Genomic DNA, 144,179 nt, shown 5'->3' with positions numbered 1-144,179 from the left:
ATCATTCTGAATATCCAAGATACTCATTCTGAATACCCAAGAAATCGATCCGAGAACAAACTGCACAACTAGAGGGAGGTAGGAGATGGAAGGGAGGAGGTGCAGAGACATGGTTTTGGGGAGAAATGGGATTGTGGGTGCTATGGAGGGGAGGGAGCGCTCCTCATGGTGGTGGAGCGGGGGGAGAAACAGATGGACACAGAGAGAGAGGGAGAGGAGTGCACAGGGGATCACACAAAAAAACACTTCCCCAAAGCCACTGACTAGGAAAACCAGAAGGGCTGATTTTGTTGAGTTTTCATAAGCAGCAGGGCTCAAAGACTGGAGTTTTAGAAGTCCCTGGTGGCCAGTGTGGAGCCCTGAGGGCACTGCAGTGCCCCTATGGAAAAGGAGGGCAAATAGCCCCAGGGCAAATGGCTCAATCCAATGATCCCCTGGGACGCACTGGAAGAGATAGTTTCCTCTTCTTGGAGCACATCTGGGAGAAGTAGCATTGCCTCTCCAGGGACAAAAGAGCTGGTAGGTGCCATTTCCCTCCCTGACCCAAAGTGTAGGTGCAGAGACATCTGCTGAGGGCAGCTAACCCAGACACTGGCTCTTTGCTGTGCTTTACTTCAAATTCCACATGCCTGTGCTTTGGTGCAACTGCCCTTCTTGGACAAACCTACATCAGTCCCAGCATGGCAAGACCCTCCCCCAGAGAACCAGCGTGGGTCCCTGCCATACCAGGTCCCTAGTCTGGAGTTTCAAAACTCAGCTGGCCTGCCTAGGATAGAGCCCAAGGAGTCCTATCTTGCCAGCGCCAACAGTGGTGGCCTAAACCGCTTACACCAAGCATGCCCCCCTGTGCCCTGCTAGTACTGCTTTTCTCTGGCAAGTGTGCCTGAGAACCAGTGCAGGAGGCCCCTCCCCCAGAAGACCAGCACAAACACCTACACACATGACATCTGCTGACCATAAAGTCCTGCAATGCTTCAGTTGCAGTGGAAATAGCATCAGGTCTCTTTTAACAAGCAGACCAGAGCACACCTAGTTAAAACTCGCCATATTCTGGCCAAGGTCCAAACACTCCCACTGCAGTCAAGTAGAAACTCTGCAGAGGACTGACCTGAGGAAAAGAGCAGCCAAAACACAGCAGCAGAGTGCATACAGCATATACCAGAGACACTTCCTGAAGTGCCAGGTCCTGGACAGTATATGACCTCTTCTTCATAAAACCATTACTCTCAGGAGCTGGAAACATAAAAGGCTTTCTTAATACACAGAAGACAGAGACCTAGACAAAATGCCAAGACAGGAATTCATCGCAAAAGAAAGAACAAGAAAAGGTCACAGCCAGGGATCTAACTGAAACAGACATAATATGTAATATTATATATATTATATATATATTTATTATGTGTAATATTATACATATAATATGTAAGATGCCTGATCCAGAATTTAAAACAAGAATCAGAAGGATACTAGCTGGGTTTGAGAAAAGCACAGAAGACACCAGGGAGTCTCTTACCACAGAGATAAAAGACCTAAGAACTAGGCAGGCTGAAATGAAAAATGCAATAACCAAGATTTGAAACCAACTGGATGTAATGACCACAAAGATGGAAGAAGCAGAGGAATGAATAAGTGATACAGAAGATAAAATTATGGAAAATAATGAAACTGAAAAGAAGAGTGGAAGAAAAATATTAGATCATGAATGTAGACTTAGGGAATTTATTGACTCCATAAAGCATAATAACATTTGTGTCTTAGGAGTTCTAGAAGAAGAAAAGAGGGAAAAGGGGGCAGAAGGTTTATCTGAGGAAATTATAGCTGAAAACTTTCCTAATCTGGTGAAGGAAACAGACATCCAAATCTAGGAGGCACAGAGTATGTCCATCAAAATCAACAAAAGCAGGCCAACACTCAGACATATTGTAGGTAAATTTGCGAAATATAGAGATATAGGAAAAAATCCTAAAAGCAGCACGACAAAAGAAGTCCCTAGCTTACAAGGGAAGACAAATAAGGTTAGCAGCAGATCTATCCACAGAAACTTGGCAGGCCAGAAGAAAGTGGCATGATATATTCAATGTGCTGAATGAGAAAAATATACAGCCAAGAATACTCTATCCAGCAAGGCTACCATTCAGAATAGAAGGAGAGATAAAGAATTTCCCAGACAAACAAAAACTAAAGGAGTTCATGACTACTAAACCAGCCTTGCAGGCAATATTAAAGGGGACTCTTTGACTGGGAAAGAAAGACCAAAAGTGACAAAGACTGGAAAGGAATAGAGAAAATCCCTAGAAACAGTGACAAAACAAGTAACAAAATGGCACTATATTCATATCTATCAATAACTACTCTGAATGTAAATGGACTAAATGCTCCAATCAAAAGACATAGGGTGTCAGAATGGATAAAAAAAAAAAAAGATCCATCTATAGGCTGCATAAAAGAAGACTCATTTTAGACCTAAAGACACCTGCAGATTGAAAGTGAGGGGATGAAGAACTGTTTATCATGCAAATGGACATCAAAAGAAAGCCAGAGTAGCCATACTTATATCAGACAAACTGGATTTTAAACCAAAGACTATACAAGAGATGAAGAAGGACACTATATCATAATAAAGGGTTCTACCCTACAAGAAGATCTAACAATTGTAACTATTTATGACCCCAACTTGGGAGGACCCAAATATATAAAACAATTAATAACAAACATAAAAGAACTCATTGATAATAATACAATGATAGTAGGGGACTTTTAACACCCCACTTACAGCAATGGACAGATCATTGAAGCAGAAAATCAACAAGGAAACAATGGCTTTGAATGACACACTGGACCAGATGGACTTAATAGATATATTCAGAACATCCTCAAGCAGCAGAATATACATTCTTTTTGAGTGCACATGGGGCATTCTTCAGAATAGATCACATACTAGGTCACAAATCAGGCCTCAACAAGTGCAAAAAGATTGAGATCAAACCATGCATATTTTCAGACCACAACACTATGAAACTTGAAGTCCACCACAAGAAAAAATTTGGAAAGACCACAAATACATGGAGGTTAAAGAACATCCTACTAAAGAATGAATGGGTCAACCAGGAAATTAAAGAAGAAATAAAAAAATACATGGAAACAAATGAAAATGAAAACATGACCATCCAAAACCTTTGGGATGCAGCAAAGGCAGTTCTAAGAGGGAGGTATATAGCAATATAAGCCTACCTCAACAGGCAAGAAAGATCTCAAATACTACATTATACCTTATACCTAAATAAGCTAGAAAAAAGAACAACGAATGAAGCCTAAAGCCAGCAGAAGAAGGGAAATAATAAAGATCAGAGCAGAAAGAAATGATACAGAAACTGAAAAAAACAAACAAACAAACAAAAAACCCCACAGTAGAAGCGATCAATGAAACCAGGAGCTGGTTCTTTGAAAAAATTAATAAAATTGATAAACCCCTAACCAGACTTATCAAAAAGAAAAGAGAAAGGACCCGAATAAATAAAACAACAAATGAGAGAGGAGAGATCACAAGTAACACCACAGAAATACAAACAATTGTAAGACAATCTTATGAAAAATTATATGCCAACAAATTGGACAATCTGGAAGAAATGGATAAATTCCTAGAAACATATAAACTACCAAAACTGAAACAGGAAGAAATAGAAAAGTTGAATAGACTGATAACCAGCAAAGAAATTGAATCAGTAATAAAAAAACTCCCAACAAATACAAAAGTCTAGGGCCAAATGGTTTCACAGGGGAATTCTACCAAACATTTAAAGAAGAATTAATACCTATTCTTCTCAAACTGTCCCAAAAAAATAGAAATGGAAGGAAAACTTCCAAACCCATTCTACAAGGCCAGCATTACCTTGATTCCAAAACTGGACAAAGACCCCACTAAAAAAGAGAATTACAGGCCAATATCCTTGATGAACATGGATGCAAAAATTCTCAGCAAAATACTAGCAAATCAAATCCAACAGTACGTTAAAAAAATCATTCACCACAATCAAGTGAGATTTATTCCTGAGTTACAAGGGTGGTTCAATATTTGCAAATCAATCACATTCTACATCCCATTAATAAAAGAAAGGTTAAGAACCATCTGATCCTCTGAATAGATGCAGAAAAAGCACTTGACAAAGTACAGCATCCATTCTGAACAAAAACCCTTAGGGGCACTTGGGAGGCTCAGTTGGTTAAATGTCTGCCTTCAGCTCAGGTCATGATTCTGGGGTCCTGGGATTGAGCCCCACATTGGTCTCCCTGCTCAACAGGAATCTGCTTCTCCCTCTCCCTCTGCCCCTCTCCCAGATCATGCTCTCTCTTTCTCTCACTCACTCTCAAATAAATAAATAAAATCTTTAAAAATAAAACCCTTAACAATGTAGGATTAGAGAGAACATACCTCAACATCATAAAGTGGCAAGGAAGAAGTAAAACTTTCACTACTTGTGGATGACATGATACTCTATGTAGAAAACCTGAAAGACTTCACAAAAAAATTGCTAGAACTGATGCACAAATTCAGTAATGGCACAGGATAAAAAAATGAATGTACAGGTATCTGTTGCATTTCTATATACCAATAATGAAGCAACAGAAAGAAACCAAGGAATTGATCCCATTTACAACTGCACCAAAAACCATCATAAGATACCTAGAAATAAACCTAACCAAAGAGGTAAAATATCTGTACTCTAAAACTATAGAACACTTATGAAATAAATTGAAGAGGACACAAAGAAATGAAAAAATCTCCCACACTCATGGATTAGAAGAACAAATATTGTTAAAATGTCTATACTACAAGCAACCTACACATTTAATGCAATTCCTATCAAAACACCACCAGCATTTTTAACAGAGCTAGAACAAACAATCCTAAAATTTGTATGGAAGCGGAAAAGATCCTGAATAGCTGAAGCAATCTTGAAAAAGAAAAGCAAAGCTGGAGGCATCAAAATTCTGGACTTCAAGCTATATTACAAAGCTGTGGTGATCAAGACAGTATGGTACTAGCACAAACACAGAAACATAGATCAATGGAACAGAGTAGAGAACTCAGAAACAGACCCACAACTACATGGTCAACTAATCTTTGACAAAGCATGAAAGAATATCCAATGGAAAAAAGACAGTCTCTTTAACAAATGGTGTGGGAAAACTGGACAGCAACATACAGAAGAATGAAACTGGACCACTTTCTTATACCATACACAAAAATAAATTCAAAATGGATTAAAGACCTAAATGTGAGACAGGAAACCATCAAAATTCTAGAGAAGAACACAGGCAGTAACCTCTTTGACATCTGCCATAGCAACTTCTTACTAGATACATCTCCTGAGGCAAGGGAAACAAAAGCAAAAATGAACTATAGGGACTTCATCAAGATAAAAAGCTTCTGCATGGTGAATGAAACAATCAACAAAACTAAAAAGCAACCTACAGAATGGGAGAAGATATTTGCTTCAATGACATATCTAATAAAAGGTTAGTATACAAAATCTATAAAGAACTTATTAAACTCAACACCCAAAAAACAAATAATCCAGTTAAAAAATGGGCAGAAGAGGGCGCCTGGGTGGCTCAGTTGGTTAAGCGACTGCCTTTGGCTCAGGTCATGATCCTGGAGTCCAGGGATCGAGTCCCACATCGGGCTCCCTGCTCAGCAGGGGGTCTGCTTCTCCCTCTGCCCTCTTCCCTCTCGTGCTCTCTGTCTCTCATTCTCTCTCTCTCAAATAAATAAATAAAATCTTAAAAAAAAAAAAAAACGGGCAGAAGACAGGAATAGACATTTTCCCAAAGAAGACATACAGATGGCTAACAGACACATGAAAAAGTGCTCAGCATTGCTCGGCATCAGGGAAATCCAAATCAAAACCTCAATGAGATACCACCCCACACCAGTCAGAATGGCTAAAATTAACAAGTCAGGAAACGACAGATGTTGGCGGGGATGCAGAGAAACCGGAACCCTCCTACACTGTTGGTGGGAATGCAAGCTGGTGCAGCCACTCTGGAAAACAGTGTGGAGGTTCCTCAAAAAGTTGAAAATAGAGCTACCGTACGACCCAGCAATTACACTACTGAGTATTTACCCCAAAGATACAAATTAGGGATCTGAAGGGGTACATGCACCCTGATGTTTATAGCAGCAATGTCTACAATAGCCAAACTACGGAAAGAGCCAAGATGTCCATCGACAGATGAATGGATAAAGAAGATGTGGTATATATGTACAATGGAATATTACGCAGCCATCCAAAGGAATGAACTCTTGCTATTCGCAATGACGTGGATAGAACTGGAGGGTATTATGCTGAGCGAAATAAGTCAATACATGATCTCACTGATACGAGGAATTCTTAATCTCAGGAAACAAACTGAGGGTTGCTGGAGTGGTGGGGGCTGGGAGGGATGGGGTGTCTGGGTGATAGACATTGGGGAGGGTATGTGCTATGGTGAGCACTGTGAATCGTGTAAGACTGTTGAATCACAGACCCATACCTCTGAAACAAATAATACATTATATGTTAAAAAAAAAAAGAAGAAGAAGATAGTAGGAGGGGAAAAATGAAGGGGGGGAATCAGAGGGGGAGATGAACCATGAGTATTAAAGAGGGTATGTATCGAATGGAGCACTGGGTGTTATACGCAAACAATGAATCATGGAACACTACATCAAAACTAATGATGTAATGTATGGTGATTAACATAACATAATTTTAAAAAATGGCCATAACATCGACAGTACAAAAAAAAAAAAAAAGAAAGAAAGAAATAGTACCAATTTACAACTCCCACTGTTAGCGCACATACTATGATTTTAAGACAAGCTCCATAAGAGAAGATTCATGCATTATTAGTATGTCATTTTTTATCTGTGAACAGCCACATACAATGCAAATGGAGTTGCTTTCTACTGGGATTAGAGTAGGCAGCTCACAGTAATCAGGGCTAGGCAGATGGATTTCTCCAGGGTTGGGGAGCTTGAAACATTAAACAATGGATAAAAATAGAAGAAATAGAAAAAAGGAAAATCCTACTCAAGGAAAGGCAAAGAAATCAATAATGTATTTTTGCTGTTGACCTTGTAAAATTGCTTTTATCAATATATTTTTTACAAAAGAACAAAGGGGCTTCAGGGAAGTCTGTCCCTGCCTTAATCTTGGACTCCTCAGCTTCCAGAACTGTGAAAAAGAAATGTTTGTTGTTTAAGACACCCTGTCTGTGATATTTTTTGTTATAGCAACCTGGATGGCCTAAGATACTAGCTCTCTTTTACATGTAGGCAAATACTATCCTAACTTACACAAATGATGAAATAATTTATAAAATTCCTAAGGGTTGGTTGTTATATGAAAACAGTGAATCGTGGATCACTACGTCAAAAACTAATGATGTATTGTATGGTGACTAACATAACATAATAAAATAAAATTTTAAAAAAATTCCTAAGGGTGGTTGTCGCAAGATTTTAAATGAAACTTGGGTAAATCCTGTTAGAAGAGAGTCAGAAAGAGTCCGAAAGCATAGGAAATGCTGGTGTGCTAATGATAGAGCAGTGGGCAATGCTAATTAACTCAGAGAGAATGTGCATAGTGAAGAAAAAGGCCAACATTTTGGGGTAGGGCAAGGTCCAGGGAAGAAAGTTCAGAGGGGGAAGAAGGAATGGCTAGATACCCAGGCAGAAACCAGCAGTGGAGTCACTGGCTGCAGAAGGGAAGAAACAAGGAGAACACATGCAATGTTAACATATTTGAAGGTTTTCTGATGAAAGAGAGATTAAACTTACTTAAGTATTTATATAACAGAAGGGGCAAAACCAAACCCAGAGGATAAAGGGGCAGGTAGGGGAATCTTCTAATTCAACATGGAGTAGTATTTAGTGTTTTTATCTTTTCGGGATACCTTTGCCTTCCCACTTTCTTCTGTTAATAACCTGGTGCTTGGGCAATAATATTATTCCATCTCTCTGGCACAATGACTGGTTCAGAGATAGGCATATCACCTCAGCTAGAACAATCAGAATCTTTGTCCGAACATTTTCTAACTGGGCTGGTCTTCTTTTCTTCTGTTTGGTCACTGAATTCTTTGGCTGTGGGCCCAGAGATGTTTGAGGGCATGCTCCCTGCTGGGGATGGAGAGTCCATCTGCAAGAGGAGAACTTCAGCACAAGTTTTTCTAATCTGAATTAGTTATGAGGTGATTGATTAATTAGAGAACACGATCTTTGACATGCACCAACTACTGTTGTTATAGCCTCATTTAGAACTAGTGAGCAGAGCAGGAAAAATGTTGTTGGAAGCAACACCAGCTGCAATGTCTGAGTGATTTCATGCTTTGCTATCAAAGCTGTAGGTTGTAAAGTAGGTAAGAATATGTACAGATTGTGCTAATGATAATGATGATGGAGATAGTAAAGGAAGGGTCACTACTGTTGATTAAGATCCATGTATAATATGGAAATAGAAGATAGTTATAAACCTAGAAAGCTTTAGATTCATACAAGGTTAATATAATGATGGGAAGTATTGGAATAAAAGAATATAGGTCACTAAATGCTGTGCTTGTCGGTTATTAAAGAAAGAATCTTATAGGAAACCAAAGAGGTAAGGGAAAGTTTTATTTAAATTCAAATCTATTATATTACCCATATGAAATGACATTTTTAAGATTTTATTTATTTATTTATTTATTTGAGAGAGAGAGTGCTAGCAAGTGAGCAAGTGGGGGAGGGAACAGAGAGAGAGGGAGAGAGAGAATCTGGAGCAGACTCCACCCTGAGTGTGGAGCCCAACATGGGGTTCAGTCCTATGACCCTGAGATCATGACCTGAGTGGAAATCAAGAGTTGGACACTTAACTGACTGAGCCACCCAGGCACCCCTGAAATGCCATTTTTAAGTCAAAACTATCAAATAACAGCTATTCCAAATGATTTTTCCCTAATATATAGAGTCTGTCTTTTGCTATGTCAAATAAGAACCAAGACACTTTCCGACATAGTAAACAATTACAGTTTAATTCTAAAGTGCCTGTTTAATTTCCCAAGAACATAATCTTTCATCGCTACTTGTGAGATTTGGGAAAGCTTCAGGGAGAGGTATTTGCAATGGGTGTCAAAGACTGCTTGACTTAGTGATGGAGATGCTATAGAAACATATCCCAGACCAAAGACAGTAACATAAGTAAAAGGATGGATAGAACCGTGAGTCTACTATGCTATCTTTTGTGTAAGAAAGGGAAACAAAGTACATATTGTTTACTTGTATAAATGTTTAAGTTTTCTGTATACTCAGAAGAAACTAATATCAGTGATTTGTTATTTGGAGCTGGGAATGGAATCCAAGTGGAGGGGGGACAGGAGTGGATGGAAGACTTGGTACTAGGACTGGAAAGACAGTTTAGTGGACAGCAGGACTAGGGTGCTGTTAGATCACACAAGACCTTGAATGCTTTACTAGAGGGTTTGTATTTAGCTTCCTGGTAACGGAGAGCCGCTACAGAATTTTTTTTTTTTTAAGATTTTATTCATTTATTTGACAGAGAGACACAGCGAGAGAGGGAACATAAGCAGGGGAGCGGGGGTGAGAGAAGCAGGCTTCCTGCCAAACAGGGAGCCCGACGCGGGGCTCGATCCCAGGATCCTGGGATCATGACCTGAGCAGAAGGCAGACGCTTAACGACTGAGTCACCCAGGCGCCCCAGAATTTTTTTTTCACTACAGAATTTTAAAGATTTTATTTTTTTAATTATTATTTGAGAGAGAGAGTGAGAGAGAGAAAGATAGCCTGAGAGGGGGGAGGGTCAGAGGGAGAAGCAGACTCCCCACTGAGCAGGGAGCCCGACGCGGGACTCGATCCCGGGACTCCAGGATCATGACCTGAGCCGAAGGCAGTTGCTTAACCAACTGAGCCACCCAGGCGCCCCTATGGATATATATTTAATCAAATTACATATTATATAAGTTATATATTACATATTAAATAAAAATACAGTTTTAATCATTTCTTCCTGTAACCCAATGACTTTCAGGTGTGCATACACCCACTTTAGAAGCTACTATTCTAATCATAGAGTTTCAGACAAAACCCATACATCTATGGTCAATTGATTTTCAACAAAGGTGACAAGACAATTCACAATGGGGAAAAGAATAGTCTCTTTGAGACAGGGAAATTGAAGGACTCCATAAAAATCTTTTTGCTCCTTTTCCTGCTTCTATTCTTGCTAGGACCTGTATCCCACTGCACTCTACACATGCCTTTTTAATGCAAATAGCATATGTCCTCCTTGTAGGGGACAAGGAATTAATGATTTCCCTAGAATAGATAACATCTAAGGAAGGACGGTGAGAATGACTAGATGAAGAAATCATACGCATATTCCAGACCACCAGAGCTAGCCAACTTGATGCCAAGGCCTCCTGGCTCCTGGGCCCTGTCTTTGTTCTAACCAGTTCCTGGATCCCTGAGTGGATGTGTACACCAGATCACCATATCAGTCCACCATTCTCAATAAAAAAAACCCAGACCCTGAACAAAGACAAGACTCCTGCTCCTTTCCTTTCTAGTCTCCTGGATGCTCTGTATATTATCTGCTCTCTCTATATCTTCAATAAACTCTGCTTTCACCTTCTGCTGGCTCACATTTTATTTCCATCTTGCATGAAGCCAAGGACTCTCTTGGCCAGTCCTGCAGGACACCCTCTGCTCCCACTCTGTCCTTGGACCCAGCCTGCCGGCATCATCTTCAACAAATGGTGCTGAGAAAACTAGATATCCACATACAAAAGTTGAACCCTTAACTCACACCATATTCAAAAACTAACTCAAGGGCGCCTGGGTGGCTCAGATGGTTAAGCGTCTGCCTTCGGCTCAGGTCATGATCCTGGAGTCCAGGGATCGAGTCCCGCATCAGGATCCCTGCTCGGCGGGGAGTCTGCTTCTCCTCCCTCTGACCCTCCTCCCTCTCCTGCTCTCTCTCTCTCAAATAAATAAATAAAATCTTAAAAAAAAAAACCTAACTCAAAACGTACCAAAGACCTAAATATAAGAGATAAGCCTATAAAACTATTAGGAGAAAACATAGGGGCAAATTTTCATGACTTCAGTCTGGCAATGGATTCTAGATATGACACCAAAGGCACAAACAACAACAACAAAAAATACATAAAGTAGATTTCATCAAAATTAAAACTTTTGTACCTCAAAGGACACTGTCAAGAGAGTGAAAAAACCCATAGAAAGGGAGGAAAATATTTGCAAATCATATATCTGATAAAGATCTAGTATCCAGAATACATAAAGAACACTTATAACTTAACAAAAAATAGACAAACAACGCAATTTAAAAATGGGCAAAGTGCATAAATAGTGATATAATAAGAAATATATTTGGAGTTTGTCCTGGGTTCCAGGTTCAAAGCATCTAAAACCCTGGGAATTTCCTAATAGGAGTGTCTTTTGTTATTCATATGGCATCCTTTTAAAACACACTGGAGTTTATGCTATTGAAGTAATTAGGGTGTAGCGCCTAGATAGCCTCAGGTTGGGACTGCTCACCAGAAAGATCGAGTGGAACTTTCAGCTCCATCTACCAACCTCGGGGAAGGGACAGCGTGGGGGCATGGGAGAGTGGAGTGGGGAGGATCTGCAGATAAAGCTCTATAAAAACTCTTGAACATATGATTTGATGAGCTTCCGGGTTAGTGGAAGGATCCACATGCTGGAGGGTGGCACATGCCACCTCCACAGGGACAAAAGCTCCTGTGCACAGAACCCCACAGGACTTTGCTCTACGAACCTCTTCGTCTGGCTGTTGATCTTTATCCTTTATAATACCCTTACAATAAGCTGATAAACCTAAATTAATGTTCCCTGAGCTCTGCGAGCCGTTCTAACAAATGATTGAACTGGAGGTGGAGGTCGTGGGAACCTCTGGACTTGCAGTTGGTATCTGATGGGGGAGCAGTCTTGTGCAACTGAGCCTTTAAACTGTAAGATCTGATGCTATATTCAGGTAGATAGTGTCAGAATTGAGTTAAATTTGTAGGACACTCTGAGCATCTGCTGAGAATCAAATTGCTTGAAGGCTTTGAGAAACACTCCAGAATGGGCATTTTTCCAAAGAAGATATGCAAATGGCCAACGAGCACATGAAAAGATGCTTAATGTCATTAGTCATTAGGGAAATGCAAATTAAAATCACAATGTGATACCACTTCACACATGGTGGGATGGCTATAACAATAATTTAAAAAAAGGAACAACAGGGTGCCTGGGTGGCTCAGTTGGTTAAGCGACTGCCTTCGGCTCAGGTCATGATCCTGGAGTCCCGGGATCGAGTCCCGCATCGGGCTCGCTGCTCGGCAGGGAGTCTGCTTCTCCCTCTCCCGCTCCCCCCTCTTGTGCTCTTTCTCTCTCTCAAATAAATAAATAAAATCTTAAAAAAAAAAAAAAAGAAACAACAAAAAACAATAGGAAAATAGCAAGTGTTGGGAAAATAACAAGTGTTGGCCAAGAATACGGGTAAAGTGGAAACCTTATGCATTACTGGTGGAATGTAAAATGGTGCAGCTGCTATGAAAAAGAGTTCACAAGTTCTTCAATAAGTTAAAAATAGAATTGCCACGTGACCCAGTAATTCCACTCCTGGGTATATACCCAAAAGAACTGAAAATAGGTGTTCATTCAGAAACTTGCACTTGAATGTTCATAGCAGTACTATTCATGATTGTCAAAAGATAGAGGCAACCCAACTATTCATCAACTGATGAATGAATAAACAAAATGTGATATATCTATACAATGGAATACAATTCAGCCATCAAAAGGAATGAAATATTAATACATGTTACAACATGGATGAACTCTGAAAACATTTTGCTAAGTGAACAAAGCCATTTACAAAAGGCCTTGTATCATATGATCACATTTATATGAAATAAAATCCATAGAGACAGAATGCATTTATGGTTGCCAGGATCTGTGGAGAAGAGAAATAGGGAATGGCTGCTTAGTGGGAATAGGATTTCTTTTTACAGTGAGGAAATTCTCTGGAATTCTATAGTGGTGATGGTTGCACAACACTGTGAATGTACCAAATGCTCCTGATTTGTACACTTTAAAGCTGTTAAAATGGTGACTTTTATATTATGTGTATTTTACCATGATTTAAAATTATATAGAGGAATAGCATTCCTGGCAGAGGACATGGCAAGCACCAAGGTCCTGAGGCAGGAATAAACATGGCATATTTAAGGCAGTGCATGAAAGCCAGCAAGGTGGGAAAGGTGTAATTGTAGAAGGTATAAGGGTAGAAGATGAGATCAGAGAGGTAGTAGAGAGGCAAGCCTTGGATGTAGTGCTAGCTCATGGGCTCCAGGGAATGAAAAGCATCTCCTATGTCATAGCCAGGCTCCTGCTTTGAGCACAAGGTCTCAGTTGGGACTAGATGGAGGCCCTGCACACTAATGTGCTTGACTGAATCCTGGTACATGGCCACACCCTCATCCAGAAGTGCCTCAGTGTCAGACAAGGATAATTGACAAACATGCCTGGTGTGCCATCCTCACCAGATAGCAGCTGCTTTGGTTTCACCAATCCTATCCCTGTATTCTCCTCCTTCTGTTCCTCTCAGGTAGTGTTGAAGCCCCAGTGTGACTTGAAGTCCTGAAAGTGTGCTATTCAGGAATGAGTGCTAGCAGGATAGAGCTGGAGAACAGAGTGCCTAAAAGGATTTGGTTGCAGACAATGACAGAGAATCGAATGCCAGGGCAGGTGTGGTACAGGAGGTGGGGAAGCACAGAAGGTGTTTGCAGAAAGGGATGAAATGTATTTTAGGGCGCCTGGGTGACTCAGTTGGTTAAGCAACTGCCTTCGGCTCAGGTCATGATCCTGGAGTCCCGGGATCGAGTCCCGTGTCGGGCTCCCTGCTCGGCAGGGAGTCTGCTTCTCCCTCTGACCCTTCCCCCTCTCGTGTGCTCTCTCTCATTCTCTCGCTCAAATAAATAAATAAAATCTTTAAAAAAAATGTATTTTAGAAATATACTTTTGGTAGCATTTTGAAGGATGGAGCAGGAGAGAGAAATGGAGAAGGGAAAAAAGAATTCCTAATCATAGAATATGCATATATTCTATGGATTAGACACTAATCCATATGCTGGATTAGTGTCTGAGTGATGGTAATTGTATTATTTTCCCATTGCCGCTCTAACAAATTACTACAAACTCAGTAGGTTAAAACTCAAATTTATTCTCTTACAGTATTGGAAGACAGAGATCTGTAGTCAAGGTGTTGGCAGGGCTGTGTTCCTTCTGGAGGCTTCAGGGGAGAATATGTTTCCCTGCTTTTTTCAGCTTTTATTTATTTATTTATTTATTTATTTATTTATTTTATTTTATTTTATTTTATTTTTTTAATTTAATTTAATTTTATTTTATTTTTAAAGATTTTATTTGTTTATTTGACAGAGAGAGAGAGATAGCGAAAGAGGGAATACAAGCAGGGGGAGTGGGAGAGGGAGAAGCAGGCTTCCTGTGGAGCAGGGAGCCCGATGCAGGGCTTGATCCCAGGACCCTGGGATCATGATCTGAGCCGAAGGCAGACGCTTAACGACTGAGCCACCCAGGCACCCCCTTTTTCAGCTTTTAGAGGCTGCCTGCGTTCCTCAGCTTGTGGCTCCTTCCTTATACCTCTGCAGCCTCTTGCTTCCATTGTCACATATCTTACTACTCACCCTGATTCTTTGGCCTCTCTTTTTTTTTTTTTTTATGTTATGCTTATCACCATACATTACATCATTAGTTTTTGATGTAGTGTTCCATGATTCATTGTTTGCGTATAACACCCAGTGTTCCATTCAATACGTGCCCTCTTTAATACCCATCACCAGGCTAACTCATCCTCCCACTCCCCTTCCCTCTAGAACCCTCAGTTTGATTCTCAGAGTCCATAGTCTCTCGTGGTTCGTCTCCCCCTCTGATTTCCCCCTTCATTTTTCCCTTCCTACTATCTTCTTCTTCTTCTTTTTTTAAACATATAATGTATTATTTGTTTCAGAGGTACAGGTCTGTGATTCAACAGTCTTACACAATTCACAGTGCTCACCATAGCACATACCCTCCCCAATGTCTATCATCCAGCCACCCCAACTCTCCCACCCCCACCACTCCAGCAACCCTCAGTTTGTTTCCTGAGATTAAGAATTCCTCATATCAGTGAGATCATACGATACATGTCTTTCTCTGACTTATTTTGCTCAGCATAATACCCTCTAGTTCTATCCACATCATTGCGAATGGCAAGAGTTCATTCTTTTTGATGGCTGCATAATATTCCATAATATTCCATCGTGTATATATATATATATATATATATATATATATATATACATACATACCACATCTTCTTTATCCATTCATCTGTTGATGGACATCTTGGCTCTTTCCATAGTTTGGCTATTGTGGACATTGCTGCTATAAACATCGGGGTGCACGTACCCCTTCAGATCCCTACATTTGTATCTTTGGGGTAAATACTCAGTAGTGTAATTGCTGGGTCGTACGGTAGCTCTATTTTTAACTTTTTGAGGAACCTCCATACTGTTTTCCAGAGTGGCTGCACCAGCTTGCATTCCCACCAACAGTGCAGGGGGGTTCCGGTTTCTCTGCATCCCCGCCAACATCTGTCGTTTCCTGACTTGTTAATTTTAGCCTTTCTGACTGGTGTGAGGTGGTATCTCATTGAGATACCGATGCCGAGCGATGTTGAGCACTTTTTCATGTGTCTGTTGGCCATTTGGATGTCTTCTTTGGAAAAATGTCTGTTTATGTCTTCTGCCCATTTCTTGATTGGATTCTTTGTTCTTTGGGTGTTGAGTTTGATAAGTTCTTTATAGATTTTTGGATACTAGCCCTTTATCTGATATGTCATTTGCAAATATCTTCTCTCATTCTGTCAGTTGTCTTTTGTTTTTGTTGACTGTTTCTTTTGCTGTGCAAAAGCTTTTTATCTTGATGAAGTCCCAATAGTTCATTTTTGCCCTTGTTTCCCTTGCCTTTGGTGATGTTTCTAGGAAGAAGTTGCTGTGGATGAGGTTGAAGAGGTTGCTGCCTGTGTTCTCCTTTAGGATTTTGATGGACTCCTGTCTCACATTTAGGTCTTTCAACCATTTTGAGTCTATTTTTGTGTGTGGTGTAAGGAAATGGTCCAGCTTCATTCTTCTGCATGTGGCTGTCCAATTTTCCCAACACCATTTGTTGAAGGGACTGTCTTTTTTCCATTGGACATTCTTTCCTGCTTTGTCGAAGATGAGTTGACCATAGAGTTGAGGGTCCATTTCTGGGCTCTCTATTCTGTTCCATTGATCTATGTGTCTGTTTTTGTGCCAGTATCATACTGTCTTGATGATGACAGCTTTGTAATAGAGCTTGAAGTCCGGAATTGTGATGCCACCAGCTTTGCTTTTCTTTTTCAACATTCCTCTGGCTATTCGGGGTCTTTTCTGGTTCCATACAAATATTAGGGTTATTTGTTCCATTTCTTTGAAAAAAGTGGATGGTATTTTGATAGGGATTGCATTAAATGTGTAGATTGCTCTAGGTAGCATTGACATCTTCACAATATTTTTTCTTCCAATCCATGAGCATGGAAAGTTTTTCCATTTCTTTGTGTCTTCCTCAATTTCTTTCATGAGTATTTTATAGTTTTCTGAGTACAGATTCTTTGCCTCTTTGGTTAGATTTATTCCTGGGTATCTTATGGTTTTGGGTGCAATTGTAAATGGGATCGACTCCTTAATTTCTCTTTCTTCTGTCTTGTTGTTGGTGTATAGGAATGCCACTGATTTCTGTGCACTGATTTTATATCCTCCCACTCTACTGAATTCCTGTATGAGTTCTAGCAGTTTTGGGGTGGAGTCTTTTGGGTTTTCCACATAAAGTATCACATCATCTGCAAAGAGTGAGGGTTTGACTTCTTCTTTGCCAATTCGGATGCCTTTTATTTCTTTTTGTTGTCTGATTGCTGTGGCTGGGACTTCTAGTACTATGTTGAATAGCAGTGGTGATAGTGGACATCCCTGCCGTGTTCCTGACCTTAGGGGGAAAGCTCTCAGTTTTCCCCCATTGAGAATGATATTCGCTGTGGGTTTTTCATAGATGGCTTTTATGATATTGAGGTATGTACCCTCTATCCCTACACTCTGAAGAGTTTTGATCAGGAAAGGATGCTGTACTTTGTCAAATGCTTTTTCTGTATCTGTTGAGAGGATCATATGGTTCTTGTTCTTTCTTTTATTAATGTATTGTATCACGTTGATTGATTTGCAGATGTTGAACCAAACTTGCAGCCCAGGAATAAATCCCACTTGGTCGTGGTGAATAATCCTTTTAATGTGTACTGTTGGATCCTATTGGCTAGTATTTTGGTGAGAATTTTGGCATCCATGTTCACCAGGGATATTGGTCTGTAATTCTCCTTTTTGATGGGGTCTTTGTCTGGTTTTGGGATCAAGGTAATGATGGTCTCTGGCCTCTTCTTATAAGGACCCTCATGATTACATAGGGCTCGTTCAGATAATCTGGTATAATCTCCCCATCTCAAAATCCTTAAATTAATCACATCTGCAAATTCCCTTTTACCACATAAAGCAATATATTCACAGGTTCCAAGGATTAGGGTATGGACATATCTGGGAGGCTATTATCTAGGGTAACAGTACCTATTGTGGATGCTGTGGGGTTCTACCCAGAACCCCAGGAGGACCAGGGTGCTCATGGCCTCAGCTACTGTTTCATGCTAAGGGCTCATAGTTGAGTCTCTCTCTAGAAATTATCCTTGACTGAAAGGGGCCACCTCACCCAGGATTATGTCCCCTCTTCAGGGATAGCGCATATCTAATAACTGGTCCACACAAAGATACAAAGTCCTGGCCCCCTTGCCTTAGGGCCATTCTAGCTCCCAAAATCCCCAGTGGTTTTAGCTGGGCCTCTTTTGCAATTGTATAGCGGTTCAACTTCTTTTTCTGCTGAATGCTACTTTTCTCCCTCTTTACAAGAGTTGTTCCCAAGCACACTCCCCAATAACCCTATACAGATTTCTGTCTCAGAGCCTGTTTCCTAGAGAATCAAGGTATATCATTACCAGTTTATGCTATTGCTAGCAGAATATGAGAATTCTTGGGTTTCACATCCTTGCCAACACATGGCATTATCAGATTTACTAACTTATGCAAACCCAAAGATGTAAAATGGTCTTACATTGTTTTATTTTGTGCTCTTCTGATTACTAGTGAGGTTGAACATCTCTTCAGCCCTTTATTGGCCACTCCAATTTTTCCTCTTGTCAATCAACTGGATACATTTCTTTCTTTCTTTCCTTCTTACTTTAAGTTTTCTAAATTTCATTGCATAATTTTTTCCCAAATACTGCTTCTATTACAAAGTAGCATATGTTCTTTGCAGAAAATGTAAAATACACACTCACCCCACAGAGAAAGAGATAAATAAAAGTTACCTGTAATCCCATCCCCCAATGATAACTATTAAGTAATATTTTGGCTACATCATTTCCTTATATATATTTATGAGTGCAATATCTTCTTTCTCATTTGGGTCTTCTTAATTTATGTACTTTCTGTGCCTTTTAAAAAGTAGTTGGGCTGGGGTGCCTGGGTGGCTCAGTTGGTTAAGCATCTGCCTTTGGCTCAGGTCATAATCCTGGGGCCCTGGGATCGAGTCCCACGTTGGGCTCCTTGTTCCGCAGGGAGCCTGCTTCTCCCTCTGCCTCTGCCTCTCCCTCTCTCTCTCTCATGAATAAATAAATAAAATCTTAAAAAAAATTAGTTGGGCTGGTGGTTTACTTGCATTTTAATCAGTTCATTTGTAGTTTTATTTTTCATACTATCACTTTTTTTTTAAGAGTTAATTCATTTATTTGACAGAGAGACCTAGAGAGAGAGAGACTGCACAAGCAGGGAGAGCGGCAGGCAGAGGGAGAGGGAGATATCCCTGAGAGATAAGAAAGAAATGAGATAGGCACTACAATTGCTAGGGACTTGGGTCTAGGATATATAAATACTCTCAAAACCATTAAAGTTTTTTTAAAAAAATCTGACAATGTGAGGAGTGCCTGGATGGCTCAGTTGGTTAAGCATCTGCCTTTGGCTCTGGTCATGATCTTGGGGACTTGGAATCCAGTCCCATGTTGGGCTCCCTACTCAGCAGGGAGTCTGCTTCTCCCTCTCCCCCTCCCACTTGTGTTCTCTCTCTCACATAAATACACAGTCTTTAAAAAAATCTGACAATCTGTCATAGAAATGGATAAAAGAAGACACTTCTCCACCGAAGATCCACAGATGGCAAATAAGCATATGAAAAGATGCTCAAAATCATTAGCCATTAAGGAAATGCAAATTAAAAACCACAGTGAGATACTGCTATACCCCAATTAGAATGTCTTAAATTTAGAAAACTGTTCACACCAAGTGTTGGGAAGGATGTGGAGGAAGGATGTGGAGATAGGAGTGAAAAATGGTACAACCACTTTGAAAAACAGTTTGGCACTTTCTTAAAATTTAAGCATACACGTAGTGTATAACCAGTCCATTCTATTTCTAGGTATTTACCCAAGAGAAATTAAAGTATATGTTCACACAATAATTTTTACACAAATATTCATATCAGCCTCATTTGTAATAGTGTCAAACTAGAAATGACCCAAATGTTCATAAGTGGGTGAATGGATAAACAAATTGTGGTATATCCATATAATGGAATACTACTGAGCAATAAAAAATGGATGAACTATTCATATATGCTATAACATGGATGAATCTCAAAATAATTATGTCAAGAGGCCAGACAAAAAAGAGTACATACTATATAATTACATCTATATAAAGCTCTAGAATATGCAAAGTAATTTATAATAGCAGAAAGTAGATCATGTAGATGGGCAGAAGGCAGGGCAGTATAGGAGAGAGAGATTATCAAGGGGCACAAGGAACCTTTTGGAGGTGATGACTTGTGCTCATTGTGTGCATTGTGGTGATGGTTTCATGGGTATATACCTATGTCAAAACTTATCAAAGTGTACACTTTATGTGTATTTTATTATATTTTAACTATACCTCAATAAAGCTAATTAAAAATTCCATTATTATATTCTGTGTTTCCTCTCTGAATCTTTTTAAAAATAATGTTTTACCATTTTCCTTATGGTTGGGTAGTTTAAAAATTTGAAATTATATAAAGTCATTTATAGAGTGAGGCTATTTATGCTTATTGTGTAGTTCTTATAAAAGATTCCTTTGAATTTTTTCATTTGAAAGGAAGTACATTTACAGATTTTATATCAGTTACATTTTATTCATTGTATCATTCAAATCTACTGTGTCTTTATTAACTTTATTATCATAATCTTTTGAAAATGCAGATTTAATCTCTAATTACAATTATGCTTTTGTTTATGGCTTCATTTATGTTGGATTATTCTTTCATATTTGCTTGACTAGCAATGGAGAGTGGTGGGAGTCTTTCTCTTGAGGATTATTCTTAGAGACAACTTAAATTTTACCTGTATATTAAGTTTTGTTTTTGCTTCAGAATTTTTTCTTCAATTATTTCCTTAAATTGTGAATTTTGCTTGACTTCACTTTATTGCATACCTCTATGTCTTGCCAATTAGAACTTAGATGCACAGAGCCACATCATTTTAGAAAGAGATCTCAGATACCATGATTTTCCAACCTCTTCAATTTATAGATGAAGAAACAAAGTCATAGAGAAGTAAATGTTTTACCTAAAGCCAAACGACCAAGAGAACTGGGCTAGAACCCCAAACTTTTGATTCCCTGTTTCTTGCCCTTTGAAATATATCATCTTCCTTTTTCTATAATGGATGGTCAATTTCTTTTTAATGGCTTTCTGCTTAATCTTTCCATGATTTGTGACTGATGTTTTAATTTTTTTGTTTATTATTTGCTACATTGCTGCTGTGAAGATTAAGGAAATCTTGTTAAGGTGTACATGGGTGAAAGCTCCCCCTTCAGGGCTTCCTGACTCCATTATATATGAGGTTTTCTTAAACAAAACAAAAAGGCAACCTAGTTAATAGGTTAACTTAGTTATGATATTTGCAAATGATATATCTGATAAAGGGTTAATACCCAATATATATACATAGTAGTTATACAACTCAACACCAAAAATCCCCAAACAATCTGATTTAAAAAATGGGCAGAGGACCTGAATAGATATTTTTCCAAAGAAGACATACAGATGATGATATACATACAACATACACATGACACATCAAAAGATGCGGGACATCATTAATGATCAGGGAAAAGCAAATCAAAACCACAATGAGATATCACCTCACACCTGTCAGGATGGCCAGTATCAAAAAGACAAGAAATAACAAGTGTTGGGAAGGATCTGGAGAAAACAGTATGTAGGTTCCTCAAAAAATTAAAAATAGAAATACTATACAATCTAGTAATTCCACTACTTGGTATTTACCCAAAGAAAATAAAAAAAATAATAATTCAAAAAGATATATGTACCTCCTATGTTTATTGCAGCATTCTTTTTTTTTTAAGATTTTATTTAGTTATTTGACAAAGAGAGACACATGTGTGCGAGAGAGGGAACACAAGCAGGGGGAGTGGGAGAGGGAGAAGCAGGCTTCCCACTGAGCAGGGAGCCCGATGCGGGGCTGGATCCCAGGACCCTGGGATCATGACCTGAGCTGAAGGCAGACGCTTAACGACTGAGCCACCCAGGCGCCCCTTATTGCAGCATTCTTTACAATAGTCAAGATATGGAAGCAACCCAAGTGTTCATTGATAGATGAATGGATAAAGAAAATGTGGAATATATATACACTGGAGTATTACTCAGCCATAAAAAAAGAATGAGATCTTGCCATTTGTGACAACATGGATAGACCTAGAAGGTATTATACTAAGTGAAATAAGTCAGAGAAAGCCAAATTCCATAAGATTTCACTTATATGTGGAATCTGAAAAACAGAAATGGACAAACAAAAACAAACTCTTTAATGCAAACTGGTGTTTGCCAGAAGGGAAGTAGGTGGGGGGTGGGTGAGATAGAAAAAGAGGTACAAACTTCCAGTTATAAAATAAATAAGTCACAGAGATGAAAAGTACAGCCAAGGGAGTATAGTTAATATTGTAATAATGTGTAGTGACACATGGTAATTACACTTACCATGGTGAGCACTGAATAATGTATAGAATTGTTGAATCAATATGTTGTATACCTGAAACTAATATAACATTGTATACTAATTATACTTCAATTTAAAAGGATCAGAAATCAATTGAAATGATAATGAAACACATGATACATTCTAATTGAGTGTAACATTCATGTAAAATAAAATGTGCTTACTTGTTTGCAATTCTTTCTTTTTTTTTTTAAGATTTTATCTATTTATTTGAGGGGCGCCTGGGTGGCTCATATGGTTGTGTCTCCCTTTGGCTCAGGTCATAATTTCCAGGTCCTGGGATTGAACCCCATGTCGTGCTCCCAGCCAGCGGGGAGTCTGCTTCTTCCTCTCCCTTTGACTCTCCCCCTGCTTGTGCTCTCTCTGTCTCTCTCTCTCAAATGAGAGAGACAGAGATAGCGAGAGAGAGCACAAGCCAGGAGAGGGAGAAGCAGGCTCCCCACTGAGCAGGGAGCCCGAGATGAGATGCTGGCCTCAATCTCAGGACCAGGGGAACATGACCTGAGGTGAGGGCAAGATGCTTAACTGACTGAGCCACTCAGGAGCTCCACTTGTTTGCAATTCTATGTATATATTGCAATTCTACATATATTATATATATTCTCTGAATATATATATATTCAGATGCTGAGCCAGAACCACCCAGGTAAGCCACTCTTGGATTTCTAAACCTCAGAAACTATGTGAGATAATTAATGTTTGTCATTTTAAGCTGCTAAACTTTGGGATAATTTGTTATGTAGCAATAGAAAACTAATATAGCAACTCTATCATGACATTTACTCTCAACTAATTTTGGGTCCAGAGGGCTGGATATTGAGAGAGGAAGACCAGCCTAGGAAATTGTTAAGAGTTTTCATTCTTGGGAGTTGTTGGATCAATGCTTTATCACTTCTATAGTATGTTGAGTCATGGATTTTAGGCAGTCCATTAATTAATTTTTATTTTTAGGCACTCCGTTAATTCTAAAGAAAGAACTGAGGCTCAGATCATAGCAAGAACATGAATTGTTTGAGAGAGCCTTTTTCTCTTTTTGTGTGTGTATAGGGCAATGTGTTAAGAAATTAAGGAGTTTCACTGTCTTAAACCCTCATTATCAGATATTTAAAATGTAATTTGTCAAATTGCTAACTATACATTAGTCTTAAAATTAAAAATTTCATTTCTGGCAAATGAAATTTATAAAATTATGGTTAATATTAATGGTAATTAATATAGGGGAAGACACCTAAAAACTTTTTTTTTAGAAGATTTTATTTTTTAAGTAATCTCTATACCCAACGTGGGGCTCGAACTTACAGCCCTGAGATCGAGTTGCATGCTCCACCAACTGAGCCAGCCAGGTGCCCCTAGAACTTTCTGTAATAGTCAATATCCTGACATATTACAATTTTTGTATTATGAACAGAATATTAATTCAGTACTACTGTACTACTTAAACACTTGTGCTAAGTTGGGAGAGGTTCAGGAAAGAGAAAATTAAAAAGAAACCTACAATTTAGTCATAGAGTGTGATAAAACCAGCTATTTTTCTCTTCCCCTGAAAGGCAGACTGTCACTTTAAATTTAAGATGAAGCAAACTACTGAACCAAGACACACACACACACACACACACACACTATAATTTTCCAGGGGAAACTGGCAAAAGTTGTTAAATTGGTAACTTAGGTCTGTAAATAAAAATTGCCAAACTGGCTCCTTGCCTGAGATGGCCATGGGAGAGGGTGAAATTAAGATGGTTTTTCATAAGTGGCTTAGAACTACCTTCTGTTTGGTGGAGAATAGACAAGCAATTTTGGCTGCTGACTGTAAAAGTGTTTTGTGTATTTTATATGGAGCAATGGATGGAGAGCAAAGTAAGAGAGATAGGAAAATTATGTGAGAAGCCACCCAAGGAAGGGTAAAAATCCCTGTCACTCTTAGTACAATTTAGTTCAGAAGCATGTAGATATTAACTTCTGAGCCTCAGGAGTAGCTGCATAAAATTCTTGCCAGAAAAAGTAGCAAACTTGACAAAATGACCACAAACGGACTTAGTTTTAGTCAATATTCAGGAAAATCTGAAAATTAAAGAGGTTTTAAATATAATTAAGAAACCATGAGGAGAGGAATCCATATGTCATAGAATACAAACATACAGATGCATGTGCATGCACATGCACACACACATTTTTTAGTATGATGCTTTAAAGATATATCGCCTTTAGGTGACTGTGTAATTGCAAGTTGTTTTAGTTTATTTAGGCACTCTGATTTGAAAGTCTGAGTTTGATATAAGGTCATGCAGAAACCCACTATTTAATTAGGGAAAAACACATTCTTCGTGGGGTCCTGTACCTTTCTTTTTTTTTTTTTTTAAGTTTTTATTTATTTATTTGACAGAGAGAGACACAGCGAGAGAGGGAACACAAGCAGGGAGAGTGGAGAGGGAGAAGTAGGCTTCCTGCTGAGCAGGGAGGCCTACGGGGCTCCATGGGGGGCTTGATGTGGGGTTCGATCCCAGGACCCTGACACTTAACGACTGAGCCACACAGGCGCCCCTCCTGTACCTTTCAATTTCAAGAATATGCAGCACTGTTTACCACCATTTGGTATCATTGTACAGCATCTGTAGGAATAACTGACACTTCATAACCCATTAATCTCCAAAGGTCTAAAATTGCAAAACAAATATCCTGACACGATAGCTTTCGGATAGATGCTCACTCATGAAAAGGTTATATGATAACTAAAAAGAGGGAATTTGATTAGGAAACAAATTAAGCACTGAAAATTCTATCTATAAGAGAAATCCACAGGGGCACCTAGGTGGCTCAGTCGTTAAGCATCTGCCTTCAGCTCAGGTCATGATTCCAGGGTCCTGGGATTGAGCCTCACATCGGGTTCCCTGCTTGGCGGAAATCCTGCTTCTCCCTCTCCCACTCCCCTTGCTTGTGTTCCTGCTCTCGCTCTCTCTGTCAAATAAATAAATAAAATCTTAAAAAAAAAAAAGAGAGAGAGAGAGAGAAATCCACAGAAGGGAGATCCAGGACAGCTCTCATGATGTGGGGAGGCTTTGAGGAAAAATCATCTGGGCTCTGAGGCATAGGATGACTTCAGGGGATTGAGAGAAGGGCATTAGATTAGCAGGGGGATGGGGACAGGAGCAACAATAGTGTGAACAGAGGAAAGGAAGAGACTGATTTAGATTAGAACTGAAAGTTCATGCTAGGAAGTAGTTTTGAGAATAAACAGGTCAGTAGTGAGCAGCACAAGAAAGGCTACTGGATTTAATAAGTGCAAGGAGATCCCTAGAAGCTCTATTTCAGGAGACTGGTGGTCCATGGACAGAACTATTTTTTTCTATAATACATTGTTTGATTTTTTTGTGAATAATATCCTTCATAGTTTCTCATGAAAAATAACACCAGTATCCTAAAGATCCCTACAGGTTTTTTGTTTTTTTTTTTTAAATAACTTTCTGGGGGCAGGAATAATAAGAACAGGGTACCAGGATCTTTAGCGGTATTAATGAAGTAATTTGAAAACCTCCTGTTATTTAGATAACTTAACTCTACAAACTTAAGCTAAAATCCCATAGTTTTTAGAGAGAAAAATATGTTTTCTGGCCCAATGGACTGGGAACAAGAAAAATAGATTTTAATTATTTTGCCATCAAAACATACACTTTGTTGCCTCCAGGTTCAATTCCTTCGGTTTTCCTCATGGGATTGAATCCAGCTCTTCATAAAAAAAAATCCCCTTCCCCTGTCCCTTCTCTCAATGTCCTGCTCCAACAGGCTGCTGAGGGTCGAAGGAGAGGCTCCAGGGCAAAGCAGTTGGTTCTGTGGCTTTTGCTTATACCTCAGAAAAATGTGCATGATGAGAAGAGGGATAAAGACAAAGAGTCACTTGGTATGGCATATACCTACTGTGTTTCTTCCATATCACAGGTGAATGCAACTATAGTTAGAGATTGGAGAAATGCCCTAGATAAGGGTGGATGAGAAAAGTTCTATTTCAATGCCATGATGTGTTTTAATTGGTTGTACTTTATTGGACATCCATGATCAGGAATTGATTTGGAAAAAGGAGTTGAAAATATTGACATTCTTTGCTATCATGAATCCAACTGTAAACAGAGAAGATAAACAATATATGGATGAACTTATAGAAATTTAGGATGCAATATTAGGTTTTGCTTTCTGATTTCTTGAAATATCTTCACACTCAAACCAAACATGGAAATGAAATAAAATGATGAATGCTTAAAATCTGTGTAGTGATTAAATTCTCCAACAATTTCAGGGCATTCAAAATAATAGCTAAGAGAAATCTTTCTCTTTTTTAAAAAATTTATTTACTTATTTGAGAGAGAGAGAGAAAGAGAGAGAGTGAGTCAGGAGGAAGGGGCAAAGGGAGAGAAAGAGAGAATCTCAAGAAGATGCCCTACTGAGCATGGAGCCCGATGCAGGGCAGATTCTCATGATTCATGAGATCATGACCTGAGCCAAAATCAAGAGTCAGATGCTTAACCGAGTCACCCAGGTGCCCCCCAAAATCTTGTTCTTTATTACATTTTTATTTATAGAATTTTATTCATATGGCTTAAGTTTTAGTGACATGAGATTCTCTTCTTTCATTACAAAGAAGAATATTACCTTTTTTCTTTTGATCAAATCAGTAAAAAAAAAAAAGTGGCTGTAGTTACAAATATGAGTAAGATATAGTCCCTGCCTATACTGGGATGAGACTTTTGGGAACTTTGGGAGGCAATGAATATATTCTGCATGTGGGAGGATGGGAATAATTGGGAGGCAACCTCTAACATGGCTCCTAATGATCCTGCCTCCTTTTATTCTTGCTCTTGTGTAATCCCTTCACCTTGAATGTGGGCTGGACCTAGTGACTCACTTCTAACAAACAGAATGCAGGAAAGGTGAGGGATGTCACTTCTGAGATCAGGTTATAAAAATAGGGTGACTTCTGTCCTGCTCAACCTCTCTTGCTTGTTCATTCATTGGAAACCAGCTGCCATGTTGTGAGCTACCCTATGGAGAGGCCCAGTGGCAAGAAACTGAGGGTGGCCTCTGAGGAACTGAGGCCTCAATCCAACAATCCATGAGGAATTTAATCCTGGCAGCAACCATGTGATCCTTCTCTAGCTGAGCTTTCAGATAACTACCAGTCTAGGTAATACCTTGATAGCAGCCTTGTAAGAAACCCTTAACCAGAGGACTTAACCAAGTGTTCCTGGATTCCTGACCCACAAAAACCATGAGATAATGTTTGTTGTTTTAGTCATTAAGTTTTGTAATAATTTGAATACAGCAATAGATAATTTATACTGCCCTCAAGTAGCTTATGGTCTAATTAAGTGAAATAAACAAAAATAAAGATAACAGTTAATACTTATGTAGCGCTTATTATATGCCAGGTACTTTTCTAAGCATTTTACATATATTAATTTAATCCTTACAATAAATCTATGAAATATTACTACTATTGCCATTTTATAGATGAGGAAATTGAGGCAACAAGAGGTTAAATAACTTGCTCACTGTCACACAGCTAGTGTAGCTGGGATTCAAACTCAGTTTGGTGTCAGAGTTCAATTTTTTTTTTTTTAGAGTTTAAGTTCTTAATCACTATATTGTACTGCTTCTTTCCAATTTATATACTATAATAGAATTATGCACTCTTTATAGAAATAGTACAGCATAGGGAATGATTATATCTGTAGGATAAGGGGTCTGAAGGATTCACAAGACACTAAGCAAAATTTGAAACATGAAAAGAAGGCATTCCAGACAGATGGAATAGCATATGCTAAGGTATGGGGGCACAAAACAACATTGTACTTGCCAAGGACATATGCTACTATTCCTTTCAAATGTTTGTAATCAATTATGTGGTCTTCTTCATATTCTGACCTTTATTTCTATTGATAAACACTATGTTCTCTGAATTCTAATAAGCCACAACTCTTTTTAGAAAAGAATAATGCCTGATTCTCAACCAAGGGCAAAGGCAGCTTAGAATGAGTTGAACAAAAAAATCTCCCCACTCATTTCAACATACAGAGTGATTTAGAGGATTAGTAATGGAGGCATTTGTCTTTTGTAGCAACAAAAGCACGCTCTTTACACACTTCCCATGTGCTGTCTACCAGAGAGTACCCAACATCCATAATGCTCTCCCTGCCTTTGGGATAATGAGCAAGATCAGTCATAGGTTTGAGAACCGCAAGTCTCTATACTGAAATGTAACTCTAAATAATCTTGCATCAGATCCAAATAACCTATTGATTATTTGACAGGAAAAATGGAGAGGAGAGAAAAAGGGGGATTAAACATAACTCAGAATTAATCACTAGAAAAAGTAAACCGGGTAACCCTAAAAAGAAAGACATGTGGCTGTAGATATAATAATTATGGACATAAAAGGAGTGGTTGCCTTTCCCCCTTCATTATCATAATTATCCTCTAAAGGCCAATTAAAAAAATTTTTTGAGATAATTGTAGTTTCACATGCAGAGAGATCCTGCATAGTGCAGTAGTGCAACCAGAAAATTAACATTGGTGCAATTCATTGAATTTATTCAGTTTTCACCAGTATCACCATGCACTTGTGTGTTCACACAAACTTCAATGCAATTTTATTACATATGTAGAATTGTATGGCCACCACAATTAAGATACAGAAGAGTTCCATCATGAAGATCCCTCATGTTACTCTTTTGCCGCCACAGCCAGGCTGCTCCTCCTACTAACCCCAATCCCTGGCAACCTTCAATCTGTTCTCCGTCTCTATAATTTCATTATTCAAGAATGTGATTTAAAAGGAGTTTTGAGACTGGCTTTTTTCTTCCACTCAGTGTAATTCCCCTAAGATTCATTCAGGGCACTGTGTATTAATAGTTCATTCCTTTTTATTGCTGAGTAGTACTGTCTGGTATGATTGTGCCACAGTTTTTTTTTAATCAGTCACCTGTTGAAAGACATTGGTGTTGTTTCCTGTTTGGGGCTATTACAAATAAAATGTCTGTGAGCATTTGTGTACAGGTTTTTGTGTGAACACAAGTTCTCATTTCTCTGGGATAAATGCCCAAAAGTGCAATTTCTGGGTTATATGGCAAGTGCACATGTAGTTTTGTATGAGATTGCCAAACTCTGCTCCAAAATGGCTATTATCTTTTTACATCCCCACCAGCAATGTATGAGTGATCCAGTTTCTCTGCATCCCTACCTGCGTTTGGTATATCACTATATTTTATTGTAGCCATCCTGAGAGGTGTGTAGTGATACCTCATTGTTGTTTAAATTCTTATTTTGCTAATTGCTAATGTTTGTTGGGCAGCTTTTTATGTGCTTATTTGCCATCTGTACACTATCTTCAGTGATAAGTATGTTCACATCCTTTGCTTTTTTCTGATTGGATTGTTTGGTTTTTTACTGTTGAGTTTTTTTTTTTTTATGATTTTATTTCCTTATTTGACAAATAGAGACATAGTGAGAGAGGGAACACAAGCAGGGGGAGTGAGAGAGGGAGAAGCAGGCTTCCCGCGGAGCAGGGAGCCCGATGCGGGGCTTGATCCCAGGACCCTGGGACCATGACCTGAGCCAAAGGCAGATGCTTAATGACTGAGCCACCCAGGTGCCCCTATTGTTGAGTTTTGAGAGTTCTTTATATAGTCTAGATACAAGTCCTTAGGCAGATTTACAGTTTGCAAATTTCTCTGTCTATAGTTTGTCTTTTTCATTCTCTTCACAGGCTCTTTCACAGAGCAAAAGTTCTCCATTTTGATGAGGTTCAACTTAGTAATTTTTCATTTTATGGATTGTGCTTTTGGTGTCAAATCTAAAAATTCTTTGCTTAGCGCTAAGTCCCAATGATTTTTGCCTATTTTTTATTGTATTATTTTAAAGATTTTATTTATTTGTCAGAGAGAGAGCATGAGCACAAGAGGGGGAGTGGCAGGGAGAGGGAGAAGCAGGCTCCCGCTGAGCAGAGAGCCCGATGTGGGACTCCCCAGGACCCTGGGATCATGACCTGAGCTGAACGCAGATGCTTAACTGAGCCACCCAGGCACCCCAATTTTTGCCTATTTTTTAAAGTTTTACGTTTTACTTTACCTGTTTGACATCTAAATCAGTAATCTACTTTGAGGTAATTTTTATAAAAAGTGTGAGACTTATGTAAAGGTTTTTTTTTTTTTTTGCCCATGAATGCCCATTTTATGACCCTATTTCCTGAAAACGCTATCCTTCCTCTATTGATTTCTTTTGCACCTTTGTTAATATCACCTGGGCATATTTGTGTCAGCCTATTTCTGGGTTCTCTATTATATTCCATTGATCTATGTGTATATCCCTGGGCCAATACCATACAGTCTTGATCACTGTCACTATATATTGAGATTTTAACTGGATAGAGTGATTCCTCCTATTTTATTCTTCTTTTTCAAAGTTGTTTTAGTTATTAGAGTTCCTGCACCTTTACATATAAATTTTACAGTAAAATTGCCTATGTTACAAAAGACCTTGCTGAGATTTTGATCAGAATTGCATTAAATCTATAGCAATCATTTTGGGGACAATTGACGTCTTTACTATATTGAGTCTTCCAATTCATGAACAGAGTATCTTTATTCATCCATTTAGGTTATCTTTCTTTCATCAGTATTTTGTGATTTTCAGAATACAGATCCTGTATATGTTTCATAAGATTTATACCTATGCATTTTTCTTTGGAGCAATTATAAATGACATTATGTTTTTATTTTATTTTGTTTTTAAAGCTTTTTTATTTATTTATTTGATAGAGAGAGACACAGCGAGAGCAGGAACACAAGCAGGGGGAGTGGGAGAGGGAGAAGCAGGCTTCCTGCTGAGCAGGCAGCCCGATGTGGGGCTCGATCCCAGGACCCCTGGGACCATGACCTGAGCTTAATGACTGAACCATCTAGGCGCCCCAGGCATTGTGTTTTTAATTTCAGTTTCCTCAACTAATGTTTTAGCATAAAAAACACAATTGGTTTTTGGGTGTTATTCTTACATGTGTGATCTTGCTGAACTCATTTATTAAGTTCTGGGATTGTGTGTGTTTGTGTGTGCATGTGTGTGTATATGTGTATGTATAGATTCCTTGGAATTTTCTACATAGACACTAATATCATTGGTAAATAGCGACAGTATTATTTCCTCCTTTCCAATCTGTAGGCCATGCTTTTTATTTCTTTTTCTTGCTTTACTGAACTGGTTAAAACTTCCTGCCACTTCACTAGGTGGTGAGAGCAGACATTCTAGGACATTGTAGGGAAAAACATTTAGGCTGGCACCAGTAGTTACGACGTTAACTGTAGGTTTTTGTAGATATTCTTTAACAAGTGGAGGAGTTCCTAGCTTACGGAGGCTTTTAATCATGAATGGATGTTGGATGTTATCAAATGCCTTTTCTGCAACAATTGATATGATCATGATTTTTCTTTAGGCTGTTGATATGGTCGATTACATGAGTTGACTTTTGAACATTGAACCAGCCTTGTATTCCTGAGAAAACCCCTCTACACTATGATATATAAATCTTTTTATATATTGCTGGAATCAATTTATGATTCTTTATTTTTGCAACTAAGTTCATGAGAGATATTGGCCCATAGTTTTCTTTTGGCTTACTGTCATTATCTGGTTTTGGTGTCAGGGTAAGACTAGCTTCAGAGAATGAATTGGAAAGTATTCTCTCATATTTTAAAATGGAAGAGATTGTATAGAGTTGGTGTTAATTACTCTTGAAAGGTTTGGCAGAACTCTCCAGTGAAACTATGTGAGTCTAGAGATTTCTTTTTTGAGAGTTTCAAAATTATGAATTCAATTTCCTTAATAGCCTTAGGACCTTTCAAATAATCTATTTCATTGAGCAAGTTGTAGTAGTTGGGTGTTTTTTGAGGAACTAGTTCATTTCATCTAAGTTGTTGAATTTATATGTATAGAATTGTAGTAGTATTTCCTTATTATCTTTCTGATGTCTGCAGGGTCTGTAGTGATATTCCCTGTTTCATTTCTGGTATTTCTAATTAGAGGCTTCTTTTATTCTTTGTCAATCTTGCTAGAGGTTAATTTTCTTTTATAGATTTTCTCTATTGTTTTCCTATTTTCAAATTTATTGCTGTCTGCTTTTATATTTATTATTTCTTTACTCTGCTTGCTTTAAATCTGTTTTGCACTTATTTTCTGAGTCCCTTGAGGTGAGACTTTCTCTTTGACTCATACATTATTTAGAAATGTAAAATGTGTTATTTAATTCCAACTGTTTGGAGATTTTCCTATTATCTTTCTGTTATTTATTTCTAGTTGGATTCCATTGTGCTTGGACAACATACTCAGTATGATTTTGTTTCTTTTGAGTGAGAATTGTTTTATGGCTCAGGAAATGATCTATCTTGGTGTATGTCCATGAGCACTTGATAAACATGTATTTTGCTGTTATTGGGCGAAGTATTCTATAAATGTGGACCAGATCCTGCTGGTTGTTGGCATTGAGCTCTTTTATATCCTTGCTGATTTTCTGGCTAATCGTTCCATCAGTTTTTGAGAGAGGGGTGTTGAAGTCTCCAACTATTATTGTGAATTTGTCTATTTCTTCTAGTTCTTTCAGTTTTTGTTTCACATTTTGTTTGCAGCTCTGTTGTCTGGTGCATACCTATTTTGAATTGGCATGCCCTCTTGGTGGATTGACCCTTTTATCACAATGTGGCCATCTCTATCTTTGATAATTTTCTTTGCTCTTAAGTCTTCTATATGCAATATTAATATAATATCAGCCACTCATGTTTTCCTTTGATTAATGTTTGCATGATATTTCTTTTTAAATCTCTTTCATTGCCTATATCATTATATTTGAAATGAACTTATTGTAGACATCATATAATTAGGTCATGTTTTTAAATCCATTCTGCCAATTTTATCTTTTAATTGGTGTACTTAGGCTGTTAACATTTAATGTAATTATTGATATGTTACAACTTAAGCGTGCCATTTTATTTTCTGTGTGTACTTTGTTTTCCATCTATAGTTTCTTTTTTCCTGCCATCCTGTGAGTTACTTGAACATTTTTGAAAATTCTATTTTGAAAATTCTATTTTATCTATAGTGTTTCCCCCCAACTTTATTGAGATTTAGTTGACATATAACACTGTGTAAATTTAAGGTGTATGATGTATTGATTTGATACACTTACATATTGCAAAATCGATTACTATTTCTATAATGTTTTTTTAATTTACCTATTTTTTCCATTTTGGTAAAATAAGCATAACATAAAATTTACCATTTTAAAACATTTCTAAGTGTATAATTCAGGAGCATTAAGTATGTTCACAATGTTGTGCAAACGTCACTACTATCCATTTCTAGAATCTTTCATCTCAAACAGAAGTGCTGTACCACTTGAAACAATAACTCCCCACATCCCCCTTATCTGTAGTACTTTTTAATTTTACCTGTTGTATAGTTTTTTTAGTGGTTGCTCTAGGTATTACACTGTGTATACATATCACAGTCTACTGGTATCATTATTTTACCAGTTCAAGTTAAGTATAGAAATCTTAACTCCCTTTATGTCTTTGCCCTCCCTGTTTATAGTATAATTGTCTTAAATATTTGCATATATTTAGAATATAAATAATGTTACAATTTTTGCTTCAACTATCATTTTAGAAATTTATAAAACTCAAGAAGAAAAAGAGTCTGTTCTATATACCAATATTTTTGTTTATTGTGTTTTTTCTTTCTTCCTGATGTTCCAAGTTTCCTTTTTTTTTTAAATTATTTTCTGTTTAGAAAATATGCTTGGGGCACCTGTGTGGCTCAGTTGGTTAAGTGTCCAACTCTTGATCTCAGTTCAAGTCTTGACTCAGGGGTTTATGAGTTCAAGCCCCATGGAGCCCATTTTAAAAAAGCTGGGTGTGGAGTCCACTTAAAAAAATTCTTTCTGGTGTGACAAATTCTCTTAGTTTTCCTTCATCTGAGAATTTCTTGATTTTCCTTTTATCATTGAAGAATATTTCACTGGACATAGGATTCTTGGTTGACAATCCTTTTAATACTTGAAGAATATTGTGCCACTTCCTTCTGGCCTCCACAAGACATTAGGTGATTCATATTGGTGTTCCCCTATAAGTAAATGTCATTTCTCATTGGCTGCTTCCAAAATATTTTCTTTGTGGTTAGTTTTCAGAAATTTAATTGTTGTATGTTTTGGAGTGGATTCCTTTGGGCTTGTCTTTTTTGCAATTTAACTTCTTGAATTTGCAGGTGTATGTCTTTTGCCAAGTTAGGGAAGTTTTCAGCTATTATTTCTTTGAATATTTCTTCAGTTTTCTCATTCTCCTCCAGGGATATTGATTGTTACCTTTTTTTTTTAATATCCCATAGTCTTTGAGATTCCATTCATTTTATTCCAGACAATTTTATCCAGTTGTTCAACTTGAGTAAGTTCCATTGGTCTGTTCCTCAAGTTCACTGATTCTATCATCTGTTATCTTCACTCTGTTATTGAGCCCTTATGGTAAGTTTTTTATTTTACTTATGTATTTTTCAGTTCTATAATTTCCATTTAGCTTTTTTGGTAATTTCTATTTCTTTGCTGAACTATTTATTTTCACCTTGTTTCAAGAGTATTTGTAAATGATTGATGAAGTATTTTTATGATAGCTGCTTTAACGTAATTATCAGACAATTCCAACATTTGATTCATCTCATTATTGGCATCTGTTGATTGTCTTTTCTCATTCATGTTGTGATTTTCTTGGTTCTTGGATGAGTAATTATTTTTTGTATCTTGGATATTTTAGATATTAGATTATGAAGCTCTGGATCCTATTTAATCAATCAATTGATCAATCATTTATTTATTTTTAAAGTAGGAAGTCTCCTGTTGAGACATGGGCTGCTGGGTGTGTATGTTTAACTTCTCTCTGAGCCCTGCCAACACCACCTTAGCAAAAGTGGAGCACTGATTCACACTGCCTTGTTGCAGTTGGGTGGGGTGGAAGTTCAGCTCCCCCCTTACTCCACCAACAACTTCACAGTGAAAGTGGGGCACCAACTCCCTCTGTCTTGTTGCATCTGAGTGGGGATATAAACTCAGCTCTCCTCTCAATCTGCTGATACCACCTGCTGAGGAGAACTGGAGCACCACCTGCTTTCACCAGGCAGAAGATGGAAGGTCAGCTCCCTACTCCAGCCCTGCCAAAACCATCCTGCAGGGGAATTGGAATGCTACCTCTCATGTCCATGGATTAGGGAAGGTTGAATGGGAAATTAACTCCTTGCTCAGCTCTACTGAAACTACGCTGTGATTAGAGGGTGCAGTTTTCTGTATTTGTCTGGAGTAGGACAGAATTGCCAATAAGCTTTCCATTGTTAGGCCATTCTTTTTTCCATCCTTTGCGTAGGGAAAACGGACTTTTCTTGGAGTTTTTATTGTCTGTGCCTGTTCGTAGTGCTGGGTTGGAGGATTTTGCATTGCCCTGAGATATGAGAGGAAATAAGGAAACCTGGAAACTTATCATCGTGTCATTCAAGTCTCCAGATTCCTATGTAGCCCAACTTCTTTCTACCTTCCAAAATATTATTATGCTTGTTTTCTGTAGTATGTCTAGGGCTTTTTAGGGACAACCTAAAGGAATGGGATTACTTCATGTTAGTTGAGCTGGAAGTCGCCTTAAAAGGCCATTTTTTTAAACATTACCTTAGTTTACTGCCTGGAATCTCCCCAGGTTGTCAGAAGTCATGAATCTTGTATTTTAGCAATTTACAACCTAGACTCTGCACTGAACAGATGCACAGAAAGATCCATAAACAGATGAATCAAATGCATACATAATAAGAGGAAATAACAGCACCCTAAGCTTTTATAGGGCTTAATGGTTTACAGAGCACTTTACATATATAATGTACATACACAATGCTCTTATAGATTTACAATTAAATATATACATTTACTATATAAAGTATATTCATGTTACTTTATAAATATATATGTACATATTACTCTCAACAATGTTGCAAGGTAGGTGGAGCAGATATTGTTATTTGAAAAAAATAAAGGCTGTTTGGTTAAGGTTCTTGCCTGAGGTTGAAAAGCTGGTAAGGAGAAGTGTTACAATTTTTGTGAATCTTAGCCCTGAGCTCCTGATACCAAACCACACAACCTAGGGTAAATAACCCTCCGTTGTAGTAGAAATCCTCTGCTTAACAAATAATCACAAAGCATAATTTTGCCTTTTTGAGGTATAGTGGCTTGTTGGTTATAGAGTCAGATTCAAATTCAAATTCTAGCTCCACCTGTCCTATTTGCGTAATCTTGGAGAAATTACTTAACCCCTGCATACCTCAGTTTCTTCATCTGTAAAATGGGGATAACTATAGTAATATTTATTTCAAAAGGTTGCTTTGGATAATCACACATTTAAAGCAAAGTGCTTGGCATATTGTAAGCACTCAATAAATGGTAGGTAGCTATTATTATAATTAGGGATAAATAAAGCAAAAAAAAACCCAAAAAAACACAAAACCAAAACAAAACAACACCACATTTCCACGAGGAAATAATGATTCAGACACAAAGCTTTCAAAAGCAGAGAGGGTGCATCTGTTCATTCCTGTTTGGTTGTGTCATACCTCACGTATTGCTTAATAAACATTGGCATCTCTATAATTTTAAAGCTGGAAGGACCTAAAAGGTCATCTATTTCAAGCTTCTCACTTTATAGATAAGGAAATTTAGGTTGGGAGGGGTTGAATGAATTACTTTGGTGTTAGTACACTTCTTTCTACACCTAGTAAAGCACACAAAAGAGTGAGCAGGACATAAAGTATAGAAAGACACCCCAGAATCCAGAAAGGAAAAGATTTGGGTCAATAAAACCTGGAGAGGTGGGGGACAGGTCCAAAAGGTATAAATACTTCCCTACAGGTTGGGTACCATATAGGTACCATACCATACAACAAGATTTTTGTTTGTTTGTTTGAAAATGATGAAAACTGACTTTTTTTAAGTGATGAGGAGGAATATATTTTGTAACTCAGTATGTCATTACACATTTTGTCAATTTACTCTTACTTTTATATTAGCTGTGAGCTAGAACAGTCAGTAAATTAATAAGCTCCTTTCTACAAGGTCTTTTTTAATAAAGTCTTTCTTACCCTTATCAAAAGTGTATTTTGCATAAAAGTACATTTTTAAAGCAGTTTTTAAAAATAGATTCTCAAATCTGAAAGATGAAATTTTGACTTTTCCTATCTTGCCTCTGTGTAATTTCAGATTTCTAAGAATAAATGAAAGTGAAAAGTATAAATATAACATATGTTGAATAAGGGTGAGTGCTAAGTTCTAGTAATGTGCAACAGCTATTAAGCATTTCAAAAGATGTCAAAAGCAGTTCTAGGGGTGCCTGGCTGGCTCAGTCAGAAGAGCGTGTGACTCTTGGGCACCTGGGTGGCTCAGTTGGTTAAGCGAATGCCTTTGGCTCAGGTCATGATCCTGGAGTCCTGGTATCGAGTCCCACATCGGGCTCCCGGCTCAGCGGGGAGCCTGCTTCTCCCTCTGGCCCTCTCTCCTCTCATGCTGTTTCTCTCTCTCTCAAATAAATAAATAAATAAAATCTTAAAAAAAAAAAAAAAAAAGAAGAGCATGTGACTCTTGATCTTGGGGTTGGAGTTCGAGCCCCACACTTGGGTGTAGAGATTACTTAAAAAAAAAAAAAAGCAGTTCTAAAGACTTTTGTTGTTGTTAGAGAAAAGTTGTTAAGTGGACAACAAAAGCAGTTTACAAAAATGTATATAAAAAGAGCTATCTTTTATGAAAATGCACATATGGGTATATGTGTATACATAGGAAAAACTCTGGAAATTCACCCCAAATGTTAAAACTCATTTTTTTTCTGCTTCTGGGATTTCATGAAATTATTATTTATGTACTGTTTTTTTCTAATTTCCTTATGATGAATATGTATTTTAGTCAGAAGACAAAGGGTTTCCTCTTTCCTTTGGATTAATATTAGTTAAATGTTACAGAGAATCAAATTTAAAGTTAAGGGAAGGACCAGAGCAAAGTCCAGAATGATTACAAATTGAGAGGTTCTCTAGATTGAACAGAATATGGGGACAGGAGTCCATTTGATACTGGAGTAGGGTTTTGTTTGTGTTTGTGTTCGTGTGTGAATTTTTTGTTGTATGATGAAAATGCAACCACAGAAAAATAATTTGCAGTTGTTCTGAAAACTGATTTTTTTCCCTCTTGCTTCTAGAGACCCTCCTCTGAGAAACCAAGGTATGGGCTTAAAGCAATTATGCCCTGGATAGGAAGGGCCAATACAAACTAAAGAGGGAACATAAAGATCTCTGTCCTTACAAGTACTGTTTTTCTTTCCTCGGTTAAATTCGAAACCTCTTCTCTCTCTCTCTCTCTTTTTTTTTAAGATTTTAAGTAATCTCTAAACTCAACATGAGGCTCAAACTCACAACCCCGAGATCAAGAGCCCCACGTCCTAATGACTGAGCCAGCCAGGTGCCCTGAAGTCTCTTCTCCTCTTATTATGGTCTTTCCTTTAACAAATACCTAAAGCACTTTTTCTATTCTGATTAAATCATGTGAGAGAAAAAGAACAGTCAGCCCTGACCTAGGAGCTAACAATCTAATTGAGTAAGCAAATTGGAAAAGTTAACCAAGAAGAGAAGAGCACTAGGCACTTAGGAATTAAATGACTTAACCCAGAGAAGTCATATAGCAGGTCAAGGAATGGCCGGTAACTGTACTGTGGTCATGGTCTAGATCAGCACTATTCAATATAACTTTCTACAGTGATGGATTAGCATAGTAGCCACTAGCCACATGTGGTTAATGAGTACTTGAAATGTGGTCTGTACAACTGAGGATTTTAATTTTTAATTTTATTTAATTTAAAAAGCTACGTAGAGTTGGTGACTTACCATATTGGAGAATGCAGGCCAAGATCTAGAAGGTATCAAGAAAGTAGGACTTGTCTTGTTACTTGAAGAAAGGGGAGGGTTTGAATGGCTTTGGACAAAGAAAGGCATTCCAAGAGAGGAAAAAGCATGGATGAACTGTGCTCACTTCACCCTGAAAATGTGAACGTGTCCGGTATTTGGATGGGGGATTATGATGGGTTGCTACACTGGGCAGACCATGCAGCTGGGAATTATGATTTGAAGCTGTCAGTAATGGGGAGAGATTAGTTCTTCCTTTTTTCTTAATTGAGGTATAATTGATATATAACATTATATTAGTTTCAGGTGTACAACATGATTTGATATTTGTATGATTATTTCTGATCAGTAGATAATAAGAGCTCTTACCATGTGTTAGGCATTATGTTGAGTGCTTTAGATAGATTATCTCATTTAACTATAATAACCTTTTGAGGGGAATGAAGATTCATTTGGTGGCACTGTAGGAGTAAGAGAAACAATTATAATCTTGGAAATATCTCAAGGTACTGATGATGAGGATGTAGAAGTTAAAAAGCCTCATGAGGACATTAGGAAGTCATACTCTATAGAACTTGATGTCTGACTTCATGTGGAGGATGAATGAAAAAGGGACAAGACAATCTGCATCCCTAGGGATACTGATGAGGACAAAATCCGGAGGAACACCAATGATTCTGGGGTGAATGAAGGCAGTTGAATTAGCAAAGGGATCTTGGGAAGGATGTAAAGGGGTGGCAATGGAAACAAGTTAGTAGTCGAGGAATTTGATAAAGGGTTTTTGAGAGTCCTATAGGTAAGTTAAAGATGAGGATGGAGGGGCATCTGGCTTTAACTGGTGGAGCATGTGACTCTTGATCTTAGGGTTGTGAGTTCGAGCCCCATGTTGCGTGTAGAGATTACTCAAAAATAAAATCTTAAAAAAGATAAGGATGGAGAAGTGGCAGCTGTAGCTGGGAGTTAAGGTAATGCTGATAAAAACAGAGAAGTCAAAGGGAGGATAGTCAATTTTGAAAGGAAATGTGAACTTTTTTTGACATGTTGACTAGAGGTAGTCAGTCTCTGGATGATAATGTCTTACTGGTTGGAGAATGTGAAGCTAGAGCTTATGAGGCACATCAAGGCTGGAGAGGAGCAGATTGTAAAGTGCTATCTCAGGACAGCAGGTATTGAGGATAAAACCTGGAGCAAATGCCCACTCACATAGAGGGCTAAATGAGAAAGAAGAGCCAGCAAGGGAGAAGGGGTGACTGAACCATACTAGGACAATATCAAGGGAGAATTTTACAGGTGAAAGTGAGTCAGAATTTTCTCGTGGGGCAGTGAGGTCAAAGAAAAAAAAAAGACTGAGAAAAGAATGAGCTTATCAAGGAGATCAGGGAGGAAAAAGTGTAAAGAATTTGGGCAGTTTGGCCATGAAGGGACTGAGAGGAAAAGGGAAACAGCTTGAGAAGGGATAAATAAAGATCATCTCTCCCCCAATTCCCCAGGTAGGTCAGTCCCATTCAGTCTGAAAGCAGAAAGGAAGGACCTAGTACAAAGGAGGGGAAGACGTCTGGAGGGAGGTGAGATGAAGCCAGCAAGCCAAGGGTTGGCAACTTAGAAGGGAGAAAAGACTCTTGTTCCTTTAAGTACACAAAATGGATGGGACGGACAGAAATACTTTGAGAAGAGTGGCAGAGGATGCTGGAGCTGGATTTTTTTTTAATCTTCTCAGTGAAAAAGCAATCAGGGCCATCTGCCAAGAAAGAGGAGAAAGGAAAATGCGTTAGGTGGGGAGGAGAAAGATTTATAACAGCAACAGCGAGGGCAGCCCTTGAGAATCACCTGAATGAAAGGATTGCGGACTAGACCAACGTGATTCCATTTTAGGCTGCCATCTCAGATTTACTTATGGGAACAGACAACTAACAACCAGCATTTATCATACGGCTATTCCCTGCTTACTCTGAGTGTTTACATGTATTATCTCACTTAATTTCCCAAGAAGCCAATGAAATATTATTAATTGCAATTATTTCCAAATTACAAAAAGGGAAATTGAGACTCAAAAAGATTTCGCCTTAATTAAAAAAAAAATTGCCTACTATGTTGCCAGGCACCGTTCTTGGGCAGAGAATTAGACAAAGGCTTGCCTTTATGGAGATTTACTGAAGAGGTGCAGGCTGAAAAGTAAACGAAAAATTAACCAGATCACTTCAGCTTTTAATAAATGGTGTGAAAATAAGAAAACTGGTGATACGGTTGATATAATTATGATAAATACGACACAACACTGGAGGAGTGAGGCAAGGTGGAAACTCTCTTAGTGTGGTCAGGGGAGGGCCCTCTGAGGGGGCAAGTGAGCTGAGAAGTTTAGGGTGAGAAAGGTGGACGGGTTTTCCAGGCCAACGAAAAAAAGCTAAGTGCAGACGCCGTGAGGCAATTACTAATGTGGCTTTTGGAAGAAAGCTAACATTAGCGCAACTGCAGCTTAGTGAGCAAGGGGATATGGGCCAAGGTTGGAGGCACCACGGCAGTCCGGGAAGAATTTACGCAGAGGAGGTAACTCAATTCGTATCAATGGAATAAGGCGCCCGAGAGCAGGGGCAGGCTGTGCCGCTCCTCCCACGCGGGTTTCCATTGCGTGAAGCTGCCCGCACACGGCGCAGAGAGGAGCTACCTGTCGGGAGAGGTTCCAAGCCCCGGAGCCAAGGAGCTGAGGCCCGCGGGGGGTGGGGTGTGTGACCTCCCCGCGGCACCAGCGTCCCGGCAGCACCCACGGCCGCGCGGGACTCTTCCCCGCGCCGACTCCGCGCAGCTACCGAGCAGCCCTCCTCCCCCGCCCTCCAGCATCGCCCCCGCCTGGCTTCTTGTCAGCGACCTCCGCCCGCCGCACTACCGGCCCCGCCCCGCCCCGCCCCGCCGGGCTTGGTTTTTCGTCCGGGGCGGCAAGTCCGTCTTCCAAAACTTCGGAACGACAGTAGCCCTAGGAGTAATGGGGAGATGACATAAATTGTGACCAGGGCGAACTCCTGTAGAAAACAGACCTTTTAGTCTCTGCCTTGTTTTCCCTCATGGCTTTCCAGAAATAACTTGCTTCCCACGATGCACTCTAAGTCACCCCCTCCAACAGCGAGACTATTGGTTTGGCCCCTATACTCCGATTGGCTGAAGGTTTACGCCTCGGTCAGGGATTGGAGAACGTTGGCTCCTTACGTATTCCCCGCGCCCATTGGTTCTTTTTCCCCTTTTCTGGGCGGAGTGGTTAGGGACGGTTTCCACCCTCTTGTTTACGGGGAGCGTAGTTGTAGCGCTCTCTGAGCGCCGGGGCTGTCTCCGAAGTTCCCTATTTAGCTCCTCGGACCAATTGGGTTCTTGCTCCACCCTCGCCCTCTCCCTTGCACGCTTCCCGCGTGGTACTGCCCACACCTTTAGAGCGGCGGCGCGAGCGGACGCTCGTCGCGTTCCTCCGCCCGCATTCGCCAGGCTGCTCCCCCTCGAGGGTGCGCTTGGTACGGCCCGCGCCGCCTCTTTCCCTTGCTGGGGTGGCTGCCCCCCCCTCGGGTCGGCGGCGCTTGGTGCCGCCCGGGAGAACCAGGTCATCGGTCGGTTCCCGTGAAAACAAAAACAATCGGCGGCGCCGCCGCGGGCAGCCGAACGCGGCGAGTGAGGACCAGGGGTGCGGGACCGGGTGGGGAGAGCGAGCGGGAGCGGCGGCGAGTATCCGGGGGCCGGGGGGCCATGGGGCAGGCGGGCACGGGCTGCGCGGGACTCCCCCGGCGCCGCGGCTAGCACGCCCGCTCTCTCGCCCGCCTCAGCCGCCCGCGCCGCCCGCCTGGGGGACGAGGAGCAGGACGCGGCCTCGGCCGGGCCCGGGCCGAACGGCTGCGGACACCCGGGCGCCAGGGAGCCGAGCGCCGCCGTCGCCGCCGCCTCCGGGATGGATCAGTGCGTGACGGTGGAGCGCGAGCTGGAGAAGGTGCTGCACAAGTTCTCGGGCTACGGGCAGCTGTGCGAGCGCGGCCTGGAGGAGCTCATCGACTATACGGGCGGCCTCAAGCACGAGATCCTGCAGAGCCACGGTAGGGCGGCCCGGGTGGGCGCGCGGGGCAGGGCCCGGCCCCTTGGGCCACGGCGGGCCAGGAGGGGTGTCCCGGCGCCTCCCCCACCCACCCCAGCCCTCTGTGACTTTTCTTCCTCGCGATTTGCCTCGAACCTGCCCCGACTTCGTTGTCAATTAAGAGTGAGCGCGATCCACCCGGAAACCCAGCCCGGAACCACGGGTTCCAGCCGGGTTAAACATGTGTGGGGGCCGGTCCGTGGCACCTGCAAACTGCCGCCGTCCCGGGGTGGGCGCCCCCCGCTCCCGACCCCGTGCTTTCTGGTCCCTGCGGGCTGAAGGTGCGCTGATTGCGTTGGACCGAGGGTCTGGGTGATAAGAGGGTCAGTGCAGGAAGCCCCTTCTTCCTCTCCTGCCCCAGATCCTTGGCCCGGGGACTTACTTTCCAAGTCTTTCTTTTTTCTTCTTTCTGTTCTTTTTTTTTAAATTAGAAAGTCGAGTGTTATTCTTAGCTGTGGGTTAGCAGAACAGCCGCTGCTGCAACTTCACGATTTGCTGCTGTGTGGAAGCAGCTCTTCTTCAACGTCGCAGCAGCGCAGACGATTCCTAGGAAACGAGCTCAATCAAATTGTTCGGCTCTCCTTGTAGCCTGAGGAAGAACAGGCAACTTTCCTGAAGCAAATTGTGGCACAAGTAGTTAGTTACTTGCCTTACCTGGCCAAGTTTTTACTTGCTTTCCTTTCAGAAGACAGATTTTCTATGGTAGAATGTTTTACCTAGATTATTTCATTATTGCCCTAGGATCCGGGGGCAGATACTTTGCCGAAGTTAACTTGTGGAAGCTGGTTGAGAAGGGGTTTTGGTTTTGGTTTTTTAGTAACAGGTTAAGGTCTGGTGTCCTTAGACTGACATATTCATAGTGGTGATTCCTTCTGGTCAAGAAAGAAATGACTTTATTTAATGGATTCATTCAAGAGTTTGAAGGAGCCTTCTCAATCCCTAGGCTGAACAGCAGTTTATGGAAAGGAAAGTTTGGTAGCTGAGGTGAAATGCGGATACTTGGGCAGGTGAGGTGAAGGCAGTGGCGCCATCTGAGCTTCTCCCCTCTTCCACCTTTCTTTTCAGACTCCTTTCAGTGGGGAGTAAGTGCTAGCCCGTGATAAGGGAGTCTTAAAACATCTTATTCTGAACATGGCAGTCACTTTTGAACTCGGGAGAAGAAGCAAGCCTGCAACCATAATACGAAAAGGAGTTAGAATATTAATATGGAAAAATAAACAGACATAGATGGCTGCTTGGGAAGGGGAAGTGGAGGTGGAGTTGGGTGGGAATCCTGGGAAGGCTCTGGTGAATTGGGTTTTTGGACATGCGGGATAAAGCTGAAGGGCTGATGAAGACAGAGCCAAGGGCTAATGTGTACTGTTGGCTAAAGATGCAGTTAGACTTGGGGGGGAAAGTAAGGTCTCAGATGGTTTCTTAGTATCATTTCTACCGAGGAGACTGAAGGAGGTCACGTAGGCTGCAGGGAAGAAAGATTGTAGGGTCCACCCGCACCTTGAACTCCTCTTGGAGAGTGGAGGGCCATGGAGGAGCCAAAAGAAACAGAAAAGGCAGGAGCTTAGAAAAAGAGAAGTTGGTCAGCTGGTATTTGGCTGTTGGGAGTCAGTGACCGTCTGCTTGCAGCTTCATAGAGTTAAAATAAACTAGATTAGTGGGGATTAAGAAAAATATGCAAACTGAAGTGTAAGAAGGCCCAAGGCTGTTTAAGTACAAGGGTGGGAGGTGCGTGTGTCTGTGTCCCTCTGTCTCTGCCTGCCCACCCGCCCATCCGTTCCAGGAAATCTATGTCTTGTTCAAGGCTGAAAGGAAAAGAATGAGTGAAGGGTCTAGACTTGGAGAGGTGGAAGGAGCATTTCCTTTTTAAGGACCAGGTCAGAGATTGAGGGGTTGGATAGGCAGAATTTGAGAGAGAAGATGGAAAGTAAAATACCTTCCTATAAGAGGGAGGGGGGTATTAGTTGATGGGGGAGTGTGATTGCAAGCCTCGTTTTAGGGAATTTGGGGCCCATCTCAGATGGATAAAATAATTGCCAGAAATTGCTGAAGTACTAGTTTGCTTTAGACAAATTGTTTTTTGCTTGGTATCGGGGAACTTTGCAAGGAATGTATGGTGTGAGGGTATTAGCCACAGATAATGCCATGCTATTCAAATGGTCTGACTTGGTGAATTGCATGTGTTCCTTTCTCAGCCTCCTATTTTTTACCTTCTTGTCTACCAAATTGCAGTTTGATATTGGTATTTCTTTGATTTTCTTTAATTCTTTAATAATAGGATTAAGTGACTAAAGGCAGTTATGAAACATGAAAGAAAAATAAATACCGCAAGTGCCGGGTCTAGTTTCCAAAGTAAACTCTTTTTTCTAATGGTGTCTTATGTGTGGAGGCAAACATCATGCTTTGGTATCTTGGTTATGGTAATTTTCAAAGCAGATAATTTCTAATGTTCTTTGCCAGCGATGATGTGGATATTACATTTGTATCTTAAATATACCCTTCCTAAAGTTATGCCTACTGAAATCTGAGTTTGGAACTCCACTTTCAAGTTTGAATGTACTTGTTTGGGCAATTGATCTTGTGGGCTCCTGTGACTTGAGAGAGGAGCTCCAACTGGGACCATCTGTCAGGGCTTTGGATCTCATTCTCTGGGGTTATTTGTGGTAATATTCTTGTAAGAATGTGATGTGAATAAAGTAGAATCTTGGGAACCGTATAGATCCCCCAACATGGCATCATACCATGGTGAGTAACTGCCTGATTCGGAAGTATCTTTTTAGCTAGGGTCAGGGGATCAGTTCAGTTTTTGAGGATGATTTATATTTCCTTATGTTTAAGTATCTTTGTTCTAAAGTGAGTGAACAACTATACTAAATGAGGACAGTTAGAATAGTTTGTGGTGGAAACATCATACGTAAATGAAGATTAGTAAGCCCATTGACAACCCATATCCACTCTCACCACTTTTATTCCAGATTGTGAAACTGCCCAAAGGGGGCTAGCCTGGCAGCTGGCTTGGAAGTAGTCCTGCAGTGAGCCCTAACATTTCTTTCATCGGCTCTAAATTGCCTCTATATAGCCTGAAATTCTTTCATATAAACTTTCCCTAGTTATTTCATTTAAAATGTATTTTTCTTAATTCACTTATCTTTGGGAGAATAAAGGTGATGTGGATGGTCACTTACACCTGGTGGATTAGTTGATACTCTGCCATTTAATCCACCTCTAACCAACTCCAGCCTGGGAAAAGGAAAATCTTTTTTTTACGTTAATTTATTTTTTTAGTGGGCGTGAGGCCAAAGGCAGAGGAGTACTTTCAGAGTAGAAGGCTCTGACTGAAGGCCCCAATTGATACGTGCGGGCTTTGACTAGGTCACAGCCGGCCATGCAGTTGTTGGTGGTTGAGGGGCAGCATAGCAGTAACAGAAGAGCGAAGGGGCAGTAAAGAATCACACAGAATACTAAAAAGAAGTTCTGTTGAAGCCTGATTCATTCCTCTTCTGGTGACTGACTTAAAGGCTTTCTTTAGGTCCAAGAACTGCCTGGGAAACCTTAGGGTGGTAGATTGGATGATGGATGGGAGAGTGATCCAGAGCCTGCTGAGTGAGGTATCTGAGGTAAAAGGGATTAGAGATGACTGTTCACAGCAGATGAAAGGTCTGTGCTGAGGTGTTTGGGCTGGGAAAGGAATACCTTTTTTTTTTTTATATATATAATTTTATTATGTTATGTTAATCACCATACATTACATCATTAGTTTTTGATGTAGTGTTCCATGATTCATTGTTTGTGTATAACACCCAGAGCTCCATTCAATGCATGCCCTCCTTAATACCCATCACCAGGCTAACCCATCCCCCCACCCCCTTCCCCTCTAGAGCCCTCAGTTTGTTTCTCAGAGTCCATAGTCTCTCATGGTTCGTCTCCCCTTCCGATTCCCCCCCTTCATTTTTCCCTTCCTACTATCTTTTTTTTTTTTTTTCAACATATAATGTATTATTTGTTTCAGAGGTACAGGTCTGTGATTCACCAGTCTTACACAATTCACAGCACTCACCATACATAGCACATACTCTCCCCAATGTCTACCAGTTTTAAGCTTAATTTGCCAGAAGTTCAAGGATTGTACCAAACTCTGAGTCTTACCCTTAGTTACTTTGATTAAATTTCAGGTTCACTTAACTTCCTCAACTCCTGGGAAAGAGGAGAGCACTGTCATATAGTTGTACCAGCTTTTCAGTGAGTTTCCCTGTGCACATGAAGTTTGGTCTAATTTTCTGTATGGTTGATGCTGTTTGGTGATCATTCCCAGTGTGCCCTTGATCTAATTTGGGTAATGCACTAGTGCTTCTCAAACCTCACTCACAAATGTGCACTCTTATTTTTCAGATGAATTCATGATTTCTCTTAAGTGGAAGTGAAAGGCACTGTAGGCACTGATATTTGTGAAATCATAGGTTTGGTGTATTAGATATAATAAACTATTAAAAGCAAATTCATAACTATTAAAATGCTTCACATACAGCTAAAATCACTATTCATATCAGGGGTGTGGGAACCACACTTTGGACAACCCTCAATTAGCAGGCAGATAGTATGGATAAATGTTCGGGATTTGACTTGTGATTGTTTATATGCTTTTTAGCTTTTTTTTTTTCCTATTGGCAAATATATTTTGTTTCCCATTAGCACTTCTGTGGTGGAAGGAGAACAGAAGAGAACTATATATCACGTATTGCTGATATTCTAATTTCACATTTGGTAAATGGAGGTTAGACTGAAACAGTAGGGTAGCATTTATGACATGATTGACGTGTACTGGGAAAATTACAATCTTTGTTAAGAGGCAAGGGTATGCAGTTTGTTTAAAAGTTATTTCTAGGGTAGGGGCACCTGGGTGGCTCAGTCAGTTGAGTGTCTAACTCTTGATCACAGTTCAGGTCTTGATCTCAGGGTGGTGAGTTCAACGCCCATGTTGGGTGTGGAGCCTACTTTAAAAAAATTTTTTTTTAGGCTATTATAGGGAATTGTATTATAGTTTCTGAAAATGATTCTCAGTGACTTTTTAAAAATGAATTTTCTAAATTTAAATTTTATTTGTTTTGAGTAGATAATTTGTTCAAATGGTATAAATTCAAATGATAAAAAAAGGATACCCAGTAAGAAGTCTCCCTCCTACTCTTATTTGTGGGCCACCTAGTTGCCCACTTCACAAAGATGCTAGCTTCCAGAAAAATTTTTAAGAAAAATCAGGGAAGTAATAATTTGTCACTATTCATTTTTACTTTGAGGCATTGGACATGTAGTTCTACTTACTGTGATTTAGGCTTAGTATTATTGCAATTTACAAGTTGGTAAAGACAACTTAATTTGTAGGAGTGGTCAACACATATATTAGCTTCTAAAACTCCTTTTTTTGTGCGGGTATGTGGTCTGACTCCCAGTAAAACTCATTTAAACCATAATCCTCCATCTTTCTTTCTTTGGTGAATCAAAGAGAACTTAGTTACTAGTTGCAGAACCGCTTCCAGTTTTTAAAACTTGAAGGTAACAAATAAGAAGGTAAATAGGCAATCAAGCATGGAAGAGAAAGCAAATTGTGGCCACGTTTTAAACTAATTTCTGTGGTATGGTTTTTATCAGTAGACAGAAAACAGAGATTCAGGGTCCTATGGTATGGATAACTCTTCATTCTAAAATTTGAGTTGTATATATTATATATACTTAACTGAAAAGTATGCTTATTTATACGTATAAATCCCTGTGCTTTTCAGAGCCTCCCAGGGTTGTGAATGTATTATGTTGAATGAATATTAAAGGATCAGGGTTTGGTAGACAAGTGATTTGCTTATTCAGCCTTTTTGTTTGGTGTACTTGAAGTGGGCTACAGTATCTGGTCTCTCAGTTGTCAATGAAACTTTTTGCTAAATATTAACAAGACACTATTGGGAGAGAAAAGGATTTTATTTATGTATGTATGTATGTATGTTAGCCACTGTATAGTACATCATTAGTTTTAGAGAGAGGAAGGACTTTAAATTTTTAATTGAATAAAATTTGATAGCTACTTTTAACATCTAGTCTGGAAAGTAGCAGGTAAGTAGGTCAGAAAAGTTTGGGTGGATAACAGTAGTCATTGTTCAAATACTCTAAGAGAAGAATAGACCACTTAGCAAGCTACTTGGGCTGTTTTAGATGGTGAGAATAATAGGTTAGTGTGGGCATTTCCAGTTAAGGTTTAGAAGCTGATTTAACTTTGTCAGCCATTCCTTTCCAGGCTCTTTTAGGAGATAATTCTTTATTTGACACCTTATTCATTGAGACTAGAATCTGTTCAGGATTCTTTTGATTGCAGGTGGCAGAATAGTTTTAATTAAAATGGACTTTGTTGACTCATAACTAAATAGGCTGAGGTAAAGCCAGCTGGCTCCAGAAGCAGTGAGGATGTCATAAGGATTGATCTTTTTCTCTTCCTCACTCAACTGTGCTTTCCATGGTTGGCTTCATTCTCAGAGGAGCTTTCTCCACATGGAGGTAAAGATGGCCAGTGGAGTTCATATCATTCTTATATTGCTAGTGATCCCAAAGACAGGAACATGCCTTTTTTTCCTGCATTTTCAAACATAAAATTACCAGGGAGTATTCCATGCTGTTTTGGTTCGGGTCTAACCCTCTCCCTGAATCAATAACTGGGGCCAGGGCATGGAGTTCATTGGCTACCTTGGGCAGTGCTTATCCCATGTCAGGAGATGTATGGCCATGTGATCATAGAGAGGAGAGAGTTCTAGAAGGGAAAACTTGTACCCAGATTAAGGTGATAGATGTCTATTATAGTTGAGCAGCTACCAGTTACACCAATAACAATGTTCTTTGAGGTGTTTTCTTGACTAGCCCAACCTTTATTTCTTAGTTTTTGCCTTGCCTCCTAACTATAACGTTCATACAATTCAAATACTGAGTTGCTGGTGCAACTTAATTTGTAGACTAAAAAAAAAAATACAATTTGATTCATGTTACCTTTGGGAACTTACTTGAAATTGCTTGTATGCTTGGCATAGTAAAATCATTTTACTAAGGTTATTTTATCTTTTAAGTAGTTTCTAATTCTGGATAATAACATTGGTGAGGGAGAAACTTGCCAACGCTTCTGTGATACGATACTAGAAATTTCCATTCTTTCCATGTCTTAGTCACTTAGTTGTTAGGATAGTGAAAATGGTGTTTTGGTAAATATTCACTTAGGACCTTAAAACTGATTGTTTTTATTTGGGTTCCTGCTTTTTCATCTGTAAAATCTTTGAAAATAACCCCAAAATGTGGGATAGGGGAGAATTATGGAAAGCTGTAGTCCTGAGCTATGTACTGGAGCGCCATGGTGCTCCATGTAATCCCCAGAAGTTGATAGATACCAAGGACCTGATGCTCTCTAAACTGGGCATTTTTTTGAAAGCTTCAGGAGTTTGTAGAAGAATGGCAAAATGTTTGGCCTTCCTCTTAGATTAGGTGTAGTCTAATCCCTTAAAGAACAGAGACTAGAATCTCCAGCAAGACTTGAGACTTTTAGAAATATACTTCCACCTTATTTGGGTTTGGTGATTGTATGGCTCAGCTCAGAATGGTTCTTAGGGAACATTGTTCTCAGAATCCATAAGGCTTTAACACTTAAGATTGAGCCTGAATACTTTCTTCTCATTTTGAGGTATAGCATCTGGCTGTGTGTTATCTTTGATGAGTTTGCTATATCTGTGGGATCCATCTAGATTTAATATCTCATTATTGATTATATGAAGGTATTCAGGAGGAGATAAGGAGTGACTTAAAAGAAACATTATATATGGCTTTGGCCCTCCAGGAACTTGGAGGCTAGTTAGGGAGATAAAAAAATGAGTCTGCCACTTGGAGAGTAGACCACAAAATTTTGTCCTTGAGCTTAGGAGATCTGAGTTTGAGTCCTTGCTCTGCCACTTTACTGGTTCTATAATCTATAATCTTGCTTAACCTATTTCCTCTTCAATAAACTGGTAACTTATATCACAGAGTTATGGGAATTAAATAGGTAGTAGATGTAAACTGGCTTTAAAACCTGAAAACAAGGTATATTTGTTATTTTTAATGTCTGCCTTTTTTGTTTGTTTTTATTTTTGTTAAGGTCTGTGCCTTTAAGCAGTGTTAAGCACTATGGAGACACTTTGACTATTAGGTATCTTTTGCACTGGTATATGTTAGCTGCCATTCTGTGCCCAGTAGTCTGCCTAACACCATAAGGAATTTTCAAAAGGCATAAGATACAGTCTTCAAGGAACTTTAGTTGGATAATGAGACCAGACTTTTACATTTGAGAGGGGAAAAAACCATGGCCATGACACAGTATAAATAGCAGTACTTCTGGTTGGTATGAATACTAGCAGTTCAGAGAAATAGGAGAGAAAAAGCCCTTAGAAAGAACTGCTCGGGGTGTGTGTGTGTGTGTGTGTGTGTGTGTTATTTCAATTGAACTTCAGAGCACCTGGTCAATAGTTATTAATTGCCAATTAAATGTAGAACTAGGCTAAATCTTGTGGGAGTTAACAAAGGGCAAGCAATCGTTCTCATGCTCTAAGAACTTTCTGTCTAGTTAGGGAGATGTCACTGGTGTGTTTTTAACCAACTATGCCCAGTAGTGCAAGGCCATGTACATAGGCCAATGCTGACTGAGTGGTACAGGCAAGAAGGGGTGGGATTTGAGACAGAGTCCTTTAACCTGTCAAGTTTCAATAATAGAGATTGAATGTGGACAGTAGGAAGATAGGATGGGGCGCCAGAAGTGGTGGTTGGCAAGAACAAAGGTACAGAGGAGTGAGAGAACAAGAGGCATTCTGGGAACAGGGAAGGACCAGAGCAGGGAGAAATAGAAGAATTAAAATTAAATCGGAATCAGGGTTTATAGAGTCACACATACCAGGGAAAAAGTAGACTGGGAAAATGTTGAATGACTTGGGTGGGGAGTACATTTTGAACAGGGACTGGACAGGGACATTATATTGAGACCAGTTAGCAGCATTTAGGTTGATTGGAGTTGGGAGTGCAGTTTGGCTAGAGGCAAGAGGACTAGTTAAGTGTCAACTCAGACCTGATGAAAGAGGGACCTGTCTTTGGGTAGTGGTGGTAGAGATGTACAGGGACCCAGGCATGGGATTTCCTGAGGGAAGGAATTACCAGGACTTGTTGTGTGGATGTAGTCTGGCAGGATGGGCGAGAAGGGTCAGAAAAATCAAAGCTTAATCTAAGGTTTGAGCATGAGTGACAGGTAGATAATTATGGAATCAGGAAGAAAATAATTTTATGAGAGGGGAAGGTAGAAATTTGAGTTTGATTTCTAAGTATGAAATTTACATTTAAAGACTACAAGAAACCTCATCTGTTTCAGCCATTCATTTCAGAGATATAGAAGGAGATAGCTAGAGATTAATTCTCTATTTTGAATTTGAAGGGAATGACTAGGCTCTCTAAGGAGGACTGTTTAGCAGACATTTGAAAACTGGTGCAATGTGTCCTCTTCTTCTTCTGTCATCTCCCTCAGTTCTTGCCTCATCATGTATTTTTGAAGCCTTCCCTTTCTTCCCTATGCCAGTCATTTTGGTCTAGCTTTCTGCTCTAGGCGCACTATCAGTCTGTACCATGTAATTTAGCTTTTATTTTTATTTTTATTTTTTAAAGATTTTATTTATCTGACAGAGAGAGAGACAGCGAGAGAGGGAACACAAGCAGGGGGAGTGGGAGAGGGAGAAGCAGGCTTCCCGCTGAGCAGGGAGCCAGATGTGGGCTCGATCCCAGGACCCTGGGATCATGACCTGAGCCGAAGGCAGACGCTTAATGACTGAGCCACCCAGGTGCCCCGTAATTTAGCTTTTAAATATAAACTTTCTTTTTTTCTTTTTTCCCCCCTTATGGTTGGTTTTGCAGCGCACTAGGCTGTGATTTGGTGCACTGGATCAGAACACACCTGTCTGAATCTGTGTTCTGTTCTGGAAGGTCAGGGGTTGACCCCAAAAATACTGTGCTTGGTAGATTTGCCACCTATTAATATACTGAAAAAAGTTTGTTTTGTTTTCAGTGTGTACTGCCCGTAGAAAAAAAATGAGTGTGTTCTCTTTGTGTGTTTTTCTTCCTCTGAGTGTTGAGCAGCTGCTGTGTCCTAGGTGCTGAGGTAGCTGATCAGAAGCCCCAAACGCCAATAGGCCACAATTTAGTTTGTTACTCACAGTATGAAACAGTCCTTTTATTATTATTTTTTTAATACCAACCTTACCTTTTCAAGTTTCAGGTTTTTCTATTTTAATATTTTGCAGTCTTTTCCATGTTCAGCTTGCCAGTGACTTCTTTAGGATCAATCTTAGACCCTTTTATTCTTTGTCTTCTTTTATTCCCATCCTAAATTTCTTAATCTGTCTAAAATACTTGATCTGTACCCTGAACACTGCCGACAGGCATTCAGCACTCAGTAAATTGACTCTGAGTGTCATGGTTCTCTCTTCCTTTTGACTTTAGTCTTTTTTCCTGTTTTGTCTTTGTCTAGTCTCATTTTGTTTAAGATATTAAGACTTCTAAAAAAATAAGAGCAGGATAAGGGAGCCAGGGTGGTTCAGTCGATTAAGTGTCCCGACTCCTGATTTCAGCCCAGGTCCTGATATCAGTGTGGTGAGATCAATCCCTGTGTCTGGGGGGGGGGGAGGGGTGCGGGGAGCAGAGAGCCTGCTTAAGATTCTCTCTCTCCCTCTGCCCCTCCCCCCCTTAAAAAGAGTGGGATAATGTAGAATTTTTTTTCCCCTTACAGAGTTCTTTTGACTTTTTCTATTTTAACTTTTTTTAAGGAATTAATCTAGAATGTATTCTGGAATATAGCTCTATGTGGCCCCAGTTTTCATTTAGGTATAGTTAGGATTATGTTTACTAAATGGATTTTTTTGCATTCACATCAAAACTTGTGTGCCATTTTGTTTTCCACTTAATTCCAAATTTAAGGTCTCTGTCCATTTTATGAAGCAGAGTTAACTTTTTTTTTTAAAGATTTTTATTTATTTGACAGAGAGAGATAACAGCGAGAAAGGGAACACAAGCAGGGGGAGTGGAGAGGGAGAAGCAGGCCTCCCGCCGAGCAGGGAGCCCGATGCGGGGCTCGATCCCAGGACCCTGAGATCATGACCTGAGCCGAAGGCAGATGGTTAACGACTGAGCCACCCAGGCACCCCCAGAGTTAACTTTTAATAATGCAAAAGAGCTCAATGCAATATGTGTAATATTTATAAACTTGGATATTTAAAATGTTTTCTGTCTCTGTGATGTTCATAAGATTGTTAAGTCAGGTCTTAGTGATTTCTGGGGAATGCTACTATTTGCTTCTACCAAAATATTCTAGTCCTAGGTGGTGGTGTTTTCAGCCATTTTGGACATCTGAATAATAATCATCATAGTAATCACCTTTCTGTGTTGTGCCTCACCATTTTTTATAGAGTGCTCTTAATTATAGGGGGTCTCATCTCTCATGTGTTTGACTCTTAGGCAGCATGTACTTCATGGTGTAACTGACACCTTTAAACTGCCTTTGGGCGCCTGGGTGGCTCAGTTGGTTGAGCGACTGCCTTCGGCTCGGGTCATGATCCTGGAGTCCCGGGATCGAGTCCCACATCGGGCTCCCTGCTCAGCGGGGGGTCTGTTTCTCCCTCTGACCCTCTTCCCTCTCGTGCTCTCTGTCTCTCATTCTCTCTCTCTCAAATAAATAAATAAAATCTAAAAAAAAAAACAAAAAAAACCTGCCTTTTACAGGCCAGATTAGAACTTTTGATTATCTGTCCATGAGCAGATAAATCAAGCTACCCCATTATAGTGCTGCCTGCCAACCAGCTGTTTAATTTGAGCAACATTATCTTTAATAGTGTGTACAATTATTTGAGGGGTTTCTTCCCTTCTGATATCCTAAAAATAAGTGGCAAACAAAATTGCAAATGCGAACACTGAGTAGGGATGAGAATATAGTTTTCAGTCTTAATTTCTTTGTCTTGATTGTGTTAGATGAGCCAAAATGATGAGTAAATGTTGTCCCATAATTGGACATATGGTTGTTTTAAGCCGTGTGATTATGAAGGAAAATAATTGAACAAATAAATGTACAAAATGATAGAACTGTATTGAAAAGCTATTTATAAAACCAAGGTATAATTAGGAATTTTGTAATTTTTCCCTGTGTGGGGATTGGGCACTCCTTTTATTGTGTAAGTTTGTTCTACCTTGCCACATTCTGACTTGGGGTATAATTTTACAGGAACACGTTATGTATGAAAGTTGAAATGTATTTCCTTTTTTTGACACACTTTAGCATAGTTTTCTTTTACAAACACAGAAACTGTGGCTCAAAACACAAACCTGTTAATTTTTTCCCCAAGTCTTTACCTACATATTTAAGGTTTTAGAGGGGAGGGAATGGTCATTATTTGGAAAAGGGAAGGAACTTACAACTGGGGGGACTCTGTTCTATGAGTGTGTTTTATTTGGACCTTGGTGTGTGTGTGTGCGCGTGCGTTATTTATTTGGTATTTGGAAAATTTAGGCCATAGTGCTTTGCATAGTACACACTAAATACCCTGGAAGGGAGTAGAAGGTCAGTGAGCTGCTGAGTGTGAAACTGCTGGCAGTTCAGAGGGTATTGGTTCAGTGTGTTGGCAGGGCCAGAGTCTCCAGTGCTGGGCTTGAAAAGAAGAACATGTAATTTACTAGGGGCCCTTGGCTGGCTCAGTCAGTAGAGCATGTGACTCTCGATCTGGGGGTCGTGAGTTCAAGCCCCGCACTGGGCGTGGAGCTAAACACCGAAGATTAAACAATCATTATTTCCTATCTTCAAGTAATTTCATGAGGGTGATAGACAAATATTTACAATGAAGTGTGAAACTCTAATAGAGAAGTACAAGATGGTATGGAAACAAACAATTTATTGTTTCTTTGAAACTAATGGACATAAATCCTGAAATGGCTAGGCAGTGAAGCCCAAGGGCAGAGCTTGAAGTCTTAGCTGGGCTCTCTAAAAAACGGTTTAGGAGTTAACTCAGATGAAAGAAGCCAGTCTGAAAATGCTACATGCTATATGATTCCAACTCTCCAGCATTCTGAGGAAGGCAAAACTATGGAGACAAAAGGATCAGTGGTTGCCAGGGGTGGGGTGGAGGAGAAAGATGAATAGGCAGAGCACAGAGGATTTTTAGGGCAGTGAAAATACTCCGTATGATACTATAGTGATGGATATATGCTGTCAGAATCCATGGGTGCAACACCAAGGGTGAACCCTCAGGTAACTATGGACTTTGGGTGATAATGATGTGTCAGTGTAGGTTCATCCTTGGTTTAAAAAAAAAAAAAAAAGTACCATTCTGGTGGGTGATATTGATAGTGGGGGTGGGAGGGCCAGTTTATCGGGAAAAGCACAGTAAACAAAAGTAAGGACTGTTGTGCAGATAGAAGTCTGAACCTTCTTCACTGATAAGTTTCATATGATTTAGAGCCATTCTTCTCTTCCTGGTGTAGAGAGACACTCTTACTAATGGAGATTTCCCTCATAAATGTAAATTTCCCTTACAAAAGGGTGACTTCTACTCTGTTTTTAGAACTTTTCCTGTATCTGCTGTTTCTCACAGTAACATGCTCAAAATAATCCTCATGCCAAAGAAGCATATTTTGGGGTGGCAAATTCTGCTACCCTTCATCCCCACAGTAGCCCCATGGCTGGTTCCTTCATTTCTTTCAAGTCTTTGCTGAGATACCACTTTCTCAGGTATATGGGGAATCTCTGTACCTCACCAGTTTTGTTGTAAACCTAAAACTACTCTTAAAAAACAAAACAAAACACAACAATCTTTAGGGCGCCTGCGTGGCTCAGTCGATTAAGTGTTTGCCTTTGGCTCAGATCATGATCCCAGGGTCCTGGGATTGAGCCCCCATTGGGCTCCCTGCTCAGCAGGGAGTCTGCCTCTCCCTCTCCCTCTCCCTCTCCCCCTGGCTTGAGCTCTCTCTCACTCACGCCTTCTCACTCTTAAATAAATAAATCAGTAAATAATCTTTAAAGAAAAGTACATGTGGTCACTGTAAGTGATGAACACTGCCTCAGAACTATTTCTTTCATGCTTATGTATGGGCCATGAGTTCAGGGAAGTTTATTGCATTGAAAGACACAGTTGGGGGCACCTGGGTGACTCAGACTCTTAATTTCAACTCAGGTCATGATCTCAGGGTTGTGAGATCCAGCCCTGTGTTGGGCTCCATGCTGGGCATGGAGCCTGTTTGGGATTCTCTCCCCACCCCCCTCCACTCTCTTTTGCTCTCTCTCCCTTTAAAAAAAAAAAAAAGAAAGAAAGAAAGAAAGAAAAAAAGACACAGTTGGCACAGGACTTCATCCTGGGTGAAAAGTGATCACCGCAGTGGCCGACTGGGATTCTGACATTTACCTCACATCTAGTTTAGTTATGGTAAAGACGGCTGTTAGTAATTCCCCAGCTTTATTTCTAGGAACTGAATCCATTTAGATTTCTTTCACAGAAATGTTCTTCTAGAAGCGGGTTTTGTTTTCAGACAGAGAAATCAGAAGAACATTAGAACTCTCCCTTTAGGACTTAGAGATTTGGTCTCAGTTTGATTATTACAGTGATTTCTAAACCTGTTTTTACCTTGGCCGCTTTCCACTAAATCCATTTGAAAATGCATTAGTGGAATCTTTCTCTTTGAACAGGGCTTTCCCAGGGTTCTCTTTCAGATTATTCCATTCTACTTTTCTTACACTTCCGAATACAGTGTAGAAATTTTTCCTTGGGGTGTACTGAGAATTCTCAGTGTTAATTAATTGACCTTATACTGCTAGTATCTGTCCTTTATAAACTTGAAAACCAGAAAGTGTAGGGTCTTATAGATGGTAAAGGAAAAAGAAATGATAGCAGCACCAAACGACAGACATTTAAGTTGCTGAGATTTGAAAATATCAATGAATTTTAAGGTTGGGGCATGGAAGTTCAGTTGGTAAATTCCAGATGACCTCTGTCCTCCAGCTTGGTGTCTGCTTTTTTGTTCTTTAACCTTTTGTTTACTTTGTTGTCTACTGACTGTAGAAACAAACATGCTAGAATGAATAGGACTTAGGGCTTGCATTTTTAAGATTTTTTAAATTGAGAAATAGTTCACATACCATAGAAGTCACCCTTTTAAAAGGTATGATTCACCAGCTTTTAGAGTATTCAGAGATGTGGAGCCATAACCATTATCTAATCCCAGAACATTTTCATCACTCCCAAAGAAACCTCATACTTACTAACAGTCACTCTCCGTTCTACCCTTTGCCAGCCGCTAGCTCCCATGAATTTACTTCTGTCTATGGATTTGGAGATTTCATATAAATGAATCATACAATATATGGCCTTTTGTAACTGGCTTATTTCAGTCAACAGTTTTTGTTTTTTTTTTTTTAAAGATTTTATTTATTTATTTGAGAGAGAATGAGACAGAGAGAGAGAGCATGAGAGGGGGGAGGATCAGAGGGAGAAGCAGACTCCCTGCTGAGCAGGGAGTCCGATGCGGGACTCGATCCTGGGACTCCAGGATCATGACCTGAGCCGAAGGCAGTTGCTTAACCAACTGAGCCACCCAGGCGCCCCTCAGTCAACAGTTTTTTTAAGGTTTGTCTATGTTGTAGCATGTGTCAGTGCTTTATTCCTTTTTATGGCTGAATAATATTCCATTATATGGCTATGCCACATTTATCCAGTCATCATTTGGACATTTGGATTGTTTCCACTTTTTGGCTATTATGAATAATGCTGCTGTGAACGTTTGTGTGTAGACATATGTTTTCATTTCTCTCAAGTATGTACCTAGCAGTGGAATTCCTGTGTCATATGGTTATTCTCTTTAGCTTTCTGAGGAACTGTCAAATTGTTTTCTTCAGCCACTGCACCATTTTACATCCCACCAGCAATGTGTGAGGGTTCTAAATTCTCCACATCCTCCCCAACTCTTTTTGTTGTCCATCTTTTTCATTAGAGCTATCCCAGTGGGTGTGAAGTAGTTTTTCATTTTAGTTTTGATTTGCATTTCTTATTTATTTATTTATTTATTTGAGAGAGAGAGAGAGAGCACATGAGAGGGGGGAGGGTCAGAGGGCGAAGCAGACTCCCTGCAGAGCAGGGAGTCTGATGTGGGACTCGATCCAGGGACTCCAGGATTATGACCTGAGCTGAAGGCAGTCGCTTAACCAACTGAGCCACCCAGGCGCCCTGCATTTCTCTTTTGACTAATGATGTTGAACATCTTGTCCTGTGTTTGGTTATTTGTCTTACCCTCTTTGGGGAAAAAACGTCTATTCAAATTCTTTGTCCATTTTTATTTTTTAAAGATATTTATGTATTTGAGAGCACGAGCAGGGGGAAGAGCAGAGGGAAGAGCAGAGGGAGAGGGACAATCAGACTTCTGTGCTGAGTGCAGAGCCCAACATGGAGCTTGATCCCAGGACCCTGAGATCATGACCTGAGCCAAAATTAAGAGTCGGACACTTAACCAGCTGAGCCACCCAGGCGCCCCTGCCCATTTTTAAATGGGGTTGTCTTGTTGGGTTGTAACAGTTCTTTGTACATTCTGGATACTAGACCCTTATTTGACATATGAGTTGCAAATAGTTTTTGTCATTCTTTGGATTGTCTTCTCAATTTCTTGGTAGTATTTGAAGCACAAGAGTTTTTTTGATAAAGTCCAATTGAATGATGAAGAAGTTATCTATCTATCTACCTATCTGTTTCTCTATCTACCTATTTATTTATTTATTTATTTATTTTTAGATTTTTATTTATTTATTCATGAGAGACAGAGAGAGAGAGAGAGAGAGGCAGAGGGAGAAGCAGGCTCCCAAGGAGCAGGGAGCCCGATGCAGGACTCGATCCCAGGACCCTGGGATCATGACCTGAGCCGAAGGCAGACGTTTAACCATCTGAGCCACCCAGGCGCCCCTACCTATTTATTTTTGTTACTTGTGCATTTGGTATCATACCTAAGAAACCATTGTCCAATAGAAGGTCAAGAATACACCCATGTTCTTCTAAGAATTTGATAGTTTTGGCTCTTACATTTAGGTGTTCATTCCATTTTGAGTTAATTTTTGTATATGGTATGATTCTTTTGCATCTGGGTATCTGCTTATTCCAGCACCACTTGTTGAATATGGCATTCTTTTTAACTGTTCTTTCCTTGCTTTATTTACCATCAATCCAAAGACTTATATTAATAGTGCATGAAACTCTGCAAGGCATGTGATAAGACTGGAATATGTAGTTTACAATAAGAACCTATCTTCCCTCAGGACTTACATATCTAGTTGAGACTGATGATGGAATTATACACAAAATTGTTGAGTGGGATACAATTCAGTGCTAGAGGAATGGTGGAGAGAACAGAATTCATTAGAAATTGAGAAGACTGAGTAACTCTATCAGCAGAGAGGTTCATAGAGGAGATGAAGGTACTGAGGTTGGGTAAGGTTTAGATACAGAAATGGCCAGAGTAGAGCTACTGAAGCAGTTAGATTCATTTGGCTCAGGGTATGGAATACCTTTTAGACAGATTTTGAAATTTTCCTGAATTACCAAGTCTTCTCTTAGCCTAAATTATATTATTAGAAGTTGGAAGCACCTGATACATACTTTGTGCAATTGTATCTAGAGAAGAGGGCAGTTTTTATTTTGGTTACATCATATTGGATTGGGTATCTTATGGGCACTATCTTCTGTTTGCTTATCTTTTTACTTCTCTCAGTGGTTGTCACTGAACTAGACTTAAATTCCCTCTTCACAGTCCCTACAACCTTCTAGGTTTCTTTTCTTGAAACTTTAGAGAAACTCTTTGTCATGGTCACTGATAACTTCCACATTGTAAATCCAGTGGTCAGTTCTCAGTCTGTATCTTACTTGACATAGCAGAGCATTTAACAGTTACTTCTTCCTCCTTGACACATTGTCTTTACTTGGCTTCCCCAGCACCCTGCTTGATTTTCCTCCTACCTCACAGTGTTTTCAGTTGTCTGTTAGTCTCCTTTTCCAGTTCTACTTCATCTTGGTCTCATAAACTTGGAGTTTCCAGGATTCCCATCTTTTATCACTTCTTTTTGTCTGTACTTACTGCCTCTTTTGATGATTTCATTTAGCCTCATGGCTTTATGATTTTTTTTTTTAAAGATTTATTTGTTTTAGAGAGAGAGTGCAAGAGAGTGCAGGGAGGGGGGCAAAGGGAGAGGGAGAAGAATCTCAAGCAGACTCCCCATTGAGCACAAAGCCCAACATGGGGCTTGATCCCATGACTCATAAGATCAAAGCTGAAACCAAGAGTTGGACACCCAACTGACTGAGCCATCCAGGCACCCCTAACCTTCTGGCTTTAAGTATCATCTACATGCCAGTGGCTCACAAATTTGTAGATCCAGCCCCATGTTTGCTCTTGAACTCCATTTTTATAAATCTAACTCACTCCACATGTGTACTGGGGTAACTACTCACATACCAAATTTAACAAACCCAAAAGTGAACTCTTTCTCTCTTCCTTCCTCTCATACCTGCTCACCTTTTAATTTTTATCATTCTAATTGAAGACAACTCCATCTTTCCAGTTGACTTAAGCTAAAATGTTTGGAGTCGTCTGTGAGTCCTTTTCTTGCCTCATACTCAGTCAGGAAATCCTATTGGCTTTACCCTCCGAATATATCCAGAATCCAACCACTTCTCACCACCTCCACATCTAAATCCCGGGGCTGATCGCTTCTCGGCCTTTTGGCTAAGATCAAGTGTAAAACCCTGGGCTGAGCCACTGCCCTCTTATCTGGATTGCTGCCATAGCCTCCTAACTTCTCTTCCTGCTTCTGTTCTTGTACTTCTGTCTTGAGCTAGAATGACCATACTAAAATGTGTTAGTTTATGTATCTGCTCTGCTCAAAACCTTGCAGTGGATACCCTTTCACACAAAATAAAAGCTAAAGTCTTTACAGTGCCAAAAAGGCCTGCAAGATCAGGACCCCCATTATCTCTTAAACTTTTTCTCCTTCTGTTTTTCTTTGCCAGACATCTACTTTAGCCACACTGGCTTTTTTGCTATTCCTTAAATAATCTGGGTATATTTCTGTAAGGGCTTTTGTCCTCTCAGCCTGGAATGCTTTCCCCTGAAGGGGAGGAGAAATAATTTTTCCTTTAACCTTGTGAGTTCTTGGCTGAGACCCCTGTAATAAAAGGCAGATTAACAAGAGAAAAACAGCTTATTAACATGTATACCTTATGTATACAAGGGAAGTTCTCAAAGAAAAGTGAGTAACTCAAAGAGGTGGTTTAGAGTTCAGGCTTAAGTACCATCTTCAGCTAAAGATGAAAGAAAGGTGTGGGGAGGCCAGTTTATCAGGAAAAGCACAGTAAACAAAAGTAAGGTTTGTTGTGCAGATATAAGTCTGACCTTTCTTCACTGATAAGTTTCATATGATTTAGAGCCATTCTTCTCTTCCTGGTGTAGAGAGAGAGACACTCTTACTAATGGAGATTTCCCTCATAAATGTAAATTTCCCTTACAAAAGGGTGACTTCTACTCTGTTTTTAGAACTTTTCCTGTATCTGCTGTTTCTCACAGTAACATGCTCAAAATAATCCTCATGCCAAAGAAGCATATTTTGGGGTGGCAAATTCTGCTACCCTTCATCCCCACAGTAGCCCCATGGCTAGTTCCCTCATTTCTTTCAAGTCTTTGCTGAGATATCACTTTCTAAGTGAGGCCTATCATATCCATTCTGTTTAAGATTGTAATTGTTCAGCTCACATACACTCTCCATCTCTTTTACTCTGCTTTTTTCTCCCCCAGTAGAATATATCCTCTTTTGTCATAGTATATATAATTGACTTATTGTGTTTTTTATCTTGCTCATCAGAAGGTATCTTGCTCAATAAATATTTGTTGAATGAATGAACATCCTAGGGCTGTTGTACTTTTGGGGTTGTTATTGTTCAGAATCTTGAACCCCATCCCAGACCTCTTGAATTAGATACAGGGGGTGGAGGTGCAACTCCTTTGTCTTAACTAGACCTTCAGGTGATTCTGATGTAAATTCAAGTTTAAGAACCACTGCTATATCATAGTGAGTAGTTCAGAAGCCAGGCCTGTTGCTCACAGGTGGGGATATATAGATGTATGAGGTAATTGATAAATGTTTGCTTTTCTTCCCATCTTCTTCTCTTCCCTTTTTCCTGAGGAGATAGCACTGGGAAAGATGATATAAACTGTAGCAACTTTCAGTTGATTTAGCATGTGTATCAAGGTCCCCAAGACCACCTTTAGGTTCCAGTTATCACTAGGAGGACACACAGGAATTAGCCTGTAGTCACACTCATGGCTAAGATTTGTTACAGCGAAAAGGACACAAAGCAAAATCGGCCAAGGGAAGAGGCTCATGGGGCAAAGTCCAGAGGAAACCAGGAGAAAATTTCCAAGAGTCCTCTCTCAGTGGAGTGTCACACAAAGCAGGATACATTTAATTCCTCCAGCGTCAGATTGTAACAAGTGTGAAGTGTTGTCTACCAAGGAAGCTCATTAGAGACATAGTGCTCAGGGTGTTCATTGGGGACTGGTCATATAGGCACCCTCTGCGTAGCACATACCAAAACTCCAGACTCTCAGAAGGAAAGCAGGAATTCGGCTTAAACCTCATTGTACAGTTTAGGCATAATGAGCCACTCCTATCAGAGTGGTGGGAACCCTGATAAGAATGGCTCACTGTGCCTTATAGATGGGGATATGTTAACTCTTTTTCTGCTTTGTTCACTCTTTTCATCCTGGTATCCAAAGAAGTTTGTTAGGTTTTTTTCCTACTTCTTTATATAGATTATAAAGCATTTAGACTAAATCTCTCTTTTAGGAAATTGAGTAACAATGAAAATGTTTTGAGGATAACTTGAACAGTTTACTTTAAGTGGATTGAATAACTGAGTTTATTCAGTTAGACATATTTTCTGAAAAATGCCTTGGCAGTATCATTCACAGTCTGTGCTATTTTAGTAATTACAAAAGTGGCTTATTTCATAGTAAAGTTTTCTTATTTATTCCAAAAAATAAGATAACTTTCTTAGCATTCACTTGAAAAATGTTATCTATGAATGTGACCATCTGTTTCAAAGCAGATATTTGTTTTTCTTCACTTTTCTTCCAACTTTCATGTTCTAAAGGGCCTATTTGAAATTTGCCATCTTTGGGTTTGCTTTTGTGAGTAACCAATCTTTCTTTCTTTCTTTCTCTCTTTCTTTTTTTATAGGCCAAGATGCTGAATTATCAGGGACACTTTCACTTGTTTTGACACAGTGCTGTAAGAGAATAAAGGACACTGTTCAAAAATTGGCCTCAGACCACAAAGACATCCACAGCAGTGTTTCTCGGGTTGGAAAAGCCATTGATAAGGTATGGTGTTGAAGGAAGTGTCTGGGACTTTTTAACATCATCCTTCATCTCCTGTCACTGCTCTGATAACATTTGCTTTCTTCAATTCTTTTATGCTATTCCTTTCATCCTGGCTTTTATTAATTTTTTCAGATTTGGTTTTACTAGTTATTCTTAAAGTTTGCTCTTGATATTTAAAAAAACAAAAATAAAAACATTTGCTTATATGACTACAGTTCCTGGTATGATGAGTGAATTTCCAAAGAAATTTTAACTCCTGTGAGGGAGTGTGTTTATAGAAGTAACTTCCTACTTCCTGAATAGTTCCCTGGTAGTGACTCTGTCTCTCTTATGGGGCGATTAGGATAATACCCTTGCATCTGTCTCCCCTGCATCATCCTGTTGTCTTCCTGTGTGCATGCTAGTCGCTTTTCTCCAGTGTTGCTTTCTGTGTGAGTGAGTGGGTTGGTTGCAGTCTGCTTCTGTTGGGTGATCGTTCCAGTGACATCTCTTGAATCTTTGACTTAGTGGTTTACTTATAAGTGGTTATTATTAGCACTGGGCCAGTTTTGCCCTTTGAGTTCATAGTGGGGCCTAAGAGATAGGGCCTAACTACCTCTGTGTGATACCTCTGACTACATCAGCCATTGGGGAATTTGTAACTGTTTATGGATGTTTCTTTGACACAAACTTGTGGGAAGGTAGGAAGAACTTTTGGGAGAGCTCTTTGTAGAAAAAACGAGTCCTATGAGTTGCTTAGTCTGAATGTAGGAGAGCTAGTAGCTGTGATGTAGATAGAAACTCATGGAATCCAGAGGGTGACTTTGTCTAACTCACGGGTAAGCCTACCTGTTAGAAATTATTCTGTAGAGCAGTAGTCTTGAAGGGCTAGTCTCCAGGCAGTCTAAGGCGGAACTATCTGCTTCTAAGGAGTTATTGCTAACTGGTAGGTACAGTGTGACTGGACAGTGTGTGGCAGGGGCTCTAAGGATTGTTTGGGTAGCTGTGGTTTACAGAAGTGTTAGTGACCTTTCAGAGAGCTTTCACCACTCCCATAGTGCTGAGGGTTTCAACTTGGCAAAAGAGGCCTGAGAAGTAGTCTTGGCAGCAGCAACACGATATTTGGATTAGTGATGGCATTTGCTAGCAAAGGCTGGGAAGGCAGTATTCTCTGAAATAACTTTGAGGTTGTGATGCCTGTTTGGTGACTCCAAGAGCGTGAACAAGCTTTGGAAGTGGCTTTGGCATCAGACTTTTTGGGGGCTATGGCATTGGAAATCTTCAGTTGGTATGTACTAGCTTAAGGGCTTACTGGAATGGTGGTGGGGCACTTTAGAGAGGATCTTAAATCGCTGTGGGTGAGGGACCTTCAGGTTCTCTAGGTGGTGGTTAGGAAGCTTTGGGTTTTGGTGGCTGACAATGACCAAGGCAATCTAGTGATTCTGATGGTTCAAGCCCTTGGAGGTAACAGGAGGCATCTGCTTGACCACCAGGCTGCTTGTAGTTATGACAGAGGGTGGGGACAGCAAGACCAGAAGATGCCATGATAGTGGGAAGAGCTGAAGTTTTCATAGCAGCCAATCAGAGAAAGTATCTGAGAAGAGATCCCAGATTCAAGATAGGTGAGGATGGCCTCAGCAGCCATATCTCAAGTGTGTGGACTGCTGGCCACTAGGATCTAGAGCATTTGGGCCAGTAATTGACCAGCTTTGTATTCTACCACTGATAGGGTGACCGTGTGTCCCCATTTCCTAGATTGTGCCTGTTGTCCTGTCACATTATTAGAACCTTCTTTTTACTCTTGTCCCCCTAGTTAATGGTGACTTGCAGAGCATGTCTTCCTGATCTAGCAAGTCTTTACAAATACTCATAATTGTTGTCAAATATTTTGGCTAATTTTGAGACAAAGCATTTAAGTGTATTTGGTGCTAGAAACAAAAGAATCCCTTTGAGAATGGATACCAAGGGAATGCATAGTGAGTAATGTACATTGTGGCTTTTTTGGTGTGAATGTGTTTGAAGTGAATGTTCCTAATTATATATTTTAATTTACTCATTTCTCTTTGGAGGACATTTTTGTCATGTAAGTTATAAGGGCTTTTTCAAGTAAAAAAATTTTTTTGTGTGATTTTATGTTGCTGTGAAAGTAGTTTAGGTTCTAGGTGACCTGGATTCCAGATTCTTCTGATCCATCCTATGACACTCCATTGTTAAGTTGATACTGTTAAGTGTTTGTTGAATTATGGTCCTGGGGCACAGAAGAAAGCCTGGATCTTTTAACCCAGTTCTGTACCATTTTTCAGTGCATTTTCTCCCTCCCTCTTCTTTGGGATGGGAACATCTGTTTGGCCTGAGCTATAACAGGAAGCTGTTACCTACACTAGAACTACCTAGACACTGTGCTTCTCACATACTTGAGGAATTCTGTGTAGGCTGTTGTCGTATAGGACTCCACTGACTTGTAGTTTGGACCTCGTAAATTTGTACAAGCTTCCAGGGCCACCCATTGTAACAAGGCTGGGTGGACTCCTATGGGCTGGTGGTGAGCAAACAAGATGAAGCTGAAGCCATTGTGGCACACAGGCCTTTATGTACCACAAACAGACTTGAGTAATAAACCGGAATGCTGTCCAGCAGCCTGTGAGCACCTTGTTCTGGACACATGTTCCCACCCTGCCAAGAGGAGGACAGAGAAGCTGGTGACTCCTTTATGAGCAGGCTGGTTTTGAGTGAGGAACATTAGTAAATTTTTGACATGCTTAATGATTTTTTCCTTTAATGTTTTAATGCTTGTTTTAAAGTTCTTTAGTCATCGCTTAATGTAAGCATAAAAAAAGTTTGTGGTGTTAGCCAAGACACTTTCTGGCTTTTAATTTTGTGAACATAAAAAAATTATTGAAGATTTCTGCCTTAATGTGTTGACTATTTTCAGATCATAGTATGATCACTATTTAAAATAAATAATATCAGCTATTGGGTTCTGTGGCAAATCATTTTTAGTAAAAACAATGTGTTGGCCTATTTTTAATTTCCTCTCCCATTTTAAGAACATCTAGAATTCTCTCCTGCTTAGGGCTTTTACTTCAGTGTTTAAGTCTTTTGACTTTTTTTGAGTTTACTTCCTAAGTAAGAAAAGTCAATAAAACCATTACTGCTTTAGATATGTGTGTGTGTGTTTATGTTAAAATAAATAGTGCTAAGATTTTAAATTGTCTAAATTTAGACACAGTTGTGGGATAGTTGAAAGCACAATACATAGTCCATGTTCTCTAGAAGAGGATGGTCTAGTTCGGTTATGTAAGAGTGCTGCTTGTACATGTGAAAGAGCTGGGAAAATTCTGAGGCAACATAAGATAAATTTGCATGGGATGCACTCTGTTTACTGTAAAGTAAAGGGAAGATCATTGTGCTCTTATTTAGTCTAAGTTTTGTGGAGTTGGTATCTTAAATTTGAATTGGGGGGCGCCTGGGTGGCTCAGTTGGTTAAGTGTCCGGCTCCCCTTCGGCTCAGGTTGTGATCCTCGGGGTCATGCTCATTGTGGAATCTGCTTCTCTCTCTCTCCCCCTTTTCCCCTCCCCCTGCTCACATGCATGGTCTAAATAAATAAATAAATGAATAAATAAATAAAATCTTTAAAAAAATTTGACTTGGAAGAACAGTTAAGATTTCAAACAGCAGAGGTGCAGTTTTCTGTAGGACTGAGGAAGAGGCTAAACAACTGAGAAATGCTGGACTCCTGTGAAAGATCCTCGGGGACTGACTCTATTGGAGTGGCTGCCTAATCACGAATAGGGTTGATGGAAGGCCTAAGGATTTGATTCAAGGAGATTAGGGAAAAAGGGGGTGAATGATATAAACAGTTGAGGATTTGCTTGCCCTCATTAAATAGGATGAAATTAGACTAAGGAGAAGTCCGGAGTAGGAAGATAATAGCTGTCATGTATTGAGTGTTGACCATGTTCCAGCTATTGAGCTGGGCGCTGTACGTATATTTATATTCTATGGTATAGGAACATTGTTCCCATTTTAAGACTCAGATATTAAGTAACATATCCCAGGTGTACAGCTTGCAAGTGGTGAATCAGGATTTGGAAAAAGATCTCACTCATGAGTGCTACACTAGGAAATCAGGCCATTGCAGGGCTGGTAGTGTTTTAAGGGGGGAAATAAGGGTTAAAAATAGTTTTTAAAAAGCATCAGCCTAAGCTGATCTGCCAGTAGATGGAGCATCTACATGGGTGAGTTAAAATGCTGACTGTGTTAAAAAATGGAGTAATGCCATAAAAAGCAAAATATAGAATATTTAAGATAGTTCTGGGTGAGCCATCTGGAACTTCCTTTTATGTAGGTATGACTGGGGTATGAGAGGAGAAGAAGATACCAATGGGAGAAAAGGTGTTGGATTTGGCCTTAAATAGTAGCTGAGATATAGAGTGGGTGAGATCAGGTATGTACTAGCTCTGAAGTTCTGTTATTATGTAATGGATAAATCTTTATATAGTAGAGCGATGTTATTGTTAATGAAAGAAAAAGGAAATTAAATGACTAGAAATAGAAAATACACTCTGATTAAGAAAAAGAGCTAAGTTGAGTTCTGAAATACAGACAGATAATTTGATAATATATTTTGAGTATTGTATTTTTAGAATTACTGAAAAGGAATGGTTAACAAAGTTATAAAAAAGACAACAATGATAAAAAGCCAGGAACATATTCCCTAAAAATAAAATAAAACATGTCAAACTAACTCTTCTCCCTGAACTACTAGTGAGTAATCCAAGAAAATGCACTAGACTTATGTGTCTAAATTTTTGGGAGGCATTTAATAAAAATCTCATATCTTTGTAGTCAAGATGGAAGGCGTTTCTTTTTAAATTATGTGATTTGGATTAGGAGCAGCCACATTCTCAATACCTTGTTGGGTTTGGCCATAGTTGCATGGTCTGAGGATCGATCTGACCTACCCAGGCTTGGCCACAGTTGTTTGCTCCAGGGTGGGTACCTCAGAGTCCTCTCTAGGATCTTTCTCATTAGAGCTCTTATGGAAAGAAGGGCTGGGAATATGTGCACCTAGATGTGATTAGTAGTCCCTGAAAGAATGTGGTCTGTTGTGGGAAACAAAATTCTTCTTCAGAGAGAAACAGAGCAAGAGGTGGGGGAGGGAACATCTTTTGAGGTTCAGCTACCCTCTTACCTACCCCTGGTTACCTGAGCCTTTCTTCAAATCCAGCTTGTTTGGGCAAAGGAGATTTCTGTTTGTAGGAACCAAGAGTCCTGACTCATACAAGCAGCTAGATGCTCTCTGGGTCTCTTCACTTATATCAGGCTCCAGTTTCTGTGAAACAACATTGGTTTTGTCTTTTTCAGTCTGAAGATCATTCTCAAAAGAGAAGATGAGTTAAGTTCTGGTTTTTTTTGCCATCTGTTACACAACATCATTAGCTCTAAGCTCTGGGCCTATCTTGTTCTTATTCTGCTCTGAGCTGAATGAAACTACATTCTTTAGTTGATAATGATAATTGTTTGCATTATAGTCTAGTCCACAGAAGAAAGCCTAAACCTTTGCAATCAGGTGTCATATTAAGATGCAGGATCAGAGAATCCCACTGGGTCTGGAGGTGTTATGGACCCACTTTTGCCTGAGGCTAGAAGATGAAATAGCTTGCTTAATCTAGCATCCCAAGTCAGGTTGGGTTGAGAGGGAAAAGGGACCTTACAACCCATTAAGTTGTGCCACCTAATGCAGTGTGTAATTGTATTCGAGTGATTTTTAAATTAATGAATTTGTTCTTAATGCCTGTGTTAATGTGTTTTTTGTTTTTATTTATATTTTCTAAAATGAAGACTTTTCAGTGTAGAATCAGAAGATTTGGTGGCAAGGCCTGGTTCTCCAATTCAGCTACTGTTGTATTGAAGGCTTTCTGTGGGATAAGGTCCTGGTAGATATTTTGGTGTACATTATTTAGTTAGTCTTTACCAACACTTTGTAAGATAGGGATTATTGTCCACAGATACAGGTGTGAAAACTTTGATCAAAGAACTAGAAAGCAGATGGAGGAACTGGGTAAATACTAAGATTTTATGACTTTGAAGAAACTTCCTTAACTGGAGTTCCTTGAGAGAATTAACTCCCGGTGAGTGTCCTTGGTCATCCTCTGTATGTATGAATTTCTCTCTTATGCATCTAGAGTGGTAAGAGGTATGTGCCGTCTTTGGGAAGATTAGTAAAATAGTTCCTCAAATTTCTGTCATCTGTTCAGATAAGGAGGCAGTTGGGAAAGCAGATTGACCAGAGCAGAAAGGTATGTAAAATAATTGTGAGGGGTAGGGATGCAAATGTGACAGATGGTTAGATTATGGAGCATTTTAAGGATTTTAAAAGCCCAATGCTGGAGTTTGGCATATCTCTGACCATGTCACGTTACTCTCCCCTTTGTTTATAAAGTAAGAACTTACTAGGATGCCTCCCCCCCCACCCCGCTCCTTCCTTGATCTGGCACAACCTGCCTCTCTCTTAACTTTGAAAACCAAAATAGAAGTATGAATAGCATACAGAGGACAGAATGGAACGTTTAAGAAGGTAGCATCTCCATCTAGAAATGCATCTACAAATGCTGATTATGACACACTACTGAATTTATTTTCCAACCAGTTTGCAAGGCACCGCTGGCTGGTATATGCCCAAATATGGATTATTTCATCTGAGACCATGTGCCTCATCATCAGCTTTACCAGGTTTGCTATATTTTTCCCTGAAGGGCTTATACTAAATTACCGTCCTACCAAACATGTATTAAACACAATTCTGTTTCTCATCTACACTTGGTACTATCAGACTTGAAATTTTCTGAATATTTCACATCCATCTGATTAATTTATCTAGTTGTATAAATTTGCATTTCCATCATCATCTTTGGGGTTGAGCATCTTTTCATGTTTTTGACTATCAGAATTTCTCCCTTTTGTGAATTTCTTGCTCATCTTTTGTCCACTTTTTTTCAATTAGGTTGTTTGTCTTTATTGTTTGGGAGGAATTTTGGTTGTTTTGTTCTCATATTGGGAGGAATTAAAAAAAAAAAACACACCTCTTTTGGATGTATGTAAAGTATGTATGTATATATGTATGTTAAGTAGATATCTTTTCCCAGACTGAGTGGAACCAGAATCCAGGTCTTCTTAATTCCCTGTTAAGTATCCTTTGTGGTCTACCTCTGTCCCTCACTGCTAAACCAGATTAATTGGATGCTTAGAGAAATTGATTCCTGCTAGGTGTAACAATAGCACATTGTTAGGTTCATACACCAATTTTTCTTCAAAAGTAGGTGGGGGAGTTTTTTTTTTTTTTAAATTATTAACAGTATTAAAGAATTGACACTTAAGAATTAAAATAATTACTGAGTTTTTTCTTGTATTGTTACCATTGCTCAATAATTAAAATTTCAGGGGTGCCTCGGTGGCTTGGTCGGTTAAGTGTCCTACTCTTGATCTCAGCTCTGGTCTTGATCTCAGGGTCGTGGGTTTGGGCACCATGCTGGGCATGGAGCCTACTTTAAAAAAATACATAATTTCATAAACTTTATTTCAGAAATGTATTGGTTTTGAATGGTGAACAATCAAAACCAGTCTTCAAAGTCTAACCAGTTTGTAAGCATGTTCATGATGTGGCCAAGGAGATAGGATGATCTGTTTAGATTTCATAGTTTCATAATGTTTTATTAAAGTTATTTACTCCTTCTCTGTCTCAGTTTCCAGATTTTATTTCTTTATTTCTTTATATATATATATATATATTTTTTTTTTTTTTTTTAAGATTTTATTTATTTGACAGAGAGAGACACGGCAAGAGAGGGGATACAAGCAGGAGGAGTGGGAGAGGGAGAAGCAGGCTTCCTGCCGAGCAGGGAGCCCGATGTGGGGCTCGATCCCAGAACCCTGGGATCATGACCTGAGCCGAAGGCAGACGCTTAACGACTGAGCCACCCAGGCGCCCCTCTTTATATTTTTTTTTAAAAAAGGTTTTATTAGTTTATTTGAGAAAGAGAGAGCAGGCATGTGGGCGGGGGAGATGGGAGAGGCAGAGACTCTCAAGTAGACTCCACACTGAGCACAGACAGTTGCGGGGCTTGATCTCATGACTCTGAGATCGTGACCTGAGCCGAAAACAAGAGTCAGATGCTTAACCAGCTGAGCCACCCAGGCACCCCTCAGCTTCCACATTTTTAAACTTAAAAGCGTCAAAAATATGAATGGCACTGAAAGTACATATATGAGATAGTGTACGAATTAATGTATCATTTCTAAGCTATAACATCCTTGCCAGGCAGACACACCCTTGAATGTGTGCTTTTTTGTTTTTGATTCTTGTTTGAATTCTGCTTTCACATTTAAGAACATCTTTTCAAGTTTTTTCTTGAAAAATGTAAAAGGAAAAAGTACAGTAAAACAGAAGTACTAATAATAGATATTTCTTTTTATTAGCCACTTCTTGGCTTGTTTGCAATGCTACTGATTTCCTGCAGCCATGCAAACGAGTTTGGTCACCTAGCAACAGAAGCTGGAACTGATCCTAGCACTGAAGCAACAGAAAGAACATACAGTTATAACAAAAGGAGTAGCACTATGCTGCATTTCCTCAACCTCTTTATACAATTTTAACTTTGATTTTTACTACATGTGAGCAGAAAATAAGCTGTGAAAGTAGTTTGTTTTTCTACCTTGATAGTTTAAACTGGAAAGTCAGAATGGTAGAAGGGAGCTCAGAAAATTTCATCTAATGCATTGCTTATTCATGTTTAGTTCTATTTTCCAAGACTATGGAATTAGAATTTGAATGCAGTAAAGATATCCTGAGCGTAAGGGTGTTTGATTTTTTCCTTACCCATATAGCAGTGACTAGGGTATACCTTATGGAAATAAAGGTATGTGAGGAGCATAGCAAAATTGTTTAAATTTGTTTAAATATTAAACTCTTACATTTTAACATTTTCGGATGATCAAAATTAACTTTTTTATGTATATTAAGGGAAGATTTGAAGGAATTCTTTTCTTGAGCAGTTATTATCTGATGGTAGCTATTAAAATTTGGACTTAGTCTATACTGCCAAATAAAATAGTCTCTTTTAACATGCTCTGTCCTTTGAGATGACCGTTGTGTCTTCCAAAGTTGTTTCATTTCTTTCCTGCAGAACAGGAACCTTATAAATTTGTTAGGGGTTGATGGGATTGGAGTATAATTATTAAATGAATAAGTAGAAATCTGAAGGCTATGTTTGGATTGAATGGGGTCACTAGATCAGTGAGGAATCTTTCTTACATAGTCTCAATGATTCTTGCTTATAGGGTACACTTAGACATTGAGAGAAATACAGGCAGATGCTGGAGTTTGTTATAAATTGTGTCATCTTCAGATACCCATTCCTTTATTCATTTGAATGGCCATTTGTCTGGGGCAGAAAATATGGGACAGTGTCTATGACATCATCACCCGTATGGCCTCTGCTCTAGTCTGGAAGAGGAACAGAGTAGCACCATCTCCACTTCCAGCATTCTAGTGGTCATAGATGGCATAGAGATACAATAATCTACTCAAAAGCATTGGTGAACTGTTATAAAGTCATCTCTCAACAGGCAGAATCTGATAATCTGATTTGAAATTAGCCTTATGCAAGCAGTTGTGGCTTTTTCTTCAGTGCTAGAGACAGCCTATTTAGTATTTGTGTGGTAGCTGTTGCTTTAGAATCTAGGTACTTGGTATTATTAGTATTCTTTAGGTTAAGTACTAGACCAAGAAAGAGGTCTATAAAAAGCAAGTAAATAAAATTTAAGATTCTGACGGTAATTTTGCTTGTTCATTTTTGGTTTTTGCCCAAGTAATTCTGAGTCTTAATGTATGTGTTTTGTTTTAGGCTATTGGATTGACATCCAAAATAAGGGTAGATAGCTCTTTAAAGAAAAATGTGCTCAATGTTGGAGAGGAAAACTCTCCTGCATTGTGGTCATTGTAAATGGTGGGTGCTTAGCAGTTTCTGCCTGTTCTTGTATGTGCTATAAAATAATCCTATGTTACTTGGTCTGAGTTAAGCAGCGATTGCCTAGGATTGTAATTTCAGTTAAATCTAAATGATCTTGTCTAATTAAATTTATGTGCTTAAAAAAATGCAAGAGGTTTATTGGGGGGTAATGCCTATGTAAGATTTAGGGAGTGAAAGTAAAATTCGTTAGGGAAAGCTTTTATTTTTTATTTTATTTTATTTTATTTAAATTTTATTAGTTAACATATAGTGCACTATTTCTGGAGTAGATTTCAGTGATTCATCACTTATATATGACACCCAGTGCTCATCGTAAGTGCTGTCTTTAATATCCATCACCTATCTAGCCCACCCCCCCCCCACCTCCCTCGATCAACCTTCACTCTGTTCTCTGTCATTTAGAGTCATTTATGGGTGCCTGGGTGGCTCAGTTGGTTAAGCGACTGCCTTCGGCTCAGGTCATGATCCTGGAGTCCCGGGATCGAGTCCTGTATCAGCCTCCCTGCTCAGCGGGGAGTCTGCTTCTCCCTCTGACCCTCTTCCCTCTCGTGCTCTCTGTCTCTCATTCTTTCTCAAATAAATAAATAAAATCTTTAAAAAAAAAGTCAGTTATGGCTTGTTTCCCTCTTTCCTTTTTTTTCATTTCCCCCTTCCCAAATGTTCATCTGTTTCCTTTCTTAAAGTCCACATATGAGTGAGATCAGATGGTATTTGTCTTTTTCTGACTTATTTCACTAGGCACAATACACTCTAGCTCCATCATGTTGTTGCAAATGGCAAGATTTCATTCTTTTTGGTGGCTGAGTAATATTCCATTATGTATATATACCACATCTTCTTTATCCATTCAACAGTCACACTTGGGCTCTCTCCATAGTTTGGCTATCGTTGATAATGCTGCTATACACATCAGGGTGCACATACCCCTTTGAATCTGTATTTTTGTATCCTTTGGGTAAATACCTAGTAGTGCAATTGCTGGGTTGTAGGGTACTTCTATTTTTAACTTCTTAAGAAACCTCCAAATGGTTCTCCATAGTGGCTGTACCAGTTTGCATTCCCACCAGCAGTGTAAGAGGGTCCCCGTTTCTCCGCATCCTCGCCAACATCTTTTGTTTCTTGTCGTTAATATTAGCCATTCTGACAGGTGTGAGGTGGTATCTGGTTAGGGAAAGCTTTTAGACCACAAGGTAGACTTGTTCTTTCTTCACTTTTGATGTTCAGAATTTACTTTTGGTATCATTTCCTTTCTATCTCAAGAATTTACAACAGTTCTTTTAGAGCAGGTCTTCTGGCAACAAATTCAGCTTTCTTTCATCTGAGAATGTTTTTTTTTTTAAAGATTTTATTTGTTTATTTGACAGAGAGAGACACAGTGAGAGAGGGAACACAAGCAGTGGGAGTGGGAGAGGGAGAAGCAGGCTCCCTGCAGAGCAGGGAGCCCGATGCGGGACTCGATCCCAGGACCCTGGGATCATGACCTGAGCTGAAGGCAGTCGCTTAACCAACTGAGCCACCCAGGCACCCAAATCTTTTTTTTTTTTTTTATAGATTTTATTTATTTATTTGACAGAGAGAGACACAGCCAGAGAGGGAACACCAGCAGGGGGAGTGGGAGAGGGAGAAGCAGGCTTCCTGCCGAGCAGGGAAGCCCGATGCGGGGCTCGATCCCAGGACCCTGGGATCATGACCTGAGCCGAAGGCAGACGCTTAACGACTGAGCCACCCAGGCGCCCTGAGAATGTTTTTATTTCATCTTCGTTTGTACAGGATATTTTTACTTGACATAAAATTCTGGGATGATCATTCTTTTAGTACATGAAAAATGTTGAGTGACTTCTTTCTAGTCACCATGGTTTCTGTGAAGAATTCTGTAAGCAATGCATCACTTTTCTCTAGCCACTTTCAAGATTTTTTTCTTTGTCTTTAGTTTTCAGCCATTTGATTGTAAGGTGTCTGGGTGTGGATTTCTTTGAGTTTATCCTTTTACGAGTTTGCTGAGCTTCTTGAATCTGTAGATTTACGTCTTTTGCTAAGTTCAGGAAGTATTCATTTTTTCTCCATTACTCTCTCTTCTTCTGGTACTCGGATGACATACATATTAGATGTCTTGTTGTCCCACAGGTCTCTGAGGCTCTGTTCATTTTTTCCAGTCTTTTTTATTGTTTAGATTAGATAATTTCTGTTGATATTTACTGACTTTTTGTGTTGGCACCTCCATTCTGATATTGAGTCCATTCAATGAGTTTTTTATTTTGATTACTGTGTCTTCTGTTTCTTTGATAGGACTTTCTGTGTTTTGTTCGAAAGTGTTTACTCTTCCTTTATAAAGCAGTTTTATAACTTTAAAGTATTTGATAACTTCAATACCTTTGTCATTTTGGCATTGATGTCTGTTGAACCATCTATTCCCATGTGAGTTTAGATTTTCTTGGTTCTTTGTATGCCAGATGATTTTGGATTGTATCCTGGACATTTTTAATACAGTTGACCCTGGAACAACACCCTGCACAGTTGAAAATCTACATACAACTTTTGACTCCCCCAAAACTTAACTACTGATAACTTACTGTTGGGTGGAAGCCTTACTGATAACATGAACAGTTGATAAACACATATTTTGTATATGTGTTATATACTATATTCTTATAATAAATTAAGCTAGAGAAAAGAAAATGTTACTAAAATCACAAGGAAGAGAAAATACATATACAGTACTGTGGTGTATTTATCAGAAAAAAAAATCATGTATAAGTGGATCTGTGCAGTTCAAACCCAGATTGTTCAAGGGTCAACTGTATTATGTTACAAGACTCTGGGTCTTGTTTAAATTCTATGGAGAATGTTGATATTTCTGTTTTAGCAGTCAACCTGGTTGAGTTCAGGCTACAAGTTCTGATCAGTGTTCTCTGAGTTGTGGTTTCAGTGTCAGAGCTATTCAGATATGTCTTATTTGTCTGCCAACCAGTGGCCATTCTGGGACCTGGAATCTAGTTCTGTCCCCTAGTTCAGTTTTTAAAGTCTGGTATGTTGCTTAGGATCGGCCCTTGCATGTGCAACTGGAGAATGAGCCTAGGAGTTCATAACAACTTTAAGGGGTCACTTTTCTGATTCTTCCCTCTCTATGATCTCAATGGGACTATATGGTTCTCTGGGGCCACATTTTTGGTCATTTGGCCAGAAAACTGGGGCTTTGTTTTACCCTGCTCTTCTGTACACTTACTATGACTATGCCTGTATCTGGGGCTAGGTGGTGGAACGACAGAAAGCAAAGATGCAATAGAGGTTTTTGCCCCTTCTTGGGACCACAGCTCCTCTGGAGAGAAAGGACCCCCTCTGCCAGAGTTTTAGGTTGCCTGCTGTAGTAGGCAAAATTCTAAAAATACCCTCCCAAGATTCTTGATCCCTGGTTATTCAGACATTTATCTAGGTACTGCTTTGAAGGGATTTCACAGGTATAATTAAGGTTACTAAGCAGTCGACCTTAAAATGGGGAGATTATCTAGGTGAGCCTGGTATAATTTTACAGGAGCCCGTAAAAGCAGTGGAGGTTGGTAGAAAGAGAAAAAACAGATTCAAGAGTGTGAGGGATGTCACCTCTGTTGTTGGCTTTTGAACATAGAGGGGGCCATGAGCCAGGGAATGTGAGTGGCTTCTAGAAGCTGAGAACAACCCCTACAGCCAATTAGGAAACAAGGACCATGGTCTTAAAACTGCATGGAACTTTATTCTGCAACCTGAACGAGCCTGGAAGCAGATTCATCTTGTATTCTCCCAGATACGAGCCTAGGTCACTGACACCTTGATTTCAGCTTTGTGGGACCTGGAGCAGAGAAACGGTGTGAGCCTATTGGACTTCTGATCTGTCAAGCTGTGAAATAATAAAATTGTGTTGATTTAAGTTGCAATAGAAAAGTAATGTACTGTCAGACTGCCTTGAACTAGAGGTGCAAGAAAATGGAGGGAAAATACATGTGATTTCTCTTCCTCTCTGGGTGATAGGAGAAACCCATTCCTGTTTCTCATGCTGGAACTAGAGGGCTTCCCCTGGAACACTGTGTCCACATTCTGGATGCCTAGTTCTGTGTTTTGGCTGTATCGCATCCAGGCTGAGAGGTATTGGAGGGAGAAAAGTAGTAAACTCACCACTAGTTCTGTGACCCTCTTCCCAGTCCACTTACTACTGTCGATGGTCCCCGACTTAGGATGATTTGACTTACAATTTTTTTTTACTTTATGATGGTGTGAAAGCGATATGCTTCCGGTAGAAACTGTACTTGGACTTTTGAATTTTTATCTTTTCCAGGGCTGGCAGCACTATGCTGTATGTTACTCTTGTGAATCCTGGGCAGCAGCACTGAGCTGCAGCTCCCCGTCAGCTACATGATCACGAGGGTGAACGACCAGTACACTTAGCAGCGTTTTAATGCTCGTATCACCATTCTGGTTTTCACTTCATTACTGTATTGAGTAAATTACATGAGATAGTCAATACTTTGTTATAAAATGGGCTTTGTGTTGATGATTTTACCCAACTATAGGCTAATGTAAGCATCTGAGCATGTGTAAGATAGGCTAGGCTAAGCTATGATGTTTGGTAGGTTAGGTATACTAAATTCATTTTCAGTTCATGTTATTTTCAGTTTATGTTATGTTTATCAGGATTTAACCCATCATAAGTGGAGGAGGATCTAGAATCACTTTTTAGTGTCCTCAAATGGCTGCTGCCTTCACTCTGCTGATTTTATAACTGCATTCAGTGGGATAGACAGGGTGGAATGTGCTTACATGTAAATCTTACCCAGAACTGGAACTCTTAACGTGTGTTTTAAGAAAATCTTTTAGTTTATCATAAAAGGAATATTTGCTCTTTTTGTGGAGAGTGGTAATCTCCAGTGATAATCTCTGCTAATACTTTAATGTATATTCTTTTGGATTTTTTTCCTAAGCATTTGCAAGTATTCCTTTTTTAAAAAACAAAAATGGGGTCATAATTTTGTAAAACTTGCTTTTTTCACTTAAGGTGTCATGGCCATTTTTCCATATTAGTAGATATAGTAATGAACCTCACTTTTTCGTTATGAATAGTAATATTAGAATATTAGCAACTACCATTTCATTTAACCAATAAAGGAGTATATTAATTTGCTAGGGCTCTTATAACAAAATGCCACAGACTGGGTGGCTTAAACAGACCTTTATTTTTCCACAGCTCTGGAGACTAGAAGTTCAAGATAAATGCTGGCAGGGTTGGTTTCTGCTGAGGCCTGTCTTCTTGGCTGGTAGATAGTCACCTTCTCCTGGGATCTTCACATGGGGTCTTCATCTGTTTGAGGTGCCAAGACAAAATACCATAGACTAGGTTGTTTAAACAATAGAAACTTATTTTTCTTACAGTTCTGGAGATTGGGAAGTCCAAGATCAAGGCGCTGGCCAACTCATTTCCTATTGAGGGCAGACAACCTCCTTCCTGGCTTATAGATGACTGCCTTCTCACTGTGTCCTCACAGGGTGGAGAGACAGAGAACACGCTGGTGTTTTTCCCTTGTCTTAAAAGAGCACCAGTGGTATTGGATTAGGGCCCCACCTTTATGACTTCATTTAACCTTTATCTCCTCCTCGCAGACCATCTCCAAATACAGCCACATTGGTGGTTAGGGCTTCAGTGTAGGAATTTGGGAGGTGTGTGGGGGGGTGGACACATACAGACATTCAGTCCCTAACACATGGGTGTTTCCTCTGTACTTACCTGTGTCCTAATTTCCTCTTTTTATAAGGATACCAGTCCTATTGGATTAGGGCCCACCATAATGACCTCATCTTAATTCAATGAGGTACTGGGAATTAGGACTTCAACATGGGAATTTTAAGAAGATGCAGCCCATCATAGGAAGGTGCTGTTATTTTCTCCACTTAAGATAAGGAAGCTAAGGCTCAAAGACCTTGACTGATTTGGCCAAGATCACACAGCTAGTAAAAGAACCAGGATTCAAACCCAGGTAGATTGGCCTCAGAGCCTGCTCTCTTCATTACCTGGCCATTCTCCCACCCCCAACCCCTACCTTGGCACAGCAGTTGTTGGGCTGTGCCATGATTATTTAATCCTGTGTTGGGCATATGGGTTTTCTCTCTTTTCCAATTAGACAATGCTGCATTGAATATGTTTTTCTAGGTAGCACTGTACACCTGAAAATATTGCTATATCGTGTAGAAATAAATTTATTTGAAATGATTAAATGTATTTTCCCAAAATACCCTCTGAAAATGTACTCATTTACTGTTCTAGCAATAATCAATCAACGAGAGTGACAAGTTTTAGAACGGAGCAGTGGAAAAACGACTTCTTTCATAGGCTGCAGATGATTTGAATTGGGTCCTTACTGTGGATATTTGAGCAAAATGAAGGGCACTCTTTCTGTTAGGTGGGGTGAAAATCCTATAAAGTGATCTATCCTAGCCAATTCCTGATCCGTTTTCTTTTTTTTTTTCAGAATTTTGATTCTGACATTAGCAGTGTGGGAATAGACGGCTGCTGGCAGGCAGACAGTCAGAGGCTCCTCAATGAGGTGATGGTGGAGCACTTCTTTCGACAAGGAATGCTGGATGTAGCTGAAGAGCTCTGCCAGGTAACAGTGTGCCGGTGTGTGAGGACATGCAGCGCAGAAAACGAGGGAGCTCCTTGGGGTCTTTGAATCTTCTGCTGGCCATAGAGAGATTTTTAATATCAGGGCTGACCTCATTGTACTAGGAGGTCTTTTTTTTTGGTGAAAACTACAATTCTAGAACTTCTTATTTGAATTGTTTTTTCCTTATCCCTGCCACATCGCATTGGTCCCAGGTCATCAACCAAGGGGTCAAAAGTGATACTACTTTCTCCATTTCCTCTTTTAATAGGGAAGGTAGGATAGCAGAGAAGAATCTGGCCCAACTTGTAGCATTTTGTTTATCAGATGAGTTTTAAGCTAAAATTTACTTCAGGTGAGCAGCTTTTGTCTTTTATTGCTAGTAGACATAAGGTTGGGGATCTCAGAATAGTCCACCAGTATCACCTAGTTGTGATGGTGCCAACTGTCATGTGTTGAGTCCACAAGCCAACCCCTGCCTTTATTCCTCACTGCAATCCTGTGAGATAGAAATTGCTAGAAATTGCTTCCATTCTATAGATAAGGAAGCTGAGGTCTGGAGAAGTGGTTTGCCCAAGGCCATACAAATTCCTTCGTGAAGGAACTAGGATTCAGTCCCAAATTGACGTCTTCAAACTGTATTCTAAGCCACCATGTGCTATTGTGTTTTCTGTTTAGAAAAATGAAGGACTATAAAGATTAAATAGTTTAAAGCCAGTCTGTAAACCAGACCTCTAATCTAAGCCTTTTCTATTTTATTTTATTTTTTATTTTTTAAAAGATTTTAAGTAATCTCTACACCCCATGTGGGTCTCGAACTCACAACCCCAAGATCAAGAGTTGCATGCTCTACCGACTGAGCCAGCCAGGCACCCCTTCTATTTTAAACAATTCAGAAAAACAGTAACTCAGGTCTTTCTCTGTTCCTTACGGGAATTTTGTGTGTGTCTGTATAAATTTCCTAAAGGCAGTTATGTCAGTTAGGATTAAGCTTATTTATAAGTAACAAAGACCCAAAATACCAGTGCTTTAAAAAAAAAAATGAAGTTTATGTCTCTTGCACAGAATTAGGAGGTGGTAAGCCATCCACAGCAGATATAGTAGCTATGCTCCATGAGGCTTTTAGGGACCTAGCTTCCTTGTAGCTCTGCTGTTTCTAAGGTGTCCCTGTCCTTATGGTCCAGGATAGCAGTCAGAACTCTAGCTACACCTTTTGGTATTCCAGAAAGGGGCAAAGAATATATGTTTCTGTTTCACTGGCCAGAATTTACAACTCACAAAGTCATATCCAGCTTTATTCCATACAGTTATGTACCCGGCTCTGTATGGAATACAAAGGGATTCTACTACTATTAGAAAGAATGATAGTAGGGCTCAGTCATCAGTCTGCACCATAGAAATACATGTTAGAAATTATTTTTAATGGATTGACCCATATTTTATAATTTAGAATATGTTTTTATCATATCTCTTTACCTTATTACTGCTAACAAAAGTTCATTCTATTTTTGTCAGGAATCCGGTCTTTCTGTAGACCCAAGTCAGAAAGAACCATTTGTGGAGTTAAATCGAATATTAGAAGCATTAAAAGTCAGAGTTCTGAGACCTGCTCTGGAGTAAGTTTCTGTGTTTGTTTTCTTTCAAATATTTGGGGAGAACTCTCTATAAGGAAACCTAATTAGAAAACACATTTGAGATTTTGATATACACACACACACACACACACATATACATCTGTACCTCTCACCTGGGATAGACTTCAGAGAAAGCAAGGAAGAATTATTTTCTTCCTTTTAACTTAAGTAAGAACGGGGGATGTACAAAGAGGATAAAATGGTTTGAGCTTTCTTTGCTTATCAGTTGATCTGAATTCTCAAGAGAGAAAAAGGGTTCCTATATCCAGACTATTCCACTACTTTAGACTAGCATTATAACTGAAGTACTATTGTTTAGGTGGTCTGAGTTTGATATTTGAACTTCCATACTGTGCGGGGTTCTCTGCTAGCATTCTAAAAAAACAACTTAGTTGGTTATTGGAACTAAATGGTAGGCATGAAGACCACAAATACTGTTACGAAGGAGTTCTATGCTAATTACCACCATAAAATGTATTGATTCACTGTGAACTTATCATTGATATAAATTATCTTGAATTACTGAGTAAGCTGTGATAAATAATACCCTAGAGCAGGAACAGCAAAGTTTTTTGTAAAGGGTCAGAGTAAATATTTTAGGTTTTGCTAGCCATACAAGGTCTCTGTTGAATATTCTTCTTCGATTTATTTTATAGCCCTTCAAAAATGTTAAAAAAAAGAGAAAACAAAAAAACCATCTTGGCCATCTGGTGTACAATATGGGCAGCAAGCCATATTTGGACCTTGGTCATAATTTGCGGACCCCTGTCCTAGAATTTTTTAATGTGAGGATTACCAGGTTTTAAAAAGAAAGAAAGAAAAGCTCATAAAATAAAGGGAAGAAACTGGATGATAGAAACAGTGATACTGGTGTGAGGTTCTAGCCATAGAATTCTGGTACTTTAAAATTGGAAGTATTTGAGATCATTGTTTTCAGGAAAAAAAAAAAAATAGTTGGGAAGATTCTTGTTGATTTTTATAAAATGCACCAATTTTTTCTTCCATTAGCCAATTTAATTCTTCATAGCTTAGTTTTTTTTCTGATCATTTATCAGTTTTTTAAAAAATTTTCAAAGTTCTGAAACTAGCTCAGATGAACATGGAGAGATAGATTCCTGTGTAAGTTTATAAATGATAAATTCCTGTATAAATTATAAATATGAGGCAGGTAGGTACTGTATCTTTAAAAGACATCAAATAGTACCATTGTGTATGGCGCACATTACCTTTACAGTTTGTTTGTTTATTTATTTATTTATTTTTAGCAAATGTTAGATTTTCACACATTGGGAGATTAAATTCTGCCAGGTACCACTAATAACTCTTCAACAGAACATAGCAACCACTCTTCTGTCTACTTTCATATTTTACCTATATGATTAAACATCTACAGAGAAGAGCGAGGGAGCCTAAACAGAGAAATGTATGGGTTTCCCAGTTGTTTTATAGTGATTTGGAAATAATATTTGAGCTGTTCAAGGAAATGGTCATTTATCCATTAATTTCTCAGGCTTCTCATCCAGCTTCTGTTGAGTGCTTACTCTGTGCCAGAGACTGTGCTGAGCATTTAGACCACCTCAGCTCTCAAAGTACTGAAGGCTCTTTCTTTTGGAATGAAGAAAATTTACAACACCCTTTTCACTTTGTGCTTTTTCTGTAAGATCTGTTTCTTACTGATAACTATATCATATATATCAGTTTTTCTATAAATGTTTCCTGTTATTTGGAGTCTCAAGCAGTGTCTCTCAGGCAAAGGGAGGGCTCATTCTGTCCACTAGGTGTAGTAACAGTGGGAATTACTACGAAGTAAAAAATTTTTCAAAATTTCACTCTTCTGGGAATATTGGCATATTAAATAGTATCAGCATAGGGGAATATAGCGGCAATTATAGTTAACTCTTCTTTTTTTTTTTTTTTTAAAGATTTTATTTATTTGTTTGACAGAGAGAGACACAGCGAGAGAGGGAACACAAGCAGGGGGAGTGGGAGAGGGAGAAGCAGGCTCCCCGCAGAGCAGGGAGCCTGATGCGGGACTCGATCCCAGGACCCTGGGATCATGACCTGAGCTGAAGGCAGTCGCTTAACCAACTGAGCCACCCAGGCGCCCTATAGTTAACTCTTCTTGAGTGCTTATTATATACCTAGCATTGTTTTCAGCATTTTACATGTATTCACTTATTAAATCCTCATTATAACCCTGTGAAATAAGTACTCATTTTATAGAGCAGGGATCAAGGCCTGGAAGTGCTTTGTGGAAGAAAAGGATGTGGAGTCAAAAGGTCACATGAAAACGCTTCACATGATGTCCCCCTAATACTCTTCTCCAAGAGACCTTAGCACATTCCAGGGGCCATCAGTAAAGAAGCTCATTTAACTTTGCCGAACTCTTGTTTCCCATGCATATTTGACCAAAGAATCCTTGTTCTTGCCCCATCCCCCCAAAACACTAAAACCCACAAAACTGGAGTTCTGCAGAACCAAAGTTTTGAAATGATAGCTTAATAGAAATGTCTGTTACAGCAACTCAAACTTTTCCAGTTCTTGCCTATTCCTGGTAGATACAAAGCAGGTATTTCCTCAGCATCCTTAATGTGCAAGGTACAGAGAATTCACTTCATTCAGCTTGTAGCAAAAGTTGATAAATATGGGACATCAGTTTGGAGAAATCTGGTTCGGATATAAGGCAGAGAGTATCTTTCAGTCGTGTGGCACCTTCTGTTTGCACATGCTGGGAGGCTGTGTCTTGGAACCCCCATGAGGGGCTGCATCAGTTCCTCCAGGCAGCCTGAACAGTTGAGGAGGCAGAGGCCAACCACAAAAATTAGTATGGATAGAGAACATGGAAGGAACTTTGGAGAGCATTAACTATCATTTACAAGTAGTAGACAGTGGAAAGAAGGCAGAAAAGAATGGTGCTAAGGCAGAAGGCAGAGAGAAGTGGCAGAACAGCTAATTATATACACAGCTCTAGTTAGGACACAGCCTACTCTTTTGTTCCTGCCCTTTATATTTCTGAGTTTGTGTACAGATTTTTCTTCTCATCCAGATTGCTTTATCTATTTTTTAAGTTCTTTTTGGCACCTAGCATGGTACTTCCTTAGATAGCTTATTGCATACTTCAATAAATGATGGAATAGTTTGAAGGAGAACTTTGAACAGACATGACCCCCTCCTTCATGTGGTAGATAGAAGTAAAGCCAAAAGTAACTAGTTCAACGAGAGATTAATAGTAACTTAATACAGAGAGATGGAGAAATACTAGAAGAGTAGAAACTGTCCTTGCAGGTATGTGCCAGTTATTGACATTTTGAAAGTGCTGTCTTCAGAAGCCAGTTGGTTGCCTTCCTAAAGGTGTTTCAAAGAGCAGTGTTACCTTGGTGGATTTGCCACAGCCTAGGATCTGACTTAGAACTTTGCAGACTTGGAAACCTGGTTTTTCAACACTGAGAAGCAGGCCCAGGGGCCTCCTAGCACTCCTTTAGAAGAATTTGCAGTTCTGTTTGGAAAGCCTCAGTAGAATGCTATGAGGGAACAGAAAATGACTGAATGGTTATGAGAAAGAGAGAGAGTGAAGTTAAAAGAATTTTTTACAGAAGAAAGAGGAAGATTTTGTTAGTTTAGACCACAGAAGGATTTTAGATTAGACAGGCCATGAACAGTATCAGACAGGCTGTTGAAAAATGAGAGGACACCCCCTCTCCAAGCCTAGTGATTAGGTGGGGCTAGAAATAAAAACCACAGAGGGGTGTGGGATGAGCTTGCCATTGTGGTCTCTTTGTGGTGTGAACAGTGGCTCTAAGGAGAAGAAAATGCTTGCCAGACTTAGAGAAATTGTAGTATCAGTGAAGAAAACAGTTTATTTATGGAGAAAGGTTTTAGAACATGAAAATGAAGGGAGCAAGCTGTAATACCTGATCAGAGAGCCTTGACTACCACTGGAAATGGGGGTAACAATGATTAAGCAGTTTCTGGTGTCTGTTTTGTTTTTAGTTTTGGCTTCCTGTAGGTGGGCAGTCTTGCTGACCCAGGCATTTTTTTTTTAATAGCCATATAGAGCCACAGAAGAAAGAAGGCTCTGATAGATATACCATTGGAGAAAAGGAATCAAAGTTTGAACAAGTTGGATTTTTTTTTTCCAGAGTTTGAGTTTTTGTTTTTATTTTTGTTCGTTTTGTTCAGGGTGGTTCTTAATTCTGAAAAGGCAGAAGAGGTAAGTGAAGGCATGCATTTTTAACTCACTGTGCCCATGCACTAAGTGTGGTGGTGAAGGAGCTACTCTATTAAAAAGAAGCTAATTGAAAATGGAAAGAGGTACCCAGTGGAAAGGATACAGAAGATAGTTCAGTGGACTATAAAGGCCAAAAGGGAAGAAATACTTAGGGTGGTAACATCATTTTCTGTTACCTGTTTTATGTTTGTTGCTAGCAAAAGTTTATATGCAGTTCCAGCACAAGAGGTATTCTTCAGGAGGAAGAGTACAATATGTCCTCACCTGAGGATATTGGAAACGAGTGGGTGAACCAGGACTATAGAGGAATTGGGAATCTTCTTAAAAAGAAGGGCAAAATTGAAACAAACTGTCCCTGAGATTAAGTGTTTAAGAGAATAAGGAGCTAAACTAGGCCAGGAATGGGAACCAAGAGGAAAAACTCTGGAGTTTATGTTTGTAAAATGCTGATCTCTTATTTAGATTGATTTAGGTTGTAAAATCTTTTGGGGTTTGTTGTAGGAAATTAGCAGTAAATAAAGCATGTCATATTTAAGTACTTTTTTTTTTTTTTTTAAGATTTACTTATTTTATTTTAGAGAGAGCGTGAGTAGGGGGAGAGGGAGAGAGAATCCCAAGCAGACTCTGCACCCAGCGAAGAGCCTGACGTGGGGCTTGATCCCATGGCCCTGAGATTGTGACCTGAGCCGATACGAAGAGTCAGATACTTAACTGACTGAGCCACCTAGGTGCCCCATATTTAAGTACTTTTAAAAAAAAAAAAACACTAATCTGTAGAACCGTGCTGTCCAGTATGGTGGCCACTTTCCACATGTAGCTGTTGGGCACTCTTACCAGACACTGCATTACTCAGAGGTTCAAGTTAGAAATGTGTGTGTTGTTTTCTTCAGTAGATGCAAATGTGTAATACTGTAGTTTGTGGTGTTTTTTTTTGTTTTGTTTGTTTGTTTGTTTTTTTAAAGATTTTATTTGAGAGCGAGAATGAGAGAGAGAGAGAGAGAGCATGAGAGGGGGAGGGTCAGAGGGAGAAGCAGACTCCCTGCCGAGCAGGGAGCCTGATGCGGGACTCGATCCCGGGACTCCAGGATCGTGACCTGAGCCAAAGGCAGTCGCTTAACCAACTGAGCCACCCAGGCGCCCTGTAGTTTGTGGTGTTTTTAAAATAGCATGTAAGAAGGACAAAGATTCTCACCAGTTCTGAGGTGAGTAAAATGTTTGTAGTCCCAGTGATGGACTCAATCCGTGGATTATCTGAGAAACTGCCATTTGAAAATATCTCAGAAATGAAATATTAGCCATGGTCTCTAAAGCAAAGTTATAGGATTCTAACCCTTTTGGGTGAACTTTGATTTTTGTCATTTTTGCCATTCTCTGAATTTTTTACGCACTTGACTTGGTCACCAGTAACATTCAGCCAAGTCCACACCTGTGGAGTAAAGAAATGTCATTAATTTCCCAGAATTTCAGCTTTTACCCCCCAAGAATGTGCCCGTAAAGGAGACCAGAAAAGAATATATTTGTAAGCCTTTAAAACTGCAGTGAAAGGTGTAGTGGAGTGTCTGTGGGAATTGGCAAGAGGTATTTTTATTTCATTATTACCAGAAATAGGCACCAACCCAGATCGGCAAAATTATGAGCGGAGAGGGGTAAATAAGAGTCTCATGCTCTACCGACTGAGCTAGCCGGGCGGAGAGGGGTAAATAGATGGGGCTGTCAGCTAGGTTCCTGCAGGACAACAGCTAACTGTGGAGGTGGGATCTTGTTTTAATTATTTTTGGAATAACATGGAAATTCTAAATATGGAGCTAACAATGTGCCAAGTCTTTTCAGAGGCCTGGCAGTTAGGATAATTAATGCTTAATGCTTCGTGGAATAATTGTGTGGATGTGGGTTGCTTCTAACTTAGTCACCTAAGTCAGTAGTATTGTTTTGAGGTCTTTTTATGGAAGAGGCACAAAAGATCTCTTTATTAGAGAATATAGTGGCAGTGAACAGAGATAATTGTGACATCAGTGACCTTACTTACTGGTGGCTTTGTTAGGGGGCGGGGTTCCTCCATCCTACGGTGTTCCTTTAAACAAGGAATAGTTCTAAAGCTGATGGTGCTCTCATGGCCCACATTGGAGATTTGGGAACAGAATTTAAAAAAAAAAACGGGAGCGCCTGGGTGGCTCAGTCGTTGAGCGTCTGCCTTCGGCTCAGGTCATGAGCCTAGGGTCCTGGGATTGAGCCCCGCGTCAGGCTCCTCGCTCAGTGGGAGGCCTGCTTCTCCCTCTCCCACTCCCCCTGCTTGTGTTCCCTCTCTCGCTGTGTCTCTCTCTGTCAAATAAGTAAATAAAAAATCTTAAAAAAAAAAAAAGTGAAATTATAATTTAATTGAATGTTTAGCTAGCTTGTTGGTTGTAGTATCATGCTAGTTGTTTTCTTTTAAAAATTGAAAGTTTTCTGCTGGAAATGCCATTATCCAGAATACAGCACTCCTTAAGATTTCCACTAGTTTTTTTGGTTTTTTTTTTAAGATTTATTTATTTATTTATTTGACAGACACAGCGAGAGAGGGAACACAAGTAGGGGGAGTGGGAGAGGGAGAAGCAGGCTTCCCAATGCAGGGCTCGATCCCAGGACCCTGGGATCACGACCCGAGCCAAAGGCAGTGCCCAACGATTGAGCCACCCAGGCGCCCCTTTCACTAGTTTTTTATGTGTCTTGGTCATGTGTCTTCTGTTGCATTATAGACAGTGGGTTAAGTTTTGGGGGCCAATTATATTTCATGCTTTTGTAGTTTCCTGTGCTTTGTAGTATTTGGATTTGGTTATTACCAGGTTAATTAAGGCTATGACTGCCTCCTACCCTTTATTCCTGCTCAGCGAATCAAATACCCAAATATTCAGTGTGACAAATTTTGGGACACCTGGGTTGCTCTATCAGTTAAGCGTCTGCGTTCAGCTCAGGTCATGATCCCAGGATCCTGGGATCTAGCGCCCGCATTGGGTTCCCTGCTCAGCGGAGAGTCTGCTTCTCCCACTCTGTCTGCCTGCCGCCCCCTTGCTTGTGTGTGCGCGCACGCACGCTCTCTCTCTCTCTCTCTGTCAAATAAATAAAACTTGACAAGTTTTTTGAAGAGGATATCATCGTATATTGCATATCATCGTATTTCCACACTGTTGGTGCTGTAAAAATCAAAACAGCACTGAATACTACATGGAAGTGCCCAAATAACTCTTGTCTTTTAAGTATAATTTTCTTATGAAAAATGATGACTTTGAAGAACTGTTAGAGTTCATTCATTCAGTAAATACAAATTAAGAAGCTTATTATTGAGTATCTGTCTGTGCCTGTCTCTGTGCTCAGTGCTTTAATTAGCCCCTCATTTGCTGCCCCCAACCCTTTGAGGTACCACTGTGTTACAGTAAGGAAACAGATTTTAGAGAATTGAGTAACAGATTGCCCAAATTCATACTGCAGAGCTAAGATTGAAGTCCATGCATAGTTGGCTCTACTAATCTGTACTCTTTATCAGTAGTCCCCCTTCAAAGTAAGGGGTTGTGCCGAGATGAGCAAGACAGAGTTCCTGCCATATAAAAGACTGGAAACTGCCCTACCAAACAGATTGTGAGATGAGCCATGTGAGAAGTTCAGATAAAGGACATCTAGAGTTCTGTGGATGGAGAGATTACTTAGGAAAGCTGTAGAAAATGTGGTAATTGAGCCTGGGCCTTGAGGTTTTCAACTCTGTTCTCAGCTGCTCACTTTCTGATTGTACTTTTGCAAAAATTAACCAGCACCTACATTGGGAGGTAGGATCATGGCTTCTAATGTCATAAAGCAAACAGGTCTTCTATCTAGACTAACTTTAATTCACCTGGACACGTCACTCGACGGTAACAAAAGTTGCTGGATCAAGTTACCTGAATATGTTTGTATGTTTTTCTTGGCCTGCACCTCTATCTCCATTCTATTCTCAGCATGGCTATTTTCCTCCTCTGATTCTTCACACCACATGACAAACACCTCTAGTTCATCCTGTTAGCCAACCATTGCTTTCTTCCTCGACACCCACCCCTATGTTGCATAACTTCCCCTCCTGGCATAAACCTCTTGGTTTTCCATCCGAGCTCTCTTCCTCTCAGAAGAGAAAAGCGGAGGGACAGGGATCTTGGTGAGAAAAAGAAAACTAGTTTTCTTTCTGATTCTTTAAGAGTTGTGCCATAGACACGTGGACTTGCTCAGTTCCTCAAATATTGCATCTGTCTCCGTTGTGCTGCTCTGGGCCTTCCTGGTATCTACAGAATAACCTTCTCCCTGTGAGATGCTCTTTCTCCCCTCTCTGCCTTCTCTATTGAGCCTATGGGCTGTCTTCTCTGTACAATTTCAGTATGCCTGGATTTCAGTTACCACATTTGAGGTTCCCCCCAACAACAATGTTCAGATTTCAGTTACCACAGTATATTAACTGTAAGTAATTGCATAAACTACAAAGGGTCCTACCAGCTCTTCGGTGCACAGATCACTACATAAATAACAGATGTGCATCATGATCACAGCCAACCATATCACTTTTTTCCAGGTCTGTCAGTGGTTAGTCACTGAGCATCTGTTACCCTCAGGCAGCAAGCTTGTAGTTGTCTTGCCTGCTCATCTCCTAGAGGTGAACCCACAGCATATTACAGAAATGGATAGTTGAAAGAGGAGCTTGGTCAACAAAGATGAATTGCTAGAAGTGAAATTAAATGTGATTAGAAACTAGATTTGAAAAATGACAATGGCAGGGAGAAGCTAGAATGAGACGTAGGCCTATATGAAGTTATGATATAAGCCATACTGAAAAAGCCCAATGAATATAAAAACCAAAGTAGAGGCACTTTGACATCTTTTAATTTAAATTGCACGAGGAACAGAAAGCTGCCTATGGTTTAAACGGAGCATTTACTACTAGTCCAGATTGAAGATTGTTTAAGGAAGAAGAAAAAGCCTCCATCAGTTTGGCTGACATTCAGGTTGTGTTGAAGTTAGTTGCCTCCATGAAAGAAAACAGTGATTACAAGGAGAGTGAAGAACTTTATTGCAGTCAGAGATGGTTTCATCAATTCAGAAGCCATCATGAATTGACTAATGTTGAACTCTCTGAGAGGCTGCTAGTGTGGCTAAAAATGCTGCTGTGAAATTTGTATCCAGACTGCAAAGATTAGTTAAGGCAGGTGTTAATGATGATTGTCAAGGAAGGCAACCATCAAGAACTTAACAAAAGATACAGGATTGTGAAGTGATCATGAAGGATATAAGGGATAGATGAACTCGCTTATAGGAGACAACACAAGAGCGTGACTTTAAAACCAATGTTTACCTGGCCAGTTAGCTGTGGCCGAGGAATTGGGGTCAGGAAAATACAAATGTGGGTACCTGGGGGTACAGTCTTGGAGTATGAGGGAGAGGTACCATAGGGCAAGGTTTTTATCTTAGTCCTTAAATGTTACTTACATGTTTGGGGGCAGAGATCCTTAGTTTACAAGATGACATTTTTCCAGAAAGGGAGAAGCTTAGAAATGGTTAATCTGATCCCTTGCTTTGGGAGATTTAGGCTTAATATATGAAGATATACATTGATACATTGATATATCTTAATAAATGAAGATAATACATTGTTTAAGGATAGAATGTCAAGAAATATGATTTTAGAAACACATGATAATTTATATTCTGTGAATTTGGATTTTGCATTCTCCCCATATTCCTCCAACTCCTTTTTGTAATGGAATATCTATTTACTTTCCTAAAAATCTCATGGTGGGGGTGGAGGTCAGGAACTAGCAATGTTAGTTATTTCTGATTATTTTGTAGCCTTGTTTATAGCTAAATTTGAAAGGTGGGTAAAAATAAGTGGTTAATTAGGAACTATGTTGTCTAAGTAAATACCTCTCCAAGTTAAATGGGTTACATATATTTAGAGTTTGCAGAGCTTAAATTCATAATTCATGGCTTGAATTACTTTTAGGAAATGTAATTTGCAATTAGTCTAAGTTCTGATAAAAAAAAGGAAGTTAAGAAATTTTGTTTACTTTTGCATTTGCTTAAAGAGTTATTACCTTCTTAACTATAAAAGTAATATATGTTCATTATAGAACATTTAGAAAACATTAGACAGCATAGAGTGTGTGTTAAATCACTGTCCTCTGGACTGCCTACTACTCGTGGTTAGCTAGTTAGCTACTACTCCGTGGTGTGTCCTCCCGTTGTTTCTAGCCTCCTGGTGCTGCTCTGATAGTTGGTGCCCTGTTCTGGGTTGTCCCAGCCCGTGCCAGAGCAGTTGGTAAATAATGTGTGCAATCCAACTTCTTTGGGGTCATAGTTAATTTTCCTACATATCACAACTCCCCCCCCCCCCCCCGTAATATATCCTGAACATCTGGGAAGATGAAATAGATTTTCTTCCTTTGTGAATTGCCTACTTAAGGACTTTGCCCTTTCTCTGCTGGCTTTCATTGTTTATTAAAATTTGTAGTTACTCTGTTAGGTCCCTTCTTTGACTCTACAAACTTTTACACATGTACCTCATATCAGAAACAAAAAAGAAAAAGCTTGCTGCCTCTCCTTACTTGTTAGTAGGAAAACATACTCGTGCTCTTATGAGTGTGAGGGAGTAGGATAAACTTTGGTAAGTAACCTGATTTAAATGTACTCCTTGGCCCAAGTGTCTTTCGATAGATGAATGGATGAAGAAGATGTGGTATAGATTCATAATGGAATATTATTCAGCCATAAAAAAAGAATGAATGAAATCTTACCATTTGCAGTGACATGGATGGAGCTAGAGGGTATAATGCTAAGTGAAGTCAGTCAAAGACAAATACCATGTGTTTCCACTCATGTGGAATTTAAGAAAACAGGCAAAGGAAAAGAGAGAGATAAACCAAAAAACAGGGATGTCTGGGTGGCTCAGTCCTTAAGCGTCTACCTTCAGCTCAGGTCATGATCCCAGGGTCCTGGGATCGAGCCCCACGTTGGGCTCTCTGCTCAGCGGGAAGCCTGCTTCTCCCTCTCCCACTCCCCCTGCTTGTGTTCCCTCTCTTGCTGTCTCTCTCTGTCAAAATAAATAAATAAATAAAATCTTTAATAAAAACATAAAATTAAAAAAAACAAACAAACCAATAAACAGACTCTTAACTAAAGAGAACAAACTGATGGTCACCAGAGGGGAGGTGGGTGAAATAAGTGATGGGGATTGAGGAATACACTTGTCGTGATGAGCACCAGGTGATGTATGGGATTGTTGAATCATACTGTACACATGAAACTCATATAACACTGTATATTAACTGTACTGGAATTAAATTAAAAAAAATAAATGTACTCTTTGAAACTGGAAATCAAGAAGGTGCCTGACAAACTTAGAGATTGCCAAAAGCACAATACTTTTGGTACTGATGGTTGGTTGGGCATTCATGAAAGATTGCTGCCAAAAATACCTTGTTTGTGTCAGCGGGATTTATCCCAGACTTGGTGTTGCAGCTTGACTGCATTTGTGTTAGTGCCAGGCAACGATTCAAGGCTTATTTACATTTAAGTAAATATTTCCAAAGTTCAGGTGATTAATATTTTTAACAATCATTTATTTTTAGGTCACAGAAGCTTCATGATTGGACTCTTAAGATGCGGATGCATCCACAAGTTGATTAGAATATTCATGTGCGTGTGCAACCCTTAGGGTAGGATCCTGTAAAAGTACAGTTCTGTGAGGTCTCATCCCAGTCAGCCGATCCATTATGAATAACCTGAGACGTTTTACTTTTGTAGTTTGTAGAGCTACGCCAAGTTTATATTCATACCCAGTTCAGGTTCCAGTGGTCCTTGGTGAAATGGGTTAGGAGGGGACTATTAAAGGAGAATATGATAGTAACAGCTTCTACATCTTAATATGTGTACAGAAATAAAGTAATGCTTCCTTACCACTTGATTGCAAAGTTGATTTTAACAGCTGGCCTGGTGTATGTTCTGCTCTAGCACCCACCTGAAGTGGTAGCCCCGGCTCAAGATTGGTTATCCTGACTGTACTGTAGAGGCCTGAGTCCCTGTACTTTGGATCACTCAAAAATGAACATTGTTCTTCCTCTCATTAGCACTGTTTGTACGAATCATTTTGGCACATATATATGTAGTTTTATCTGCCTGATGGGACTGAAAGCACCTTGAGGCAAATACCGGTGTTTGCTGTTTTTAATCTCAAAGTGTGTAGCACAAAATGTTGCACCCAACAAAAGTCTAAAAATAGATGGTTCCCATTCAGAATCTTGTGATTCATTTATAAATATGCCAGTTTAACAGGGAAAGAGTAGTGGATATGGGCAATTGAGTAGTGAATCTCTTGGCTGACATCTGCTTCAAGTGTGGGCTTGTATAGTTCCAAAAATATCATGTGACTCATCAGAGTCAATTTTGTCTTGGTGTAAAACCTTACTAAATATGTAACTGTCATCTGACTTAATATTTTTTTCTTACTTTCACTGGCTGAAGTGCCTCTCTGGGTGTAGTTCTGTTTATTTTCTGTACAAGTCTCTGGGTCAGGGGGTTGATGTTACCACTGATTTCCACAAGATGGCAGACCAGACCCTTTTATTGTATTGCTAGGTTTCAGACTTTTTGACGCTCGTCTCTGCTCTTAATTGCATTAAAATCTTTTCCGCTTTTTCTTTAGATGGGCAGTATCAAACCGAGAAATGCTCATAGCCCAAAACAGCTCCTTGGAATTTAAACTACACAGACTGTATTTTATTAGCTTATTAATGGGTGGAACTACGAATCAGCGAGAGGCATTACAATATGCTAAAAATTTTCAGCCATTTGCCCTAAATCATCAGAAAGGTGAGTCTGGAGTCAGATGTTTTTGATATTTGTTTTTCTGTTTGTTTGGGCATGGAGCCTGACATGGGGCTTGAACTCACGACCCTGAGACCAAGACCTGAGCTGAAATCCTGAGTCAGACACTTAACCAGCTGAGCCACCCAGGCGCCCTGAATGTTTTTGATATTTGAAACAGACCTAAAGCCACCACTGGGATTTGAGTTTATCTTAAGGAGATGTAATACATATTTGCTAATGAACTGAAAGAATTGTAGATGATAATCACTTAGGAAAAAGGTTTGCCTGGACCTAAAGCAAAAAGTAAAACATTGAAGCCTCTAGGATGAAAGAGACATTGCATTTTTGGGATTCCATATGTAAGAGACATGAGAAAGAGCAAGGCCACCCCCCATGCTGCTGATACTGCCCCCACACAGTGTCTGAGGGCACACCAGGGTGACTGTGACACTGAGCGCCAGTGTGGGGGTACCAGTGTTCTGGCCCCTTCTACGGCCAGAGATCTGTGATGGCCTCATTTATGATGTCATCTTTACTGCTCTAGACAGTGGTAGTTATACTGTGCTATATATAAGAATAAAGTAACTTGAGGTTCATATTTAATGTTTTCCTTTTCTTCCCCTTTCTCTCTATGCCATTTCTCTAATTTAGGTTGAAGGGAGAAACCAAGCTTAAGGACGAGAATTTTAAGAGACATTGTTAATAATTCAGGCTATGTCAGTTGGGGGAATTTTTGCGTTTCTCAGCCCTTATTTTGGGTGTGATCATTCACACTTACAAATTGCTGCTGTTTTTGCGTAGACATTCAGGTTTTGATGGGAAGCCTTGTGTACCTGAGACAAGGGATTGAGAACTCGCCGTATGTTCACCTACTTGATGCAAACCAGTGGGCTGACATTTGTGACATCTTTACAAGGGATGCCTGTGCCCTCCTGGGGCTCTCGGTGGAGTCCCCCCTCAGCGTCAGGTATGGAAACGGGTTGGGCTCTTGAAATATGTGCTGCTTTGTTTTGGTTTTTCTTAATTTCTTGTCTAGTTCTCAGTGTCAAACTTGAAGAGAACGTTTGTCTTTCTGAGGGACGGTACAGGTGGTATTTCAAGAGATGGTCACAATCGGCAGTGAGACGGTTTTAGAACAGCGTGACCCGTGAACCTCTGGGTGTCCCTGAGAACCTTTTCCACTGTGTTGATATTTGCACAGATGGTGCGGAAATAATAGTGGATTAAACTGCTCGAGCCTTAAGCACAGGTCAGTGCAGTGGTCCCAGACTCCAAAAGGACTCGCTGTATTCCTCACATGCTGTACTCCACCACACACTTGCAGTTTAAGACACACTAGCTTTACTTCAGACTGTTCTTTAAAAATTATTAGTTTTATTACATCCTGACCTTTAAGCACACATCTTTTTAATATTCTTTGTGACAAAGTGGGAAGTTCTCATAAAGCACTTCAGCGTCAAGCCATATCATGCTTGTCTCAAAAAACACCTGTATGTTGTTTGAGTTTTATGAGCCAATAAACTAGTTTTTTTTTTTTCCATGAAACAGTTCTTGAATGAATCACTAAAAGATAAACTACAGTTAATTATACTTAGGTTTTTGGCAGATGTTTTTTCACATGTATGAAGTGAGTCTGTCATGTCAAGGAAAGCAACTATCTTTTTGTATCTTTTAAATTCATAAGTTTAAGTTAAAATAGAAATTTTGGGAAACTTGTACCTGCCACCGTGGGCTTGACAGCTTCCCAGTACTTTTCTGATGAGATAGGTGATATTAATGAATTTGAGTTCTTTGATATTGTATAATGAAATGTGTTAACACTTAGAGGATCTAAATTCACTGTGATCTTACAAAATCATACGTGAGTAAAAGATTCATTCACAGTATGAGACAGACAATTGGATTTTAATGTAGCAGGGTACAAAAAGATTCAATGATAAGGATTCAGATTTCATTTTGCAGCTAACCTTAAGAAACTATCCCTTGGGGCGCCTGGGTGGCTCAGATGGTTAAGCATCTGCCTTCGGCTCGGGTCATGATCCCAGGGTTCTGGGATCGAGCCCCACGTCTGGCTTCTGGCTCAGCGGGGAGCCTGCTTCTCCCTCTGCCTCTCCCCCTGCTCGTGCTCTCTCTCTCTCTCTCTCTGTATCTCTGTCTTGAATGAATAAATAAAATCTTAAAAAAAAAAAAAGAAACTATCCCTTGTTGAGTTTTGGTGTGGCATTAAAGGGGAATGTCACAATTATCTGAAAGGGCAGTTAAATTACCACATATCTGTTTAAAGCTAGATTTTTCCCCCCGTTTACTTCAATTAAAAGAACAGATTGCAGAAGAAGATAGAAGAATCCATCTGTCTTCTATCAAGCTAGGCATTAAAGAGATTTGTTAAAAATGTAAAGCAGTGCCAGTCTTCTCACAAATTTATTTTTGGTTTGGAAAATATAGAGGTTTTTTTTGGGTAAGGATGTTACTTATAACATGTAATATATTTATTATTTTAAATGAATTGAAATTTTAAAAAAATTTCTGTTTTAATTTCTAGTATAATAATGATAGATATAACCCACAAAAACAAATGTCTTTTGAGATTCTTAATATCTAAGCATGTAAGTGGGTTCTGAAGCCAAGAAGTTTATGAGCCTGTTTTAAGAAAATGACCTTTAGCTCTCTCCTCTTTAATTCCTCAAGTGTTTTGAATCCCTGCTACGTACCAGGCATTGTGTGGGCTACAAAAATGAATAAGGTACTGTCTGCATTCCATAGGGTGTTCCACCTGAGCGTAGGAGACACTGGTCCAGTTAACTCTAAGGCATGACCAGGCTGCAGGTCAGGTTCTCTGGGGGAACAGATTGTGAAATGGTGGAGATCGACATGCAGGAAGTTCGTTAGGATCAGCCCTGGTGGAGAAATGAAAGCAGCAGGATTAGGCAGAGGGTAAGTTGGACTGCAGTGTCTTATCAAAGACCTCAGCCCCTCCCCGAGGAGCTCTGGAGCTCTGATGGGACTGTGGAATCGTCCCAAATTGGGGCAACAGAGCTGGGCTTCTGTGTCCTCACACAGAGCAGTCATCACATGTGACCCTGGTCAGGTGACTTGCTTCAAGTGAGGACAGTCCTGAAGAGGGACTCAGCTGAGTGTTGACTGTCAGCACTTCCAGATCTGAGAAATGAGCACTTCTGCCCTGGGCGGGGCTGTCCTGTCTGTATGCAGATTGTTTCAGAGTGTCATTCATGACTGATCAGCAGAGCCTGTTGAATCTGGTGGTTTTGTAAAATGTAAAGCTTTTTTGGGGTGCTAATTCAGCAAAGCAGAGGGCTCTGTGCCCTGTCCAGTGGCTAGCGCCCTCGGCACCTGGAGTCTGGAGGAACTGACATTTCCCAGGAGCAGGCTGTCTGCCACCTGGCCCGGCACTGACGTTTCCTCTTCTGCTCCCCCAGTTTCTCAGCAGGCTGCGTGGCGCTGCCGGCTTTAATCAACATCAAAGCCGTGATTGAACAGAGACAGTGCACCGGGGTTTGGAACCAGAAAGACGAATTACCCGTGAGTTCCACTTTCTGTTGGTTGTTTGTTTGCTCCTGCCTTTAGAAGGACATGGATGGTAAGGGTTTAAAATGCGTGTTTTGCCTTTTAACCAGAGAACATTATTACAGCCGTTCAGCCAGGATTCTTTTATGTTACGTGTAGACATGATTAAACAATAGAAATGGGAAGCTAGTACACTTTGGAAGCACTGGAGTTTTTTTTGTTTTTATTTTGACTTAGAAAAATAATAAAATTTTGACTTAGAGCGGCAGTGCGAACTCATGAAGGAAGACGTCACAGGTGTGTGGGGGATATACACTTAGCATGCACTGTGTTCTGCAGTGTAGTTGACAAACCGCCTACACCATGATTCTTTGAAAATATAAAAGCAGTGAGTCAGTTGGTTAAATTTAGCTTTGTCGTAAGCATTGATATTTATGAGATTATGGATTTGTACTTACTAAAATAGCACATAACTTTTAAAATAAAGGTTGTCCCTGGGACACTTGCAGTCATCAGTGGCCTTCCAGTGCTGTGTCCACTGCTGTCATGGAACAGACCATGATTTTAAACATCAGCTCCAATCACTTGCCAGCTCCACTGCTTCTCTAAGCAGTAGTTGGTCCATCTCTAGACTGGGGACCATCCTTCTCTTTATGGGACTATTAAAGTCTAGAGATAACATTGGTATGCTCAGAAGAACATGGGATGCATAGTAGGTACTCCAGTTTTGCTGCCCTAGTAGTCATGACATGGAGTGACAAAGGTCATCGTATGTGAGTTCCCACCGGACCTCTCACTAGTGCCAGATCAGGCACTAAAACTCTGACTAGCATTACCATTCCTGTTGTGGTTCCTGTTGAGATCCTAAAAGGCTAAATATGCATTTGGAGTTTTGCTTCTTTTTTGCCACACCTGTGCACAGGTTTATCTGCAGTTACCTTCCAGCTGGTGACTGTCAGTTGGTTGCCCCAGCTTCTCCTCGGAGATCTGTTTTGGTTAAAGACACAGGTGCATTGGCAGTGCTGGGTGTGGTCAAGATACAGGCAGCTGCCCTGCTTCATTGCTGCTCGTTTGAACACGGGAAAAGAACTTGAGCCTTCACCGGCTTTGCTGAGGCAGGTGCCTGCAAGAGTCTAGCAGTTTCCCGGCGGTGGTACGAGCATCTCTGACATTGGCACTAGCATAGGGCATACTGAAATCTGAATTTGCCTGAAAAGCCTGTGTGTCAGGGTAGTCAAGCAATGGGAGGTGCTGATCTGGCCGTTTTTTCTCAGGATTATTCTGTTACACTTTGTCAACATTCTTGAAAGAGTCTGGGTAGTAGACTTTATACTGATAAACCATTTTAGATGGAAAGAAAACCGCGGACGTCTGTGGAGCCACTGTGTGGCTCCCAGTGGAGTCACTGTGCGCTCGGTGACTTCATAGCTTTTGTTTGTTTTGCTCACTCTGAAGAGGAGTAATCGAGACACCTGCCGTGGGCTCTGACGTACAGATTGTGGAAGGTCTTGCTGAACTCGAGCGTCAAGTCCTTGTTTCAGGTGCTTTCTCTGGACTGTTACACACAAAACATGGGAAACTCAGATCTGAAGCTTGCACAAAAGTAAACCTCGTTTAGTCTGCCTTTAAAAGAATTATTATCACACTGAATTTTATCACCCACCTAAGTGTGCTACAAAACAGGGTTTCTGGTGGGTTTTGCTCTTAGGGTATATCCTGACAAATTTTCAAGAGTGTTTGACTTCTAGAGCATTGCCTTCCCTTTGACTCCTCAAACATCAGAATTCGGTTTGAAAAGTAGTGTTGTAAATAATTTTGAAGGTTAACTAGAATTGTGAAGTAACACTTGGATCCCTAAGACTACCCATCTTTGAGGTAAGAGTGCTGTAAAAGTTAAATTCAGATGAGTAGCCTGATAAATGTTTTTGCTGCCCAGTGCATATTAACATTGTAGATGGTTTTCTGAAATATAACTTGAGCCTTTTTACTGTTTTTAAGATTGAAGTGGACCTTGGTAAAAAGTGCTGGTATCACTCTATATTTGCCTGTCCCATTCTTCGTCAGCAAACAACAGATAACAACCCACCCATGAAATTGGTCTGTGGTCATATTATATCAAGAGATGCCCTGAATAAAATGTTTAATGGTAGCAAGTAAGTGTCTGACTTTTTAAATGTTGGTAAAAACATTTTTCTTTCGGAACTTAGTGGGAGGGTGGTATCTGCTTTTTGTCAGTCTTTTTATTTATTCATAAATTTGGTGATTAGATTTATAAGCATGTTCTTTAATCTTAACTTTTGGGGTAGGCAGTACATTGTCGTTGTGCCCTGCCTTTACACGAAATGTAACACACTATATACGGTTCTAAACTTTGCTTTTTTTACTTAATGGTATATCTTGGAGGTCTTTTATATGCTACAGAGAGAGCCCTCATTCGTTTTTAAAGCTGCAGAATATTCTACCCTATGGAAATGTGATAATTTATTTAACCGGTCCCTTATCAATGAACCTTTAACTTCTGTTGTTATCAAGTGAATTATTTTATCTACATGTGATATGTAAATTGTAGAATTGGAATTGTTAATTCAAAGAGTATATACATTTAAAAGTTTTTTACCCATAATGGGCCCACCTTATTAAAAAAAAAAGTCTCAAAAGCCTATTTCTAGTTTAGGCAGTTAGAACATTTTTCATTGGAGTTCATTTCAGACCCGTTATGGTAAAGTCTTTCTTTTGAAAGAAGGGCCTGGCATGTAATGAAGCTACTTGTGCCCTTCCCAGCCCGTGCAGCAGCCCTGCTGGTGCTGCTGCATGGTGCCTCGAGCTTGCTGCTCCGTGCCGCCCTTCTAGGCTCCGCACCTCGTGTCACGTTTGCTGCACGTCCCTGCGTTATGACCAGTACCTTTGAAACTTGTTTAAAGACAGGGAAAACCATGGGGCGCCTGGGTGGCTCAGTCATTAAGCGTCTGCCTTCGGCTCAGGTCATGATCCCAGGTCCTGGGATCGAGCCCCGCATCGGGCTCCCGGCTCGGCGGGAAGCTTGCTTCTCCCTCTCCCACTCCCCCCGCTTGTGTTCCCTCTCTCGCTGTGTCTCCCTCTGTCAAATAAATAAATAAAATCTTAAAAAAAGACAGGGAAAACCTAAACTTTGGAGGAAGAATTGGATTGACTTTTAAAACCGCAAAAGCAGTTTTCAAAACCGTTGTCTTTGTCTGGTTTACGAAACGGTTTTCACTAATTTCTGCAGAAGAGGAGCCTTCAGTTTAGTGTCTGGCTTGGTTGGTGTTTACTTGTGACCCTTCAGAGCTTGGCTCTTATATTAACAGAAAGCACAGTTAACTCTCAAAACAAAATACAGGTGTGTGTGTGTGTGTGTGTGTGTGTAATTGTTAGAGATATTCTATAGATGAGAATTGAATGCTCAGTACTGATCCTGTTCCTTGATTCAGTATTTTCTTTTTTGTCTTTAGATTAAAATGTCCATATTGTCCAATGGAACAAAGTCCAGGAGATGCCAAACAGATATTTTTCTGAAGAAATAACTTTAATTTGCAATTTGTAAGTGAAACTGAATTGTGGCGCATTTCAGAAGAGAACCGTTCCATTTAATGCAGCTAACTGAGGACTCCCGTGTTTATATAAGCTAATGCTCCAGAAACTTTGCCAACATTTTAGTGTACACACACTGAGGGGAGTGCTCCAGATGAATATTATCATAGGGCTTTATTATATTCTTGGTCTTCATTTTTGATCAAGTAAATACACCAGCAGTTGTCATTCAATGCAGGTTTTTGTACTTAATTATATGGTGATTTTTTTACTTTTTAAGAGCAGAAACAGAAATCAACCTCCCTGCCATGTGTTTAATATCTCTCCTGCTTTTACTTTTGTCATTTCTTGATAATTGTAAGGTTTGAGAATGTTTGTGAAAAAGTTTTACTTCCTGTTATGTATACATAATTAAATGAAAATTCTTCAGAAAAAGTTTGAAAAACTGAATTGTGGTTATAAAACTAATTTGCATTTTTTTTGCTTAAGGAAGAAAGCTGTGATAGATTCCCAATTTGCTTTTTGATGTTTTCCTCTGCTCCAGCTCTCACCAAGAAGTCAGCAGATGTGCATTTGAGCTCTGCTTGTAGCCCCAGCGGGCTGCCTGTTTCAAATTCCATCATGAATTTAGCAGGTTGGTGTGAGAAGTCTTCCCCTAGAACAGAGTGGAAGGAGTACTATTGTTTCTTTGCTTTTATTGCCAAGAGGTGCTTGTTTTAAAAGTGTGTTCAATAAAATGAAATTCTGAAGTTAGAGGTGTTCTTAAGTTAATATTTGCTCTCTTGGTCTTGGTAGCCCTATTCTCTGAAATCTGCCTTCAGGACTTGGCTGTCTGTTTCATTTGTATATCATTGCAGACACAGTGTTGTTTGTGTGTGTATATATGTGCACCGGCATCAAACATTGTGCATCTGGAAGGGAAGAAGCATGTTCCGGTCCTAATATGCAGTTACCAGACTCGTTACTTTAAATCCTTAAAGTTAGAAGTTAGCATATTTTCTGTAGTGCAGAGTATGTTTATTGCTGTTTTTGTATTGCCTCTCTTCTGCAAAGTGTATCATCTCATTGGCTGTGAATCTGTATATTACTCTGATGGATACAGATGATGATCTTTTCTCTTGTGAGGTATCTTCATTTAATGCACTGCCCAGAAATAGCCATGTGTAAGAGTCTTTCTCTGTATGATGAACGAACTACATGGAAAGGATTCTGTGGACATACTTCTGACTTACGCCCGTTAAGTCACTTCATTATGAGAAGAATGTTACATGGAAATCACCAAATATTTTGCAACTTTATTTCATCTGACATGGAACTGAACATCACTATAGGAAAACTTTGATAAGAAAACAAAGAAAGAAGAAAATACAGAAGGAAAGAGGACCCTGACACTTTGCATTTTAAACTGCAGATTGGTTTCTTTTGCAGGGAGGGAGAAAGCAGGTTTGGTGCTGAGTTCCCTAGAAAGTGTCAGCAAGTGCAGTCGTATACCAGCCCGCATGGTTTGTCCTGAAATGTTTATCTGGGAGAGCAGGGATTTTTGTCTCAGAGGAAAGGGGCACTGCAGGGAAGCTCTGCTTGACTGCTGTGTGTGGTCAGGCTTCCTCTGAGCGCTGCTGTGTACCGGGTGGGTTAGCCAGGAATGACGACTAGCCTGCTCAGAGTGCTTGCTCGGTCCGACCTCTGTCTTGCTGGCCCCACCGGGACTTTATCTCTGTGTTTCTGCTTTCCTGTTGAAACCCTCCCTAAAGTTTCCCCTCTCTCCGCTAAAGCAATGAAGGCGAAGAGCAGAGAGAAACTCCTTGGACTCTGTAAGAGAAGGTAGAGAATTCCAGGCAACTCTGGCTGAGGATGTAAACCTGGTTTATGACCTGTATTTCACTTTGAGTTACAATCCAGAGTATGGTTTTTGTTTTTACTTTTTTTCGCACTAGGCCAAATTTAGCTTTACTCACAACTTAGTCTCACCTTTCCACCTCAAACACTTAAAAACATTCAGGCTTCACATAAGATTTATACAATGTAGATGTCGCTTAAGAGGCCGGTGTAAATATTTTGGGGGCCAGACACTTCACATAGTCGGCTCAGGCCACTTTTAAGGACGAAAGCCAGAACTCTGCTTTGTCGCTCTCCCAGTGTTGGGAATCCTGTTGACAGTTTTCTGTGCAGCTCATGAAGCTTTAAAAAGAGCATGCTTTTAACTGAAGCATTTGATTTTACAGTTTCCTATGTAAGGTCCTTGTAGTCCTACTGGGCAGGGTAGGGCCAGAAATTTGAAACTCTTGATTTGACAATTTAACATGAAAATTACGCCTTGTGACCTTTAACTAACTGCATGGTCTTAAACCATTGGTGACTAAATGTGAAGGAGAGGTGGATTTGAAAAGGCCAGACCTTAACCAAAGATGCTGAAATACAACATGTTGTCCTTTCGACTGTAGAAACACCTTCAGCAGTGGTGTCAGGACCTTATCGCTGAGGCTGTGTATGTCAGCAGCGCAGGAGGATGCTCTTTGTCACGCTCTGGTCATGATAGAGCCAAGGTTTTTTTAGAGTCAGACTCATTATAATAATATACATTGCAAACAGTTTCAGAGTGGTTTCCTCAATTTCCTTAGGAACCATTCCATTTACCAGTCATGGACAAAGGCCATGGGACTATGCTAAACCAATAAAACCTTATTAGAACCTTAGATTCTGATTTAGCCAGAGCGTCTGTGCTTTCAAGTACAATCTGAAGTACAGTGGCTAAGTTTGTCTTTCAATCTTTTTTCTCCTTAGTGTGATCATCACAAATACCATTTCTGTTATTTTGGTGGTGATTATGTGAAACTTCTAATACAAAAATGAACGGGTATTGGTGCCTCTTGATTTTAAAAATGTTGAAGAGAAGAGCCACCTCATGTTCATAGGGTGTGTGAGTATTTTGTGAGTGTATGAGCATTTAATTGAAAATAAGAAAGGTATGAAGTTAATCTTTTGATTTTTCTGTAGCAACTGACGTATACAGAGACACTAAAACCCACACCAAATTATGTGGGGAATGAGGATCCTTTTTCTCTCCAGGTAGTCCCACAGGTATGTAGTTTGTTCAGTATTCTTTATGTTGTGAGTTATTTCCACCTCAGTGGTTCAGCCTTTGGGACAACAGATATTGCAAAAACCAAGGACTCTTGGGTTATTCGCACAAGACAAGCTGCTGGTAGACATTAGCCCTCTGGTTTTCCAGCTCAACTTCTGATGAGTGGACTGACAGTAAAGCTGGTCAGTTTGCTTAGTCAGCAGACTCAGGTTATTTTCAGGGAAGGCATGGTTTGGTTAATTTCATCACTAGGATGTGTAAGGTGAAGACACAAACCAAATAGCTTTCATTACTTAACTCTACGTACATTATCCTTGGTAACACTAGAATGCTGTGGTCTTGAGGGAATGTTGGCAAGGAACACATACATAGAAGGTCTGGTGCTCCATAAGCCTGTCCAGCTGTGGTGGGTTTTATGTGGTACCATAGTGTTTACCATAAGCAGGTACAAACTTCATGAACTGTTCTTACTGAACTATAATTGAGTAGATACCAAAAATAGAGTGACAAATGTATTTTAATAGCAGATGAGGCAATTAGTTTTAGGGTGAGTTTTCCGCTGTTGATTTTACTTCAAGAGATAGGGAGAGAAAACAAAGATTTGTTTTCAAGACATTTCCGTCTACAGTGCTAAACTGTAGTGAGCATATGCTTCATTTACTTCCAAAGAGGCAACAGCAGCTGGAATTGGCTGACAGCACAAGCTTTGTTTCGTGTTGTGGGTGAGGATTTACACTCTTATTTTAGCAGTCACTTCACGTTCTCCAGCAAGGCAGATGTGGGGTTCACTAGGACTTAGTGCCTGATCTTTTCTTTTGGGAAGGGGTGGGAATGAATGTAGCGGGGATGGGAGGGAAGCAGGAGAAGAAAATGGGAGTGTGAGTGAGCGTGCATGTGTCCGAGACTCACCGTTCCCCGCCCCCACCTGTGTCCAGCAAGGAACAGGCATTTAATGTATTTTGCTCACGACTGCAGCGTGCATGTATTTTTCTTTTTCCTCCTCCGTGTTTTCTAAACTTACACTAAAAGGATTCATCAAATCATCTTGTTCAGATGGCTCAGGATTGTATTTCTTTTGCTTACGCTGTGCTCTTGGGTTCTATAGTATTTCTATAATTATGTAACAAGAATAGTGTTGCACTGTAATCTATCATATAGAGCTATATGTATGGAAAATTTTGATCAGTTTTTTAAGAAATGTATCCTGTTTGCAAAGGCACAATAAAGTTGCATCTTATAGACTATAGGCAATAAAGCTAACAATAAACCTTATTTAACACAAACCATATTCATATTCTCTGTTCATTTGATTTTGGACAAAGTCCACCATATCCAGTAGTTTCAGGGATTTCATTTTGACTTAAAAAGTTCTGATATACCTAATTTATAAATTTCAGACTGATATAATAGAGTTTTGGAAAACTATAACAGATGCTTTGTTAATGTGTGTATTCCTATGTAAAACACATGGCTTCTCCTGTGTATATTTTTAAAAATTAAAGAAATGCACATTTAAAAAGTGTTTTGTGGAACCAGTCTGTATAAATGTGACAGGTCACAGAGGCATGAGGGAGGGAGTATGGAGGTGTCAGTTGTAAGAAGAGAACATTGCTGCCTGTGTTTGCTAAGGGTCTGAGTGTAAAGAATTTAAGAAAATAGCTTTGTCTCCATCCTGTCCTGTTTCTGTGCCACCAGCAGTGGAAGCCTCGGAGGAGGTGGCTGGGCACCATCCGCAGTTTCTAGGAGATTGCATTCATGTTTACAGGCTCCTGCACCCTGGGCATGCTGCGTCCTGTGGATGGCTGGGACCCGCTGGCTGGGGTGATAGCGTGTGACTGGGAAGAGAAGCCGTGGAGCCGCTCCCGGGCTGCTGGTGGAGTGGGGCACGTACGGTCGGCATTGCCAGGGAGAAAACCGGGCTGAGCTGTCTATCCTGTTTAGTGACAAGCTAATGTGGTGGAGACCAAGAATCTGTTTTTGCTGCTTTTGTATATATTTTTTTAGACTCATTCTTACCTGAGATTTAGAATGTTTCCTACGTGGGAACAAGTGTGGGCCCCACCCAGTTGCATTTGGAGCCAGTGGCCCAGGTGGTCGAGGTGAGGCCTGGCAGGCCTGGCCAAAGATCTCCCCATCCATCCCTGCAGCATTTGGGGCTCTCTGGGACTCAACGTGTGATCTCTAGCAGCAGCAGCAGCACCTGAGAGCTTGTGGGAAATGCAGAATCTCAGTCCTCAGCCCAGACCTGCTGAATCCGAATCTGCACGCTTGTGAGAAAACTGGCTTCCCTTACAAGGGGCCTCTTGGATGCTCCCTATTTTGTGAAGTGTCCTCCCTCTTCAATGACAGGTAAGGATCACGTCTACCGAACAAAATTTACCCTTGATGACTAAGTCCTGAGTCATCAAGAAAAGTTAAATTTAGTGTGCTTTGAACTCTGTTTTAGTACTGTGATTTTAAAAACCAGTGCATTTCTTTAAGCATCCAGGCATTTGAAGGGGGTGCTGTATTTGCAGCATGGCAAAATACATTTCCCATCCCCTCCCCACCAAAATGGGCAAGGATGATCACCAAAGATGAAAAATAATGGATTTTTGTAATGGCAAGATAAAGACTAAAAATGCACCCTTAGACCGAACAGTAGCTTAGTGCCCTTCACCCCCTGGTAGGGGCTTGATGATAGTATCCTAGCAAACAGAAATGTCACTTCACAGAGGACCCACCTGACTTTGTTTTCTGGCACCCAGTAAGAAAATCTCATAACCCTGTATACACAAGATTTATAGTTCTGAAACACGTTTTACAAAACGAACGCTTCTAATTTGTTTTAACACTGATTTTTTTTTTTAAGATTTTATTTATTAATGAGAGACAGAGGGAGGCAAAGGGAGAAGCAGGCTCCTTGCTGAGCAGGGTTTTAATTTATTTGTTAATGTTCATCAAGACTCTTAAGTTAATTTTATGACCTGCTAATGGGTCATCGAGATCCACAGTTCAAAAAACCTTGCATTAAGGGACAATGGTAGAATGATCCATTCACAAAGCTACTTTGGGAAATCTCTGTCAAGATATCTATGATAGAAAGTATTTTATTCATTCTTAAAAAAAAAAAATCCAAAAACCTTTCCTTGTTGTGGAGTGTTTCTTAAATCCTATGAGTCTTCTATGCTAACAGATATACCTAAACATTATTAAGTACTGTCTAAGCAAGAGCTCCTGTGTTGTCCGAGAATTTTGAGTTTCCTTGGGAAGGTCAAAGTGCTTTGTACTAATTACTTAGAATCCTTTCATTTAATAACTCAAACAGATGTGTGTATGTTAAATGCAGAAAACATTTAACATACCATGGTATGGCACCTTCAGTCATTCAACATGGGATTTTTTTAAGTGCCAGGCACTGAGATAAAAGAGGGTACTTGGCGTCCTGGACCTTAGGGACTGCTTGCAGATAGAGAAAAGTAGAGCACCAAGCACCAAGGCCCTTGTAGGGAGGTTAGTTCCCACCAGTGACCTAACTACCAGAGGACGATGGGAGAGAAGAGAAGGGAGACATGCAATAAATTGTGTATTTTTAAGGGCCACTCTGGCTACAGTAGCATGAGAAGTGGTTGGGGAGGGGATGAGGTTAGAGCAGGGGAGGTCAGTACAGTAGGTAATTAAAGTGAATGTTGAGTATTTTAGGTCCTGTGTAGTATTGGGAATAGACAGACTTGGTCTCAGTAAGGACCAAGATAATGTATTAGTGAGTAATATAATGAAAATCTAGCAAAGATGTTTTTGTCATAAAATGTCAGTGCTCCGAACCCTTCTGTAATTCAGAGAAGCAATAAGGTGGGGATCTCTTAAGTGATGGGCTTCCTTGCTCTAGTGTTCTAAAATATATTCCCAAGTCTTTCTGTTGTCTACATTTTTTAGAAGGGTGAATTTTTTTCTTCTCTTTTTTTGAAGATTTTATTTATTCGAGAAAGAGCACATGAGAGCACGAGTGGTGGGGGAGAGGGGGAAGCAGACTCCTGACTGAGTAGGGAGCCTGATGCGGGACTTGATCCCAGGACCCTGGGGTCATGACCTGAGCTGAAGGCAGGCGCTTAACCGACTGAACCACCCAGACGCCCCTAGAAGGGTGAATTTCTAACTTCACACTCTCCTTCTGTTAGTCTCTACACTATGTGGGTTGTGTGATTTTCTGCCAATTTCTAGTCAGGAATGGATCTTTTTAACTCCATTTGAGGACTGCATTCAGCCACCGTGCAAGGGCCGCTGCGCAAGTAAAGGTCTTTGATGTCGTTTCCCCTCTAAAAGAAAAGTGTTCTTTAAGAGGAAGCCTGTTATTTGTCAGTGTTCAAGACTAATCATTTCGGGAGCTTTCTCCCCTTCTGAACAGGTTAGAAATGCATTTCAGGTTTCCTTCCATTCTTAAGACCATGTTGCTTTTGGTTGTTTTAGATCAGTGAGCTAATCAGCCCCAAAGAGGAATTTCACAGGAAATTATTAAATAGTCCTGAAAGCTTTGAGAAGTAGATCAGGAACTCTGGGCAGATGTCCTTTGACTTTACTGCCTGCCCGTGAGGAGTAGGCAGTCTAGGGTTTGTGGGCTGGCTTCATGCCGTCAGGGGCCCAGGCTCCTGTCATTCTCCACAGCCTTCATGGGTGGCCTCAGTCTCACCTCTTCGTAACAGTGCTCCAGGCAGGAAGGAGGAGGAGGGAGTGGGAGAAGCAGCGGCTTCCAGTTGAGTCAGCCCCTTTGAACGGGTCTTTCCCAGAAGCTCCGTGCAATGACTTCCTAGCTGCAGTTGGCGCAGGGAAGCCTGGGAAATGTCTGGGCACAGCGCCACCTGTCCCACCACGAGGGTTCTGCTGGTAGGGAAGAAAGGGCGACCGGTTGTTGGAAAGCAACCTGCAGTCTCTGGTACACTTGCCCGTGCCTCGGAGCCAGGAACAGATGAGATTTCGTTCGTGTGAAGGAATTAAGCCATTGGTACCAAGCAGTTGGTGCAGCCTTCCACCTGCCCTGAGAAAGGAGACAGGTGAAGAGTTAGCTGTCACGGAACCATCCCTTGAGCGGCATTTCTCGGCCCCTCATGGTATTCGCGTTAGAAGCAGGGCCCTCACCCTGACTGGAGACAGGATCCCATTTGTTTGGTTTCAGAGCAGGTGGTGACCTTTGTTTTCTACCTTAGCCTGCATAGGTGTAAAAAAATGGTTTTGGGTCCTTAACACTTGCGGTGGTACAGCATAACATGCACAGCTGTTGAGTCACTACGTCGTACTGTTGTGTGTCCACTATGCTTCAGTTAAAGAGAAGCAGATGATATTCAGGAGAGCAGAGCAGCTAGGCATTTGGGCTGTAGGATTGGACCTGAGTTCAAATCTGGATCCCACCACCAGGCTCTGGTGTGATCTTGGGCAAACGTTCAAAACTTCCGATGCCTTAGTGTTCTCATCTGTAAAGAAGAATGGTAATCGTGCCTACTTCAGAGTTCTGATGAAGCCCAAATGAGGCACCCAGGCCCATGGTGAGTGCTAAATAACGGGTAGCTATTATTTAAGTCACTAAAACATAAGAACAAATGACACCTACAGATCACAGCCACCTAAGGGAGAGCGGAAAAGGGGAATTAGGAACTGGCATGCAGAAGTGAGGTTGTCCAAAGGGATGGGGACTTCAGTAGGTGCTGAGAGGACAAACAGTAGGGCGCATGCTTTTTCTACTCTGCCAGCCTTATCCAGTTGCTCTGAGGATGGTAGAGCTCTCCCGCAGCAGGGGATGGGGGGATCTAGGGGGTGGCCCTCAGCATGTGAGGCTGAGGGGAGCTTCAGTGACAGAACAAAGGCTGTGTGTACCTGGGACTGAGCTCTCGAGGTGAGATGCGTATGAAGGGTTGTTCTCCTTAGCACTGGGATGCCGAGATCCCTGCGTTACATACATTAATATGTTGTCAGAAATGGTTACCCTTTCTGAGAACAGAAATTGGGAGAATCAGACAGAGGTGGCTGCATTCGGAGTGCAATAGATGCTATGCATCTATTGAAAAAAATGCAGTACGTTTTTTTCTTTTTTTTTAAGATTTTTTATTTTTTATTAGCGTGCGCGAGAGAGTACAAGCAGGGGGAGCGGCAGACAGAAGGAGAGGGAGGAGCAGGGCCCCCACCCAGCAGGGCCTCGATCCCAGGACCCCAGGATCATGACCTGAGTTGAAGGCAGATGTTTAACAACTGAGCCACCCAGGCGCCCAGTATGTTGGTTTTCAGGATACATTTTGGTACTGTGTTCCAGGAGCTCTTCGAGGCACTTAAAAATACACAGAAACTCATATATTCTTCCCAACAACCCTTTGAGGTAGGGACTATCATTACCCCCATTTTACAAGCGGGGAAACCGAGGTTTTGAGACTTTAAGTCACTTGCTAGCGAACACAGGGTAAGTAGCAGAGCCAGGAAGCTGCTTTTAGACCTCTGCACTTAACCTAATCTAAGGCAGTTGTGGCCTCTGTCAATTCCTTTGGTGGAGAAACATAGCTCAAGCCTGCTTTTAGGAGCAGAGTAAGTGTTGCCTGCCCCTGGTGGTCACAATATGAGGGGGGGTGGAGGAAGGGGGGGGTAGAGGTTTGCACACGGCCAAGGGCAGGACGGAGGGGCAGCTTCTTGCTGGTGAAAAAGAGACTTCTTCCTGCCCCACTAGTTGAAGAGTCATGGGGGATGTTCAAGTGCAGCAGGGGTTCTCTGAAGGGCAGTTTCACAACTGGAGAACAAATGACAAAGTTCTTTCTTCCACAAATGGAATATGTTTTTTGTTAAATGAATGAATATTTATTCAATGAACCCCCAAGTTAACTGCATAACAGAGAAGTCGTTCCTCTACTGCCGGCTTTTCAGGGTCCAAAAAATGTGTCCTGGGCATCTTCCACATGGGGAAATTTGTAGAACCAATGCTTCAGGCTAGAAGCTGGCAAGTGAAATATGACTTGGACCTGAGGCTGCCAGCTTTGAATTGTCAGGTGCTCCTTCTATGTGTGCAGAATGAACAGTTGGATGTTTGTGGTCACTAGCAAGCCCTGAGCCTAAATTCACAGCCACCTTTAGCATGCTTTCAGCCTCGGCCTGCAGCTTTTTTTATTTTCTCCCTGGTCCTGAGGGCCAACTCTAATGAGTACCTTTTCCTATATTGATTTTTTTTAAGGATTTTATTTATTTGACACAGAGAGAGGACAAGTAGGGGGAGTGGCAGGGCGAGGGAGAAGCAGGCTCCCTGCTGAGCAGGGAGCCTGATGTGGGGCTTGATCCCAGGACCCCAGGATCATGACCTGAGCCGAAGTCAGACGCTTAACTGACTGAGCCACCCAGGCACCCCCTGATTTTTTTTTTAAGTAGCCTCCACCCTCAGTGTGGAGCCCAACACAGGGCTTGAACTCACGACCCTGAGCTGAGATCAAGAGTCGGACACCCAACGGACTAAGCCACCCACGTGCGGCACCCCCCGTGTTGATACTTTTAATCTCCAAAATAGCGTTTACCATTTTAGTTACGGTAAGTGAAACTTTTTAGGGGGTATGAGAAAATCAGTAAGTATTAGACCCTCTCCAAGCCTCCCCAGGGTGGCTTCCCAGCCACTCATCACCTGTGCTGCAAGTTAAGGAGGAAAAGCTCTTTTCCTGTCTTCACCCTGGCCCGGGTTCTTTGAGATGGGCCCTCCACAGCCATTCCCTCGAGTGTCTCCCATGAGGAGACTGGCTGTTCCTTGTCCCGCTTTCCAGGGAGCCCAGGGCACAGCTCCCACAGGAAGCCTCAGAGCCTGGAGCCTGCCTGGAACTGCGTCTCAGTCCCTGGAGTGGCTCCGGGTTCTGGTCACCGGATTGGTTTGGGGAGGAAGGGAGCAAGGGCAAGACTTTGTCTCACGGGAACTTTCTTAGCTTTCACTTCTGCTTTTTCACGCTTGAGGCACTTTTTCCTCTTGATACCTGTTCTTTTAAAAGTGCCTTGGTTTTAAAAATTAAGGTAGCAAAAGCAGTTTCAGGAGGGCAGGGAAAGTTCTCTGTTGGCCTGGTGCTGGCTGTGCGAGTGTGTTCACTTGATGATGTCTTGGAGGTGCTGTACACCTAGGATTTGGGCACTTTTCGGTATGTATCTTCTACCTCAACAAGAGTGAAGATTTTACGATTTATTACGAGAGGAGTATCAGCCCACCTGTTGCCACAAAAGAACAAAAGACAAGGTGATGCCAAAAGAGGCTAATCAGTTTAAACTGATGGGAAAATGGGGAGTCCACAGTGAAAGTGGGGACTGACCCAATAACTTTACTTATAGGGTTTTATCCTGAAGACACAAAGACATGTGCAGAGTTTTGGCAGTGGTATTAGAGTAGTGAAAAACTGGAAACTGGAGAATTAAATGCTGAGTGATAGTTAAATAAGAGTGGGCACAATCGAAAATGGCGTGCTATTTTGTCGTGAAAAAGGATGCTGTCAATGTTTGTTTATTAAAGCCATTTATGAAAAGCAGAGCGCAATCTCATTTTTAAAAATCGGAAGTATATACTTCACATACATGCATAGAAAATCATCAGGAAGAATGTACACCACAATATTAAGAACGGATTACGCCTGAGGTAAAGAAGTATGGGTGATTCTTACTTCCTCATCTGAGTTTTTTCTGCCAGTGAGCGCTCGTGGCTTGTTCAGCTCCATACGAGAGGAAAGGCGCGGGTCGGGCAGCAGGTTTGGCTCTCCGCCTCCTCACCAGAGTCCGTTCTGTCGCAGCCCCACGTCTCCCGGTCGAGGGGAGGCCAGGGCCAGTGCTGGCAGCTCTGTAACAATCCCGCCTTCCCACACTGTCAGAAGTCCCTGATGTTCCAGGAGCCCGATCAGATATAGTATCGCAAGTTTGGAGGCTCAAGGGGACTTCTGTTCAACTGTACCGATGCTCAGATCATACTTGTCAAAGGGGGGGTGTCTCTCCTCTTTCATGGGCCCCTCTGCACTGTAGGGGCTGGGAGAGCAATTTTGCCTCCACTTGGGGATTTCCCACAGATTGTCTTTAGAGATTGAGTTTTTCATTTTCCAGGATTCAGTTTATCCCTTCCACTTTGAGGACTTCCTACCCCACGTAGTTCCACATTTCATTATAAAAAAGTCTGATATTATTCAACGACATTACGGAACTCTGTGAAAGGCAGAAGTTCTCTTATTTTATAACCTCCTTGGGGCTGCGGGTGCAGTCATGGGTCTATCACTGCTGCTCAAGAAATCACTTGTGCCCTTACGGATTGAGACACAGCACCCCACGCTGAGACAGACGCCTCCAGAAGCAAGACCTGAATGCTTGGAGGAAGAGCCCTGAGACTTGCTGTGACTCTCTTCAAGCTGCTCCCCATCCCTGGATGTCAACTGAAGAGGTCTCGACCGAGTCATGCTGAGCAGCCCCCACACCTCCACCCCCAGCTCTAACCGCCAGATTCTGAGAACATGGCTCGCGGTAGCTCTGGCCTGCCCACCCTTTACCCCAATGCGTGCACACAGTGGTATCATAACCCTTGTGGTGTACTGTAGAGGTACAGTCTTGTTTCGTGTCAACTAAGGAAAACACATAAAGAAAAAAAGTCACCCTTCCCACCCCACCCCACCCCCAAAAAATAATAGAATGGATATATAAGGAAGGAAGGACTGTTGCTATTCTCTTAGAGTGCTGTTTGGTCTTGTGGTGGCTGTCGTACAGGGCCCATCTCCATGTTAGACGTATTTCTCTGAAGGGCTGGGCTTGCCTCCTGGTCTGACCATGGGCCTGAAAGAGAGGCAGATGACCGACCATGATTGCAGCAAGAGCCCCCACAGCATGGTACTGTATCCATCCATGTCTCTCCGCCCGCCCCAGCCTCCCAGCCCCTGCAGGGTCTGTGAACTTGTTCCTGGAACACCAGCGTGGGACTGGGTGAATGACGTCAGCAACTCTGTCAAGGGCCTTACATTTGCCATCTTGCTGTCACAGCAACCTGAGGGTGGGGGGCACTGGGAAAGAGAGATTAGAGAACTTGCCCAAGGTCACATAACTAGGAGGCGATGGAGCCAGGATCTGAACCCAGTTAGTTTAGCTTCTGGGAGCCTTTGTCAGGGCACCCATGGAGGTGAGAGAAGGAGGCTGATAACCAAAGGTCATCAGTTGAGCTGATTCTCAGCCCCGGGGAGGATGTGAGCAAACCACCACCATCAGCCAAGCAGAACTACTTTATCTCACACAGACAACCAAAATTTGATGTCCCACTAAAAATGTGTGTTAATTCAGGACTGGGCTAGCACCTCCTAAATGGGCTGATTCATCATGAATGTCATGTCTATGCACACCGTCCTCCAAACCTCTCTGGAAGCTGAGCTGCCCTCAGTCATCACTGAGTATGTTAACTCAGGCATGTGGATCCCTCAGATGTGTTTACTCTGTATAGCTTTGTATTCTAGGGTTTTGCTCTCTGTTCATTTCAGAATGAGAATTTTCAGAGAAGATAGATAAGGGATGATTCTCCTCCAAAATCTCCCAACTGCAACCCAAGTACTTGCAAATGCTAAAGATCTTTCTTTGTTTTTAAAGGGTCTTTATCCCCTTGTTATACCGTTTATAATACAGGCATTGGAAATTCATTACATTTCCATTGTTAAAAATGATATGTATTGGGCGCCTGGGTGGCTCAGTTGGTTAAGCGACTGCCTTCGGCTCAGGTCATGATCCTGGAGTCCCGGGATCGAGTCCCACATCGGGCTCCCTGCTCGGCGGGGAGGCTGCTTCTCCCTCTGACCCTCCCCCATCTCGTGCTCTCTCTCTCTGTCTCATTCTCTCTCTCAAATAAATAAAATCTTAAAAAAAAAATGACATGTATTTTGGGACGCCTGGGGGGCTCAGTCGGTTAAGCATCTGCCTTCGGCTCAGGTCATGATCCCGGGGTCCTGGGATCGAGTCCCCGCATCAGGCTCCCTGCTCAGCTCTGCTTCTCCTTCTGCTCCTCCCCCTGCTTTTATTCCCTTTCTCACTGTCTCTCTCTGTCAAATAAATAAGTAAAATCTTTTAAAAAATGATATATATATTTAAAAATAATAATGCTATATGAGATATTGAAATTGGATTCCTGCAGAGAAATACCAAGGAGTGTGAAATGCAAACCCTAGGTATAAAATTTGAAATATTCTCATCTACTGAAAGGAGCTGGTTATCCTTAAACATCCCCATCCCCCAAGCAGCAAGGAGCCTGAGCTTGGATAGAAGTTTCAGTTCTGATATTTGCAGTCAGTGTGGCCTTAGACAAGTCACTAAATGTCCTAATCCTCAATTTCCTCATCCAAAAAAATGGTGGTGGTGGTAACTACTTGAAAGATTGTTATAAAACTTGATATTTAAAAAAGAAATATATATAAAAAGGAACTGGTACTCTGTAGGCTTTTATTAAGTGGTGTATTATTTTGATAATCTGAGAGTCATCATGTCTCTGCCGTCTTGGGTAGATTTCCTGATCTGAGCCGCTAATCTGTGAGATGGGGCGATGGTATCTATCACATGGGGTTGCTGTGTGGAGAAGAGAGATCCTGAGTGTAACCCCCATCGCGGTGCAGGGCTAGAGTAGGGCTAGTTAGATGTTAGCACAGGCTGTCTCAGCCTAAGTTCAAAGGACAGAGGAGATTGAGGCTTCTCTTCCAGGCACTGGTCTTTGTTTTGCTTGTTTTTTCCTGATCATCTCAGAATGATCATGGGCTGGAATTGGATCAGGAAGTCACTTGGGCTGCCAGATAGCTAACTGCTCCTGCCTCTGGGTCCCTTTTCTTCCATTCTAGTCCTTGGTGGTAAATCAAGGCACTACAATGGCACAGGGAAATTAGGAGCCTAGGCAATTGTTTATTTGGTTCCCTGAAAAAGACTGGCTCTCAAAACACTAGTCTCTCAAAATCTACAACAAGGAAATAGAAAAAGAAGTTTTCTTAAGAAAACAACAAAACCAGTTGGATTCATCCAGATAAAGAGACCTCAGGTCTTTTGAGGAGCTAGGACCAATGGGGGGAATCCTTCAGATGGGATTTTTGGTGCTAGGCCAGAGAAAATTGAGATTTACGGAAGTCACACTGCTCTCCCCATCAGCCCAAACTGTGCTTCCATTTCCTTACCTTGCCAGCCTTGTGCCTCTCTTTGCTCAGGACTCTCTGCCCCCAGAATTCTACTGCTATGGCCTCTCTGGGAAAAGTTCCTGCCAACTTCAGCTTGGGAAGCTAGGACCTGTGCATAGGGTTGCCCAGGGTTAACAGGCCCAGGGGTTATAAAAGATTCACCTGGGACATTTGCAGACCCGTCTTCGGTTCCCTGAATAAGAAAAAGAAGGAGTAAAGTGACTGCCTCCCCAACACCAATAGTCCCCAAATAGATTTCCTCCTTCCCTCTTCCTATTTCTTTAGGATTAATAACTCTTGAGAGCCAGGTTAAGAGCTGCCTTTCCAGGGCGCCTGGGTGGCCCAGTTGGTTAAGCGACTGCCTTCGGCTCAGGTCATGATCCTGGAGTCCTGGGATCGAGTCCCACATCAGGCTCCCTGCTCGGCAGGGAATCTGCTTCTCCCTCTGACCCTCCCCCCCCCCCCCCCATGCTCTCTCTCTCTCATTCTCTCTCTCAAATAAATAAATAAAATCTTTAAAAAAAAAAAAAGAGCTGCTTTTCCAGCCCTCTTCTCATCAGTTCTAAAAGCATTGCAAATAGAGATGTGGGTTAAGATGGGTTAGTACAGTCACCCACAGTGGGACCCAAAGTAGTAGGGGGTTCACTGGGAAATGGCCCAGAGTAAATCTCAACCGGTCACGGTTTTGACCCAGTCTTCCTGGGCACTAGTCCCAGGGCCACAGGGGCACACCCTCTCCCGCTGGCGTTTGTAATAAACCAGAAACTGCACTCCCTGCAGCCTTCGCTTCGCCAAGGGAACACAATTCTGCTGCCGCTCCTGGGATAAGGGCTCTATCTTCCTAAAAAACGTCCCAGAGAGTGGAAAGAGGAGTGGAAAGCGGTTTCTCGAGTTCTGTCTCCAGGAAAGAAATGGACTGTGCCTGACCCCACAGTGCAGCTCAGGTCCCAGAAATTTCCATCCTATCTCCTGGCAAGGGCTGCCTGGAGCAAGCAGCGCACGAGGAGGAAGTGGGGCAAACCGTTTCGCCCCACTCCACGCGCCCCTAGAACTTACTGTGGTTGCAGATGACGGTGATGACCAGTGACAGGAGAAGGATGGCGCAGGTGCTGGCCAGGGGTGCCCAGATGTAGATTTCACAGGCGAGGTCCAGCCCACTTTTTTCCACTAAAGACGCCGACGTTTAGGAGCTGGCCCGGGATCCTCCAACCCACACCACCAGCTGGGGCCTGTCCCTCGGGTCGGGTCTCGGTTTCCCCACCATTTGGACAGCTTTCGGCTCTACCTCCAGGATCAGGGCTGAGCCTGGCAGGGGCCCTCCCCGCGGTCCGCACCGCCCCTGGCGGGTCCCAGTCCCGGCACCCCTGCGCCCGTCTCACCTGCGCTGCCCGCCGCAGGCCGGCAGATTCTCGGGCGCAGAGACATCGGCTGCGACGCGTTGGTGGGCGCCCGCGTGGGTAGTCGCGGCGCGGGCGTCGGGGTGGGCTTGACTGCGGGAGAAACAGGGCGTGGTTGGAGTCGGGCAGGGGACATCGACGCTAACCCTCCCCACCGCTTCGCGCGCCTTTGCCCAACGGGACGCCTCCTTCGCCCGCGCCGACCTCTGCACTCAGGGAGGGGAGATGAATTGGGGACCTCCAGGATTCGCGCTCACCCCTTCGCGGCGCGCGCCGCAGCCTGCTGGGTCCCGGGCCGGGCCAAGCGCACCAGGCGCCTCGGACCGGAACGCAAGAGCCCGCTCCCCGTCGCCCAGCCTCTCTCCGGGGCTCAACCTGCAAGCTTGTGGGCTTGGGTTGATAGCCGCATTGTAGTGACAAGCCAAGGCAGGCCCACAGAATTTAAGTAACAGCCCAGGAGCAGACAAGCCCCCGAACTCGAGCCTAGATCCGCCGGACCTAAGAAGCCATCTTCAGTACCCCCAGCCGCATCTTAGCCTCAGTTTCCTTGTCTGTGAAGCAGTATTAAGTAGCCGCCACCCCCAAGGGCGCTAAGAGGTTCAAAAGCGGGACGTCCGTGTCAAAAAAAGGGGTTCAGAGGTGAGCCCTAAAACCCACACCGAGAGGTGCCGCGCCCCGGGCGCCCGGACCTGGCAGGAAGACCGGCACGAAGGGGCTGAAGTACAGCATGGAGTTGTTCAGGACAGAGCAGAAATAGTAGCCTTCGTCCTCCTTGCGGAAGCGCTGCAGGGTGAGGTTGTAGAGGTTGTTATGCATCCTCGTGCCCGAGATCTGTTTGGGGTCCAGCCCTTCCGCCAACTTGGTCCGGCTTGGGGAGAGGTACATGAGGAAGACGGGGCGGGCGGCAGGTTCATTCTTCTGGTAGAGCCAGGAACAGCCCAACGCCTTGCTGGGCAGCAGCACCTCGCACTGCAGCTCCACCTTCTGAATGTCCAGCTGTGCGACCACCGTCGGCGGCGACATGCGGAACTGGATTGGCCCGGCGGCCGCGGCGGCATCTGCGGGCGGCAGGCATCGAGGCTGAGCCCGGAGCCCCGCGCTCCTCGTCTGCCCCGCCCCCCGCCCTCCCGGACGGTCGCAAACTCACGGAGCAGCAGGGCCAGCGGCAGGAGCAGGGCGGTCACCCGAGAGGCCATGGCGCGCTGCGCGCGGCGCGACGCGTGCGGACTCGCGCTGGAGCGGGTGGGACGCGGAGGGGGGAAAGTTGCGCCCTTCGGCCGGCCGAGGAGCCCCATTTCGCGCTCGGAGGATGTGATGTCACCCGAAGCCCCGCAGAGGAGAGTCGCCCTCTTTTTCGCGGTTGCCACCTTCCAGCCCAGGGAGGAGGCTGGGGTCCATGATCTGGGCCGTCAAAGCGGGCTTGCAGGGCAGCTGGGGACGGTTAAGAGCTGCGGGCTTGAGGATGAAGAAAAAGGCTCGCAAATGACCTTTGGAAAAGGCTCTCTTGTGGGGACGGCAGAGACAGAGGGTAAAGAGAGATTACAAGAGGCGAAGAAGGTGAGAGTAAGCAGGAAAGCAGGGTGTCCACTGCCTTTGTAGTCACTCAGAATGGCTCTAGCAAGATGGGCACTGAAGCTTGGGGAGGGAGAGGCGCTGGTGACTTGCACAGGTCCCCAGCAGGGTAGTCTGGTGTTCAGCAGGAGGGAGAATACCAGGGGGCAGCAGCTACCTGCCTTGTGTGGGACTGGAGTCCTCTGCTGACCACACCCTTGGAGATTCCTCCCCACTGCTAAACATCACCATACAGCCTCACATTTTTTCTTGGGGCCACTGCAACAGCCTCCACATGAGTCCATCTCTTGGCCACACCTTCAGCCACCCTGCCATGATCATGATTCTCACAAAGGGGATCTGACAGTGTCACTCTTGCAGCCTCCTGTGACTTGTAGGACTGGATGGAAGCTGAAACATGGCTTGGCTCAGAGCCTCTGGGTGCTGGCTCCTCCTAGCCTCTGCCCAGTCCCCTGGCCCTGCATTCTCACTGAACTTGACGTTGTCTAAACTCTGGACTCCTTGCCTTTGGTGTTCCCTTTGCCTGAAATACCATTCTGTTTAACCCCTGGCCCCAGCTCCAGTGCTGTAGGACGTGGACCTCATTCCTCTGTATCCTTGGCTTTAGGCGCTTGGCAGGGACACGTGTGAAGCCTGGGTGAATGCCTGGGTGGAGGCAGTTTTCCCTCTCAGGCTCCGGCACATCATACCCCCTTCCTTCTTAGCCATTGCTATCCTGAAACCTTCCAGCCCCAGTGAATACCTGCCTCTCCTTTCTTCAGGGTGCCCGAGCCTTCCCACTTCGAATCCTATAATGAATACACCTCACACTGTTGCTACTTGATTCTAGAGTCAAGCCACGTGGCATTATCTGTTCCATGTGTCTGCCCCATCTGTGGGTTTTGCCTGATGAGGACTGTGTTGCGGACACCCCTCCCCACCATGTCATATCATAGCTTGGGCTGAGCTGTGTTTGTAGAACTTAAATGTTGGATGGGGCTTTACAAAAAATTATTACCATTTCTTTTATTTCAATGTGTGCTCCCCCCCCCTTCTCAAATCATTCAAGGTGCTTACCCCTATGTAAGGGGTAACATTTAACATATTTTATTTTATTTTAATTCCAGCGTGGTTAATGTACAGTGTTGTATTAGTTTCAGGTGGACAGTAGAGTGATTCAACACTTCCATCCATCACCCAGGGCTCATCACAAGTGCCCTCCTTCATCCCCATCACCTGTTTCGCCTCCCCTCTGGTAAGCACTAGTGTATTCTTTATAGTAAAGAGTCTGTTTCTTGGTTTGTCTCTCTCTCTCTTTTTTTCCTTTGCTTACTTGTTTTGTTTCTTAAATTCCACATGAGTGAAATCATATGGTGTTTGTCTTTCTCTGACTGACTTATTTCCCTCAGCGTTATACTCTCTAGCTCCATCCATGTCGTTACAAATGGTAAGATTTCATTCCTTTTTATGGCTACTAATAATACATGTATAAATATACCACATCTTCTTTATCCATTCATCTATCGGTGGACACTTGGGCTGCTTCCATAATTTGGTTATTGTTAATAATGCTGCTGTGAACATAGGGGTGCATGTATCCCTTTGAATTAGTGTTTTCGTGGTTTTTTATAAGGACTATTTATTTTAGAGAGAGAGAGAGAGCGCGTGCATGAGTGGGGGGAGGGGCAGAGGGAGGAGAAAGAGAATCTCAAGCAGACTCCCCACTGAGTGCGGAGCCTGACACAGGGCGTGATCTCACAGCCCTGAGACCATGACCTGAACTGAAATCAAGAGTGCTACCACCATTCACAAAGATAAACTCAAAGTGGATGAAAGACCTCAATGTGAGACAGGAATCCATCAAAATCCTAGAGGAGAACATAGGCAAATAACCTCTTGGACATCGCCCACAGCAACTTCTTTCAAGATACATCTCCAAAAGCTAGTGAAACAAAAGCAAAAATGAACTTTTGGGACTTCATCAAGATTAAGCTTCTGCACAGCAAAGGAAACAGTCAACAAAACAAAGAGGCAACCCACAGAATGGGAGAAGATATTTGCAAATGACACTACAGATAAAGGGCTGGTATCCAAAATCTATAAAGAACTTCTCAAACTCAATACCCAGAAAACAAATAATCAAGTCAAAAGTGGTCAGAAGAGATGAACAGACACTTCTCTGAAGAAGACATACAAATGGCTAACAGGCACATGAAAAAATGTTCATCATCATTAGCCATCAGGGAAATCCAAATCAAAACCACACTGAGATACCACCTTACACCAGTTAGAATGGCCAAAATGGTCAGGGAAAGAAACAACAAATGTTGGAGAGGTTGTGGAGAAAGGGGAACCCTCTTACGCTGTTGGTGGGAATGCAAGTTGGTACAGCCACTTTGGAAAACAGTGTGGAGGTGCCTCAAAAATTTAAAAATAGAGCTACCCTATGACCCAGCAATTGCTCTCCTGGGTATTTACCCCAAAGACACAGATGTAGTGAAAAGAAGGGCCATATGCACCCCAATGTTCATAGCAGCAATGTCCGCAATAGCCAAACTGTGGAAAGAGCCGAGATGCCCTTCAACAGATGAATGGATAAAGAAGATGTGGTCCATATATACAATGGAATATTACTCAGCCATCAGAAAAGATGAATACCCAACTTTTACATCAACATGGATGGAACTGGAGGAGATTATGCTAAGTGAAATAAGTCAAGCAGAGAAAGTCAATTATCATATGGTTTCACTTATTTGTGGAACATAAGGAATAGCATGGAGGACATTAGGAGAAGGAAAGGAAAAATGGGCGGGGGGAATTGGAGGGAGAGATGAACCATGAGAGACTATGGACCTGAGAAACAAACAGGGTTTTAGAGGGGAGGGTGGAGGGGGGATTGATTAGCCCGGTGATGGGTATTAAGGAGGGCACGTACCGCATGGAGCACTGGGTGTTATACAAAAACAGTGGATCGTGGATCACTACATCAAAAACTAATGATGTACTGTATGGTGACTAACATAACATAATAAAATTAAAAAAAAAAAAGAGTGGGTCACTCAACCGACTGAGTTACCCAGGCGCCCCTGTATTTTTTAAAAAATATTTGAGAGAAAGAGAGAGCAGGAGCAGGGGGAGGAACTGAGGGAGGAGAGAGAGAATCCCAAGCAGACTCCCCACTGAGCTTGGAGCCCAACTTAGGGCTCGATCCCAGGACCCAAGACCATGACCTGAGCCGGGGAAATCAAGAGTCAGAGCTCAACTGACTGAACCACCCAGGTGCCTCTGTTTTTGTAATTTTTTGGGTAAATACCCAGTAGTTTGATTATGGGATCATAGGGTAGTTCTATTTTTAACTTTCTGAGGAACCTCCATACTGTTTTCCACTGTGGCTGCACCAGTTTGCATTCCCACCAACAGCGCAAGAGGGGAACATTTAGCATTTATATATTTAGAAATGTTTTTTAAAGTGTCTTTTAAATTACAAGAGTTATGTTTTCTTGAAAAACTTCAAATAATACAAAAAACCCCCCACAAAAACAAAAACAGGGAAAATTCCCTTAGTTTTCCTCACTGTCATCCATTCTCCAGAGAAAACCACTGTGACAGTTGAGTGTGTCCCTCAGCTATGGTCTGTGCATAAACAGATGTTTATACGTCATTTTATTTTATTTATTTATTTATTTATTTATTTATTTATTTATTTATTTATTGAGAGGGAGAGAGAGCATGAGGGGCTGGTAGAGAGAGAAGGAGAGAGAGAGAATCTCCAGCAGGCTCCCCGCTGAGTGTGGAGCCTGAGGTGGGGCTTCATCTCACGACCCTGAGATCATGACCTGAACTGAAATCAAGAGTTGGGCACTCAACCAACTGAGCCACTCAGGTGCCCCTATATGTCATTTTAGACACATGGGGTTGTACTACACATGCATTTTTTGCAACCTCCCTTTCTTAGCTAATAGTAGAAGAATGAAAGCTTTTCATATCAACACATGTAGATCTACCTCATTCTTCTAAACGGGTGCATTTTCTATGGGTGTTCCATAATTTAATTTTCCTGTTAATGGACATTTAAGTGGGCTGTAGTAGATACAATATATCTGTATCATTGAGGACTTGCTCAGTACATGTTACATTTTCAAATGGAAGATGAGGGATGCTGGGGAAGGAAAACCCTTTGTAATGATAGTTATAACTGTGACTCACAGCATATAGCATATAGATGTATGCATGCACGTGTGTGTCCCTGGCTGTGTAGACACAGTGCTGTCCCTTAACCCACATGACTGAGGGTGACAAGGAAACAGTCAAGTCCAGGCTGGCCATCTTGGTCTGCTGAAAGAGAGCTGCAGCTGGCTTGGAGGCCTTCCTGCCTTGCAGCTAAGAAAAGTGTCAGCCATGGGGGAGGCAGTCCCTTTGTACAGAGCATGACAGAGGGTGTGTGTGTGGGGGGGGGATGCCAAGACATGTGAAACCTACCAAGGAGGTTTTGTGACCCCAATGATATTTTTTACAGAATGTGGTGGATTCTCAACACAACCACAACGACATCCGCCTCGCAGCAGGTGGGAGAGCAGATGCAATTTGTGAAAATTCTGGGGATGCTTGCTTGCAGTAGGGCCAGGTGTGCAGAGGGCTGGGTGGGGCCTGCTCCTCACTGCCAGGTGAGCTCCCATGCCGCATGCTGCGGCACTCACGTGGGAGGGCATGAAGGCATGGGAACTCCTGCATTCTGTCAAGCAAGGCCCTTATTTTTAAAAACATCCAGAGAGAGATAAGGTAAGAGAGTAACCAGTTTCTGTGCCAAATTTAAGCAAGTCTTTGTTTCTCTTGAGGTGTTTGTTCTTAAAATATGGAAATAAAGTAATCTTAATTTACATGAATTGAAGGCATTCGGAACACATAACCTGGCAGGGCAGTGGTATGAGATTCATCAGGGCTCTGACCCTCGGCTCCTAAGACACTGACTGCAGGTGCAACTTGGAATCAAGGGCCTGCTGCCTCCTCTTGCCAATCCTAGACTGTAGAGACAATACTGTCTCCTTGGAAGGAGTTAGCTTGTTTGGGTCTAGAAAGGCCCTTGAGTTCTAGAGTTAACAGGGCCTTGCTTTATCTCCATGACCAATACCTGTCAATTCCACCCAATTGTGCCACACCCACTTTTTCTGGAGAATGTTTCAATATATAGAAACATTGTCATACTGTATGTCTTTGAGTTGTGTTGATACATATAGATTTAGTTCATTTATTTTAAATGCTGTATAGTAGTCTTATCTTGTGAATATTCCACAGTTCAGTGGTCCTCAAACCAGAGTATTCATACCCTGTGGGAACAAGGAGTCTGGCTGTCTTTGGGGATACACGTTATTTTAAGGGGCTCATTTCCCAGAACTTCAACTCCCATTTGTTCTCTTTCCTAAGACGGATCTGCCCAGGAGCAAATGTCTGTGTCTAGTCTTCGTGCTGATTCTCTTTCCCCACCTCCCTTTTCATAATTGCTCTTCTCTTGCTTCAGAACAAAAAGGCAGACCTGCTACCCTCCTGTTCGTTAATTTGGTGTAATGCCCAGGAGGTGCAAAACTCTCTGGGGCAACAATCAAAGGGAAACACCCAGATATTTTTCATTTCATGTCCATTCCCTTAGTTGTGAATAAGCATTTCTCCTGAGGAAAGTTCCCGAGATTCTGGCAAAGAGGTTGTTTGGGAGAAATGCTGGAGCTGGGCCACCTTATGGCCAACTCCTGGCCCTCATCACTTTACTCACCTCTCTCTGTAGAGCTAGAATGCAGAAGCCAGACGGTTATTATGGGATGTGTGCTCATTCCTAGCATATTCATCAGCATTGCAAAAGGAAACACACTTTCTTTTTTAACACAAGGTCTGATTTGCTAATTGGTTTGACACTGAAGACTGACTTTGCCAATGAGGTTAGTTGGCAGCATTTTTATTTGCAATGAATCAAATGAGGTAAAACCTTAGCTCCAAATTTGTTTTGATGAAAACAAAGTTTAAAGTCTATGATAAAATGAAAACATTAAATTAAAATATTGTTTGGCAAATTTGTGTTGAAATTAAAAATATTTCTATTTCCCCCAACCCCTTCTAAGTTCATCAGTGAAGGCAGTTGCTTCTAGGTGAGGTAAGAATGGTACAGTTCATAACTACCGAATAGACATTGGTAAAGCCTATTTGAGTCCGCTTCCAGAAACTGAGAAGTGAATAATTCTAAAGATGGTAGTCAATCCACTTACAGGTCAGTGGTTCCCAAGTCTTTGCTTTCAACACAATTGAAAGAAGACCTACTAGAGTTGGCAGCTGTTATGGATTGAATTGTGTGTGTCCCCCTGAAAATCATATGTTGAAGTCCTAACGCCCAATACCTCAGAAAGTAACCTTATTTGGAGATTGGGTTTTATCGGAGGTAAAGTCCAGTTAAAATGAGGTCACTAGGGTAGATCGTAATCCAGTATAACTGGTGTCCTTATAAAAAGGGGAAATTTGGACACAAACACATACCCTGGGAGAATGCCATGTGAAAATAAAGGCAGAGATCAGGGTGATGCTTCTATAAGCCAAGCAACCCAAAGATGGCAAGCAACCTGCCAGAAGCAAGGGGAGAGGGACGGCGCAGATTCTTCCTCACAGCCCTCAGAGGGAACTGACTCAGCGCCTTGTCTCAGACTTCTCAGACTGTGAGACAATACATTTCTGTTGTTGAGTCACCTAGTTTGTGGTACTTTGTTACAACAGCTCTAGCAAACTAATACAGCAACTAATAGATCATTAAGATGAACTTCTGATGGTAGCTCACTATCATGGTTTTGTTTTGCAATAAATAAATAAATAAATAAATAAATTTTTGGGGAAAAGTTAAAAGATGTGGTGACTCTGCTATAACAAAACCAACTATTAATTTATAGGGACAAGATTTCTCAGTGCTTATATTGTATGAAAAAAAAGGTAGGAAAGTAATTGGTGTTGTACCCTGTCTTTTTTAGCAATAAGTAATAGTTTTCTATGGGTTCATTAACTAACTGGGCCCTATCCATCTCTTTAAGAGCTGAATTTTCCCTCAAAGTTATTTTTTTATAAAAATTCTTATTTTCAGATAATTGTAGGTTGATACTGCAGTTATAAGAAATAATACCGAGATCTCATATACTCTTTAACCAGTATCCCCCCAATGGTAACATCTTGCAACTATTGTACACTATCACCAAATGCTACTTTTTAGGTTTAACCCTTAATTTTCAATGTTCATAATTTATATTATCTTTAAATCATCTACACTACTCATAGCAGTAATGATGGCATAATCTAAATAAATTTTTAATACTTACAAATTCATGGTTACAGGAAATTAAAATTACAATTTATGAAGTATGAAGTAATAGAGAAGTATGATCAATAAAAGGTCTAGTATGAAGTAATAGAGAAGTATGATCAATAAAAGGTCTTCAAGCATAAAAACATATCACATTAGAATAAACTTCTAGGCAGGAAGATGGATAGAATTCTAAGTTAGAGAGGACAAAGGAATGATGAAGAATTTCCAAAAGTTAAAGAACTTATTCTTGCTTTTATTTATTTATTTTTAGTCTTTTTTTTTTTTTTTTGACAGAGAGAGACACAGAGAGAGAGAGAACACAAGCAGGGGGAGTGGGAGAGGGAGAAGCAGACTTCTCGCCGAGCAGGGAGCCCGATGGGGCTCGACCCCAGGACCCTGGGATCATTACCTGAGCTGAAGGCAGATGCTTAACGACTGAGCCACCCAGGCGCCCCCTTATTTTTGCTTTTAAAAACAGGTGATGGCTGAAATAAAATTGATATTTATTTACATTCTATCAGAAACAATTAAAAAGAGTGATGTAAAGGTTTTATCTTAAAACATCAATATTTACAACACATTGGAAACTATATATTTTACAACTATTCATGATGAAAAATGCTTGATGTCAAGTTAAAACTGAATAAAGGAGCACACCTATATTCATAGCAGCATTATTCACCATGGCTACACTGTGGAAGCAACCCAAGTGCCCCCCCCCCCACAGGTGAAAGGATAAGCAAATGTGGTATATCCACACAATGGAATATTATTCAACTTTAAAAAAAGGAAGGAAAGAAATTTTGACCTATACTACAACATGGATGAGCCCTGAGAACCTTATGTTGAGTGAAATAAGCCAGTCACAAAAAAACAAGTACCGTATGATGCCACCAACATGAGTTATATCGAGTACTCAAAGTCATAGGACAGAAAGTAGATTGGTAGTTGCCAGGAGCTGAGGGCCGGGGGGATGGAGAGTTATTATTTAATAGGTGCAGAGTTTCAGTTTTGCAAAATAAGAGTTCTGGAGATGGATGGTGGTGATGTCTGTACAACAATATGAATGTACTTAATACCACTGAACTCTACACTTAGAAGTGGTTAAGATGGTAGATGTTATGTTATATGTATTTAACCACAGTAAAAACGTTAAAAAAAAAAGAGTGAAGGAGTACATAGTCTTTCATATTTGGGGGGGATACAAGAGCAATAAGATGTGATGAGAACTGCCACTGTTTATTCTTTCCTTTGTTAATGGATCTTTAGGCTGTTTCTAGTCTTTGCTGTTATAAACAACACTACAGTGAACATCCTGGTAAATATTTCCTACAGTCTATGTACAAGATTTTCCCTAGGGTATCACCTTGGAAGAAGAACAACTTCAAGAGGATATTGACCTTGAGAGCAGTGACTAACTTGGAATATGAGCTTCTCTTCAACCTCCATAGCTATTGGCACATTTTTCTCCAAAGTGATGGTACCAGTTTATCCTCACACCAGCTGTGCCCGAGTTTCCATTTACTCACATGCTTTATATAATTCTTAGTTTTGTCAGTCTTTTCAATTCTGTCACTCTGAATGTCAATTTGTTGGTGCTTAGAGAACCTGATTTATTTCCGACCAGTTGTCCAGTACTAATTTCCACAATAAATGAGACTTTAGCTCCTCTTTTTGTTTCTGCGCTGTCCTGGGTCCTGCTGTACTCACAGTTAAGGCTCTGGCAAAAAATACTCAGTCACAACATAAACCTATAAAAAGGCTCATTTCTCCTTCCTTCTTCCCTCCCTCCCTCCCTCCCCCCCCTCTTCCTTTCTCTCTTTCCTTTTCTTTCTTTCTTTTTCTTTCTTTCTCTTTCTTTCTTTCTTTCTTTCTTTCTTTCTTTCTTTCTTTCTTTCTTTCTTTCTTTCTTTCTTTCTTTCTTTCTTCTTTTCTTTCTCTTTCCTTCCTTCTTTCTTTGTCTCTCTCCCTCTCTCTCTTCTTTCTTTCCTCCCTCCCTCCTTCTTCTTTCTTTCTCTCTTTCTCTTTCTTTCTACAATTTGTTGTCTTGATACAGTGTATCCAAAATAGAAACTTTATTTTTTTAAAGACTTTATTTATTTATTTGGGAGAGAGAACGAGAGAGAGCGCGCAAGCAGGGTGAGGGGCAGAGGGAGGAGCAGGGAGCAGAAGGTCAGTGGAAATTTTTCTTTCTACACAAGATGGTTCAGTCTTTCTTCGGGCGCTGGCGGAGGATCCCTGAAGTCACCTCAACTCAGCCATAAAGCTTTCACTCCCACGTCCTATACACTGTGACCTTGCCGGCGGGAAGCCCCCCGGGCAACTTTCCGAGGGCACCTTAGCGCTTCTCTTCAGGCACCTGGGCGGTGAGCCGTGGAAGCGGGCGGGCGCCGCCACGGAAACATCGCCAGAGGAGGGCGATTGGTCGCCCAGCTCCCCACCAGCGCCGCCGCGCAGGCGGCAAGGGCTCCGACCGCTCCTGCGGCACCTGACCCATTTGGAAGCGTTTTCTCCTCGGCGAGCGGGAGGAGGGAGTTGTGAGCGCGGAGAGGGGAAGGCGGAAGAGGCGAGCTTGGGAAGGCGAGCGAAGACCGGGAAACCCCGGGGCTTTGCCCTCGCTCCCTCCGCCTCCAGCCCTCCAGCTTCTCCCCCCTCCGTCTGTTGTGCGGGCGGAATGGAGGGCGTTAGAGGGCTTCTCAGGATGGTCTGCACCTTCTCAGTCCAGCAGGGATGAGAGAAATGAGCTGCCTCTCCATACCTCAGACACCGAGGTGAACTGTCCATCAGGAATGTTCCTACATGTGCCCAGAGGCGGAGCCCTGAAATAGGACCCCCCTCTGCCCCATGGCCAGCTTCTCCCTTGGACTGGGGACAATGTTTCCATGGCCCCCCAGGTAGTTGTGCGGGGCAGAGGAGCTACATGGAGCTGGGGTACGGGTGGGGTGTGCAGTTGGTGTCCTGTTTCAGGGGACCTCTTCGAGTTCTGCAGGTCCCCGTGCTGAGAGACGCGCCAGCAGTGGGGACAGGCAAGGAAACACGTGACGCCAGATGGGGGTGCCAGGATGTGGTGGGTGCAGCGAGGACAGGAGCCCAGCCAAAGTCACCATCCTTGGGGGCGCGGGGAGCAGAGAGAGGCTGGGGGAGGGCGACCAGGGCCATGGGCACAGCTGTGCCTTAACCCAGTCTTAAAGGAGGCCAAGTGCAGAGCTGGGGAGCCAGGCTGAAGGCACACATTGTTGCAAAGGCAAGGTGGCCAGAAGCGGCGCAGTGTGTTTGGGGAACCCGCACCAGCCAGGTCCTTTGAGGCAGAGTTGATGATGGAGAGGAGGTGGGGTCATTGTAAGGACTGCAAATCTTCTTCTCTTCTCAGTTGCTCATTCTGCATCATTTTCTGGGCTAACCTTGGCAGAAGTCTAAAATACCCACCCTGGTTGAATCAGAGCCTGAAGCCCTCCCACCATTTCCCACAGAATTCATTTTTCTGTGCACGGCAAGGACCTTAACAGGGCAGCCAGCACATTTCCCACTCTTACCCCGGAAACAGTGGCCCCTAAAGAAAGTCAAGGCCCCGTTTTCTTACAGCGTACACAAAAATAAACAAAAAATGGATGAAAGACCTAAATGTGAGACAGGAATCCATCAAAATCCTTGAGGAGAACACAGGCAGCAACCTCTGTGACCTTGGCAGCAACGTCTAGCTAGACACATCTCCAAAGGCAAGGGAAACAAAAGCGAAAATGAACTATTAGGACTTCATCAAGATCAAATGCTTTTGCACAACAAAGGAAACAGTCGACAAAACCAACAGACAACCGACAGAATGGGAGAAAATATTTGCAAATGTCTTATCAGTTAAAGGTTTAATACCCAAGATCTATAAAGAACTTATAAAACTCCACACCCAAAAACCAAACAAGCCAGTCAAGAAATGGGCAGAAGACATGAGCAGACATTTCTCCAAAGAAGACATACAAATGGCCAACAGACAATTGAAAAAATGCTAAACATCACTTATCATCAGGGAAGTATAAATCAAAACCACGATGAGAGACCATCTCACACCGATCAGAATGGTTAAAATTAACAAGTCAGGAAACAACAAATGTTGGTTCGGATGCGGAGAAAGAGGAACCCTCCTACACTGCTGGTGGGAATGCAAGCTGGTGCAGTCACTCTGGAAAACAGTATGGAGGTTCCTCAAAAAGTTAAAAATAGGGCTACCCTATGACCCAGCAATTGCACTACTAGGTATTTACCCAAAGGATAAAAATGTAGTGATCTGAAGGGGCACTTGCACCCCAATGTTTATAGCAGCAATGTCCACAATAGCCAAACTATGGAAAGAGCCCAGATGTCCATGGACAGATGAATGGATAAAGAAGATGTGGTATATATGTACAATGGAATACTACTCAGCCATCAAAAAATGAAACCTTGCCATTTACAATGACATGGATAGAACCAAAGGGTATTATGCTAAGCGAAATAAGGCAATCAGAGAAAGACAAGTATCATATGATCTCACTCATATGTGGAATTTAAGAAACAAAACAGAGGATCATAGGGGAAGGGAGGGAAAATAAAATAAGACAAAATCAGAGAGGGAGACCAACCATAAGAGATTCTTAACTGTAGGAAACAAACAGGGTTGCTGGAGGGGAGGTGGGTGGGGGGGTGGGAGAACTGGGTGATGGACATTAAGGAGGGCACTTGATATAATGAGCACTGGGTGTTCAATGCTACTGATGAATCACTGAACTCTACCTCTGAAACTAATAATACTCTACATGTTAATTAATTGAATTAAAAAAAAAAAAAAAAGGTCAGGTCCTGGCCTTATGCCCTTGCTCCGGAAGGGCACAGAGCTCAGCGCAACACAGAGGCAGAAACTGAGGTGCCAGAGTAGGCTGGGCAGGACCATGAGGTGGGGGTGGAAAGAGGAATGAGTGCCTCAGGGCCTCTGGCAGGGGAAGGAGAGAGGAGGGATCTAGAATCTAGAGTTGGGAGTGAACTCAAAAAGACCCAATCGAACCCATTTATGTTATAGAAGTTCCAGGAGGGTGAGCATTTTACTACAAGTCACTAAGGAAGGCCTCACTGAGCAGGGACTAACGGCCCAGGACAGTCGCTCGCCAAGAGGCCCGCCCGTCGCCCACCTTGGATGAAAGCTCAGGGTCACTGGGTCCAGCAGGGGGCGATGTTGCTCTAGTTTTGACCCTGTTGGGGGTTGGGTGGGTGGACGGAGGGAGGTAACCTGAATTCAATCTGCGCCGGATCCCAAGCAAAACTGAAGCAGGTGCAAACTCCCGCGCAGCCACGCGGTGCCCAGGCCAGTTGAACCTCGCCACCTCGCCCCAGTATCCCCCGCTGTAGCTCCCGCCCCTGCCTTTCTCAGGATCGCCACTCCGACTCTCAAGTCCTCTTACGGGCTCCTTCGAGCCCGACTTTTTTTTGGTGACCGGGATTACTACTGGGGAGTGGGGTGGGGTGGAGGGCGGGATTTGTCTTTTTACAGGGGATCAAATGACTAAAGATGGAATTTCTGGCCCACCAGTGGGCGGGGAGATACCTGGGGTAGACTCTTAATCGCCCCCCAATGCTTCAATAGCTACCTTTAGTCTTAAGCCATCTGTGCAATGCCTCGTCCCTGGAAATAGCTAGAATGTCAACGCTTCATCGGTGTGTGTGGGGGAAATCCCCATTTGTAGCACCCCTCTTCTTTGGGCCAGGCTAGGGTTTCTCCGAATTCTCCATCCTGAAAAGGGACCGACTGAAGATCCTGGGCCGTTCCAGGAGCCGGGAGGCCCGGTCGGAGGGCTGACCTGGTCGCTCCCCGGGGGTCCCCTAGCGGGGACCGCTCGGCCGAGGCGCGGAGGGGCCGCGGGCGGGGATCCTCTCGCTCGCGCCTTTGGACCTGCAGCCCCCAGAGGGGCCCTGGACCGGGGGTTGGGGGGAAGAGTAGGAGGAGGGCAGCACAGGGCAGGAAGCGGATGGGGTCAGTGGGGGGAGTCCTGGCGGCAGGGGGAGCATCCGGTCCCCTGCCTCCCGCGCGGGACGCGGAGGTCGCTGTGCCGAGATGGGTCCCGGCGGCGGGTGCTGGGAGAGGGAAAGCCTCGGAGCACTAAGGTGGGAGGTTCCTTTGGCCTTTTCACCGATATCATTCCGAGTTTGGTTTTAGTTTACTTGGAAGGCGGTGCTTGGAACCAGAGCCCCTTGGTCAAAATGCGTCATGCTGTGAGCCACTAACAAGTCACTAGGCCCAGTCTGTTTCTTCTGGTGACAGGAATCCTCATTTTTGATTATTCACGTGGATCCAGAGCTGATTAGACCCAGGGGGGCAGGGGGTGCAGTGTAGCGGGGGGCGGCTGCACTGAATTTGTGGCTCGGCAGATCCCTGAATCTCTCTCTGCCTCAGATGTATACAATCAGTACAAAGTTTTGCCTTCTTTTTTAGGCTAAAAATATTTTGGAAAATAGAAAATAGAAAAGAAAAGGAAAAATAATCACCATGGTGCCAATATGTAACTATAGTCATGCTCAATAGTTTTTTTTTTTTAAATATTATTATATTTTGTCCTTTTTTGTTCTAAGCCTATACTGATGTATTTTTTAAATTTTTTTCTATCACTGTCATCGTATTTTCTATTCAGGTTTCCAGCCTGCTTTTAAAAATTCTTATGCCATACACATTTCTTTTATAACATGTTTGTCATGAATATCACCTGATATCTGCATAATAGTCTGTTCATATTTTGTCCAATTAGCCCCAATTAGTTGGACATTTAGATTGTGTCTACTTTTTCATTATGATACAGTGATTTCTAAATAGCATGTGATTTCTTTTTTTAAATTATTTTTTCTAAATAGTATGTAATTTCAATTTTTATTTCTTAATTACCTCTAGAGTTCTTAAAAGGGGTTAACAATTATTTAATTGGATAGATTTATTTTTAATTTTATTGTCCTGTGGTCTGAGAATGTGGTCCATATTTAAGTTTTCTGGAATTTTTTGAGCTTTTGATTGGTGATTGATTTTGTAAATTACTTTAAGCATAGTGTTGAATGAATGAGTACAAAATTCTATATATTAGATCAAGCTTAGTAAAATACGTTATCCATACCTACTATGTCCTTTATTTTTATCTATTTGATCTGCTAATTTCTGAAAGAATTGGAAGTTTTCAAACTATGTGGATTTACCATTTCCTTTTTATATTTCTAACAGTTTGTGCTTCACATATTTTACTTATTTGTTAAAATGTTTTCCAGCTTTATTGAGACATAACTGACATATAACATTGTGTAAGTTTAAGGTGTACAATATGATGATCTGATATATGTATGTATTGTGAAATGATTATCACAATAAGAAGAGTTAACACATCCATCACCTCACATAGTTACATTTTTTTCGCCTCTGTGTGTGAGTTGAGAACATTTAAGATTTACTCTTAGCAACTTTTTTTTTTTTTTAAAGATTTTATTTATTTATTTATTTGACAGAGAAAGAGAGATAGCAAGAGCAGGAACACAAGAAGGGGGAGTGGGAGAGGGAGAAGCAGGCTTCCCGCAGAGCAGGGAGCCCGATGCGGGGCTTGATCCCAGGACCCTGGGATCATGACCTGAGCCGAAGGCAGACGCTTAACGACTGAGCCACCCAGGCGCCCCTTACTCTTAGCAACTTTCAAACATACAACAGTATTGTTGATTATATTCACCATGGTGTACATCACATCCCCAAAACTTACTCATCTTATAACTGGATGTTTGTTTCTGTTGGCCATTTTATTTCCATATTTTAAAGTGATGTTATGAAGTGTACGAGGACAAACAAATAAACAAATTGGCATATATATCTTTTTTTGGCTTTTAAATTATTTTCCTGGGGCACCTGGGTGGCTCAGTTGGTGGAGCAGCTGCCTTCAACTCAGGTCATGATCTGAGGGTCCTCGGTTGGAGCCCCGAGTCGGGCTTCCTGCTCAGTGCGGAGTCTGCTTGAGATTCTCTCTCCCTCTGCCCCTCCCCACCGCTTGTTCTCTCTCTCTCTCAAATGAATAAATAAAGTCTTTAAAAAAAAAAACAAAAAAATTTTATTTTCTTGGTCTGGATTTTTGGAGGGAAATGACGTTGAAAGCCAAACTGGCCTCCGAAGGACTTGACAAATGCACACGGTTGGCTACCACATGGGAGTGCTTGCTTCATTGAACTCTGGTCCATAGCAGGTGTCAAATTAACAAAACCAAAAGCAGGACAGTTTTATTTTTGAGATAAGAAATGGGATACTTCTAAAAAATTTGCTTTGATTTTTATTGAAGTTGCCTTTTTTTCCCCTGCAAGTCTGATGATCATTGAATTTTCTCTGTCGTATGTGGGTTGTTTGTTCTTGTCCTTTTGTACTTCTGTTTTCTGACTTGTAATGTGAGGAGGTTAATCTCTTTTAAGTCTTACATCCTAGGAATTATGCTTATGTTTATTCTCCTGCAAAACACCTATTGAAAAAGAAAAAAATCCAGCCCATCAAACCAGATACCATGAATTCTCCCTCTCACTCTGCTGCCCCCGGTCCTGAGCAGAACTTTCAGTGTGACACACAAAGCAGGTAGGGGTACTGTGGAGCCTCAAGCTTATACAATCAAGGGGTGTGTGTGTGTGTGTGTGTGTGTTGCTTTAAAAACATTTTTTTTAGAGTGGTGAGTTCTTAGGGTAATTGGGCTGAAATATGGGGGAAAGTGATGTCTAGTGAGATTACATGATTTTCCTGGTATTGATAGATTCCTGTTTCATTGTCCCCAAGATAAAGGGAGTTTGATGGAGACGGAGGGGAAAGTAAGGTGTAGGAAGCTGGAGTCTTTTGCTTTTTTCCGGGACTAACCAGATGAGGAATGGCCCAGTCTGTCATATACGAGTAGCCCCATCCATTTATAGTATACCTTCAGTGTCCTTTTACTGTCCATGTGATCAGTAGAGATGACCCTTCTTTCATTTCTGATATTAGTAATTAGTGTCTTCTCCCTTTCTTTCTTGGTTAGCCTGGCGAGCAATTTATCAATTTTATTGATCTTTCCTAAGGACCAGCTTTTAGCTTTATTGATTTTCTCTATTGTTTCCCTGTTTTCCATTTCATTGATTTCTGCTCTCATTTTTCTTTTTTTTCTGCTTGTTTGAGGCTTAAATTCCTCTTCTTTCTCTCATTTCTTAAGATGGAAGCTTAAGTTATTGATTTTAGATCTTCCTTCCTTTTTAATACAGGCATTTAATGCTGTAAATTTCCCTCAAAGCACCACTTTTGCTGCATCCCACACATTTTGGTAAGTTGTGTTTTCATTTTCATTTAGTTCAAAATATTTTTCAATTTCTTTTGAGATTTATTCTTTGACCCACGTGTTATTAAGAATTTTGTTGTTTAATCTCCAAATATTTAGGGATTTTCCAGATATCTTTCTGTTACTGATTTCTAGCTTAATTTCATTGTAATCTGAGACCATACTTTGTATTATTTCTATTCCTTTAAATTTGTTAAGGTCTGTATTATGGTTCAGAATGTGGTCTGTTTTGGGAAATATTCTGTGTGAGCTTGGGAAAAAATTGTATTCTGCTGTTGTTTGATGGGGTATTCTATAAATGTCAACTAAATCAAGTTTGTTAATAGTACTGTTCATGTCGATTAGCTCATTACTGATTTTCTGTCTGCTGGACCTATCAATTGCTTAGAGAAGGATTTGAGATACCCAACAATAATAGTGGATTTGTCTCTTTCTCTTTGCAGTCAGGCCAGTTTTTGTCTCAGAGATTCTGACACTCTGTTGTTAGGTGCATACATGTTGGATTGTTAAGTCTTCTCAGAGAACGGAACTCTTTAACATTATGTAACGCCCCTTTTTAATCCTGATACTTTTTCTTGTTGTGAAGTCTGCCCTATCTGAAATTAATATATCTATAAAAGAAACACCTTTCTTTTGATAAGCATTAACATGATACAGCTTCTCCCATCCTTTTGCAACCCATCTGAGACTTTACCTTTAGGCTTCTTGTAGACGATATATGGTTGGATCTTGTTTTTTATATCCTGACGATCTGTCTTTTAGTTGGTGTATTTAGACCATTGCCATTGAAAGTGATTATTGGTGTGGTTAGATTAATATCTATCGTATTTGTAACTCTTTTTACTTGTTGCCTTGTGCTATCCATATAAATAACTACTTCTCAATGTTTTTCCAGCATATGCCTGAGCAACATTGTGACTGGCTATGTGTGCAGCAAAATGTGCTTCCTCACAGCTGTACACAATGAGGCAGTTATAAAAACACTCATGAAGCCCTGCTTATAAAGTGAATTTTTGGAGAAAACCCACCGTTCATCAATGCGGCGGTGGGAATTTAGATTACGGTTCACTGACCTAAAGGAATACCATGTAACAGTTAAAAGTAAGTCTATACATTCATATGTTCTGGAATAAAACAAATTCTAACATATATGAAGTGAAAAATGAGTTGCAGAACAATATATACATTATGATTCTTTTATATAAAAGTTACGTGTGTGCATGTGGGTGTGGGCATGTGTATGAACGCACAGAAAACGCTGTGATATTATGCCAGCTGATGTGGTGATGGTGGATTTGGGAAACAACTATTAGTTACGAGTAGCAAACTACTAGTTTTTCTGACAAAATCGTATGGATAGTATTTTTATTAAACTTTAAAACAATGAAAGGAGATTAAAGGTGCTTTTCCTCAGGAGGTCACATGACGTAAGCAACTTCCTCTAACCTCAGCACTTGGGCTGCTCATCTGAAGTGAGTGAACCATCCCCGTGGTGGCCCCGGGGCCAGGGCTGCAGGAACAACAATGTCCCCAAGCACTTTCCAATTCCAGCGCTGCCCTTTTCCCCATCCTCTAGGACTCTGGGCAAATTTATTAAAGGTGAACACTCTGTAGGTCACCAGGAGAGGGGTCACAGCTCACCAGGGCAGAACTAGAGTCGCCTAGGATTTGGGGTGGGGGTGGGGTGCTGGAACACCCTGATGGGACGGGGAGGGAATCCGGTGAAAATGTGAAGGATCCACTCATGTGGACCTGCCCTTTTTGCCTCTGATTCTCGGGGACCCTGGGGCCAAGCAGCTTTGGTGAGGTCACAGCATGGCTGTACTTTGCAGGTAGGCATCATGAGACGGGGATTACTGAAATGCCTTCCCCTCGAGGCCCTGCAAAGAACAGGAGGGCTCAATACATGCCCCAAATGGGCAACAGGCTATGAGGTACTTGCTAAGGATGAGGGATGATTTACTCTGTGACTCAGTTAACCAGTTCCATGCAGTGTCACCTTCCATGGAAGGAGCCAGGATTGTAGCAACTCCACAAGCCTGGGGAAACAAGAGGATTGACCCTCAATTAATTTAGGACCCGAAGCCAGAAAAGACAGTTTCTGTTTCTTCTGAATTCTCCTCAAAAGGAGGAAATCACACACACTGAATCACTTATTGTGATTATGCCCTCAAAGTAAGCTAGTTCATCTCATTTGGGAGAGTAGGGTGAGGATTTTACCCCTCCCTCTCGGGTGTCATCGTAGGTTTCATCCCGTGGTTAGTCAAGGTGAATTTCAGTAGTGTGTGACCTGCAGTTTAGTTCCCTGACATTTGGGATCAAGGGTATAAGGGTGTATACGTGCAAGAGACATCCTCATGCTTTCTTTTTTAAAAATTTTTTTAAAGGTTTTATTTATTAATTTGTCAGAGAGAGAGAGAGAAAGAGAGCACAGAGGAGGAGGGGCAGAGGGAGAAGCAGGCTCCCCGCTGAGCAAGGAGCCCGATGTGGGGCTCAGTCCCAGGACCCTGGGATCATGACCTGAGCCGAAGGCAGACGCTGAACCAACTGAATCACCCAGGTGCCCCAAGACATCCTCATGCTTTTAAATTTTCTCCCAGCTGAGTTGTGAGGTGGGTTGGTCTTGTCATCTCAGGCTGGAAGACAAGCCAGTCTGTCCCAGATGTTAGTGAGCTTGTTCTGACGGAAATGTCCTCTCCGAGATACACCATATTAGACACAAAGACACAGCTTCAAGATGTCAGTGTTCCCCAGTTACCATACAGGGTCCGTGTACTCTAATCTCAACTATTCTTAACAGACTGACTATAAACATTCATGTGGAAGTCTAAAGGAGCACAAAAAGCTGAGATAATTTCACTGAAGAGTAAGGGGAGAACCCGTTTTTCCAAATATCAGGATTTATAAACTGTAGTAATTTTAACAGTAATAAACTGATAGAAGAGAGTAGAAGGCCCAGAAGAAATATATATGAAAATGTTGGGGGTGGCTGTACACATCAGTGGGTAAAAGATTTAGTCACAGTGCTGTGACCACTGACTTTCCTTGGGAAAAATATAAAATTTGATCCCTATCTCCAATCATTTGCAAAAATATATTCCAGATGGAGTGGAGGCTAAATGTGAAAATAAATGCTTTAAAATTTTTTGAAGAAAAATATTTTTATGACATAGGATAAGGGCAAGATTTGTTGATCAAGACATAAAAACACAAACCATAAATGTCTGACAGTATATTACCACATTAAAATTTAAAAAAAGAATGTGGGACAAAAACTAGTAAATACAAAGTTCAAGGACAGATCTCAGATTAAGAGAAAATATTTGCAGTGCATAGAAGCAACAGAGTATCATGATCCATAATATATAAGACTATTACAAATTAAAAAGAAAAAGACACGTGACTCAATTAAAAATGAACAAAGGACATGCATCAACCATTATCCATATAAAAAGACCCTAAACCTTAAGTGAATAAGGGAAATGCAAATTAAAACAACTAATATCATTTTATACCCAGATTAGCAAAAATTAACAAGACTAATCATATCAAGCATGAGGAGAGGGCCAAAGAGCTCTTATGCAGTGTTGATGGGACTGTAAATTGGTACATCCACTTTGGAGACAATTCAGCAATATCTAGCAAAAATGAAGCTACTGACCATTTCCTCCAACTCACCCTCCCTCTCCGACCCCAGCACCTGCACTTTCAGGTTCGTCACTCAGAGAAACTTTGAAGTATAAGAATGTTCATGGAGGTAACAAAGAGCAGAAACTGGAAACTTGTAATAATAAAAATTGGAATAAAGTTAAATATCGAATAATAAAGGAATGGATAAATAAATGGTGCTAAATAACAAAGTAAGTGAACTAGATCCACAGGCATCAACACAGATAAATCTCAAAAATGTGCCATTCAACGAAAGAAGCGAATTTCTAAAGTGTACATACAATCTGACATCATTTATAAAACATAAAATCACATGCAAAATAATGGTCTTATTATTTCTTATTATCATTATTTATAAATACATACTTATATAATAAACGTATTGTGATAAGGTTGGGGCCAGGTGGAACTCACAAACTTGGGAGGCGGATTGCTTTGGCGGTGAGTGGTAGTGGAGGGTGGAATGGGGTGAAGTAAGTATTAACATTTTGTATCTTGAAATAAAGAACTGAAGAAAATTTGGCGAAATGTTAAATTGTATAAATCTGACAGTGGGTATCTGGGCATCTATTGTATGACTTTCATTACTTTTCCTTATATTTGAAATATTTAATAATTCAAAACAAAATATTTAAAACTTCTGTCCTCTTTGGAAGGTTAATAGACTAATCATGTAATGAGTATCTGCTGTGTTCAAGGCACTGTTTAAAGTACTAGAATTTCCAAGTTAATGAAACAGGCTTTGCCGCCACAGGGTAAACTTCAGGCTATTCAAAAATAGCCAGGCAACAAAAGATGTAACTTACAACTGTCTATAATAAAAAATATAAAATTTTAAAAAAATAGCCAGGCAAATTATCTATCTGAGAAGGGGCTAATTTCCAAAAATATAAAAAACTCACACAACTCAATAGTAAAAAAGACCCAAACAATCCTATTTAAAAATGGGCAGAGAAACTGAATAGCCATTTTCCCAAAGGAGACATTCATATGGCCAAGAGTCACATGAAAGGGTACTCAACATCACTAATTGTTAGGGAAATGCAAATCAAAAATGAAATATCACCCCACACTTGTTAGAATGGTGATCATCAAAAAAACAAAAGATAAAAATGCTAATGAAGATGTGGAGCAAGGGGAACCCTTGTGCACTATTGGTGCGAATGTAAATTGGTGAAGCCATTATGGATAACAATATAATGATTCCTCAAAAAATTTAAAATGGAACTACCATATGATCAGCAATTCCACTTATGGGTGTATATATATATATTTGGTACATATATATATTTAGTATATACTTCTGGGTATATATATATATATGTGTGTGTGTGTATATATATATATACCAAAGGAAATTATTTTTTTCTTTTTTTAAAAATTTTGTTTATTTATTTATTTATTTATTTATTTATTTATTTATTTATTTATTTTAAATTTTATTATGTTATGTTAATCACCATACATTATATCATTAGTTTTTGATGTAGTGTTCCACGATTTATTGTTTGCGTATAACACCCAGTGCTCCATTCAATACGTGCCTTCTTTAATACCCATCACCAGGCTAACCCATCTCCCCACCCCCCTCCCCTCTAGAACCCTCAGTTTGTTTCTCAGAGTCCATAGTCTCTCATGGTTTGTCTCCCCCTCCAATTTCCCCCCCTTCATTTTTCCCTTCCTACTATCTTCTTCTTCTTCTTCTTCTTCTTCTTTTTTTTTTTTTGACATATAATGTATTATTTGTTTCAGAGGTACAGGTCTGTGATTCAACAGTCTTACACAATTCACAGCGCTCACCATAGTACATACCCTCCCCAATGTCTATCACTCAGCCACCCCAACCCTCCCACCCCCCACCACTCCAACAACCCTCAGTTTGTTTCCTGACATTAAGAATTCCTCATATCAGTGAGATCATATGATACTTGTTTTTCTCTGATTGACTTATTTTGCTCAGCATAATACCTTCTAGCTCCATCCACATTGTTGCAAATGGCAAGATTTTGGTTTTTTTGATGGTTGCATAATATTCCATTGTGTATATATACCACATCTTCTTTATCCATTCATCTGTCGATGGACATTTTGACTCTTTCCATAGTTTTATACCAAAGGAAATTAAATCACTATCTTGAAATGGTATCTGCATCCCCATGTTCAATGCAGCATTGTTTAAAATAGCCAAGATATGGAAACAACCTAAGTGTCAATGGATGGATGGAGATATATCTACATCACAGTGAAGTATTCAGCCATTTAAAAGAAGGAAATCTTGCCACTTGTGACAACATGGAGGGACCTTGAAGGCATTAGGCTAAGTGAAGTAAGTCAAGCGGAGAAAGACAAATACTGTAAGAGGTGGGTGAAATGGGTTGGAGATGGGGCGCCTGGGTGGCTTGGTCGTTAAGCATCTACCTTCGGC

At 41.1% G+C, this 144,179-nt stretch overlaps 2 protein-coding genes and 1 long non-coding RNA gene across 7 annotated transcripts in view; 2 read left to right on the top strand and 1 right to left on the bottom strand.

The window, feature by feature from the left end:
* The first annotated feature begins 42,655 nt into the window (after window positions 1-42,655).
* On the top strand, window positions 42,656-107,641 carry RMND5A (required for meiotic nuclear division 5 homolog A). Of its 5 annotated transcripts, none has more exons than XM_064572231.1 (10): window positions 42,666-43,342; window positions 64,706-64,848; window positions 81,351-81,485; window positions 82,998-83,098; window positions 96,034-96,200; window positions 96,999-97,164; window positions 99,635-99,737; window positions 101,721-101,875; window positions 103,193-103,280; window positions 103,765-107,641. In XM_064572231.1, the coding sequence occupies exons 1-9, from the start codon at window positions 43,201-43,203 to the stop codon at window positions 103,254-103,256; spliced, it is 1,176 nt and encodes a 391-aa protein (XP_064428301.1). In that variant the 5' UTR covers window positions 42,666-43,200; the 3' UTR covers window positions 103,257-103,280; window positions 103,765-107,641. The 5 variants fall into 5 exon arrangements, with proteins under 5 accessions (XP_064428303.1, XP_064428301.1, XP_064428300.1 ...); XM_064572230.1 differs by having other exon boundaries at window positions 103,761-107,641; XM_045884590.3 differs by having other exon boundaries at window positions 42,668-43,342; window positions 103,193-107,641.
* Window positions 107,642-119,013: 11,372 nt separating this feature from the next.
* On the bottom strand, window positions 119,014-121,147 carry CD8A (CD8 subunit alpha). The gene is made up of 3 exons (XM_064572229.1): window positions 120,574-121,147; window positions 119,867-119,977; window positions 119,014-119,654 (listed from the first exon to the last, which is right to left on the bottom strand). Exons 1-3 carry the CDS (start codon window positions 120,905-120,907, stop codon window positions 119,533-119,535), a joined length of 567 nt encoding a protein of 188 aa, XP_064428299.1. The 5' UTR covers window positions 120,908-121,147; the 3' UTR covers window positions 119,014-119,532.
* Window positions 121,148-136,659: 15,512 nt separating this feature from the next.
* Window positions 136,660-144,179, top strand: part of LOC135361854 (uncharacterized) — a 16,099-nt gene continuing 8,579 nt past the window's right edge. Inside the window, exons 1-3 of the long non-coding RNA XR_010405989.1 lie at window positions 136,660-137,361; window positions 138,012-138,070; window positions 138,981-139,186. This is a non-coding gene — a long non-coding RNA (uncharacterized LOC135361854). The remainder of the gene's footprint in view (window positions 137,362-138,011; window positions 138,071-138,980; window positions 139,187-144,179) is intronic.

This window comes from Mirounga angustirostris, unplaced genomic scaffold (genome assembly GCF_029215605.1).
Source record: "Mirounga angustirostris isolate CCGP_5_RB_7025 unplaced genomic scaffold, mMirAng1.0.hap1 SCAF_10, whole genome shotgun sequence".
In the NCBI taxonomy this organism is placed as follows: Eukaryota; Metazoa; Chordata; class Mammalia; order Carnivora; family Phocidae; genus Mirounga; species Mirounga angustirostris.
Note: the sequence above shows the minus strand (reverse complement) of the source record. Positions and strands in the feature narration are given on the sequence as shown.

Excerpts from the sequence above, each read along its gene's own strand:
- CD8A (XM_064572229.1), bottom strand. The coding sequence starts at position 120,907 with ATGTCGCCGCCGACGGTGGTCGCACAGCTGGACATTCAGAAGGTGGAG. Across the intron at positions 119,978-120,573 it reads CGTGCCGGTCTTCCTGCCAG|TCAAGCCCACCCCGACGCCC; the intron begins GTCCGGGCGCCC and ends TTTCTCCCGCAG. Across the intron at positions 119,655-119,866 it reads GCCTGCGGCGGGCAGCGCAG|TGGAAAAAAGTGGGCTGGAC; the intron begins GTGAGACGGGCG and ends CGGCGTCTTTAG.
- RMND5A (XM_064572231.1), top strand. The coding sequence starts at position 43,201 with ATGGATCAGTGCGTGACGGTGGAGCGCGAGCTGGAGAAGGTGCTGCAC. Across the intron at positions 83,099-96,033 it reads GTTCTGAGACCTGCTCTGGA|ATGGGCAGTATCAAACCGAG; the intron begins GTAAGTTTCTGT and ends CTTTTTCTTTAG. Across the intron at positions 97,165-99,634 it reads GAGTCCCCCCTCAGCGTCAG|TTTCTCAGCAGGCTGCGTGG; the intron begins GTATGGAAACGG and ends CTGCTCCCCCAG.